The sequence below is a fragment of the Rattus norvegicus genome, chromosome 18, assembly GCF_021556685.1.
Source record: "Rattus norvegicus strain SHRSP/BbbUtx chromosome 18, alternate assembly SHRSP_T2T, whole genome shotgun sequence".
NCBI classification, from domain to species: Eukaryota; Metazoa; Chordata; class Mammalia; order Rodentia; family Muridae; genus Rattus; species Rattus norvegicus.
In genome coordinates, this window is record NC_141551.1 from 66,333,857 (window position 1) to 66,478,035 (window position 144,179).

Sequence of the window (144,179 nt, forward strand, 5' to 3'; positions counted from 1 at the left end):
AAGTATAAATATTTGTGCATTTTGAGCACCTAGAGATGGTAGTTCAGTTGGCTGAATATGCCCCATGCCAACCCCATCACATGCGTTGTTGGAATCCTAACCTTTTTGGGATGTGATAGCATCAGGGTGGAGGGCTCTGAAGGTAGCTAGGTCATGACATTAGAGACCTCACCAATGGGATTTGTGATTGAGTAAAAGGATCTTAGGAATCACTCTCACCATTGAGTCATGTGAAGTGGTATCAAGGCAGTGGCCACCTGCAACCTAGGAGGATCTCACCAGAACCTGGGCATGTTGACTCCAGGCTCACTTCCAGCCTCTAGAACTTTGAGGAATGCGTTTTTTCCATGTATTGGCGCTCATCCTATAGTGCACCATTACGGTAGCCCAAACTGACTACAACTTGCAGGGTAATTTGCTACTTATGTATGTGCTTTGAAAAAGAGTTCTATCTTCAAAAAAATTTCAGAAAGTTATGTAAAATTTTTATTTATTTACTTACTTATTTTTTAAATGCAGAGCCTCAGCTCAGTAGGCAAAGGCATCATCAACTCAACCTGCTTTTATTTCTTCTATTATTTCTGCTCCTTCCTAGGTCTTCCCATTGTTCTCTCATCTCAGTGAGGTTGCTAACACAGACAGCTTTCAATAGTAATGTATTTTCTGGCTCCCCATAAACACATTTCTAATTGTCTGTGAGGGAACTGCAATGGAAGGCCTTGATCTAGAGATGTCCAGTCCTCAGTGTCTTCTCTAGAATGCCTCTCATGCATGTGCCATAAACATATAATACCAACCAGTGGATACAGTGATAAACATAAGACTTCCCTTTGTGGAGTTGTTGCCTAGTGGAATGACCATCTTGGGCTGGGTAAGAAACACAGAACCATGAGGTCCATGATGGGAAAATGCCTGGTGATCTTGGGACGATGAATTAACCTAGACTTAAGTCATGAGGGGGAATCTCCTAAAGAAAGTCATTATTTTTGTCTTTAAATTAATCTATATTATGTAAAAGAAAGCATTTAATTTTGCCACTTTCATATGTATGTAGTATCTGATCATTTCTACCCACCCTCTCTGAGCCAAAGAAGAAACTGAATGGGGTTTTCCAGAAAAAGAAAATAGAGTGAGCTCTACTGGATCTCGGCTTAAACTGTAGATCCACATTAGAATTCCTACTTCCCTTGCTCTCCACACTGCTGAAGTGGGGTATGTGCCCGTACATATACACACCAGTGTGTGTGTGTGTGTGTGTGTGTGTGTGTGTGTGTGTGTGTGTGTGTGTATATATGTATATATATACATATGTTGGCAACAACACTTGTATTTGGAGGAACAAACACATGCTAGACCATTTTGAAGCATTTGACACAATTTGGCTCATTTAATTTTCACCACTGAATGAATGAATGCATGCTTGGATGTATGCATGCATGCATGCATGAATGAATGAATGAATGCACGAATGAATGAATGAACGAGCCAATGGATGAATCCTAGGGTTTCATTATTTTGCAAGAGAGAAAACAGGTACGACGAGGCAGGTATCTTCATCCATATTTATGTGAAAAGTAAAGGAGAGAAGGAGAATCGTTTGGGGGATGCATTAGAGAAGGAGCATACGGTGTGCTTTTCCAACCATCTTGCTGGTTGTGTGCTCTGCTCCAGTCACTCCTTACCCCATTGCTGCTGTTGCACAGCTTGCCTTACTCCCGTCTGGCTTTCCAGTCAGAGCAGTTTCTATCCTTGAACCTTCCAGACAGCTTCCTCCTATTCCTAGGACAATATTCATATACAATGACTTTAACCATCTAACCCCCTCTGTGTGCATGTTCAAGCTCAGAGCTCATATTTTGTAACCTCTGACCTTCTTTCATTACTTCATGGCCTGTGGGCCTCTAGGGCCCACTTCTGTGGCTTTACCCATCTGGGTCTCACTCCCGTGGCTTCCCTCCATCATCCCCCAGTTTCATCTCAAGGGTTCCTTCACATTCACTGTGAGTCTCTTGCCTTTCTGGATCTGCAAAGAGCTTCTTCCTTCATGTCCAGGTTCCTTCCTTTTTGCTGGACTTGCACTTAACTTCTGCTTTCCCGGTCCCCACCTCTTCCAAGTCCGTCTGAGGGGCTTTGCTCCTTGCTTTCACAGCGGTCTCTGCACAGACGCCTGACAGTCTATAGAGATCATGTCTCTTCCTGCGCTCTAATAAACTTTCTTGTCTTTCTGCCTCACTAGAGGAAGTTCTCTGTGGGCGAGGATGGTCCCTATTATTTACTTATTTATTTATTTAGACTCTCCAATCCATTCCCTGGCCCCATAGCCATGCTCTGTAAATGACTGATGAAAGAATAAATGAAAGGATATCCTACACAGTGAGGAAAGCTTCGAGGCAATGAGACTGAAAACAGCTAGGGGTATTGATGGAGGGAAGGGCGTGTGAGTGGCAGGAGAAGGGGCCTTCTGCTAGACGTTGGATGAGGTAAGCATAGGATAGGACACAGATATACGTCTGCAAGTGGAGTGAGTCAGGGCCCTAGAGACTCCTGGGAGCTGGGTTTTGAATTTCAGAGTCCCTCTCAGCTAGGATCTTTGCAACACATGTGGCATCAACCCGGTTGGTTGGTAATAAAAGTATCAGTCATTAAGTTTTCTTTCCCTTCCTTTTTTAAAATTGAAAGATCTTTCTAAACGCACAAAGCATAAGGTTTATTAATAGTAACAGCAAAGTAACCAAAGCCTGGAAAGCACTGTATTGTTTCTTTAGTGGAGTGTGCTGACAGGACAGCAAAGTTGAGGATGTAAATACACAGGCGTTGGCTTTCTCATAGCCATGGGGACCATTAGTCCAAAATCAAGGTGTCAACCTGTTCTCAGGGAGCCTGCAGGGGATGAATGCTTCTTTGTTTCCCTTCCCCAGGCACTGACAGTCTTCCACATGCCCTGTCTGACTGCCCTTTCACTCCAGCTTCTGTCTCTGTCATGACCGGTCTTTGTTCTGGGCGTCTCTGTCTTCCTATGGCCATCTCTCTTCCTGTTCTCTTCTTCTTATGAAGACAGTTGTCACATGAGATCCATGCCCACTGCCCTCCCAGATGACTGTACCTAACTAATCCTGTCTGTGACTATCTGTCTTCTATCCCGAGGCATTAGGCTTTAGGCTTTTAGCATCTTTTGGCAGACATATTTATAAACAAATTTTTCTACTTCTCAGAAATAATCGCTGGGCTACTATTATAAAGAAAAAGTTTCTACTGTCTATTTTTTTTCAATCTTCAGCTCTATTTTAGTACCTATGAGCGCAGTTATGCATTTTTAACAGGACTGGTTGCCACTGTGTACTGTTATGAATGGCGGCTGTTCTTAATTCATGATCGGAAGTGATTAACTTGTGCTTTCTTTTGTTCCATTTTTCAACTCTTGTTTTCTGTCGTATTTTCTGTCACTTTTAGCTATTAGTTCTTAAATGTGATCTGGTAGTGCGCTTTTGAATTGCAGAGCATGTTTTCAGATTATTAAGGGAACTTGCTGGGTTCCCCCACGGAGACAGAAAGTAGAAGACAAAGAAAAAGAGAGATCTAAAAGGCCCATTTCCTTATGCACAATCCACATAAGCATGGCTCAAGGAGGGTTCTGCTCTAATTGATATTCACACACCAGGGCCGGGCTGAGTTCCTACTCTCTGCCCTAGTGGAAGAGGGCCGAGGTCACGTGTGACCTCTCCGGTCTGCATTCCTGATTAGCATCAATGAGCCCTGTGTCTTATGAAAGGTTCCCTGTACAAGCTCATTTCTTCTGAGGAACTTTCCCCAAACCTTAACTTCCCCGACGTAGTTCAGAGATCTGCGAGGGGCTGCAGAGAAGGGAAAGCGTTTGCTGCTTATCACAATCTAGATAATCGTGCACGTAACCTAACGGTAAAATGAGACAGAGAGGAAAAGAAAGGCTTCGGTCTAATCTGTGATTCCCGTCTTTGCCTTCCCTTCCCTCGTTTTTAAGGAAGACTGAAGGTAGACCGTGGTCTTTTCAGGGACAGGAACATGCTTGGGGCCTTAAAGAATGGCCTTCGTGTTTACGGTGGGAAGAGTGACTGAATGGGACCGGTTTGGCTGAGCTAATGGAAAATTGATCCCCGGATGATCCGGTGCATAATCCTTCTGCAGCAGGGGTTCAGCTCGGAATAGCTTACAAAAAGAAAAGGACAATCACTAAAGGAGGAGAATTTGTGAAATATCAGCCCTCGGCATTCTGCCACGATTTTTTTTCTTCCTGCTACCCACCAAGACATCTGATAACATGACATTATACAGTTTCTCGGAGGACGCGTTAAAAACACAAGGCTTGTCTATACTCGATAGACACAAGGTCACTGTAGTCAGCCAGATCAAACCTGTGCTAGCCTGGGGTCAGCTAGCAGAGGTTAGGCCATGGGAAGGGAAGTGTTATTGGGAGACAGAGACCAGAGGCAGCGGGAGTGAATTTAACTACAAACGGCTTCCAACGAGCATTGTAAGACAAGCAAGAGTCCTCTTGAGGGCTTAGAATAGAGATGAGAGAAGGGGCTTGAGCCAGTGCAATGTTGCTGGAGACAAAGAAAAGGCAGGACACTGAAGTTCGAATTGGGCTCTGTCATATACAAAATAGGAGTCACTGGACAAGTTATTCGGTTTCTTTGTCTATGAAGTGGAGTTGAAAGAAGGCCTATTTCGAACACTTTATGAGATTATATAATAAAGAACACAGCACACTTAACACTGACCTTGGCAAATACTGGAGTATAGTACTTAATCTAGAATAAACCAGAGAAAATACTCAGCCCTGGCCCAGAAACTTCTCAGAGCATTATAACTTTGGATTCTCTTCACAATTTCCCATGAGTGTTTCTTTTCAGAGGTGAAGAAACAGAACCTTTCAAATGTTAAGTGAAACAAAAACCTTACAAATGTGGAAGACGGTTTTAAGGATCTAGTAAGCCCTAGCATTTGAATCAGGCCATAAATCTCTCCTGGCCCAGGGCAGTTAGTACCTTTGAATGAGTGGCGAATGTCAACTTACAGGTTCCTCAGCATAACTTTGTCACCTGAAAAGCCCCACATTTGGAAACAAGTGATTGTATGGGGAGAGCCTTCAGGAAAAAAACAAACAGGCCAACAAACAAACAGAAAGAAGGGAGAAGATATTAAGCCAACACGATGTGGTTTTAAGGAAGTAACTTGGTCCATAAGGAAGAAAGATACAAAAGAAAGCCAAGCCAAATACCACAGCATCCCTCCTTGCCTCCCTGGCTGCCCCTATGTACTCACGGGGTCCCTATCCAGCTTTTGACTGTTTCTGCTTCTGTTTTACTTCCTTGGTGATGTGGCTTCTGTTCATAAGTCAGTGTCCACAGAAAGGGTCAAATTCCAATATTCCCAGAACCTAGGTAAATATTTGCCCACTATAGAAGACCACCTAGATCGGATAGTATTATACTCAGTTTGGACTCCTAATAACAAAATGCTATAAATTAGGTGGCTCATGAAAACCACGAAACAAAAAAATAGTTCTCATACACACAAAAATATTTTTCACAGTTCTCCAGCCTTTGAAGTACAAAATTGAAGTCCCGGTACAGCCTGTGACTCGCTAGGGCCTGCTGTGTAGTTCACAGGCCTGTATCTTTTTTATTATGTTTTCAGATCTTCAAGGCATCTGCTATAAAATACTTACCCCATCCACGAGGCCTCCAATCTCATGACCTAATCTATTTCCAGTCACTGTGTTTTGGAGGTTTGGATTTAAACTTGTGGACTCTGGGTGCCATATCAGGCCATACTCAGACCATATCAGGTGCGGTTCGCACGACTGTATTCGTGAAATCAGGTCAGTGGGCAGAGTGTAAAGTCAACTGTGTCGCTTGAGGAAACCTGGGACTTGTGGAGACGTTTACCGTGTTAGAGACGGAGTCCTAAGTAGAACAAAGTGTTCATTTTCATTCAACACAAGAGACAAGGTACAATGTAAGAGTAACACGGAATCTTATTGCCAAAACATTGTCAAATCTGGCAAGGAAGGTAGGAAGACAAAGATAATGGATTACCTTTCTCTGAACTTCATATCCCTTATGAATATCTGTATAATCTGAAGGACTATGGGAACTGGAGGGAGAAGTTGAACTACTACATACACTTTGAGTCAGGTGGGATTTTTTTTTTAGGGATTCATAAATCTCCACTAGCAGATGGTAGAGAGAACTTGAGTGCACACAGGGCCAGCACCAGGTCTTGGATGAGAGAGGTGCGGAAGCTAAAATTCCAGCTGCAGGTCGGCGACGCATTCGCTCGCCTAAGCTCGCTGTGCCTGGGAAACAGGTGTCTTGGCTGTAAAATATGGCCGTCCTCTCTGCTCTAAAACCCAATTCTGTTTTGTTGGCATTCATACCGGACACTGCTAGAGCATAGCTTTCGCCCAAATTAGACGCGACACTCCCCGTGTGCTTCACTGGTGATAAATGATGGGTTTATTGCTTATTCTTTGTGTTTTACTTGGGGGAAAAATCAATGGAAAGCTTTGAGAAATTGGTTTTAAATAACACATGTTTCAGTAGAGATGGATAGTGATGGTGTAGGAGCATTCTAAGTTGGAAAGTGAGAAAGCCCGTGAGCCTCCCTGCTTGGGGGGTCAGGCCCAGCTCTCACCAATCTAGATAGACAAGAATGCCATCTCCTGGGAATGAGGATGGATGGTGCTATTGCTGAATTCTGAGCAAAAGTGTGACTTAAATGGTGACTTCGCCGCACATCTGGCTTTTTAGTGAACTTCAGGAGCTGCGTGTCATTAATGACCAGAGTACCAAGCTCATGTTGTTTTTCCTTTTTGTACTTTATGTATAATAGATCCTGACTTGTTTATAACTCACTGAGCCAAATGAATTTCATGGGTCCACTGATTTTGGACGGTTATGAGAATTCTTTCCTAGACATGCCAACACGAGTTCCTGGGCACCCAGTTCTTAGAGCTGAAGTAGATGAGAAACAGATGTTTGTAAACAATGCTGTAAACAGTTTTGGGGGCTATGGTCTAGCTTTCTGTGAGCTATTCACTTCGTTAAAATGTATTTAGTCTATTTCTGTTATCACCAGTTTTAAATAGGAATTCAGACAGTGTTTGCTTATATAATCAATTATAATTTTATAGAAAATTATGCTTCTATAAAGTAGGTCATCCTGTACTTTGCATAGCCTGCCTCTGGTTGAGCAAAGACAGTGGTTTCCTAATGTCCACATTCTGTGGGTTCCTCTATGACACAACTCCTGTAATGCTACTGAGTTCCTGTAATTATACCATGGATGTAAGACCATGAGGTCAATTATTGCTATCCCCTTAAAGCCAACTCTATTTTTGCTCACAGATGAATGGATGTTTTTTTAAAAAAAAGGTCGATCTTCCAAAATAGGAGGGGTTTCTTTTTTTTTTCTTTTTTTTCGGAGCTGGGGACCGAACCCAGGGCCTTGCGCTCGCTAGGCAAGCGCTCTACCACTGAGCTAAATCCCCAACCCCTTAGGAGGGGTTTCTTTTTTTTTTTTAACATTTTTTTATTAACTTGAGTATTTCTTATATACATTTCGAGTGTTATTCCCTTTCCCGGTTTCCGGGCAAACATTCCCCTCCCCCCTCCCCTTCCTTATGGGTGTTCCCCTCCCCACCCTCCCCCCATTGCCGCCCTCCCCCCAACAGTCTAATTCACTGGGGGTTCAGTCTTAGCAGGACCCATGGCTTCCCCTTCCACTGGTGCTCTTACTAGGATATTCATTGCTACCTATGAGGTCAGAGTCCAAGGTCAGTCCATGTATAGTCCTTAGGTAGTGGCTTAGTCCCTGGAAGCTCTGGTTGCTTGGTATTGTTGTACATATGGGGTCTCCAGCCCCTTCAAGCTCTTCCAGTTCTTTCTCTGATTCCTTCAACGGGGTCCTATTCTCAGTTCAGTGGTTTGCTGCTGGCATTCGCCTCTGTATTTGCTGTATTCTGGCTGTGTCTCTCAGGAGCGATCTACATCCGGCTCCTGTCGGTCTGCACTTCTTTGCTTCATCCATCTTGTCTAATTGGGTGGCTGTATATGTATGGGCCACATGTGGGGCAGGCTCTGAAGGTGTTCCTTCAGTTTCTGTTTTAATCTTTGCCTCTCTATTCCCTGCCAAGGGTATTCTTGTTCCCCTTTTAAAGAAGGAGTGAAGCATTCACATTTTGATCATCCGTCTTGAGTTTCGTTTGTTCTAGGCATCTAGGGTAATTCAAGCATTTGGGCTAATAGCCACTTATCAATGAGTGCATACCATGTGTGTTTTTCTGTGATTGGGTTAGCTCACTCAGGATGATATTTTCCAGTTCCGACCATTTGCCTACGAATTTCATAAAGTCATTGTTTTTGATAGCTGAGTAATATTCCATTGTGTAGATGTACCACATTTTCTGTATCCATTCCTCTGTTGAAGGGCATCTGGGTTCTTTCCAGCTTCTGGCTGTTATAAATAAGGCTGCGATGAACATAGTGGAGCACGTGTCTTTTTTATATGTTGGGGCATCTTTTGGTAGGAGGGGTTTCTTAGCCGCTGATAAGACCATAAGTTCATGTTGTCTTTTCTTTTTGTACTTTATTTAGTAGAGCTCCGTAGAGCTCCGTGCTTATTCTGCTTGTAGCTTACTGAGCCAGATGGGTTTCTTGGGCCCACTGAACTTTGATGGTTATGAGGATTCTTTCCTTGAAGTACCGGCATGAGCTCCTGGGCGCACAGATCCTGGAGCCACGTTAGATGAGAAACAGATGAGAAGTAGTCCAGAAACAAGGCACATGGAAGAAAGGCAAGAAAATATAGTTCAGGCTTAGCCATCCTTCCAGCACGCTCTTCATGTATTCAGGAGCTTGGGGTTTGGGAGGGTCCTCACTGCCCAAGCCACCTCTTCTCCCATTTCTTAGCTTAATCTATAACAACACATTTAAAGAATCAGATGAGCTCAATTGCAACCCATTAGATAATAAATAGAATATGTAGAAGAGAAAATACACTAGGGATGGTTTGCTTTACATTTTCACAGAGGATTTCTCTTAACCACACACACACACACGCACACACACACACACACACACACACACACACACAAATGTATAGATTTAACTGGTACATTTTCTATAGACTTATACAAAAGCTGTACTCTTACAAGAGAAAGGATCCCATTAGAACTCAGAACAAAATTTCTGCTGTCAATGTTTAATAATAGTCACAGCAGAAGGGAGCGAATGATTTGCTAATTACGAGTGGGAGACAAATGGCTCATTATTGCCTTCCGCGAAAAAACCGAAAACATCCCCCAAAGAAAAACTCAATACAGGAGCCATTATTAGCTGCTTAAAGGGAACATTGTTAAAGCTCACTATATCCATCAGACGACTATCAGAAACCTGATTATGTATGTATCAGGCTAAAGAAATAGAGAGGCCAAGAAGCTTAATTTTATTCCAGAGCAGGACCACAGCTATCATGTTTGGACACCTGGATGTGACAGGTGAGTTCCAGGATCCTGCTGCCAACATTCGGGAAGGCTCGTTACTCACCTCCTTGGCGTGTGAATATTAATATCCACGGCACTTGTCCTCCAGCAGAACCTGGAATTAAAGACGGAATGCGGATATTATATAAGCCACACGCAGCATCAGAGGACCCAGCTGTTGCATGAAAATCTTGGCCATCTAGGATTGAGAGTCTGATTCTTCAAGACTAGCACACTTGGAAGCACTCCAACTTTCCCAGAAGAAAACCGAGACCCAGATACAAGTCATGGCTTCATTGAAGTGTCTGACGGAGGGAGGGAGCAGAGATGACATCGTATTAGTTTCCCCCAATCACAGCCTTCAGGCACACTCAGCAGCATCATTCTTTCTATTTCTCCGTGACATTGAGGATTTATCCCATAGCTTCCCAGTCACTTGCAGTTGTTACCAACTGGAGTCCCATCTAGACCAATTTGAACCCTCAGGCTGTATGCAGCTTAATGGCTGATCTGATCTCTACCTTCAAGCATGGGGCAGACATGGACCAAGAGAGGCTGAGCCTTCCTCTCTCTCCTTTCCCCTGCTCTACTGTCTCATGATTCTTTCGCTTTTGTGTACACACACACACACACACACACACACACACACTGGGAATATCAGGAAGTGTTGGACCTGTCTTGCAGTTCAGCGTTGGGTCGTAGTTCTGGGTGGGTGTATTGTTCATCTATCTCTCTGGCAGACATCCAAATGTTACCTCCATCCGGGCAAATTTGTGGGTTTGTTGGAAGATTTGGGGAGTGTCCTCATCAGTGTTACTATTGCTGCCACGAGACGCCATGACCAAAAGCAACTTGGAGAGAAAGGGTTTACTTGGTTTACGTATCTTGAATCATATAGTCCACTGACAGTGGCCAAGGCAGGGACTCAGACCAGCAAGGAATATGGAGGCAGAAGCTGATGTAGAGGTCATGGAAAAAAGCTGCTTACTGGCTTGTTCCTCATGGATTTCTCAGCCTGCTTCTTTTTTCTTTCCCCATCATCATCATCATCACCACCACCACCATCACCACCATCCTCCTCCTCCTCCTCCTCATTACTTTTGTTGTTGTTGTTATTTAATTAAAAATATAAACATTCATTTTACATCCAGTTCACTGCCCTCTTGGTCATTCCCTCCCACAATCCTTCCCCAATCCCCCTCCCACTCTCCTCTGAGCGGGTGGGGTATCCCTGGGTATCGCCCCCTGGCACTTCAAGTCTCTGCAAGGCTAGGTGCTTCCTCTCCCACTGAGGCAGACAAGGAAGTCCAGCTAGAAGGACATATCCCATGTACAGTCAACAGCTTTTGGGATAGCCCCCATTCCAGTTGTTCAGGACCCACATGAAGACTAAGCTGTACAACTGGTACAAGTGTATGTGGAGGCCTAGGCCCAGACCATGTATGTTCTTTAGTTGATAGGGTCTACGTTAGTTGACTCTGTTGGTCTTCCTGTGGAGTTCCTATCCCTCTACGGGGAGCAATCCTTCTTCCCATTCTTCCATAAAAGTCCCAAAACTCCTTCCACTGTTTGTCTGTGGGTGTATGCCTGTCTGAGTCAGTTGATGGGTCCAGCCTCTCAGAGGGCTGCCATGCTAAACTCCTATCTTCAAGCATAACAAAGTATCATTGATAGTGTCAGGGATTGGTGCTTGCCCATGGGACGGGTTTCAAGTTGGGCCGGTTATTGGTTGGCCATTTCCTCCGTCTTTGCATTTCTTGTAGATAAAGAATAAGTTTCAGGTTGAAAGTTTTGTGGGTGGGTTGGTTTCCCTGTTGCTCCTCCAGGGTTCATGCCTGGCCATAGAAGGCAGTCTCCCTAGACCCCATATTCCCAATGGTATGAGTCACAGCTAAGGTCACATCCATTGATTCTTGAGCACATCCCCTATCTCAGGTCTCTGTCTCTTCCTGGAGATGACTCCTACCTCCCCCATTCCCACCAGTTGCAGATTTCCATTCATTCTCATGGCCATCTGGCCATCCCCTTCCCCTCCCCACACCCGACTCTGGACCCCTCCATTCAATCTCCATCTCCCTTCTCCCACCTAGGTCCCTCCCTCCATCTGCATTCCACAGCCATTTCATTCCCCCTTCCAACTGAGGCTCAAGCATCCTTGCTTGTGCCCTCCTTCCTGTCCTTTCTTGGGTCTATGGAATATAGCATAGGCATCCTGTACTTTATGGCTAATACCCACTTATAAGTTATACATACCAGTCATGTCCTTTAGGGACTGGGTTACTTCACTTAGGATGATATTCTCAAGATCCATCCATTTGCCTGCAAAATTCATGACTTTTTTTTATAGCTAAACAGCATGTCATTGTGTAGATGTATCACATTTTCTTTATTTGTTCTTCAGTTGAAAGATATCTAGGTAGTTTCCAGTTTCTGACTATTATGAGTAAAGCCTCTATGAACATAGTCGAACAACTGTCTTTGTGGGTTAGTGAAGCATCTTCTGGGTATATGCCTAGGAGTGGTGTAGCTGGGTCTTGAAGTCTTGAGGTAGAACTATTCCCAGTTTTCTGAGAACCCACCAAATTGATTTCCAAAGTATTTGTAGAAGTTTTCACTCCCAGCAGCAATGGAGGAGGAGTGTTCCCCTTGCTCCCCATCCTCACCAGCATGGGATATTTAAGTTTTGTTCTTAGCCTTTCTGATTGGTATACAATGGAATCTCACAGTTGTTTTGATCTGCATTTCCCTGATGAATAATAACTTTGAACATTCCTTTAAGCGCTTCTCAGCTATTCCAGATTCTTCTATTGAGAATTTTCTGTTTAGCTCTGTGCCCCATTTTTTAATTGGGTTATTGGGGTGGTTGGTGTTTAAGTTCTTTATACATTTTGGATATTAGCTCTCTGTAAGATATAGCTTGGTGAAGATCATTTCAGCTTGCTTTCTTATAGAGCCTAAGACCACCAACCCAGTGGTGTCCCCTTTCACAGAAGGCTGGGTCCTCCCTCTCCATTCAGTAATTAGGAAAATCTCCTACAGGTTTGTCTGATCAGACCTATGGAGGCATTTTCTCCACTGAGATTCCTTCTTCTCAGATGACTCTAGCTTGTGTCAAGTTGATATAAAACTAGACTGGGTAAGGAGAGTCTGACGTTCAGCAGGGGCTCATTCTTCGTCATGCCCTGTCAGCGAATTAAGCTGAGTGGGGTGTAATGACCAGTGCTTTTGCATGGGGGAACTAATAAGAGAGCTCCAGCTGGGAATTACCTAATATACCCACCTTGCCCACACACCACTCTCCATTGTGGTTTCAATAAACCTTGGGCTTAAAAATCCTTCCAGATGTACCAGGGCTTATTGATCAGTCTGAAGCTACCTAGATGTTGTACCAGGAAACCAATATCAGATTTGCTATTTTAAAAGTACAGCAAGCTTTCTGGCTCTAAGTCACGCAAGTCAAGGCTCTTGGGATTTCCTTCCCCTTTTATCTCCTGACCTTGTTGCTAGGCAGACTTGAGTAATCCTACACCGAGGAATGCTAGCACAGGGTGTAGAAGGAACAGATCATGCGTGAGGCAGGAAACTGAAATGTGCTACTGGCCAAAGTGATTTACAACTTCTTAACTGTATGACTACTGTCTTCATCTAACCACATGCTCGGTCTTGCCAGTCCTTCTGTTTCAGAGGTCAGATTTCTCCGCACTGCACACGGATTTATTACTCTTGGTAATAATGCACTGCAGCAAGGAATGGAATGCAATGGGCAGTGCTGAAAAACAGCATGGCTCTCACTGTCCCGCTTTTGGTTTTCTAATATTCAAAGCAATGGTCTTCTGACCATGAAAGGAGCTTTAATTTCAGTTTACAGGATGCATTAGATGCCTTCCAAATTCCTGTGAATAAACCATCCCAAGTAGCACATTTTCTCATAGATGTAAAAAGTCATTTGCTAAGTATGTAAAACTCAATAGCATTCTCCAATTTCCTGGTTTTTTGGTTTTTTTTTTTTTTTTGTTTTTTTGGTTTGTTTAAAGGAATCCTTAGGGAGAATTTGACAAAGAATGTAGTGTGTTTATACCCAACATTATCAAATATTATGAAGAAGTAGATTGAAATATCTTTCTAGAAAATGTAGAACTTATGATGCATATTTATAAAAATTCTATCATATTTTTTCTAATTTAAATGTTAAATTGGCCTTTTAATTTATCCTTAAATAATTTTCTCTGAAGTCTAAGTTGAAATAAAACCCCTGAGAATTGGATATATCATTGTTTAACGTAGGTTATGCCAATTATTGACAGAGGCTACACAATTAACCTCGGGTAGCCTCAGCCTTCTCATCTATAAGATGCAGATTGGAATCACTACCTCACAGAATAGCTTTGGGAGTCGCTTAGGAAGCTCTGAGAGACCCATCAGGCAGAGCAAACCCTCACAGCGTTATCCATCTATACCACACATCTGGAACAGACCAGGCTGCTCTGCTGACTCCCTGCTTGCCCTGTGTCTGTTCTCTTTGCAGTTTCTGCCACCAAGGAGCTAGAATCCATACTCCTCCTTCTAGTTCACCGAGGTCATGTGACTGACATGGCCAAATGGCATATTCATGGAGACTGGAAAAGCAACTCTCTTTTCTTTTGCTTTCCAGAGTCTCTGTTTTCTTGCTCTGCTCCATGAACACTGATGGAGGGTATCACAGGAGGAGCCTGAATCACCATCATCCCATCAGACATCCAACCTCTTAGAAGAGCTGAACTGCAGCTGATTGAAAGACATGGTGGTATGAGTCCTGCTTGGACCAGCCTACCTCACTCACCAGTATATTGGCACGTTATTGCTGAATGTCCTAAACCATGACCTCTTGGATTAGTTTGGTAGGCAGCTCACTGTGCTAACAAACAACAGTTTGTTTCCCCCTTAAGGCCCTCAATAAATGCTTCGTAACAAATGATAATCTATTTTTTTCTATTAGTAGAATGAACTAGAAACTTACCCCACCATTTGCATTTCATTTTTAACTTCTTTAATTTTTAAATTCGTTCTTTAAAAATTTCACTCACATGTATTAAGTTGGTTTTAATGTCAACTTGCCACAAATTAGAATCACATGGGGAAGGAGCCTTAATTGAAGTGCTATCTTAATTGCACTAATTACGAAATGAAAATCTGTTCCATTGTGGGCATCACCTTCTGGTTAACAGTCCAGAGAAAAAGGGTGTGGCAACAGGAAGGTCATTTTCAGCTGATCATCCCTTTGCTCATAACAGAACATGACTTCACAGGTTTCCATTGTGGACTAAAAACTAATGGATTTCCAGGAACTTCTTAAGTTATTTCCCCTTTATTCTTCTTTCATACATTACATTCTGACTGTGGTTTCTCCTCTCAATTCTTCCCAGTCCTTCCTCCACCTCCCCTTTCCCCTAGATCCACTCTTCCTCCATTTCTTTTCAAAAAATAATAAAGCAAAGAGGAGGAAGAGGAGGGGGAAGAGGAAGAGGAGGAGAAGGAGTACTACTGCTACTACTAATAGTAATAATAATAAGAAGAAAAGAAAGAATGAATGAACAACTGAATGAGTGAATGAATGAATGAACAGGCTCCTCTCATTCATTCTCTCTTGCGTCTCTCTCTGAGATGTCTAATGATCACTCTCTATTGAGTTAGTGTCCATGTGCTTACTTACTTTTAGTAGTTTGTATTGTTGTCGATATTTAGCATTATTCCATTGTGTTCAGATAGAATGCAGACTGTGGTTTTAATTTTGCTATATGTATTAGAAATTGCGTTGTGTTCTAATATACAGTCAATTTTAAGTAATGTTCTATGAGCTTTTGAGAATAATCTGCATTCGTCAGTATTTGGGTGGAGTGTTCTGTAGATATCTGTTAGAGCCATTTGATTAATGATGTCATTTAGCTACAGTGGTTTTTGCTTATTTTCTGTTGTGATAACCTGTCTGTTGGTGATAGTGGGGTGTTGAAGTCACCCACTAAAAGTGTGTTGAAATTAATATGTTGTTTTAGATCTAGTAATATTTCTTTTATGAGTAAGGTATTACCAGGGTGATGGTGCTCCTTTTAAAGGGAATTTATCTCTGAACAGATCTGACTCTGTGTAGTTTTAAGCAAGACACAGAACTGATCGCTGGTTGGCTAATTGTCTTTCATACTTTCTTGGGATTTTCCCATTAGAGTCTTTCCGGCTTTGTATGAATATTTATTCTATTTTCCACCCTTCAAGTTCTTAAGCCTTGATTTTCTTTTATAGGCACCAAGTGCCACTACTTCACTCTCTTTCCTATCAGTATAGACATATTTAACATTTATTAAGTACTTATTACATGCTAGATAATATACTAAGCATATCATCTATGACTTGGATCAAGATGTTATTGCAAACTCGTTTTTTTTTTTTGGTATGAAAAATTTGTGTTATGTAAGTTTTATAAAGTTGCTATATATCTTAATTCATGTTTTGAAAAATAGCCCACCCAAAACAGAGTTTCATCCTGTTTTTTCATCCACAGTCTTTATCAACAAGAGACACTCAGTTCTATGAGAGGTGTTTTGTGAAAGTTGAGTCAGGTCACTGGCCAGGAACCTTTGTACCATCAGAAGAGACACAGATACAACAGTACATGAAAGAGAATGAAAACACTACCCAGAGAGAGGCTTTATTCAACTCATTATTCCTCAAACCAATATGTACAGAGTAAAGTCCTTTGTGAATCATAGGATGGAGCAAATCTTTTATGTTATATGTGCCTGACAAAAGCATTTAAGGTAAATGCAATTGATTTTAATGCAAAAAAATGTGTGATGGTTAACAGTGCTTGTCAGTGTGACAGGGTCTGGTATTGCCTAGGAGACAAACGTCTGGACATGTCTGTTAGGGTGTTTCAAGATGGAATTGAGGTTATGAGACCTGCAGGGAGTGACTGACTTCTGAGTGAGTGTGTATGGCTTGACATGAGCTGGCCCTGTCCAGGACTGATGCCTTACAGCTATGATGAATTGAGAAAACCTTTTCCAAAGATCAGGCCAGGAAACACAAAGCTTTACTTTGGCTCAAATACAAGGGTTTATGAATGATTGACCAATGTGTGTGTGTGTGTGTGTGTGTGTGTGTGTGTGTGTGTGTGTGTGTAAAAACTAGTGACCTCAGCTCTCTTCTTACAGATGTTTACAGCATAATATTGCTTGCCTGTAGACACCTCTACTGTGACTAGCTAACTACACCTTCTTGGCTGTACACAATAAACATGCTGAGTTTCCAGGTGGTTGTGGACGTTGTCACTTCATTAAAGGGTACACAGCCTACCTGTTCTCTGATTTCCTGTACATGCGTCGGCGGCTCTGTTCTTTCTTTCTTCATTCTCAACCCAGTCAGGTGTGTGGCACGGTGAAGACCTACCTTAAATGTGGGCAGCACCATTCCATCCTGTAGGCTAGGGTTCTAGACTGAATAGAAAAGCTGAACATTCGTCACTCTCTAACTCTGGATGTCATATGACCTGTTACCTCATGCTCTGGTAGATGCCTTCACAAACATGACTGACTCTACCCTTAATTGGTTCCTTTCCTTCCTTAATTCATTTTTTTTTTGGTCAGGTATTTTGAAATAACAACCAGTAATACCATATGCATTAAAAAATGTTTTCTTCCACTTAAAAGACTGTCTTTGGAAAGTTGCTCATTCATTTCCTCAATGTTACAAATCTTCAGATAGTTTCCTTATATTTTCTTCAGAGATCCTCCTCGGGGTCAAAACTAGTGAAGGAAAGCAGTCTTATAGCTTTATGGTCACACCTTGTTTCTACTCAAAGGAGTCACTGTGAACTTGATCACCATCTCATTCAATAGAATGGCTACCGAACACCCTTATATTATAGAAGCTTATTATCGAAGTAACTGAAGCTTGGAGAAGGTATGTGGCTTCCTGGCTGAATGATGTTGATGGGAGATAAGGCTTGTTGACAGCTTTGTGCTGCTGTCTCATAAGAAGTCGCTGCTCGACTTCTGGTTTTTTGAATCTCTTTGACCACCTCCATCAGTTTCCTAGCTTCTGAAATTAAAAGTCCCATTCTTTCTCTCTTCCCTTTGTCTACCAAATTCTTCTCATCCTAATGTGAGGCAACTAATAATTTGCAAAATGGCTATAAAGATGTTTTAGTCCATTTTCTATTGCCACAGCAAAATATATAAATTTTGGAAGCTATAAAAGGAAGGTTTATTTAGTGCATTCTAGACGTCTTCTAAGAATATGGTACGGGATTCTGCTTGGCTCCTGTTAAGAACCTTGTGTTGTCAACTTACAGCAGAAAAGTGGAAGATGCCACATGTGTACAGAAGAGCATGTGTGAGTGAAGGAGGCCTGGTAGGGGTGTTGGGGACTCAGTTTAATGAAGTCTATTGTAGTCTCAGATAAACGAATTCAATTCCACGAGACTGAGTCCTTTCTCAGGAAAACCTAACTCAATCCATCAAGAAAGCTCTAAGCCTATTCATGAGACTTGTACCATCATGACTTTACTTTGAAAGGCCCCACTTTCTCCTCATACTGTTATAGAGAAAATCAATTTTGAGTATGAATTTTTCCAAGGACAAACTACATCCAAACCACAAAAAGGAAGAAGGAAGGGGGCATTTTCTGTAATTTTAAAGTTTCTTTATGGACAGCTTGCTAGAAAAATTTATTTAAACTAGGGACACAAGACGAGAACATTTGAAAAGTGGAGACTCTAAAGTGTGCCTTAAATGCCATGAAGGTATTAAATGTTATTAACATAAGAAACACAACCACTACAAGCCACATGAAGCAGGGTCTTAGCTGACACATCAGTCCAGACTGTAATTACACGTCTGTGCATTTGATTCCCAAACACATGCTCGGACGAAAATTTATAGAAATGTGTTTCACAGACATAGAAGCCCAGGAACAAAGGGTAGAGTCTCAGAGACAGATCAAAGGACACTTGCCTATGTGACCCTATATGTAACCATCTCCATTTAAGTGGTGACTCGCTAGACAGAGACTTTATTTTTGTTTAGTGTTAAAAGATGTAGGGTTGGATGAAACTGTAAAATCGCTTTCTGCTGAAGGTTACTACATTGCAAGTCATTATGAACCTGTGTTTTGGCAAGCAGAATGAGAAAATTTGTCTATGTGATTATGAGGAAACTCTAACAAATTCGGAGGATATACAGAAGTTAGCAATATGTACATTTTAAATTGTTTTTTTTTCAGAAACATATTTGCTTCTGCTCAGAGGACAAAAAAAAAATCCCCTAAATGATAAGATAACCTAAATGAGGGGCGATTAGGTGTTTTCTCTGCCTGCAGTAGAATTGACCTCTCCATCTGGATGCCACACATTTCATGTTCTCTCACAAAACTAAGCTGTTAATAAGGGGGAGAGAGTGTGAAAGAAAAATCCTTCCAAATTACGATTCACAGTTGGAATGGGTAAGCACTTAAATGTTAATGACAATAACACCATCACTGCTCTGCCTGAGATAAATGTAGGTTTGAAGGTTCCATGCTCTGATGCAGAGAAACGGAGTTTGCATCATGATTCTGATTCAGACTCACAGCGTCTGTGAAATGTCAAGGTCATAGTCAAGTCTGTTGTGTCCCTTAATGTGTTTTTTTAACACAGTTTGGTCAGGGAACAGTATTGTCCTTCTTGACTACCCCCCCCCCCAGAGGTTGACATTTCTAATTGCATTATTTTTCTGGAGTTTTAAATTCTGATTTTTATTTTTTGATATCTTTTCAACATACAGAATTGCTGCCAAAAGTTAAATACTTTTCTTGAATCTCAACCTTTGTCAGGTTTTTAAACATTTGCTTTCTTCTAGCTCTTTCTAGAAATAGGTATATAGATTACTACTATCTTTTTCCTTGAACAATTCGAGTGCTAAGTTTTAGATACATGGCGAGTTTTTCTTAAACACATTGGGGCTATTTATCACAAAGGGTGTGGCATCAGTGTAAGGACCCAATTAGCAGCCACACCCATGCATATGTACAGCCTGACCTGCAGAGCCCAGCTGTCCTATTAACGTCCTGGGTCCAATTCAGACACACACGTTTCACTTAGTTATGATGCTGCTTTAGTTGTTCTCAACTCAGAATGGCTCTCTCTCTGTGATACCACAGTCCTATTTTTAAAAATAATAATAATAATAAAAAGATCTTGTTAAGTCAATCATGATTGCCACAGACAGCTGTTTGCTATGGGTTCATTGGATGTTTCCCCTGAGTAAGACTGTGTGTATTTTTAAATTATTTGACATGTTGCATTAAATAAATTGCATGTTTTAGCATTTCAATGGACACAAAGTGTCACTTTTGTATGGATATTAACTTGCATCATTAAATTAAGAAGGTACCCTGTATATTTCTCTCCATTAAGGTTCATTGAAAAGGACATTATATGCTAATAAGTGTTAACAGTTAGTCGTCCAGTACAAGCTGCAGTCGTATCATTGCATGCCTATGGATTCCTAGTTTACGGTCAGTTACTATCATTACTTTTTCTTTTTTTTTTTGATGATGATGAATTGATACTGCCAGCAGACTCTCCTTGGAGCTAGTGCCCATGTGGGAACAAGACCAAAGATGGGGTGGGGGTGGGGTGAGAGACTTAAGAATCACATGATGAATACCAGTAAATCTGACTCCAGAGACGAGCCTCAGGGTGCAAATCTGAGATTACTGCTCAGTGCAAAAGCTTATATACAGTGTTTGTGCCAATCCAGAGCTCCTAAATCCCCTGCCAGTCATATCTCAATACATTATCACTGTGCCCCAATGAAAGCCCAGCCTGATGAGGTAATTTAAGAGAGAGAGAGAGAGAGAGAAAGAGAGTGTGTGTGTGTGTGTGTGTGTGAGTGTGTGTGTGTGAGAGTGAGTGTATGTGTGTGTGTATGTGTGTTGTGTGTGTGTGTGAGAGTGTGTGTGTGTGTGAGAGAGAGAGAGAGACAGAGAGACAGAGAGACAGAGAGACAGAGAGAGACAGAGAGAGACAGAGAGAGGAGAATGGAAGAGTAATTAAACTTTAAGTTTGCATTAAGATATATATATCAAGATTAAGATATATATATTAAGATTAATATATATATAAAGATTAAGATATATATATATATAATATTTTTAGGTGATGAGTTCATTTTAATATTTCCATTTCAATCCAACACTACCAAACATATCTGTGTTATTTTTTTTAAAGGATGGGAAACTATAAAGCCCGATTTTAACTGGCATGTGGTTAGTTGATTAGCATTAACTGCACACTCACTCCTGATTACAAACACACGAGCATTAGTTATTCCATCTTCAGCCGAACAGTGTCCCTCCTGCCCTCCCCACGTTCGGTGTCCCTTTAGTTTCAGATATTAGCACTTTCTGTTAAATCACCTGTGTTTTTTTTATTATCAGTTAACTGTTCTTGAACTTGAGATGACCATCAATCAACCTATTCTGTGCCCTCTTTCTCATACCCAGAAATCTGCGGCTTAGCAGTGAAGTTTTTCCACATGCTCCCTCTCTTCTGGATTTACTTATTCTGTACAAATAGAATTTTGGGTGAATATTGTCATTAATTGGTGTTTTCATTCAATAAACATTTTTGAGAATATACCATGATCTTAGCAAGTTGAATGTGACATGCTTCTTAACTGCTTGAGCTTAGGTTATCTAGTTGGCAGTCAAAGGTACAGTATGAAATCAATTGGTGGGGTTAGGGATTTAGCTCAGTGGTAGAGCGTTTGCCTAGCAAGTGCAAGGCCCCGGGTTCGGTCCTCAGCTCCGGAAAAAAAGAAAAAAAAAAAGAAAAAAAATCAACTGGTGATCATCTCTGAGGGCCATGGAGAAAGAAAATAATTGATTATTTGCATGCATAGAGATAGTAATTAAAAAATATGTACCACAAATTGATGGACAATGTAATCTAAGTGATGTAAACGATTGGTGAAATGGGGCGGGGTTTATGGAAATACAGAATAGAAGAGAGAAAAGAGATAAAGAGAAAAGTTAGGAAACACTCTTGGAGAACTTTGATATTTTGTAGTCAGAAGGAGGAAAGGGATTGCTAAAAGACAAACTGGAAACATGAGTTATTTACCCAAAGGAACAACATTTAAATAAGGAGAAAGATACGTGTTGCTTGGAAGTCTAGGAAATAAGAAAATATTTGGCCTTTGCGAGATGTTTCAGGGGTATAATGGTAATAGAAGTCAGATTCAGGAAAGTTCAGAAGTAAGGAGACAAGGAAATAGAGAAAATATTTTTTTTAGAAATTTGGCTTAAAAGCTGAGTACAAAGAAAGAGTTAGTGGTGCAGAAATGAGTGTAATAGTCCAAGTGAATTTTACTTTTAAATAGGAGTGAATTGAGAACTGTTTAAAAACTTTGGGGGAAACATTTAAATATAAAGGAAATATTTGTGTATATGAAGGGATACCACTTTTTGATGTAGAATTCCTAAAAAATACAGGGGATGGGATTGAAATAGAGATGATATTAACTTTAATTTGGAACATAGTCGGGGGCTGGAGACAATGAATATGGTAGGATAGGTATAGTTTTTACATTGCTGTTGGAATGGCGAATCTCTGGTTGATGGCATCTAATTTCTCTCTACAGCAGGAGGTAGAAGCAAAGGGGAGTTGAATAAGAAATATTTCTGTATTTGATGTTAGGAAAGAAATTTCAAAGCAGGTTCACACACACAAATCAGGATGGACATTAACACTGAATTTGGCAATTATGAAGGAATCAATCAACTTTGATGTAAAAATCTTTCTTGGGCATTGAGATGCTCCGGTCTCTGTGGGTAAATTGAATTATTTGCGCTCATTTACATTTGTAGCTGAGCTTTTTCTCCATGAATGCAATGGAATTGCAGAGGATCAAAGTGCCCAGAATTACCTCAAAGTGATATGCAATGTAACTTATGCGATGTAAAATAAGAGTTATAAAAACAGAGGGGCTTATGGATTGGGGGGAAAGAATTTCTTAACAGTCCAAAGGAGAAGCAAGATTGGAATATGGTGCCTTAATGATAGTGATTTTTGACATTGGAACTGCTATGGATTTGATGATATGATTAGATTGCTGAAGACAAGTGTCTTTCTTACTTATTGTTCTATTGCTTTGAATAGAAAGCATCTAATTGGGGACATGCTTACCATTTCAAAGGGTCAGTCAATAATCATGGTAGGTAATGTGGTAGCAGGCAGGCAGGCACACAGGCAGGGCAATGGAGCAGTAGCTGAGGGATTACATCTATTTAGAAAATGAAAGTGGAGATAACAAGACTGGATCTGTCTTGGGCTTTTGTAACTCAAAGTCCACATCCAGTGACACACCTCCTCCAACAAGGCCACACCCCCTAATCCTTCCTAAGTAGTCCACCAACTGGGAACTAAACATTCAGATGTACGATCCTATGGGGCCATTTTCACTCAAACCACCACAAGGGATAGGGGAGGGACACTAGAGATCAGGAGGCTGAGTAACAAAATCCCATGGGACGCTTTTTAAATAGATGGCATTCAGCTATTGAACTAGTCATACTCATCCTAGCTAAGGATCAATTAACCATTTTATGATAGTCTCAGTGTATCCAAAAGATGAGAACTGACTGAAGTTCTCCATTTTGGGATATGTACATTTTATAGCACAAAATTTGAATATTTGTTACATATAATCACAGATAATGATGGTTCTATGTGCTGGGCTGGCGCTCTCTCTCTCTCTCTCTCTCTCTCTCTCTCTCTCTCTCTCTCTCCCTCCACCTCTTCTTCCCAGGGAATTATTTAAATGGCTCATAACTGCCAGTTTCTCTAAATTAAGGAATCATATTTTAAAATGAATGAAAATACACAGGACTTCAGCTTTTCAAAATCCTTATTTCTTATTAGTTCTTTGAGAGTTTTATACAATTTTTTAACTTTGTTTATTGAACCTTCGTAAATAGTTATTTTTGAGATTGTAACATAAGAACGGCATTTTCCTCTCCCCTTTCTTCCCTCCAAACCCTCTCCTATGCTCTCCCTTGCTCTCTTTCAAATTTATGGTTACTTTAAAAATGTATGGCTGAAGCCTTCTTGATCTCCCCCCATTCCCCTTACCGTATCTCTTGCTGTTATCCCTGTTCACCTCATGCTTGGACAGACATGGTACTGAGACTTTAAAGGGTGTAGCTTCTGACTTTACTAGGAAACAATCCCACAGTCAACTCTCTACTGTTCTGACTCTTAAAATATTTCTGCGTACTCTTCTGCACTTCACTCTACACTTCACTGTGTGTGTGTGTGTGTGTTTGTGTCTATGTGTGTGTATGTCTGTGTGTATGCAGTCTAAATGCTCCTCTCCCACCTCTTCCCAGATCGACCCCACTTCCCTTTCCTACCCATTCAACTTTTTAAAAAAACTTTCATAATCAACTTGTGCTACTCAAATATTCTTGGATGCGTGTTCTTCCACTGGAAAGTGTTCAGCTTGCCGGGACTTACAGCCTTAGAGAAAACGGTCTATTCCTCTCCCAGCAGCTCGTGACTGCCCAACGTTGTATGCTGGGGTGGAGTTGTTTGCCTCACTCCCCTCTCCATCCTGCCATTTGGTCTGCCTCAGACTCGTTCTGCTCATGTGGTCTCAACTACCTTGAGTTCATATGTGTGGCTGCTGTGCTGTACCAGAAGACGCTGTTTTCCTGTGTTCTACTGCTTCATGTTCTTATGATCTTTCCACTCCCTCTTCTGCAATCATACTGAGCCATGTGTGGGTTGCAGGCATGTGTGTGTGTGTGTGTGTGTGTGTGTGTGTGTGTGTGTGTTTGTGTGTGTCTATGTGTGTTTGTGTATGTGTGTCTGTGTATGTCTGTGTGTATGCAGTCTAAACACTCTCTCTAGGACTGAACATTTCTTTAGTCTTTTATTCTCTGTACCTGTTTATTATTGCATTGATCATTTTCTTTTGGAAATAGAGGCTTCTTGATGAGAGGTGCATTGGTCAACTGTACGATGAATGTTAAGTCCTTAAGAGTCAGTTTAGTAATATGTCCATTTAGTTGCATAATACTTTGAGGTCCTTTCCTAGGACTCATGACTTATCTGGTTATAGACTCTTAGCTTCTACTAAGAATCTAACTAATAAAAATCCCAATGCCAAGAATCTATTACATATTTTGGAGTTGTTGGCCAGCCATGTTCCATGAACTCCCAATCATTACAAGCTTGGTTACCCTTTAGAACTTGATGGTACCATCCCACTTCTGAAGCCGACTTTTCTACTGGTGTATAGTTATTATAAATAATGATGAGTTTCCAAAAGATAATTTAATAAGTATATCATGTGCATTGCCTTGCTATACCCTTCTCTCCCTCCAGCCAAGTCCCTTTCATTAACTTATAGTCTCAATTTTATTTACACGCCATATATATATATATATATCTCACAAGCACATATTTTGTATATATCTATATACAATATGGAATTCACACATGAGAGAAATCATCCTATATTTATATTTGAGAGTCTGACTTATTTCACCTAACGTCATGATTTCCAGTAGTATTCACCTCCTTGAAGATGACATCATTTTTTTTATGGTTAAATAAGATTCCAAGAATGGTAGTTATTTAATACTTTTTTTTGTATGACAAGCTTTTATGTTGCTCATATTAAGTAAAACACTGATGCATACTTGTGTTGTAGCTTAATAACTCATGATAGGTTTCTTGTTTGCTTAGTAAGGGGAGACCAGTTTCATGGCATATTTATATTTAATGAGAAAATGCAGAAACATAGACAGACAACTTATTTTATTAATTGGGATTTCTGTCATCTCTTTGAGTTGATATTTTTGGTTAAGTCGTTTGCTACACCACGAAGTTATAGCATTATCATAATACTTTACACTACTTAATAAATATAATTAAAGTTTGGTCCTTTCAAAAATTATTTATGAAATACAATGGCTGAGCATTCAACCTTAGTTGTCAGGAAGTAGAGATTTATAGTTCTTGTTTTCCACCATCCTAAGTTTTCCTAAATTTATGCTTTCCTTTGGCAATAATTCACACTACCTGCAGAGAATATATGGTATCTCTCTCTGCAAAACACTGATAGTTCTAAAAATACCTGTGGAGTGGACGAAGTATTTGACTTTCCAATGTTATTGGGATCATGGTCCATTGGTGTTTCTTACCTCATTTGCACTTTGCTGTCCACCAATAACTTTACATTAATATGAGGTTTAGTGCGCCATCCTTTAGGGCTATTTTATTATTTGTTAAACATGAGCAGTGCTGTAAATATTGTCATGTTTAGAAGACAATAACTTAGTGAGATTCAGTTCTCTTCATAAAGAAATTTTACTTGCAAACTGTGTTGGCCACTCTCCATCTTTGCCTACGTCTTTCCTCATAAATAAATTTCTTAGAATTCTGTAATTTATGCATATTTGTATTAATGTATGTGTTCTTAAACTCTAAGTTAAAGAATCATTTAACTCTAAGTTAAAGAATATGATAAATTCAGGAGTTTTATTTTCACAGTTCCATATTTTGTTTTCAGGTCGTTTGGACAGTTAACATGACTTATTTTTCAAATTTGAAATGGAGTGGTCTAAGAGAGAAGATATGAATATTGCCAGTCACCTGAAAATTGGACATTCTTCATCATTGTCTATAGTCCCACCTCTAGAGATAGGACCATTGGTGATACGTTTAAACATCACTCTGAGAAGGAACAAAACATTTAAACCATACTACGCTTTTTTTGTTCTTCCAGAAATAAGTTTTTGAGGAAGGTCCTGGACATTCTAGGTTAAAGAATGAGCAAAAATACATTTGGGAATTTGGATAGCTAAGCCTAAATTGAGTACTTTAGTTGTTACCAAATTAATTGATTACAGAGTTTCTTAGAGATCCAAAAGCATATGCATGCTTATTCAGTTAAATATGGCAGAAAACAACCAGTCCACCAGTCAGTCAGTCAACCAACCAAACAAAAACCAACAAACAAAGGAAAACCTAACAGCAGGTACATCACAATAGGATGAATTCAGCCTAGATGGGATTCTTAACTTTTTCTGAGGTATTTATCAAGATGATTAAAGTTGAGAATAATTTCACTTAAAATAGAGAAGCAATAATAATGATAACTTTTAGGGAACACATATTTTTCTGATAGTAAGATGACTCATGATGGGTTTATGGGGAATTCATTTAGACTGGAGACAGGAAGACAGAATATAGTTTCCGAGGAAGATGGAGTTGCTTATTTCTTTCTTATAGTTTCCAGATCAATTTACCAAGTGTAAGTCTATATGCAAACTTATTGCATACCAATTAATTAATTAGAATGCAGTTTAATTCATTTGTGATAGTGTTAATTTGGTTACTTGAGGAAGTTTTAGTCCTTTTGAAAATTATGAATACAAACCATCTTGGGCTGTTTTATTTGTCAGGAGAGATTTTTTTTAATGATCCAACATTTGAGACTAATAAATTTTCTGGACATTAGTCAGAGAACTTCTTTAGGTTGCTGAATGGCTAGCTAGAGGTCCCATACATCTTTCTTGGTGAGACTCACCTTGGTAAAGTGAAAAATATCTTTGTGCCTTAGCTTTAAGTTTTATCCAACTCAAAATTCTAGTTCAGGCTACAAACATAAGGAAATTGATTTAGAGAGAACATGGGAAGATTTCTCTAGTATTTATCAAAGAATATTGTTTTTGAGTCAAAATAATTAGCTTTATTGTATATGAACAGAGCCTCAGGCCACAATCAAAATGTTAACTGTACCAACAGCAGTAACAGCAAAATAATGTGATATTTAATTTTTCAGTTGTGTTTTATGAAAAAAGAATGCTATCAACCAAAATAAATCTCTGGAACAATTTTCTTTACATTGGCCCTAGCTTCTTGTTCTCAAATTTTCACATTCTGGTCACTGTCACCTTAAAGAAAATTAGTTTTGTAGATCAATGTCTGTCTTCTCGCTTGTGTTCTTTTTGTCACTTGCATATATCTCATGCTTACTGTGGTCTTGGCAGCTTCAGATGTTCTGTGGAAACCTTCAAGGAAGACTAAAAAGGGGAAGATATTAATCCTTACATTTACTTGCTCAATAATTGGTGAAAGTCATAACCAAGGATTTAGGATTAGACCTTATTATCCATTAGTCCTTATGTCAGATACTGTCTGCGAAACCTGTATAATCCTTAGAATGTTTGAAGGTTGTACACACACACACACAGACACACACAGACACACACACGACACATAGACAAACGCACACACAGATACACACACAGACACACACACAGACAAACACACACACAGACACACACACAGACAAACACATACACAGACACACAGACACACACAGACACAGAAACACACACATACATACACACATACACACAGGCAAACACACACAGACACACAGACAAACACACACATATACACACATACACACACAGATACACACACAGACACAGACACACAGACACACACACAGACAAACACATACACAGACACACAGACACACACAGACACAGAAACACACACATACATACACACATACACACAGGCAAACACACACAGACACACAGACAAACACACACATATACACACATACACACACAGATACACACACAGACACAGACACACAGACACACAAACATACACACACATACACACACAGACACACACATACACACACATACACACACAGACATACACATACACAGACACACAGACACACACACATACACACAGAGAAACACACACACACACAAACAGATGTCATTTGTTCAGAATTGTGATTCAGACTTAGGTCTGGAATTCTTGGAAGTTTATATATATTTTAACTCAAAACTGGACATGGAGAAAGCACAGGGACATATTTTCCTCTTTAATTAAATATAAATTAATTTCTTGTACATTATACTCCGAATACAGTTTCCCCTTTCTTATTCCTCTCATGTCCTCCCCACCTCCTCTCTCATCTGTATCCATCACCTTTCTGTCTCCCATTATAAGTGAACAGCCTTCTAAGAGATAACAATCAAGCATTACACAATAAAATAAAATAAAACAAAACCCATCATCTACAAGTTAAACAAGCTGAGTCAACAGAAAAATAAAAGAGCCCTAAGAAACAGCACAAGAATCAGAGACCCATGTGCTTAAACATTTAGGAGTTCCATAAAAGTACTACACTACAAGCTATAATATATCTGTAGAGGAATTGGTGCAAACCCATGGATGCCCTGTAGCTGCTGTTTTAGTCTCTGTGAGTTCATATGAGCTTTGCTCAGATGTTTTAAAGGCTCTTGTTCTTCTGGTGTCTTCTGCCTTCTCTGTATCACCACGTGAGCTCCTGATTCTTCCATGTGCTTCCCTGAACTCTGATTGGACTGATTTGAGGGATTTGATGGAGAGACATCTTGTTTAGAGCTTTGTGTTCCAAGTGCGCTCTCTCTCTCTCTCTCTCTCTCTCTCTCTCTCTCTCTCTCTCTCTCCCCCTCCCTCCCTCTCCCCTCCTACTAGCAACAGAGAATTTTTCCACTTGCTCCATATCTGACCAGCATCAGATGTCAGTTATTGATCTTACCGTTACAGCAGGTGTAAGGTGGAATCTTGAAGTAATTTTGATTCATATTTCCCTAATGGTTAAAGATACTAAATATTTCTTTAAAATTTTCTCAGCCATTTGTGTTTCCTCTTTTTAAATTGGGTTATTTGTTCTTTTGATATCAAGTTTCTTGAGTTCTTTATATATTTTGTATATTATCCCACTTTAAGATGTGGAGGGCTGGCGAAATTGCTCAGCAGTTAAGAGCACTGACTGCTCTTCCAGAGGTTCTGAGTTCAATTCCCAGCAACCACATGGTGGCTCACAACCATTGGAATCTGATGCCCTCTTCTGGTGTGTCTGAAGACAGCTACACTGTACTCATAAATAAAACAAATTAAAAAAATGTGGATTGGCAAAAACCTTTTCCTACTCTGTAGACTGCTATTTTGTATCAATGATTCTGTACTTGCCTTATGGAAGCTTTTCAGTTTCATGGGGTCTCATTTATTAATTATTGATCTTAGTATTTGTGTTAATAGTGTTCTGTTCAGGAATTGTTTTTCAGTGCCAATGAGTTCAAGGCTGTCCACGTCTTCTTTTCTGTCAGAGTCAGTGTATCTGGTTTTATATTGAGGTCTCTGATCCACTTGGAATTGAATTTTAGACAGGGTATTAAGTATGGATATTTTGCATCTTCCACATGAAATATCCAGTTTGGACAGCACCATTTGTTGAAGATGTTGTGTGTGTGTGTGTGTGTGTGTGTGTGTGTGTGTGTGTGTGTGTGTGTGTGTGTGTTTCTATACAGTGGTAAGAATTGTCATAGCCCTTCAAGGTCTGTAAAGAATTATGTTGGAATTTTGATGGGGATTTCACTGAATCTGTAGATTTCTTTTGATAGAATGACCATGTTTACTATGTTAACTCTGCTGATTCATGAGCATAAGAGACCTTTTCATTTTCTGATATCATCATCAACTTCTTTCTTCAAGATTTGGAATATTTATCTTACAAGTCTTTAACTTGCTTGGCCAGAGTTAGCCCAAGGTATTTTATATCTTTTTGAGTCTATTGTGAAAGGTGTTGTTTCCCAGATTTCTTTCTTTGTCCATTCGTCATTTGTCCATTTTAGGGCTACTGATTTTTCTGAGTTAATTTTATATAAAGTTATGAGTTAGTTTTATATAAAGTCACTTTGCTGAAACTGTTTATCAGCTATAGGAGGTCCCTGGTGAAAATTTTAGGATTACTTATGTGTATTACCATATCACCAGCAAATAAAGATTCTGTGGCTTTGTCCTTTCCAATTTGTATCACCTTGATTTTCAGTTGTTGCTCTAGTTAAGTTTCCAAGTACTTTTTGAAAAGGTATGGCGAGAGTGGACTGATTTTAGTGTAATTGTTTTGAGTTTCTCTCCATTTAAGTTGATGTTGGCTATAGACTTGCTGTAAACTGCCTTTTGTATGTTTCCATTTGTCCCTGTATACCTAATCTCTCCAGGACTTTTATCATGAAGCGTTGTTGGGTTTTGTCAATGGTTGTTTCTGCATCTAAGAAAAGATAATCATTTATTTTCTTCCCACATGATCAGTTTGTTTATATGCTGGGTCACATTTATTGATTTCCATATATTTAACAATACCTGAGTCTCTGGGGTAAAGCCTACTTGATCACAGTGAATGATCTTTTTGATGTGTTCTTGAATTTGGTTTGTAAGTATTTTGCTGAGTATGTTTGCATGTATGTTTTTAAAAAGGAAATTGATATGTAAATTTCTTTGTTGTATCTTTGTGTGGTTTGTATATCAAGGTAACCTCATAGACTGAACTGAGACAGAAGCATATTTTAATGGTCGCTGAATTGTATAAATTGATATTTAATATTATGATCTAAAGCTACTTCAGCAATATGATCTTAATCATATTTTGCTGCATAACAGAGTTCTTTTTCATTTTTGGATCTTTTCCTTTTGGTTAAACACCTAGCTCCAATGATCTGTAATCTAACATTGGTGAACTAGACAGGATATCACCAGTTTACTGAATTTGCTGTGTCAGATAGGTGACACAGCCAGGACTTTGATTTAATCTCTCTGTGATCATGTTTATGACGATGTAGGCAGCCACTTGTGCCCTGAGCTGACCCGGTCCTATGGCTCTTTGTACTCAAATCCTGTAGGGGAAAGAGCTGTACTCTCAGAAGTGCAGACAATTCTGAAGACCACCACTTTTGCTCATAATCCTGACCCAAGAGGAATCTGCCTGAAGCCCTCTGGACACAGGATAGAGGATCTGTCTGGGACAAGATCCTTCCGTTATTCACCTGTGTCCAGAGCTGACCCTGGGACACAGCTCTCTGTACCCAGATTCTGCTGGGAGAAAGCCAGTCTCCCAAATACTTACAGGAGGGTCAAGCCACTGTCAGAGACAGCAAGATCAGCCAACACCAGAGGCAACCAGATGAGGAGAGGAGAGCACAGGAACCTAAGCAACAGAAACCAAGACCACTTGGCATCATCAGAGCTCAGCTCTCCCACCAAAGCAAATACTGGATGTCCCAACACACTGGAAAAGCAAGATTTGGATTTAAAATCACATCTCATGGTGATGATAAAGGATTTTAAAAAGGACATAAAAATCCCTTAAAGAAATACAGGACAACAAGTGGAAGCTCTTAAAGAGGAAAAACAAAAATCCCTTAAAGAATTACAGGAAAACACAACCAAACAGGTGAAAGAATTGAACAAAACCATTCAAGATTTAAAAATGGAAATAGAAACAATGAAGAAATCACAAAGAAAGACAACCCTGAAAACCTAGGAAAGAGATCAAGAGTCATAGATGCAAACATCACCAGCAGAATACAAGAGATGGAAGAGAGAATCAATGGGCAGAAGATACCATAGAAAACATTGTCATGACCATCAAAGAAAATTTAAAACACAAAAAGCTCCTAACCCAAAACATCCAGGAAATCGAGGACACAAGGATAATAGGTATAGAAGAGAGAGAAGATTCCCAACTTAAAGGGTCAGTAAATATCTTCAACAAAATTATAGAAGGAAACATCCCTAACCTAAAGAAAAAGATGTCCATAAACATACAAGAAGCCTACAGAACTTCAAATAGATTGAAACAAAAAGAAATTCCTCCTGCCACATAATAGTCAAAAACACCAAATAAAGAAAACAAAGAAAGAATATTAAAAGCAATAAGGGAAAAAGGTCAAGTAACATATAAAGGTAGACCTATAAGAATTACACCAGACTTCTCACCAGAGACTATGAGAGCCAGAAGATCCTGGACAGATGTCATACACATGCTCAGAGAACACAAATGCCAGCCCAGGCTACTATATCTAGCAAAACTCTCAGTTAACATAGATGGAGAAACCAAGATATTCCATGACAAAACCAAATTTACACAATATCTTTACACAAATCCAGCACTACAAGGGATAATAGATGGAAAATTCCAACACAAGGAGGGAAACTACACCATAAAAAAGCAAGAAGGTAATTTTCTTAAAACAAACCCCAAGGAAGAGAGCCACAAAAACAGACAACAAAAAGAGGTCAAAGGGATACAAATTAAGCAGAAAGAAGTCAAAATATCACTATTTGCAGATGATATGATAGTGCACTTAAGTGATCCCAAAAGTTCCACCAGAGAACTAATAAGCCTGATAAACAACTTCAACAAAGTGTCTTGTTATAAAATTAACTCTAACGAATCAGTAGCATATCAAAGTTATCAAAGGATAAACAGCTGAGAAAGAAATTAGGGAAATGACATCCTTCACAATAGTCACAAATAACATAAAATACTTCAGTGTGACTCTAACCAAGCAAGTGAAAGATCTGTATGACAAGAACTTCAAGTCTCTGAAGGAAGAGATTGAATATATCAGAAGATGGAAAGTTCTCCCATCCTCATGGATTGGCAGGATTAATATTGTAAAAGGTTTTGTAAAAATGGCTATCTTGCCCAATGCAATCTACAGATTCAATGCAATCCCAATCAAAATTCCAACTCAATTCTTCATAGAGTTAGAAAGAGCAATTTGCAAATTCATTTGGAATAACAAAAACCCAGGATAGCGAAAACTATCCTCAACAATAAAAGAACTTCTGGGGGAATCACCATTCCTAACCTCAAGCTATATTACAGAGCAATAGTGATAAAAACTGTATGCTATTGTTACAGAGACAGGCAGGAAGATCAACGGAATATAATTGAAGACACAGAAATGAATCCACATACCTATGGTCACTTGTTCTTTGATAAAGGAGCTAAAATCATCCAGTGAAAAAAAGAGCATTTTTAACAAATGGTGCTGGTTCAACTGGAGGTCAACATGTAGAAGACTCAAATCGAACCATTCTTATTACCCTTTACAAAACTCAAGTCCAAGTGGGTTGAGAACCTCCACATCAAACCAGATACACTCAAACTAATAGAAGAAAAAGTGGGGAAGAGCCTCAAACACATGGGCACTGGGGAAAATTTCCTGAACAGAACACCAATGCTTATGCTCTAATATCAAGACTTGCCAAATGGGACCTCAAAACATTGCAAAGCTTCTGTAAGGCAAAGGACAATGTCATTAGGAGAAAACAGCAACCAACAGATTGGAAAAAGATCTTTACTAATCCTACATCTGAGAGAGGGCTAATATCCAATACATACAGAGGACTCAAGAAGTTATGTGAGGAGCTGTCCGAGGAGCTGTCCTCACAGATGTGAAGAGCTGTCCGAGGAGCTGTCCTCACATATGTGAGGAGCTGTCCTCACATACTCCATTACAAGATGGCACCGGCATCCGGCAGAACGCACCTAGTAAAAAGGGCAATACGCAGGCGCCTGGTAACTTCCCTACTCAAAGAGACACGTACGCTTTGGTACGTCATCTGGCATAATTGGCAGCGACCAGTCAGAGAGTGACACGTCCTAGGTGAGGATAGTTTCCTATATATGGGACGGTTATTCCTCACTCGGCGTCTCCGCATTGTAAGCTTATGCTCTCCCTCTCAAGACGCATTAAAGCTTTTTTGCAGTAGGATCCTGTGTGTGCCGCGTCGTTCCTGCTGGCGAGACGTAGCGCGGGACAAAGTTAGACTCCAGAGAATCAACCAACCCTATTAAAAAATGGGTACAGAGCTAAACAAAAATTTCTCAGCTGAGGAATATCAAATGGCTGAGAAGCACCTAAAGAAATGTTCAACATCCTTAGTTGTCAAGGAAATGCAAATCAAACCTACCCGTAGAGTCCACCTCACACCAATCAGAATGGCTAAGATAAAAATCTCAAGTGACAACAGATGCTGGTGAGGATGTGGAGAAAGAAGAACACTCCTCCATTGTTGGTGGGATTGCAAGCTGGTACAACCACTCTGGACATTAGTCTGTAGGTTCCTCATAAAATTAGCCATAGTACTATCCAAGGTACCAACTATACCTCTCCTGGGCTGTTGGGCTATGGCAATGGGGTGCTCTTCAGAGTGATCTCTTGCTCCACTAGGTGCCTGGGATTGAGCTCTGGGAGAGAGAACTCGGGCAGGCAGTGTGAACAGCTTTTGCTGCCCCCACTTCTGGTCCTTCTCCTTTGCGCTGCTGCCACTTGGTTTGCTTGGGCCTGGCTAAGCCTGCAGGAAACTGACTAGGTAGCAAGGGGTTCAGGGGAACTTTGGGCAGCAATTTCGGGAAAGCAGATCTCTTCCCCAAATGGTGTGTTACAGCTCTTAGGAGAGAAGCTCTCAGACGATGCAATAATTCCTGCACACTTTTAATCCTGAACAGGACACTTAAATATAGTTGTTTGGATGGGCCAGTGTCTGACAGCAGGTACTTCCTATTGGTTTGGTCTGAGAGCTGGGGAAGACCTCATCTACATATTTGGGGACGTGGTCCTGTTTGTAACTCTGATCTGTCTTGAGCCTGCGTGACCTTTGGTCATGTCCTCACCTGTGGAGGAGGGGCTTAGGGCATTGCCCTATGTGACTGGTCTGTCTCAAACCTCTCTACAGGGGTCCACAGGGGGCACAGCTAAGTGAGGCCCTGATATTCTGGGAGACTGGGAATGTTCCTGCCGTCCCTTTAGGGTCTCATGGGGATTTGACCTGTTTCAATCAGGAATCAGGGTACCTTTCACAGCCCACCGCCCCACACTGAGCATATACCCAAATGATGCTCCAACATATAACAAGGACACATGCTCCACTATGTTCATAGCAGCCTTATTTATAATAGCCAGAGGCTGAAAAGAACCCAGATGCCCTTCAACAGAGGAATGGATACAGGAAATGTGGGACATCTATGCAACAGAGTACTACTCAGCTATCAAAAATAATGACTTCATGAAATTCATAGGCAAATGGATGGAACTAGAAAATGTCATCCTGAGTGAGGTAACCTAATCACAAAAACCCAAACAAACAAACAAAAAACCAGACCACACATTGTGTGCACTCACTTATAAGTGGATATTAGCCCAAAACCTTGGATTACCCAAGATACAATCCACAGACCACATGAAGCTCAAGAAGAAGGACATTCAAAGTGCAGATGCTTCAGTCCGTCCTAGAAGGGGGAACAAAAATATTCATAGGAGGGGATATGAAGACAAAGTTTGGAGCAGAGACTGAAGAAATGGCTCTTCAGAGCCTGCCCCACCTGCGGATCTAACCCATATATACAGCCATCAAACCCAGACAATATTTCTGATACTAAGAAGTGCATGTTCACAGGAACTTGGTGTAGCTGTCTCCTGAGAGGCTCTGCCAGAGCATGACAAATACAGAAGCGAATGCTTGCAGTCAACCATTGAACTGAGAATGGGGTTCCCGTTGGAGGAGTTAGAGAAAGGATTGAAGGAGCTGAAGGGGTTTGCAACCCCATAAGGACAACAATACCAAACCACCATTGCTCCCAGGGACTAAACCACCATCCAATGAGTACACATGGACAGACCCATGGCTCCAGCTGCATATGCAGCAGAGGAATGGCCTTGTTGGGCAACAATGGGGGAGAAGTCCTTGGTCCTACCAAGGCTGGACCCCTCAGTGTATCGGAATGTCTGGGTGGGATGGTGGGGAGGGGTGGGTTGTTGGGTGGAGGGAAGGGGTTAACATTTGAAATGTAAATAAATATATATCCAATAAAGAAAAAAGAAAGAATGAAAACAAAAACTAATGAACAACAGCAACAAAATCTCAGCACCAAAATCTTCAGTAAGATGAAACTTGGAGCAAAAGTGTAGCCATTCTTTTTATTTTTAACCGTGAATGAAATAATATGTTTTCTCTACCACCAGAGCTCGGGATACAGCCAATTGGTTTCTTTTTCCAGGGTGGGAAATGGTGTGTGCATCACCACACAGGATCTTTGTGAGCTGATGTGGTACCTGGAAGGAATCAAAAAGCAGGACACGTTCCTGAATTGGAGAATGGAGGCCAGAAAGAAGTATCTGAAAATGGCCGCACTTTGAGGCAGTTAGGCTGCCACCTGTTAGAAAGGCGGCCTGCACAATGGTCTTTTCTGTTCTGGAGATGCTGAGAAGTAGTTAATGATACTGAAAAGTAGAGCATATGAATCAATTTCATCACTTCATACTCATCATTAATTATCTTCATTCACACATCTAAAAGTAATTACACATGAAGAAAAGAATCGGGGAATTTAAATAATAACTACTTTAAGGGAGCTGAGGAGGTTAATTTTATGTTAAGCCATTTGCCTCTGATAATTAGTTTGATGATACCGAAGTTCATATAAAATAAATGAGGTCGAAATATATTTAATTCGAGTTAAAAATAAGATATAATATGCTAGAATGAAGCGGCGGTGATTATATGTTAGATTTGGGGAAAGAGGAAAGGAAACTGACTTTAAAGGTGTCGCATGTGGGCATGCACGCAAATTACTGTGATTCTTTTATAATTAGAAACTGCTGCAGAGTAGCGAGCCTTGTTCTAAGAGAAAAGCCTGGAGGCGATTTATTAAGTCAGAGTTTTGTTTTCACGTGAAAGCTTTTAGAGACCATCATTGTTCCAGATTAATAAAGACCTTTCCCATCTAGGGCATCACCCTTGTGCAAGCAATGAGCAGGGCACATCCATTTTTTTAAAAAATATTCTCTCTGTCTTAAAGGTTGCTGTATTGTTTGCATGGGAAAAAGGTATGGCTGCTTGGGTACCGTCCCCTTATAGGACCGGTTAGATCTATCAGAGAGTACGTGTGTGGCTTAGCCTCTTAGAAGAGCTGAAAATGTAATCCCCTTAGCAAACAGATTTATGGTTTTTTTTTTAAATTAGGTATGTTAAATTTTGTGTGATGACTTGACATTCTGTCGTTTGATGTGTATACGCATAGGAAAAATTTCTTCCTGGGTAAAGAGATTCTTTTTTGATAAATCAGTATTCCTTTCTTATGTCTCTTCGTGCTTCCTGCCTTAAGGTAGACTTTGATTTTAACGGAGTCACAGTTGAGTATTTATGCTTCCTGTCTGCGTGCTGTAGTACCGTGATCTAGATCAAACTGCACCAACTTCGGTACTTCTGTTGGCCCAGTGCATAAGAAAGCATCACGGTTTGGGCTGTTGTTGACTGTTGAGCTTCTCTCAAAGAAGGAGAGAGCTGGAGGACGTTGGGACCCTCACTGTAGTATCCAGCCAACTGTTCCCTTAGTTGTATGCCATTCTGTCCTAATTGCACATGGCCCAGTGTGGTCTTGGGAAAGGGGCTAGAGAACATAGGTAGGAAAGGTGCCATGAGGAAGTCATCATTCCTGCTGGGGGTGGGACTTCCAGAATGATTGCGTTAAGGTTATCTTGCTCCTGCCCAGTAAGTAAACCGAATGCATTTGCTGGTTTCCTACCATGAACTTTAGTGGAGCTGTGCCTCTGTTTGTTAGTGGGAATTAGCAGAGGAGTAGACTCTGTTTATGTTTCCCCCAGGGAAGAGCTTTTAGCACACATGGTATATTTTCCTTCTTACTGTTTTACATTGAATATGTTGTGTTTTTATATTTAAAGTAAATCCTTTTTATGTCAACACAGAGTTAGTTTACTTTTTAAACCAATTTGACACTATTTTCTAATTGGAACATATTTAGTGTTTTATATTTATTTATAAGTTACACACACACACTCGAATATATAATTACTGGCATAAGTGAATTTGTCTTGCTGGCTTACGTATTTGGCTCATACACTCTGTTTCCTCTTTTGTGTTGGTTGCATGTTTTACAGTGTTTCATTTTAACCATTCTGCTGGCGTTTTCCAAAATTCCCTTGTGTTACATTTCAGTGTTTACTTTCAGTATATCACTTTATCACAATGAGCCCTGAACTGGTGTACTTTTTACAGCAGAAGCTTTCCATAGTGTATTTCACGTGTTTCTCAGAGGTCCACACACTAAGTTTTGGTAATCAGAGTAATGGTACTCGGAGGTGGTGATATTTTTCAGAATATTGCAATGGGAGAAAGTTTGGTTACTGGGGGAGACAGCTGTAGAACGTCTATTCTCTCAGTTCTCCCTCCTTACTCTCTCCTATTTTGGCCACGAGAGAAGCAGTTTTGGTGGATTTCGTACTCTCACCATGACGTGCATCCTCATCTCTCATCTGTAGTAATGTGACAGCAGACCCTGGACCAGAATCTCTTCAAGGGTAGACCAGGATGCAGCTTTTATCCCTGTAGTTTAGGCCACACGCTGGCATTGTCAGGAAGCTAATATACTCCTCTTGACCTTTCTTGTGCCATTCTGCTTTATGTGTCCAAATGTCATAAGGTTTACCTGATGTTATTACTTTTGCTATGAGAGGTCCTTTATATCTCATAGAAATTATCAAATATATTTACCTGCCATTTAATAATTCTAGTCTCACTGAATTATTCTACCCTGGATATTATAATTTTAATATGTTATCTTATGTTGGCCATCAACGGGTTTGACTTAAACTTCTTACAATGCACATCTGCTGAAAATGAATTGATGTCACTTTCAGTGGACTTGAAAATGCCTCCATTTCTCCTTTGCTTTTAAAGGGGATATTTAGGAGATGTAGAGTTCTAGGAATTTTTTTTAAATTAAAGTGTTTTATTTTCTGGATTCTGTTATTGGTAGATAATTTGTTTATAACTTATATTATCATATTTATACTTTTCTGAGCCCCTTTTAACTCTGACTTGTGTTTAGGGTTTCATTTCTCATTGCGGCCCAACACTTTGAGTATGATGTACAGAGGTGAGGTGCATCTTTCTGTTCTTAATCTTATTCACATGTTTCAATTGCTATTTCCAATGAGATATAGAAGCATTTAGGTTGGTTCCATAGACCAGTGAAACACTGTTAATTATGCCTGGTTTCGGGGAGTAGAGGATCTGGGAGTTTGTGGGAGAGAGGAAGAATATGATCAAAACATATTTAAATATAAAAATGGTTTAAATGATAAAAAGAGAGTAATAGAAAAGGAAAATAACAATAAAAAGATATAGAATTGAAAATGAAGAAATAAGGTCATTTTGAAATAGAAATAACCTGTCTCATAAATCCCATTTGTAATTCTGTTTATCCGTTAATATTCAGTCTAAAGGGTGATTTGTCATGAAAATTCCCCATATTACTTAGTTTTAAAGAACAACCTACAACAGCAATGTGTGTGTCATTCGTTACTTTACGAGTTGCATGTTTTTTCTTTTTCTTCTAAAAGGTTATAAACTAGTTCACACAACATCGAATCTCACGTGCTTTGGTCCACCTTAGGTCAAAATCTCGAGAAAAAGAAATCAAACTGAAGATTCTACTTTGACTAATATATTAAAGTAGTATACCCTGCTGACCCTGAAAATGAGAGGCCATAAAAAAATACAATGAGAAAAAATTAGATTCACTGAGGCTTTCTCTCAAGTTGTAAACTCTAAATTTGCCCATGAAACGTTTGTTCCATATAAATGTACATATATATATATATATATATATATATATATATATATACACATATATATATGTGTGTGTGTGTTTTCCAGATTTATTTTACTCACATTGAATGCATTTCTTTGTGAAAATATTCTCTGTGTTCCTTTGAACTAATCAGCTGTGGGCATAAATACAAGTCTACCTTAAAAAATAGCATCTGTTTGAAAGGGGAGTGCTGACTTATAATTGTTCTTTGTTCTTCCTTTTCATTTAAAAAAATATAAGAAACTATCCATTTAAAAAATATAAGAAACTATCAGGACCAAAAAAATGAGTAAAAGATATTTCATTATCTTTTTCAACAAATGATAATTTTCTAGAAGTTTTATTTTCAAAGTGCTGTGCCAACAATTTTCCTCTCAGGGTGTATACAGTTGTCTTCAGAGTAGTGGTTCTCAACCTTCCTAAGGCTATGACCCTTTAATACAGCTCCTCATGTTAGGGTGACTCTCAACCATGAAATTATTTTTATTGTTACCTTATAACTTTAGTTTTTGCTACTGTTATGAATGATAATGTAAACTTCTGATATACAGGATACCTGATGTGTGACCCTGTGAAAAGGCCATTAGACTCCCAGAGGGGTTGTGACCCACAGGTTGAGAGCCACTGTTCTACAGTGACCTTGGACTGGATACTACTTTTTGTCATTTTATATTCAAGATAGAAAATGGGGGCTCTTTTCTGGGCATGCTCAGTACCACAAAGAGCCGAATTGTCATAGCAAACTCCATCTATTTACAGATCTTATCCAACAAAACAATCTACTAATTAAATTTTAAATTCAATTTCTTTTAGAGAGATTCTGTTCTGAAGTGCACAGTTTTCTAAAGTTCCTTCTCCCCCAACCAAGGGGAGTCTTCTAAGTTTGAAGTAAAGGATGAGAAACAATATATCCTGACGACACATCATACTGAAGGAAGCCATTTTGGTTACGCTTCTGAGGTTTATACTTGGTGAGTCACTCACATATAGACTTGTAAAGGATTGTAAACTGTAAATCCTGGCTTGATGGGGTTGTGTCAGGAAATACAAGAGCAGGAGAATGGACGGAGAGTAAGGCAAGTGTGATATTCATCTGGGTCCCAGACAAATGAGATTCACACGTTACTCTCCAAGTCTTCTATGGGAGCCAAGGTGGCTGGAATAACCCATGTTCAGATTCTGTTAGAAGACTACAGTGGAAAGGTGATTAGACTCTGGAGTGAGCTTTTTGTTTAGGACTAGGACAAGGACTAACTTTAATGTCTTCTCTGTGAAAGGTAGAAAGTGGTATTTGTAGGATCTGAGATACTTGTGAATAGCTGTGGCCTTTAATGATCTCACAGGACAGATAATGTGGGATGAGTTCATTTTCTCATATCTGACAAAATATCTGACAGAAGCAAGAAGTTTATGGAGAAAAAGGCTTATTTTGATTTATGGCCCTGGTTTTCAACCTTCCCATAGTGATTCTTTTCAGTACAGAGCCTCATGGGGTGACTCTCAACCATAAAATTATTTCATTGCTACTTCATAATTTAGCTACTATTGTGAATCATAATTCAAATATTTGATATGCTAGATATCTGATATGTGATCCTTGTGAATGGTAGTTAGGCTCTCCAAGTGGTCCTGACCCATAGGTTGGGAACCACTGGCTTATGGTATCAGAATGAACCGTGTACAATGGTGGGGAAAGCATAGGGGGAACAGATCTGTACCTGTAGAAATGTGTAATGCCGGATCTTTACACCAGAGGAAGCTGGGAAGAAGAGAGCTCAGGCTTAAACCATAGTTGCATATCCCCTACAAGGCCTTCCCCAAGTGACCCACCTCTGTTAGTTAGGTCCCATATCTCAAAGGATGCTGCAGCCTTCCCAGATAGTACCAGTAAGCTGGCAACCAGGTGTTCAAACATACAAACTTATGGAGGGACATTTTATTTTATTTTATTTTTTTAAAAATTAATAGTGGGAGACAGGAAACAAGATAATTACATGGGTTAGAGTGAGGTGTCCGAGAGCTGGAGTTCATGGTTACTCTAGTGGAGAAGTTTTGGTGTTGACAAACTTCAGCAAGCTGTGGGCACTAGGATGTGTGGCTAAAGCCAAGTGAGGAGAAGTTTAAGGAAGAACCAAGTTCAGAAGACCCAGATCCAGTGATGGTGAAGTTAATGATGGGAGGAAAGATGAATAACAAAAGATCTGGTAATTATGTGTCCGTCACTCTTAGAGGAGATCTGTAATGACAGTAGATAATTGAAATGAGGCAAGTCTGTAGACACATGTATATAAAATACCGAGAGGTTTCTTTTTTTTTTTTTTTTGAAAGTTTATGGTGAGTGATAGGAACTTGGAATGAGAACCTAAGGGAGTATTGATTCTATGATGTAGACACAGAAGACAGAGAGACTTCAATTTAGAGGTTTTAGGTGGCCATTAGGACAATGTCAGAATTCAGTTATGCCAGAGATAGAGTGGTGCTCCTCCACAGAGACAGGAGACACAGTGAATTAATTGACAGGGAAATACTTTGAAAGGATTCAGTGGAAGTAGAGGATGAGACTCTCCATGGGCAGCCAAAAATGAGACTGAGCCCAGAGCAGACAGATCGCACTCCTTCAGCTGCAAGGAGGCGTGGGGGCAGTGACTAATGTCAGAGAAGACAAGACACAAGTAACCATCCCACAATACTGCCTTGCTACTGCCTTAGTCAGTATGCTGAGTGGTTTTAGGTCATCTTGACACAAGCTAGAGTTAGTCGAAATGAGGGAATCTCAATTGAGACAACGCCTTCATAAGATCTGGCTGGAAGGCATGTTCTTTTTTTTTTTTTTTTTTTTTTTTTTAGGCATGTTCTTAATAAGTGATTGATGGAGGAGGGACCAGCCCATTGTGGGTGGTGCCATTACTGGGATGATGGTGGTCCTGAGTTGTATAAGAAAGGAGGCAGAGCAAACCATGAGAAGAAAGACAGTAAGCAATACTCTTCTATGGCCTCTGAATTAGCTTTTGCCTCCAGGTTCCTGCCTTGTTTAAGTTCCTGTCCTTTTTTCCTTCAATGATAGACTAGAATATGAAAGTCCTTTCTCCCATGGCTTGCTTTTGTCATGATGTTTCACCACAACAATAGAAACCCTAAGTAGGACAGTATGGTGGTTTGAATAGGAATGACTCCAATAGGTTCATATATTTGAATGCTTGGTTATGAGGGAGTGATGCTACTTGAGAGGGATTAGGAGGTATGACCTTGTTGGAGTTAGTGTGGTCTTATCTGAGGAAGTGTGTCACTGGGGGTGGGCTTTGGGGTTTCAAAAGCCCAAGTCAGTCTCATTCTACTGTCTTTGGATCTGGATACAGAACTCTCAGCTACCGTGTGTGCCTGCACACCCCCACACACTCCACCATGAAGATAATGGTCTGAACCACTGAAACTGTAAGCAAGGCCCAGTTAAATGCTTCCTTTTAATAAGAGTTGCCATGGTCATGGTGTCTCTTCACAGCAATGGAACACGTACTAAGGTAGACAGTGAGGGTTTCTATGGCTGGGCTAAATGCATGACCAAAAGCATCTGTGAAGAAAAGGGTTTATTTGGCTTACAGTTTCACATCATAGTCCATCACGGAGGGGAGTCAGGGCAGGAACCTGGATGTAGGAACTGAAGCACAAGCCACAGAGGAGTGCTGCTTACTGGCTTGCTCTCAGCCTCCTTTCTTTTTTCTTTTTTTTTAAAATTAACTTAAGTATTTCTTATTTACATTTCGAATGTTATTCCCTTTCCCAGTTTCCGGGCAAACATCCCCCTAACCCCTCCCTCTCCCTTTCTACATGGGTGTTCCCCTCCCCATCCTCCCCCCATTGCTGCCCTCCCCCCAACAGTCTAGTTCACTGGGGGTTCAGTCTTGGCAGGACCCAGGGCTTCCCCTTCCACTGGTGCTCTTACTAGGATATTCATTGCTACCTATGAGGTCAGACTCCAGGGTCAGTCCATGTATAGTCTTTAGGTAGTGGCTTAGTCCCTGGAAGCTCTGGCTGCTTGGCATTGTTGTTCATATGGGGTCTCGAGCCCCTTCAAGCTCTTCCAGTTCTTTCTCTGATTCCTTCAACGGGGGTCCTATTTTCAATTCAGTGGTTTGCTGCTGGCATTCGCCTCTGTATTTGCTGTATTCTTGCTGTGTCTCTCAGGGGAGATCTACATCCGGTTCCTGTTGGTCTGCACTTCTTTGCTTCATCCATCTTGTCTAATTGGGTGGCTGTATATGTATGGGCCACATGTGGGGCAGGCTCTGAATGGGTGTTCCTTCAGTCTCTGTTTTAATCTTTGCCTCCCTATTCCCTGCCAAGGGTATTCTTGTTCCCCTTTTAAAGAAGGATCATCCGTCTTGAGTTTCATGTGTTCTGTGCATCTAGGGCAATTCAAGCATTTGGGCTAATAGCCACTTATCAATGAGTACATACCATGTGTGTTTTTCTGTGATTGGGTTACCTCACTCAGGATGATATTTTCCAGATCCATCCATTTGCCTATGAATTTCATAAAGTCATTGTTTTTGATAGCTGAGTAATATTCCATTGTGTAGATGTACCACATTTTCTGTATCCATTCCTCTGTTGAAGGGCATCTGGGTTCTTCCCAGCTTCTGGCTATTATAAATAAGGCTGCTATGAACATAGTGGAGCATGTGTCTTTTTTATATGTTGGGGCATCTTTTGGGTATATGCCCAAGAGAGGTATATCTGGGTCTCAGGTAGTTCAGTGTCCAATTTTCTGAGGAACCTCCAGACTGATTTCTAGAATGGTTGTACCAGTCTGCAATCCCACCAACAATGGAGGAGTGTTCTTCTTTTTCCACATCCTCGCCAGCATCTGCTGTCACCTGAGTTTTTGATCTTAGCCATTCTCACTGGTGTGAGGTGAAATCTCAGGGTTGTTTTGATTTTCATTTCCCTTATGACTAAAGATGTTGAACATTTCTTAAGTGTTTCTCAGCCATTCAGCATTCCTCAGCTGTGAATTCTTTGTTTACTTCTGAACCCCATTTTTTAATAGGGTTATTTGTTTCCCTGCGGTCTAACTTCTTGAGTTCTTTGTATATTTTGGATATAAGGCCTCTATCTGTTGTAGGATTGGTAAAGATCTTTTCCCAATCTGTTGGTTGCCGTTTTGTCCTAACCACAGTGTCCTTTGCTTTACAGAAGCTTTGCAGTTTTATGAGATCCCATTTGTCGATTCTTGATCTTAGAGCATAAGCCATTGGTGTTTTGTTCAGGAAATTTTCTCCAGTGCCCATGTGTTTGAGTTGCTTCCCCACTTTTTCTTCTATTACTTTGAGTGCCAGCCTCCTTTCTTATACAACCCAGGACCACTGGCTAGGAGTGGTACCACCCTCACCCCCATGGGTTAGAGCCCCAGTCACATTAATCATAGAAAATGCCCGCCCCCATACTTACCTATAGGATAACATAGTGAATACATTTTTCAGTAACCTCATGTTTTTCTGCATGTAAATTAAATGTACCACATGTGTGCAGTGCCTAGAGGCCAGAAGAGCACATTGGATTCTCTGGAATTAGAGTTACAGGCAATTTTGAACTGCTAGGTGTGTGACAGGAACTGAACTCAGGTCCTTGGCAAGAGCAACAAGTGTCTCTCAGTCACTGAACCATCTCCTCAGTCCCTATTTACCTTTGCTTTCTATGAGGATGGTGGGTAATTTATTTTCTAAGTTCTAAAGTTTCAATTAAAATACACCATTTATCCCCCCTTTCCTTCCCTTCTACCAGACTTTCACATGCCACCCCCTTCTAACTTCTCCCTCTTAAATCCAAGGCCTATTTTTCTTTGACTCCAATTGTTATGTGTAGATATATAAATGTACCCCCACTGGGTCCTTTTAGTATTGCTTTTATTCTCATAATCACTTGTTATTGGACAACAAGGGGCTCATTCTTGGGAAAGACTAATTCTCTCTTTTTCAGAAGTCATTAGTTGCTACCTGTTTGTATATATTCTAAAAAATAATTGAAATAAAATTAATGAGCTAAAATGATCTTTATAGTTTCAAGATTTTTTTTGTGCGTATTTTGGTGTCTTGTGTAGTATTCCTATACTAATGAAATCTGTAATCATAAATGAGAATGAGACAATATTTATCAGGAGCAGGAAACACATTATTTCACTACATGAATCTTTGGATTCTATTGGCCCCTATATTTGTAAAGTTTGAGACATGTTTATTCTGAAAGCAATCGAGAAAGGCCCACTTAGAAGACACATTCCATGTGCCTGAGAAATAGTAAGCTGACACTCAGCTCAGGTTTGAGGAGTCTTCTAAAGTCTAGACCGTTAATCAGTACTTGAAAGTAATATACACAAGGTGACTTTGGGCATTTGAGCCTTAATAGAGACAACTGATGGGAATCTATATAAATCTGATCTCTGTAACATTAGGCCGCATATCTATGGGCAAGTCAATTCACTTGTTTAATCCCAGTTTCTTTAGCAAAAGAATGAGGTAGTTGGGGTATACAATCTCTTAAATTCTAATCAGTTTCTTCAAAAGGCAATTCTGTCTTTTTTGGTAATTATCAGAGAAGTGATCAGAGAAACAGATGTTATCCTGAAATATACATTTCCCACCTGACCCGAGGTAGCGTTTCACCTAAATCATTTTGGATGGATGCTTTGTTTACTATTCTGACAGACTCTCCTGGAAAATTGCTTCCGTCTCGCCTAACTATAAATCCTGTCACTGGTTCTGCTTTCTTCATCTCGAATCCTCTAATCATTCCCAAGTATCTGCAGATGGTGCTGCTGCAGCAGATTACAGCTCATCCAAGGTTTTCTCAGTAGATGTATAAAGTGAAAATGGTTAATAATGACCTGTATTCACAACTACAAACATAGGGGCTTGATTCCTTGCCCCCTTCACAATTCTTGAAGGAGTCACCATATCTCTATCTATCTATCTATCTATCTATCTATCTATCTATCTATCTATCTATCTATCTATCTATCTATCTATCTATCGTAGCACAAAGAATGTATTGTGGACTATTTGGAGGATCCTATCAGGATTTTGCATCTTTTGTTTCTTCCAGTTGCTTTCCTGGCTGTGAAGGTCAGTTGTACTTTAAGTATTCTTAAATGAGACTCAATATTACTTATGGAAAAGTTGGTGTACTTGAGATGATTTATTGCATAACTTTAATCCTTGACTTTTTGACCAAGAAACTGTGAAGAGAACCCTTTACCTGTCCTACACATTAGCCATAAGAAATGATCTCATCAAATGTTTCCATCAGTTCAAATGTTAACTGAAAACGTAGCATGGAACAATGACAAGGAAAAAGAAATATTAATATTGTCTTGTCTGGTTCCACAGATTTTGGATTCAGGAGAACAATGGCTCCTTCATAAAATTCTCCCGTAAAAGCTACCATATGTGGTGTGGTATGTCACATCTACATGTTCTAGTGGCCTCTCCTCCCCTCTTTCTCAGATTTTACTTTATGTATATGTGTAGACTGTAGGTGATTTTAGACACACTAGAAGGCGGCCTCTGTCCCATTACAGATGGTTGTGAGCCACCATGTGGTTGCTGGGAATTGAACTCAGGACTTCTGGAAGAACAGCCAGTGCTCTTAACCAGCGAGCCATCTCTCCAGCCCTTCTCGTATGATTACATTTCATACTTTAAGTAGTCATTATGTTTGTCTGAACCAAAGGCTATGGGGAGCCAATATTAGAATATGCATTTCTTTGTTTCTTTCTTAGGTAACTTCTATTTTGTATATTTTGTAATATTTATGCTATACCATTTCAGCTAGACAAATGTATACGTATAATCTAATATGATAGATTAAGTCAGCTATAGAAAAAAATTAAATTCCTTTTTGAATTGTGAGGCTCTTTGTCCCCTCCCTTTGAATCTGTCCTGGTATTCTGACTACTTTGATCATGGAATTTATCGACAGTGACACTATGTGGTAGCTGAGTGTAGTCATGAGACTGGAAACTTTCTCAGGGATATCTTTATATCATCTGTCTGTGTGTCTGTCTATCTATCTATCTATCTATCTATCTATCTATCTATCTATCTATCTATTATCTATCTATCTATCAATCATCTATCTATTATCTATCTATCTATCTATCTATCTATCTATCTATCTATCTATCTATCTATCTATCTATCTTGGCTATCAAAGCTCAAGGACTTGTGCATGTAAGGCAAGTACTGAACTAGTGTACTACACTAGCCTTAAAAGACTACAAGCCTCCACTTCATATTTTAGAGAATAGTTATCTTTGGATTCCTGTGTTAGCAAAGAATATGATCATCTAAGTGCGTGTACCTTGTTCAGAGGCCCTGTGTTCTTATGGGCAGATGGAGAAGCCAGTGAAGCCTACTGGATCCACTGTCTTCCATGAGGGAGTAGGCATGTGAGTGAATCTCATATGGCTGAGCCAGTAGAGAAAAGCCTTTCAGAGACCATGCTAAATGAGATGATTCTCCCACCTGAACTCCAGCAACAAGATTTTGAGTGATAATAGCCCACTTATAGCAGCTGTTACAGGATGGTGCATTTTGCTGTCATTTGTCAGAGAATATATGTGTTGTAGTATATATAGGTATGTATGCATGTCTGTCTGTCTGTCTATCTATCTATCTATCTATCTATCTATCTATCTATCTATCTATCTATCTATCTATCTATCTATCTCCCTATCCATCCATTTTGTTTTTCAAGACAGGGTTTCTCTGTGTAGCACTGGCTCTCTGGAACCCACTCTGTAGACCAGGGTAGCCTCGACATCAGAGATCCTTTTGCTTCTGCCTCTTGAGTAGTGGGATTAAGGGTGTTTACCACCACTATATGGTGCTTATTTTTATTTATTTTTAACTGGAAAGAGTGCCTGTTTGAAAATATTTTGCGATCATTGGCTTTAAAGCAACAGGGAATTAATGCGGTCAAATTGTTTGGAAATGACTCTGCTACGTTCGTCAAAGATGATAAAGATGTCTCTGTATGGTTGTTATTACTACAATTTCTACAATGCCTCTGCTATTTAACATTTATTTCCCATTATCAATGCATAGGTGCATATATATATATAATATAATATAATTAGAGAATATTAAACAGTGCGTTAAGTTTGCTGTTTCTAATTCACTATACACGGTTCCATGTTGATGTCTCCATGTGCAGGGCTGCGAGGTGGAAGGGCAGGCTTTGAAGTCAGGTAGCTCGAGCTTTCAGGTTGGAGTCCCCTGCCTCAGGCTGTAGGATGTGATTGTAGTTCTCAACTGCTCTGAGTCTCAGTCCCTCCCAGTAGAATAGGATCATTTCTTTGAAGACCCAAGTGATTTTTTCTTCATTATTTATTCCTATGAAATTTATTGGCAAGTTAAGGCTCCTAGGTCAAAGTATCTGAATTTTGCAGATGCTGAGGCATATCTAATATAAAAGCAAAGGTCACTCAGACCTCTCCTGTATCCTTAGCTTCCACATATTTTGGGGTTTTTTTGTATGAATATATCAACGAGCCATGCATATTTTCCAACTCGGACGTCACTTTCAAGTGGGAATGTGGTGCTTAATTAGAGTGGTCTTTTGTAAAGATCAGCTTAAACTGCTCGCTCAACAATTTCAGCCACACCCATAGTTAACAAAGACTTAAAATATTATCAACATATAAATAAATACTTCCTAGGTAGGAAAGTTACCCACCAAGCATTCCATACATGATACCACTATGTGAATGCTCCTTTTTTGTGGATGCTCAGTATATCTGTAAATGAAGGTGAACATAGATTTTTTTTGTGTGCACATTGTTGGTAACAGTGATATTATATATTTTTTGGAGTAGTATTGTGAATTTAAGCCTTACCTTTGGAATATTGTTATGGAGAAAGTCCACAGAATGATACATAATCCAGTCCTTTAACCCAAAGTGAATTGATAAAGGATTACTTTTATTGTTGTTCTCTATCTACACACTTACCATCGTAGTGATTTTGGTGTATACACTATACTAGTGTTAGCATTATATGCTTGGCTGTGCAACAGACACCCAGAATTTTTTTTATGATGCAAAACTGAATATAGTTCTTGAATGGAAGATTTCCCTTCCCTCAGATTCTGGTTTCCAACTACTAACATTTTGTAGTTTTTCTATTCAAGTTTATCCTTTTCTGCCTGGCCATATGCACCTGATGCTCAGGTGTCTGTAGTATATCTTTGGTTCCCGCATCGGTCTCATCATGCATTTGGTTCCTACACTGATCTCATCCTGCATCCTGAGCAATTGTGCCAATATGCATGCTCCGTAGAGTTTTGTCATTGTGAATTTCTGAATGGTGTATTCTATGTTGCCTCCAGCCTTGTTCTCAGTGGTAAACCTTCCCAGAGATTTGGAATGTTTTCCCTTGTTACCTTTCAAAATTTCCATTTGGAGCTCAGAGCTGTCAGGACCCGCAGGTACAGTTTGAGGCGATTTCTTGCAGCACACATGCACAGACAAATGGGTCTCCCTAGCAGTTAGACGTGGTTAAGCCTAGCAGAAGGTTAAGCATATGGAATCCTGTCTGACTACACGCTTGATGGAGAATAATACGGTCTCAGCACCATTTCAGGGTTTTCAATCACCTAAAATAGATGCTAGGTTTGATATGGTAGTCAATCTCTATCAAGCTATTCAGAAAACCTTGAATCACTCAATTCAGCCAAGCTCTGCTTATTATCATTCCATTCCACAAACCACCGCTCATGTGGCACTCATGATAGCTATTTGAGTGATGAGAGAGCTTTAGAATGGCTTTGCTCCTATTGAGAACATTTCCCTTGGATGTTTGAAGGTTGAGGAACTTGGCCCAAATCATAGGGAGCATGTCAGCCACCTGTGGTCATGTTGTTGATAATTTATGTTGCAATTTTTATTTTATAGGGCTTTATACTTCTTCCAGGATTCTTCATAAACTCTTTATGAACTAGATGATGTATAGAGAAAGGTTTTTCTTTATAAAGGGCTATTAAAATAGGGCATTATAAATAGTTAACATTTCGAGGAGAAGGATCACTCCCCCCAGCCCCCACTTCGGCCTTTATTTAGTCTTCTAAACCCATTGGCTTTATGATTCAACATTGTATCTAATCAAGAAACAGGTTCAAGTGCCCATAAGTCCATCATATAAACATACAACTGGTATTTATTGGCTGTCTAATGTGATAGTATTTCAAACCAGGCTGTATAAGTAATACTTGGGGAGGAATTATGAAAATGCTAATTCTCGGGCACCATATCCTAGGCCCTTATTGGTTGATCCATTAACTCTAGTAATCTACTTTAAAATATATTTATTATTTTTAAATAATAAATCTGCAAACAAAAAGTATAACAAAATTATCATTGCTTGCACAGTTTAATGAACTATGCCCACACTGCCCCACAGCATTTAGCACTACCTTTCAATAGACCTGAATACTATGTTTCTAATCATCTTTCATGAGAACAAATTGAGGCATTCCAACCTGGTTTGGTTAAACATGGATATGTGAACTTAGATTTTTGTTAAATATCATAGGGAAAACAAGACATGTGAAAAATTATTGCCAGATTCATGACATAGGACTAAAAGATCAATACATATGGAATAATGAGAGTACATTCATTAGAATAAAGATGGGCAAGACATCTAAAGGGATGTACACTATTTGTGCATGCATGCCTGTTACAGAGTTAGCTGGAGCAAGAAAGAATGAGATAAGTAGGTAGGTAGTAGGTAGATGAGATAAGATTTCAGATAAATTTCTCTGAAGACCGTATGATAATTGATGTAGGTGATGATTTGCGTTTACATCAGATCTATTACCCACATGAACAAATTAAATTCTGTTTTTTAAAGCAATGACTAAACACAGAAGGCCAGGTTGATCATGAGTTCTTCAGTGCAGAGACTTGCACCCAGGGCCTCAGAAGCATTATCGTGAGCTCTGGACCCACGCTCTCATCTGTATGTCCTTGGTCACCTGGTTGCAGCGAAACAGCATAGCTCATAGCATTTAATGTATGTTGACATGAGAGCGCTCTTTGCTAAGTATTCCTCCGCACAATGCAAACATTAATGGAACTTCTTCCAAAAGGGTGGAGAATGCCTTGCCTACTTTGGTGTTCTCAAGTCAATGGAGCCATATTTGCATTTTAAGCTTTATAAACTTATCTGGGATAAGGAAGGATCTCAAGCCTTTCTCCCAATTACTTCTGGGCTTCTTCGCCCATAACCTTCAGGAACGGTCTTTGAGTGCTATAAGAGGAATAGTTGGTTGATTTTCTATTTGATTAGGATTCAGATTTCAGTTCCTCTGGTGTGTGTGTGTGGGAGAGTCTATTCATATACACCAGACTAGCTTGAGACTATATAGCTTAGGTTAGCCTTGAACTTGTGATCTCTCTCTTAGCCTCCTAAGTGCAAAGACATAAGTGTGTACCACCAATGACCAGTTCAATTTTCTGTTAATTCTATTTCTTGTTTCCACAGGTTTTATGGTTTACATATGTTCGAGAAACCTATTTACATTGAAAAAGTATCTCAGAGCTGAGAAAACCTTGATGGTTTGATTGCATTATCTTGTAAGATTCAGCTGTTGGAGTAATATTATTAAAGAAGGAGTCTTTACAAGGGGATTGGTCAGTGTGGGCTCCTCCCTTGTGAAATACACAGTGGCTCTTACAACAGAGGCTTCATGAGCACTTTGGACTTGGAGAATTGGCACTAGATAATTGAACCCATCAAAGATATTTCTTACAACTGTGAGAAACGTATTTCTGTACTTTGTAATTTACTTAGCCTCGGCTATTATATCATAGCAATACAAGGATTCCAAGTAGCCACGGCAATTGAATGCCATGTGGTATTCATGAAAAGTAAAAATGCCAGTGAAATCCTAATGTGGGCTAACATTAGCCATAATGTGCCAGTGTTGATTAGCTTGGACAAATGTGCCATGGCCATGAAGATGTAGGATGTAAGATGTTAATGTTAGGGGAGACCGGATAAATATGACAAAGAAACTATGTATTGACTTTGTAAATTAAAAAGTTTTGCAGAATAAATTACTTAATAAATCACTTCGCTGCAGCTTTGATTGGCTCTCAGGAAAGGAATTAAATTAGATGCTTGTATTTAGTTTATTGTTGTAGCTCGGAATTTGAAGTTTTGTTATTAATGTTTGAACCTCTGCAAGTTATGTTCATGTGTTAGTGTCCTCCCCATGTGCTCACTGAGTTGGTGAACTGAGTTCCTTCTCACAGTTGCAGCCTACAATGACTGCAAATCCTTCAGGGCTGTAACATATGTTCTGGTTGAGAGCTAGTTTTAAAAACCAGTGTCTCTGCTCTGTTATTGTCCTTGCATTTCCTTTAGACAGGAACAATTTTGGGTCAAGAATTTTGAAGATGGGTGGGTGGCTCCATGCATTAAATGGGGCATATATATCTATTTGAGGTTGTCTCTTTAGGTTATTAATTGTTGATTAATGTCATCCCCATTGGGTCCTGGGAGTCTCTCATATCCCCAGTGTCTGGAAATTTCTAGAGGTCCCTCCCCCACTCTCACTGCTGTATATTACTATTCATTCTTTTGGTCCTCTGGGATTCTCTCCTCTCTCCTCCCATTCCTGATCCTGCCACCCTTTTCTCTCCCCCTCTCCTTTCCAAACCAGGTCCCTCCCTCCCTCAGTCTCTCATGATTATTTTGTTCCCCCTTCTAATTGGAATTGAAGTATCCACACTTGGGCCTTCCTTCTTGTTAAGCTTTATATAGTCTGTGAGTTGTATTATGGGTATTCTGAATTTTTTGGCTATTATCCACTTATCAGTGAGTACATAGTATATATGTACTTTCTAGATCTGGGTTCCCTCACTGTGATGTTTTGTATATGCTTGGCCCAGGGTGTGGCCCTATTAGTGGGTATGGCCGGGTTGGAATAGGCATGTCATTGTGGGTGTGGGCTTTATGACCCTCATCCGAGCTGTCTGGAAGTTAGTATTCTGCTAGCAGCCTTCAGATGAAGATGTAGAACTCTCAGCTCCTGAACCATGCCTGCCTGGAAGCTTTATGTTTCCACCTTGATGATAATAGACTGAACCTCTAAATCTGTAAGCTAGTTCCAATTAAATGTTGTCCTTTATAAAACTTGCCTTGGTCATAGTGTCTGTTTACAGGAGTAAGACTCTAACTAAGACACTCAATCAGGATGGTATTTTCTAATTCCATCCATTTCCTGCAAAATTTATGATGTCTTTATTTTTAAATAACTGAATAGTATACGATTGTGTAAATGAACCACGATTTTTGTATCCATTCTTTAGTTGAGGGACATCTGGGTTGTTTCCAGCTTCTGACTCTTACAAATAAGGCTGCTATGAACACAGTGGAGCACATGTCCTTGTGATAAGTTGGAGCATTTTTTGGTATATGCCCAGGAGTGTTATAGCTGGGTCTTCAAGTAGAACTATTTCCAATTTTTTGAGGAACTGCTGGATTGATTTCCAGAGTGGTTGTACTAGTTGCAATCCCACCAGCAATGGAGGAATATTCCTCTTTCTTCACATCCTCATCAGCATATCCTGTCACCTGAGTTTTTGATCTTAACTTGATTGGTGTGAAGTAGAATCTGGAGCAGAGACTGAAGGAAAGGCCATCCAGTGACCAACTCAACTTGGGATGCCATGTGCAGGCACCAAACCCTGACACTATTACAGATGCCATGTGGTGCTTGCACACAGGAGCCTAGGACTGCTGTCCTCTGAGAGGCTTCACTAGCAGCTGACTGAGACAGATGCAGATACTGACAGCCAACCATTGGACTGAGGTCGGAGACCCCATGGAAGAACAATAGCATCAGCTAATCTGGATCCACCAGAGCTCCCAGAGACTAAACCACCAACCAAAGAGCATACATGGGCTGGTCCATTTTACCTGCTTCCCCACCCCCATATGTAGCAGAGGACTAACTTGTCTGGCCTCATAGGAAAGGATGCATTTAATCCTGTAGAAACTTGATACTCCAGGGAAGGGGAATGCAAGTGGGGTTAGGTGGGAATGGGTGAGTGGGTGAATTGGTGGGTGGTTCAGTGGGTGAGTGAGGGGAGCACCCTCTTAAAAGCTAAGGGGAGAAGGTATGGGGTGAAGAACTTGGGGAGGGGGGGCCAGTAAGAGAGGTAACATTTGGAATTTAAATAAATAAAATAATGAAAAACAAACAAACAAACAATAACAACCCAGTCTCTCTTGAAGTGTAGAGGTGACAATGGAGGTACAAATTGTTTCTTTAAAATTATCACACAGCAGGAATAGTCCATCTATTGTAGGCTTCTAGACCACTTACCTTGGGCAAAATTACATCTCAAGAACTAGTTTGTACTGTTACTTCAAGTTATACTAGTGAAATGGACAGATCTTTTTCTTTAATTACCGTGCTTCAGTTAGTGGTCACCTTTTTAATTGTGTTCAAGTGGAACTGAAGTCCTAGAAATTTTAACCCTGCCTAGATAAAATGAAGTTCACATAGGCATCTGGTCTCCTATTCCAGACAAGGTTTGAGAAGCATTGCTGCCTACTTGCAAAATGAACTTTGTGGTAGTGGCTGTCACAATGCCTTGATATTTGGAGACCTTTCTTTCCAGTATCAAATTAGCTACTTCTCACTTTGAATTTCCTTTTTGTGTCCTTTGCTCTAGACTGACTTGGAAATGTCTTTGGGATTACAATCATTTTTTATCAAGTATGAAGAAATATCTTTTTTTGCGTTTTTATTTTTAAAATTTAAAGATAGCTTGCAATGGCTTTCAACGTGACACTTTTATACATCATTATTATTTTGTTCTGTTCCATTCCCTTTTCTTATCGCCCTTGTAATTTCCAGTGTCCTTTTCTTGCTGGTCCCCTGTGTCCTGCAAGTAGTCTCCTCGTTCTGCTTTTGTGTCTTTTCTCCCATCCCTTCAAGATCTCTCATCCATTCTCATATTTTTACAACAACGTGGTCCAGGTTCTTCTTTCATGGCACACACACCACACACACAGACAAACACACACAGACACACACACACAGACACACACACAGACACACACAGAGACATTTTCTCTCTCTCTCACACACACACAAACACACACACACAGACATTCTCTTTCTCTCTCTCTCACACACACACAGACACACACACACAGACGCACACACAGACATTCTCTTTCTCTTTCTCTTTCTCTCTCTCTCTCTCTCTCACACACACACAGACATTCTCTCTCTCTCACACACACACAGATATTCTCTCTCTCTCTCTCTCTCTCTCTCTCTCACACACACACACACACACACACACACACACACGTTCACATGCACACCCACACACAGTCTATAGAGTCTACATATGAGACAAAACATGAAATTTTTGTTTATGGCTGCTTAATATTGCATTGTATATGTACCCGATTTTCACTATTCATTCATTTATTGATGGCTATCAGGCTGGTTTTTTAAAGCTATTGTGAATAGGGAAACAATGAGCCCTAGTGGACAGCTATCTCTGTAGAGTGTTGACTTAATAGACCAAGGTCTAGGTGATCTATCTGACTGGGTTGAGATAGATGATTGTATGGGTTTAAATTTTGGTCCTTATTTTCAGGTCTTATTTTCATGACCTTTGCTCCATTTTGAAGTGATGTGAATGAATAGAGTGAGAGACATGGATCCATGGATCTTGTTTCATTTTCTATATGCTGAGATCCAGTCTTTCCAGCATCTTTTGGGGAGTTTTTTTTTTTTAATATTTTGACATCTATGTCAAAACCAGGTGGCGATCGCTGTGAGAGTTTATTGGTTGGTTCTGTTTCCTATTATATTTGTCTCCTTTTATTCCTTTCCCTTCCCTTCCCTTCTCTTCTCTTCTTCTTTTCTCTTTGTGCCAGAACTCCTACTGTTTATGCTATTGTAGCTCTGTCATAATAGTTCAAGATCAGGCACTGTAACACCCGTACCATTGCTCTCACTGCTTACGGTTACTTTGGCCTTTTGAGTCTTGTAGTTCTGTATAAATTTTAGGATTATTCCTATTTTTGTGAAAGATATCATAGGAATTTTGATGGAAATTGTATTAATTCTGTAGATCATGTTTTAGCAAAATAGCCATTTTTACATGATGGATTCCGCCCATGAGCACAGAAAGCTCATCTTATATCTCCGACATGCTTTCTTTTTATCTGTGTGTGTATGTACATATGCGTAGTGTGTGTGTGTGTGTGTGTGTGTGTGTGTGTGTGTGTGCTGTGTGTTGGTGTGTTCACTTATGGTCACATGCTAATGGGGGTGCTGTTCAGTCTCCAAGTTAAGTGCTTTTTATAAAAATAGGAGCCCCCAAACCCAACCCATGCATGTTTGGTATCCTTCCATCTCTTTGATGGGTTAGTTATATATTAGTATATAGTTTATCTTTTGATTTCTTTATCTCTTCTACTTATGGCTCAAATTCCATAGCAGCAACTCATCTTAATAGCATGTTCTGGAGTATAATTATATACTGTGCTATTTATTTTATTTTACATTATTATTTTTAACTCTGTTAAGAGGTCTTCAGCTTAGCTGTTCCTTTGGCATGACCCAATCTTTTAGGGACTATTTTTTTACTTCTTTGACTTCTGTCACTGTGACGTTTTTCAGAATCCTTTTGTGCTTTCTCTTTCTCAGTCCTAGACACAGCCATTTCCCCAGGAAGTTACATCTTTTAAGGAGAGAATGATGTTTGAAACTTAGGTTGAGTCGCTTTCACGGCTACTCGCTGTCAACTGCTTCTAGGCCTTTCCATTATTAGCCTTTTCTTTCTGTACGCATTCCCTAATGGGAGACACTGAGAGAACGGCTGCCAAATTTAGAACTGCCTCAATCGCGAGCTGGGCTGTTAGGAGTCAGCCGCAGGCATCTGTGGCTGAATAGTTCCTGATGCTGCTAAGCTGGGAGCAAGGGGCTGGAGGAGGGCATGAGGAAGCTCAGCTTTTCCCAGCCTCTTGAGCCTTCCTACCTGTGATCCTCCCCAGTGTGCTGGCCCTGGTCAGGTGGTGGTAGAGAAGGGCCAGAGAGAGCATGGTGATGTCTATGGTGGAGTTGTGTAGAAGATCCCGCAGGTCCACTGAAAGAGCATAAGAGCACGCTAAGAGCTAGCGTTTCATACCCACCACATGGAGACAATGCCCAAGGATATAGAAGGTCGCCACCACACTGTGGGAACAAAACAAGAGGGAGTCCTACATGCATCCTTCCTTCTCTCTTCCAGTTCATATAGCAGGGCACAGAGAAGAGAGGAGAGCAAGGGACTGAGGGGACACCAAGGACCCTAGCCATGACTATTGGAATTTCAGGTCCAGATTATAGAAAAAAATTGTTTGAAAGTGAGTTTACACAGTATTATTATTATTATTATTATTATTATTATTATTATTATTATTTTAGATTGTCTTGTCATACTCACCTAGGTTGGCTTGGAACTTGGGGAGCTGAGGCAAGCTTTAAATTCAGACTTGTTCTGCATTAGCCATCCAAAGCACGGGCAGTACACAGCTGTGGTACTTATATAGTTAAGCTTACAAATTTAAAATGAACACGGGTTGGACTTTCAGAAGTAGCATGAGGCATTACTGTTCTGGAAGTAGTGAAGAGATCAGAGTGAGACCTTGGGGTGATCCTTCAACACCCATGGGTAAGGCAGAATCCTATTAGTATAATAAGTTATTAACAGAAAATAAACCTTTTCCCCACCCACAACATACACACTCAGAAAAGCCAATAAGCAGCACTTTCCCCCCAAATCTCATTACTTAAATAAAGCATGCAGCACGGAACCTGATTCATGCTCATGCAACAGATGCTACCTTTTATTATGAGTAATGATATTAATTTGTTGAGTCTGGGTCTAATCTCATTCTGTATGTGATTAGCAAATCTGGAATTCTTTCCAGAGTGCCTCTCGGTTATATACTGCATGGCAATAAAAGCAACACAAGGAGACTTTTCGCCCCCGCTGGAGCAGAGAGGTGCTTAGAATGTTGTGTGTAGGAGAAGGAGCAAAAGAAAGCTCCAGATACTGGGCTTACTGGCCTGACTGGTGGCCCCCCTCTTCAGTCTAGAGTCTGGGGTCTGAGCTGCATTCATAGCCTTAGTACCTGAGCACACAGTTTCTTATTATTCCAAGTCTGGACTCCAGCGAAGCTTGAAGCCAGCTTTCCATTTTAAATAGGATGTGCTAATGTAAACCAAAAGAAAATACGATACCACGGAGAGAAACTACAAAAGGTCAATACATGCGTTTGCTTAATGTGTTGTAAAAAGCTGCTATTCAGTTAATAAGCGGTGGGTCCTTTGTGAATCAGGGAATGAATATTATCACCTGACAGCTAAGCAGAACAGAAAAAAAAGAAGCTGCCAGAATTTACTTCCCCTGGTCCAGGAGTCTGTGAAGGGCTGACTGCCCCCAGCACTGTTTATGTTTGGTTGGATTTCCCAGGCTTCTTAGAATGTTAATTGTTTCTGGGAATCTTGACAAGAAAGGAAAATAATCAAGACAGAGGGATTCTCGGGAAAACAAAACTGGGACACAAATCCAAATTGCCCGAGACAATGTCGGATTGAGTTCTAGGCCTTGTCATATCCAAATCTGAATCCACATTCCAGGCCTCCCAGAGGAACATTTCACAGAAGCCTTCTGTTCTGTATCACTGTAGGGAAGCTTTCCACCAGCCTAGAAAGTCTAGTTATCCCTGGGCCACAGTCCTCTACTGTGCTAGAAACTCTAGACTTCAAACTCTTGACCACGAACTCTAGAAAACAAAACAGTGTGTATACTATCATGGAGATTCTCAAAACTTGGGCAGGAAGGACGGAATGCCTAAGAAGCTGTAGAACAATGCACACTTGGACTTGTGTCATGTTGGCTAAAAAATCTCTAGAGACTGTGGAATGGGAAGCAAGTGAGTTTAGGCTTTAGTTTAGGCAAGCAAGACAAAGCTATGTGGGTACACACAAAGCCAAGGGCACTGATATGCTTGTATGTAAGGTAAGAAAAATAAGCTAATTGGATATAGATCCAATATATATATATATATATATATATATATATATATATAACTATAAAATAAAAATATACATTTTAAATGGAGTCTCAGCAAATTTTGGGTTTTGAGTGATAGGTCACTACAGTTCCTGAGCATTTGGTCCAATGGAGAGGGACTGACTCATGGCCCTCTAGTGTGCCTCTCTCTTCTGGAGACCCTTCCCTATGTGCATATGATACTATTCCTCTTTTAGTCATGAACGTCTCAAGTGATAGTACTCTATCCATCTAAGGAATAAGTTCTTCAGGCTCTCACAGCTACTTGGACTCTAACTGTGAGTAAAGCTCATTCTCTTGTGCCTACGACATAGGTAGAGTTTTACTCTTGGCGATTTTCTATTTTAGGTCTGTGGTATGTGCACACAGGTGCAGGTGTTGGTAGAAATGTTGCCTTCTCTGGGGCTGGAGTTACAGGCAGCTGTGAGTCATCCCACATGGGTGCTGGGAACTAAACTCATGTCTACGGCATCTTCCTATTGGTATACGGAGTACTCTTAGACACAGGACTGTCTTCTCATCACATAAATAAATAAATAAATAAATAAATAAATAAATAAATAAATAAATAAATAAATATATTTATTATGTATACTGATGTAAGGTGAATAAATAAATAAATTAATGAGAACCCCCTCCCACCAAAGACCCATTCCTTCCTGGAGGAAAGTTCACTAAGACCCAGTAAGTATGAGGCTGGGGTTTATTTAGCTCAGCTGGTAAAGTATTTGGTGCGTAAACGAGGATCTGACTGTAGACCCCAAGTATCCATATCCAAAGGTGGGCATGGTAGTATGCAACTTCAGTCTTTATGCTGAGGAGGAAGGACACAGATGGGAGAGGTTCTGAAGTTAACTGATGAGACGTCTCAAAATGAGAGAGAGAGAGAGAGAGAGAGAGAGAGAGAGAGAGAGAGAGAGAGAGAGAGAGAGAAAGCTATGGATTCCTGACTTCCATATACATATGCATATGACTATGTACTCTCACCATTCACATGCCCACCCACAAATATGTCAAATACATACACATGCAAGCACCTGTCTTCATACATACCCATGAAAAGACACAGGAAAAGCATGAAAGTTAACAAGGCTTAGGACTCAACAGAACTCACAGGTCTTAAGAAGCTCCTGGAAATTACAGGTCACATCGTCTCTTCCCAAGCTCACATCAGCAACAACAGCTGCCAGGGGGCAGGGTTAGGGATAAAGTCTCTCTGCCTAGTCTAGCCACATTGAAGCTCCAGAAACTCAATTTTTGTGAATCATCATCTATGCTGGCTTGGTCTTTTAAATAATGTGGCTGCTTTTGAGTCGCCTGCGTTCTGGTAAGCAACTTCTCCTCCATGCCCTTGTAAGGAAACCAAGTAACGCACTGGTTCATTAAGATAGGCTTGAATGGGATCATTTCTTTGGTCTGTGATAAGTGCCCTAACTTGGGTAAGTAGGTAATTGTTTGCATCAACGTAGGGAAAGTCAAATAACAGTTAATTTATTTATTTATCTGTCTGTCAATCTATCATCCATCTATCATCTCTCTGTACATTGTATGTATGTATTATCTATCTATCATCTAACAATTGTCCTCTCTCTCTCTCTCTCTCTATATATATATATATATAATCTACCTACTTATGTTTGTCTATCATCTATTTATATTTCTGTACATATGTATATATATATATCATCAATCTATCTACCATCTGTCTATGTATCTATATATCATCTATCATCTATCCATTATCTATCTATCCACACCACCCACACATCTCACCAGCCATCTTCCCACCTCATATCCTTTTACCAATCTCTCACCAATCCTGCCATCTAAGTATCAATCAATCATCTGTCTATGACCAGTCACATAAAGCTTAAAATAACTTTAAAACTTTGTTCCTAGAGGCCCAGAGGTTTGGTTGAGATGTCTTAGTGGGCGTTGTGGGAGTCAGAAGGGCTGGTAAAGACTGACTGGCTGGTCAGAAAGAGTTGCAGGCTCTTCTGTGATTAAAACTGCCTTGCCATTACATTTTATGTACTGCAGTAGTGTATAGAACTTCACAGGCTTCTGGTGTTTAAACTCTGAAAAATCTCTCAGTTGGAGGAATTACAAAGCTCAGATTTTCAATGTTTTTGGTCACTGGCTACATATGACTGTTGAGTCTTTGAAAAGTAGGTAGCCTGATTTGAAAGGTGCTGTAACTTAAACATCACACTGAGTTTCAAAGATGCACTATGACAAAAGTGCATAGAGGAGCTCGTTAATAGTTTAATACATCAATAACATGCTAGAATAATAACAGTTTGATATACAGTTTAAATAAAATATTTAGTTTAATCTAGCTTTCTTTTTTTCCTTTTTTCTTTCTTTCTTTCTTTTTTTTTAATTAACTTGAGTATTTCTTATTTACATTTCAAATGTTATTCCCTTTCCCGGTTTCCGGGCAAACATCCCCCTAATCCCTCCCCCTCCCCTTATGAGTGTTCCCCTCCCCATCCTCCCCCCATTGCCGCCCTCCCCCAACAATCTAGTTCACTGGGGATTCAGTCTTAGCAGGACCCAGGGCTTCCCCTTCCACTGGTGCTCTTACTAGGATATTCATTGCTACCTATGAGGTCAGAGTCCAAGGTCAGTTCATGAATAGTCTTTAGGTAGTGGCTTAGTCCCTGGAAGCTCTGGTTGCTTGGCATTGTTGTTCATAAGGGGTCTCGAGCCCCTTCAAGCTCTTCCAGTTCTTTCTCTGATTCTTTCAACGGGGGTCCTATTCTCAGTTCAGTGGTTTGCTGCTGGCATTCGCCTCTGTATTTGCTGTATTCTGGCTGTGTCTCTCAGGAGAGATCTACATCCGGCTCCTGTCGGCTTGCACTTCTTTGCATCATCCATCTTGTCTAATTGGGTGGCTGTATATGTATGGGCCACATGTGGGGCAGGCTCTGAATGGGTGTTCCTTCAGTCTCTGTTTTAATCTTTGCCTCTCTATTCCCTGCCAAGGGTTTTCTTGTTCCCCCTTTTAAAGAAGGAGTGAAGCATTCACATTTTGATCATCTGTCTTGATTTTCATGTGTTCTATGCATCTAGGGTAATTCACGCATTTGGGCTAATAGCCACTTATCAGTGAGTGCATACCATGTATGTCTTTCTGTGATTGGGTTAGCTCACTCAGAATGATATTTTCCAGTTCCAACCATTTGCCTACAAATTTCATAAAGTCATTGTTTTTGATAGCTGAGTAATATTCCATTGTGTAGATGTACCACATTTTCTGTATCCATTCCTCTGTTGAAGGGCATCTGGGTTCTTTCCAGCTTCTGGCTATTATAAATAAATGAACATAGTGGAGCACGTGTCTTTTTTATATGTTGGGGCATCTGTGGGTATATGCCCAAGAGAGGTATAGCTGGGTCCTCAGGTAGTTCAATGTCCAATTTTCTGAGGAACCTCCAGACTGATTTCCAGAATGGTTTTACCAGTCTGCAATCCCACCAACAATGGAGGAGTGTTCCTCTTTCTCCGCATCCTCGCCAGCATTTGTTGTCACCTGAGTTTTTGATCTTAGCCATTCTCACTGGTGTAAGGTGAAATCTCAGGGTTGTTTTGATTTGCATTTCCCTTATGACTAAAGATGCTGAACATTTCTTTAGGTGTTTCTCAGCCATTCGGCATTCCTCAGCTGTGAATTCTTTGTTTACTTCTGAACCCCATTTTTTAATAGGGTTATTTGTTTCCCTGCGGTCTAACTTCTTGAGTTCTTTGTATATTTTGGATATAAGGCCTCTATCTGTTGTAGGATTGGTAAAGATCTTTTCCCAATCTGTTGGTTGCCGTTTTGTCCTAACCACAGTGTCCTTTGCCTTACAGAAGCTTTGCAGTTTTATGAGATCCCATTTGTCGATTCTTGATCTGAGAGCATAAGCCATTGGTGTTTTGTTCAGGAAATTTTTTCCAGTGCCCAAGTGTTCGAGATTCTTCAATTAGTTTGAGTGTATCTGGTTTGATGCGGAGGTTCTTGATCCACTTGGACTTGAGCTTTGTACAGGGTGATAAGCATGGATCGATTTGCATTCTTCTACATGTTGACCTCCAGTTGAACCAGCACCATTTGCTGAAAATGCTATCTTTTTTCCATTGGATGGTTTTGGCTCCTTTGTCAAAAATCAGGTGCCCATAGGTGTGTGGGTTCATTTCTGGGTCTTCAATTCTATTGCATTGGTCTATCTGTCTGTCTCTGTACCAATACCATGCCGATTTTATCACTATTGCTCTGTAATATTGCTTGAGTTCAGGGATAGTGATTCCCCCTGAAGTCCTTTTATTGTTGAGAATAGTTTTAGCTATCCTGGGTTTTTTGTTATTTCAGATGAATTTGCAAATTGTTTTGTCTAACTATTTGAAGAATTGAATTGGTATTTTGATAGGGATTGCATTGAATCTGTAGATCGCTTTTGGTAAAATGGCCATTTTTACTATATTAATCCTGCCAATCCATGAGCATGGGAGATCTTTCCATCTTCTGAGGTCTTCTTCAATTTCTTTCTTCAGAGTCTTGAAGTTCTTATTGTACAGATCTTTTACTTGCTTGGTTAAAGTCACACCGAGGTACTTTATATTGTTGGGGTCTATTATGAAGGGTGTCGTTTCCCTAATTTCTTTCTCGGCCTGTTTCTCTTTTGTGTAGAGGAAGGCTACTGATTTATTTGAGTTAATTTTATACCCAGCTACTTTGCTGAAGTTGTTTATCAGCTTTAGTAGTTCTCTGGTGGAACTTTTGGGATCACTTAAATATACTATCATATCATCTGCAAATAGTGATATTTTGACTTCTTCTTTACCAATCTGTATCCCCTTGATTTCCTTTTCTTGTCTGATTGCTCTGGCTAGAACTTCAAGAATTATATTGAATAAGTAGGGAGAGAGTGGACAGCCTTGTTTAGTCCCTGATTTTAGTGGGATTGCTTCAAGTTTCTCTCCATTTAGTTTAATGTTAGCACCTGGTTTGCTGTATATGGCTTTTACTATGTTTAGGTATGGGCCTTGAATTCCTATTCTTTCCAGGACTTTTATCATGAAGGGGTGTTGAATTTTGTCAAATGCTTTCTTAGCCTCTAATGAAATGATCATGTGGTTTTGTTTTTTCAGTTTGTTTATAGAATGGATCACGTTGATGGTTTTCCGTTTATTAAACCATCCCTGCATGTCTGGGATGAAGCCTACTTGATCATGGTGGATGCTTGTTTTGATGTGCTCTTGGATTCGGTTTGCCAGAATTTTATTGAGTATTTTTGCGTCGATATTCATACGGGAAATTGGTCTGAAGTTCTCCTTCTTTGTTGGGTCTTTGTGTGGTTTAGGTATAAGAGTAATTGTGGCTTCATAGAAGGAATTCGGTAGTGCTCCATCTGTTTCAATTTTGTGGAATAGTTTGCATAGTATTGGTATGAGTTCTTCTATGAAGGTCTGATAGAATTCTGCACTAAACCCGTCTGTACCTGGGCTCTTTTTGGTTGGGAGACTTTAATGACTGCTTCTATTTCCTTAGGAGTTATGGGGTTGTTTAACTGGTTTATCTGTTCCTGATTAACTTCGGTACCTGGTTTCTGTCTAGGAAATTGTCCATTTCCTGCAGATTTTAAAGTTTTGTTGAATATAGGCTTTTATATTAAGATCTGATGATTTTTTTTGAATTTCCTCTGAATCTGTAGTTATGTCTCCCTTTTCACTTCTGATTTTGTTAATTTGGACACACTCTCTGTGTCCTCTCATTAGTCTGGCTAAGGGTTTATCTATCTTGTTGATTTTCTCAAAGAACCAACTTTTGGTTCTGTTGATTCTTTCTATGGTCCTTTTTGTTTCTACTTGGTTGATTTCAGCTCTGAGTTTGATGATTTCCTGCCTTCTACTCCTCCTGGGTGTATTTGCTTCTTTTTGTTCTAGAGCTTTTAGGTGTGCTGTCAAGCTGCTGACATATGCTTTCTCCTGTTTCTTTCTGCAGGCACTCAGAGCTATGAGTTTTCCTCTTAGTACAGCTTTCATTGTGTCCCATAAGTTTGGGTATGTTGTACCTTCATTTTCATTAAATTCTAAGAAGTCTTTAATTTCTTTCTTTATTTCTTCCTTGACCAGGTTATCGTTGAGTAGATCATTGTTCAACTTCCACGTATATGTGGGCGTTCTTCCCTTATTGTTATTGAAAACCAGCTTTAGGCCGTGGTGGTCTGATAGCACGCATGGGATTATTTCTATCTTTCTGTACCTGTTGAGGCCCGTTTTTTGACCAATTATATGGTCAATTTTGGAGAAAGTACCATGAGGAGCTGAGAAGAATGTATATCCTTTTGCTTTAGTATAGAATGTTCTATATATATCTGTTAAGTCCATTTGGCTCATGACTTCTCTTAGTCTGTCTACGTCTCTGTTTATTTTCTGTTTCCATGATCTGTCCATTGATGAGAGTGGGGTGTTGAAATCTCCAACTATTATTGTGTGAGGTGCAATGTGTGTTTTGAGCTTTAGTAAGGTTTCTTTTATGTATGTAGATGCCCTTGTATTTGGGGCATAGATATTTAGGATTGAGAGTTCATCTCGGTGGATTTTTCCTTTGATGAATATGAAGTGTCCTTCCTCATCTTTTTTGATGACTTTCAGTTGAAAATTGATTTTATTTGATATTAGAATGGCTACTCCAGCTTGCTTCTTCTGACCATTTGCTTGGAAATTTGATTTCCAGCCTTTCACTCTGAGGTAGTGTCTGTCTTTGTCGCTGAGGTGTGTTTCCTGTAGGCAGCATAATGCAGGGTCCTCGTTGCGTATCCAGTTTGTTAATCTATGTCTTTTTATTGGGGAGTTGAGACCATTGATGTTGAGTGATATTAAGGAACAGTGATTATTGCTGTTATATTCATAATTGGATGTGACATTATGTTTGTGTTCTTTTCTTCTCTTTGTTTTGTTGCCAAGACGATTAGATTCTTGCTTTTTCTAGGGTGTAACTTGCCTCCTTATGTTGGGCTTTACCATTTATTTTCCTTTGTAGTGCTGGATTTGTAGAAAGATATTGTGGAAATTTGGTTTTGTCATGGAACATCTTGGTTTCTCCATCTATGTTAAATGAGAGTTTTGCAGGATACAGTAACCTGGGCTGGCATTTGTGTTCTCTTAGGGTCTGTATGTCATCAGTCCAGGATCTTCTGGTTTCATAGTCTCTGGCGAAAAGTCTGGTGTGATTCTGATAGGTCTGCCTTTATATGTTACTTGACCTTTTTACCTTACTGCTTTTAATATTCTTTCTTTATTTTGTGCATTTGGTGCTTTGACTATTATGTGTCGGGAGGTGTTTCTTTTCTGGTCCAATCTATTTGGAGTTCTGTACGCTTCTTGTATGCCTATGGGTATCTCTTTTTTTAGGTTAGGGAAGTTTTTTTCTATGATTTTGTTGAAGATATTTACTGGTCCTTTGAGCTTGGAGTCTTCACTCTCTTCTATACCTATTATCCTTAGGTTTGATCTTGTCATTGAGTCCTGGATTTCCTGTATGTTTTGTACCAGTAGCTTTTTCCACTTTACATTATCTTTGACTGTTGAGTCGATGATTTCTATGAAATCTTCTGCTCCTGAGATTCTCTCTTCTAATTCTTGTATTCTGTTGGTGATGCTTGTATCTACAACTTCTTGTCTCTTCCTTTGGTTTTCTATATCCAGTGTTGTTTCCATGTGTTCTTTCTTGATTGCTTCTATTTCCATTTTTAATTCCTTCAATTGTTTGATTGTGTTTTCCTGGAATTCTTTCAGGGATTTTTGTGTTTCCTCTCTATAGGCTTCTACTTGTTTATGTTTTCCTGTGTTTCTCTAAGGGAGTTCTTCATGTCTTTCTTGAAGTCCTCCAGCATCATGATCAAATATGATTTTGAAACTAGATCTTGCTTTTCTGGTGTGTTTGCATATTCTGTGTTTGCTTTGGTGGGAGAATTGGGCTCCGATGATGCCATGTAGTCTGGGTTTCTGTTGCTTGGGTTCCTGCGCTTGCCTCTTGCCATCAGATTATTTCTAGTGTTACTTTGTTGTGCTATTTCTGACAGTGGCTAGACTGTCCTAATAAGCCTGTGTGTCAGGAGTGCTGTAGACCTGTTTTCCTGTTTTCTTTCAGCCAGTTATGGGGACAGAGTGTTCTGCTTCGTGCATGTAGTTTTTCCTCTCTACAGGTCTTCAGCTGTTCCTGTGGGCCTGTGTCTTGATTTCACCAGGCAGGTCGCTTGCAGCAGAAAATTTGGTCTTACCTGTGGTCCCGAGGCTTAGGTTTGCTCGTGGGGTGTTGCTTATGAGCTCTCTGCGGCGGCAGCAACCAGGAATATCTGCGCTGCCCTTTCCGGGAGCTTCCGTGCACCAGGGTTCCAGATGGCATTTGGTGTTTTCCTCTGGCATCAGAGATGTGGGCTGAGTGTAGACTCTTCTTGTTTCCCAGGCGTGTCTGCCTCTCTGAAGGTTTAGCTCTCCCTCCCACGGGATTTGGGTGCAGAGAACTGTTTATCTGGTTGGTCTCCTCAGGTTCTGGCGGTGTTTCAGATGCAGCGGATTTTCTGCTCCTGTGCCCTTATCCAAGGGAACCCAGAGGCTGTATACAGTTTCCTCTTGGGCCAGGGATGTGGGCAGGGGTGGGCAGTGTTGGTGGTCTCTTTTGCTCTGCAGTCTCAGGAGTGCCCACCTGTCTCAGTGGTGAGCTCTCTCTCCCACGGGGTTTGGGAGCAGTGAGCTGGAGGCAGGGAGCGAGAGATTGGGGTCTAGCTTTCTTTTGAAATATAACTTTTAGAAAAATCTGCGGGTGGGTTGCTTTTCCTGATTCCTGAACAATGCTTCTGCCTTGAGCTGGGATCCCTAAATTCGTGTGCCGCTGAGCATGAGTAAACACAAGTCAATCTTGTATGGGATATCTTCTTATCCTTGTTGCATTTTGGTGGCGTTGCAGGCAGACACAGAACCTTCTCTGGAAACCTCAGAGCCTATGAGTCATGAATATTTACAAGTGAAGAATTTAAGGACAAACAGCACTTGACCCACATGGTGGCAACCCAAAGCAGTCTTCTTTTTCCTGTCTCTTTTCTATGCCACTTCAGACTGGTGCATATTGCTGACATCTGAATACTCAGTTTCTCATCGGATCCCTGAATTTTGTTAAATTTTTCTTTCATAAATAGAGCTTCATCAGCCTGATTTTTGGTTCACATATACGGTTACCGTGGTCCTTATAGGACCATAAAATTCCCCTCTAAGGATTTACAATATGAAAACCACAACCTTTCACTAAAGGGTACAGGGGGAAAAGGAGGACAGGCAGAGGTCAGTTGGCTTTTAGGGGACAAAAACTGCCAGATCTTCCTTTACAGTGGCATAAATGCCATGAATTTGTCAAAATGGGCATAATGTACAATCAGAATGAATCCTGAAGAAAACTAGGGGCTTTGCATAATGAAGCTATTGGAATGTCAGTTCATTTATTTTGTTAAATAAAAAGGGACAGTTTGTTGATGGTGGTGGAGGAGGCTTCATGTATGCAAGATGTGGAAAGAACTACCCAAGGGCATGTACTTTCTGCTCAGCTTTGCTATGAGCCCAAACCTTTTCTAAAAGTAGACTGTTAATTAAAAGAGAACACCATCCAGCATGCACATTGGAGGTATAAACACTATACATAGAAAGCTCTGTTGAACATGGCTGCTCGTATTAGAATGGCAACTCTAGGTTCTCTGGATGCCCAGCTGTTCTCTGCCCTGCTTTGTATGAGAGAATTGCCATCAGCACTTTGACAAGGTGTCCTGTCTCTCCATCTTAACATAAGAGGCAAGAAATGATAAATATACTTGTTTTCTTGCCTTCAGATGAAGCCCTGATTGATAGAAACAGCCACTAAATGACTTCACAAGTCAGGAGAAATCATTTGCGTTTTCTTGGAGACCTTGCAAGGTCAACTTGCCTTTGAAGGCTGGCTACAAGGTAACCTGGTGGTCCCTGTGTATGATGGGGGGGTCTTACCCATATAATCAAACTCAACTGGATGACAAATTGCTCTCTTTAAATGTTTCATGATACAGGTCTCCTCTACTGAGATAGTGTACCAACAAATCAAGTCTTCATAGGCATTCTCTTCCTCCTGACTTACAGTCTGGAAAAGACTTTTGTCATTCACAGTGCTGTGTGTAAGGAACAATCCTTCCATATCCATTATTATTTTGAGGATAGTAAAAACTTAGAAGAGTAAGATGAAGGTCTATTAGCAAGAAATTTAATTTTGTGCTGTACAAATATTAGCATCAACCAAGGACCCGAGTCTCAGTGGGGTTTGTTTTGTTCATAGTCCATGACATTAAGGAATTTCTTCTTCCTGAACCCCACCTTTATCACACAAATTTATTCTAAATGGATAGAAGTGCACCCCCGCCTTTTGTTTATAGTAGAAAGCATTTGGTACATGAGTGAGCTACGTGTAATTTGCTAGAAGAACGAGGGACTTTTAAAGCCCTTTCTTGTTCCTTCCCAGGATGCCTTTGGCTTAGAGCTAGTGCACTTTTCATTAATGTGATGCAGAAGAAAGCATCCTTTCTGGGCCCCAATCTTTTCCCTCCGAGCCTCTCTATGTTGCAGATGCAATTTAAGCTCACTCCTTTCTATTTTCATGCTCTTAAGAATAACACATATCTATGAGTGTATATTTATCTTAAAGAACTTTATATTTAACTTCCAAACACAACACACAAACACTGTGTAAAGCTAAAAAATTTCACAACCATATACAATACAATTCAGAAATGCTTTATTTCCCTCGAATCTCCCGAGCTGGTGTGCTTCTAAGGTACCTCTGTGCTCATATCAGTCTGTCTGACTCCCCACGATACCCTTTCATGTCACTACCTAGCATAGTGCTTCGCCCCTTTCAGAATCTGTGCAATGTTCCACTGCAAGGCACATGCTTTGAAAATCTTTCATTAATTAAGGAAGTCATTCATGCTTTAATACTTGTTACAGTTGTAGACAGGTATGTGCCCGCAGATAAGAAACGTGAGCAATGCAGAACGTTATTATCTGTAATGCAAAAACCTTTATTCTGACCAATCCACACCTTCCTCTCAAGTCAAATTCTATAGGATTAAATATACTGAGTAGTTTTTTTTTAAATCAGCTGGGCATCACTGTGGCTTTAACAGTTAGTATCTTAATATCTCTATTGCACGACCTAACTCCCTAAGGCAATGTCTAGTGATTGGTTGCTATTAAAAATAAGCAGTGAGACCCGCGGATCCCGGCCCGCAGCAGCTCTCTGCTCCCAAACCCCGTGGGAGAGAGACCTCACCGCCTGATCAGGTGGGCACTCCTGAGGCTGCAGAGCGGAGGAGACCACCAACACTGCCCACCCCTGCCCACATCCCTGGCCCAAGAGGCAACTGTATAAGGCCTCTGCGTTCCCGTAGGGGAGGGCCCAGGAGCAGCAGGACCCCTGCGCCTGAGACACCGCCGGAACCTGAAGGAAACAGACCGGATAAACAGTTCTCTGCACCCAAATCCGGTGGGAGGGAGAGCTGAACCTTCAGAGAGGCAGACACGCCTGGGAGACCAGAGGAGGCTGCACTCTGTGTACGTCCAGACGCCAGAGGAGAACACCAAGCATCAGCTGGAGCCCTGGTGCGCGGAGGCTCCCGGAAAGAGCAGCGCAGATCTTCCCGGTTGCTGCCACCGAGGAGAGGACTTGGGCAGTGCCCCGAGAGCAGACTTGAGCCTTGGAACCACAGGTGGGACCAACTTTTCCCCTGCAGGAAACCTGCCTGGTGAACTCAAGACACAGGCCCACAGGAACAGCTGAAGACCTGTAGAGAGGAAAAACTACACGCCCGAAAGCAGAACACTCTGTCCCCATAACTGGCTGAAAGAAAACAGGAAAACGGGTCTACAGCACGCCTGACACACAGGCTTATAGGACAGTCTAGCCACGGTCAGAAATAGCAGAACAAAGTAACACTAGAGATAATCTGATGGTGAGAGGCAAGCGCAGGAACCCAAGCAACAGAAACCAAGACTACATGGCACCATCGGAGCCCAATTCTCCCACCAAAGCAAACACGGAATATCCAAACACACCAGAAAAGCAAGATCTAGTTTCAAAATCATATTTGATCATGATGCTGGAGGACTTCAAGAAAGACATAAAGAACTCCCTTAGAGAACAAGTAGAAGCCTACAGAGAGGAATCGCAAAAATCCCTGAAAGAATTCCAGGAAAACACAATCAAACAGTTGAAGGAATTAAAAATGGAAATAGAAGCAATCAAGAAAGAACACATGGAAACAACCCTGGACATAGAAAATCAAAAGAAAAGACAAGGAGCTGTAGATACAAGCTTCACCAACAGAATACAAGAGATGGAAGAGAGAATCTCAGGAGCAGAAGATTCCATAGAAATCATTGACTCAACTGTCAAAGATAATGTAAAGCAGAAAAAGCTACTGGTCCAAAACATACAGGAAATCCAGGACTCAATGAGAAGATCAAACCTAAGGATAATAGGTATAGAAGAGAGTGAAGACTCCCAGCTCAAAGGACCAGTAAATATCTTCAACAAAATCATAGAAGAAAACTTCGCTAACCTAAAAAAAGAGATACCCATAGGCATACAAGAAGCCTACAGAACTCCAAATAGATTGGACCAGAAAAGAAACACCTCCCGTCACATAATAGTCAAAACACCAAACGCACAAAATAAAGAAAGAATATTAAAAGCAGTAAGGGAAAAAGGTCAAGTAACATATAAAGGCAGACCTATCAGAATCACACCAGACTTTTCGCCAGAAACTATGAAGGCCAGAAGATCCTGGACAGATGTCATACAGACCCTAAGAGAACACAAATGCCAGCCCAGGTTACTGTATCCAGCAAAACTCTCAATTAACATAGATGGAGAAACCAAGATATTCCATGACAAAACCAAATTTACACAATATCTTTCTACAAATCCAGCACTACAAAGGATCATAAAGGGTAAAGCCCAACATAAGGAGGCAAGCTATACCCTAGAAGAAGCAAGAAACTAATCATCTTGGCAACAAATCAAAGAGAAGAAAAGCACACAAACATAACCTCACATCCAAATATAAATATAACAGGAAGCAATAATCACTATTCCTTAATATCTCTCAACATCAATGGCCTCAACTCCCCAATAAAAAGACATAGATTAACAAACTGGATACACAATGAGGACCCTGCATTCTGCTGCCTACAGGAAACACACCTCAGAGACAAAGACAGACACTACCTCAGAGTGAAAGGCTGGAAAACAACTTTCCAAGCAAATGGTCAGAAGAAGCAAGCTGGAGTAGCCATTCTAATATCAAATAAAATCATTTTTCAATTAAAAGTCATCAAAAAAGATAAGGAAGGACACTTCATATTCATCAAAGGAAAAATCCACCGAGATGAACTCTCAATCCTCATCTTCGGTTGGTGTATATACAAGTGTGCAATTTCTAGGCTTGAAAGTAAAATGATGCTATCTGGTGCTGGATAGAGGAGCCTTATTTTTTATTATGGCAGCTTGCTATTTTTGTAACATGGTGATTTGGTTGAACACAATAAAGTACAGTAGTAACTGATCTCCCCTTCTTCCTGGATGAGTGAGGAGATGATTAAATGTTGATGTCAGCATCCTTGAGCATATTCAGATGAGCTTCTGCTTCTGTTGAAAAGGATGCTGTGTTTGATTGTGGTCCGAAGCTTTGAAGCACTACTTGGCATCTCCTTCCTTGGAGGTCTCACTGTTTAAACATAACAGATTTGATAGCTTGTTGGTAAGGTGAGGTCCAGCTTGTCTCCACTAGGTCATCTTCATGTGAATCCGGTGGTTATACGGTTTTGTTCTAGGGATATTTCATTTTTTTAATAACGGTTTTAGCTGACATTCATGGAGAGAATGAATCCTTAGAACTGTGCCACTAGTGAAAGGAAATCCTGTCTAGAGTATGTTTCTTTACAAAGCTGTGTCACACCATCATTTGGGCCCTCTGCTGGAAAAGTAGAATCAAGTCTCAAATAATGCCTTTTAAATTGTATCCTCTAGTATTATAGATGTAGGACAGTACTGTATCATACCTCTGTGGATGTAAAATAGCTTGTACCTGCTTTATGATACGTAGTAGTGACCGTGCTTTATCAGAGCTGTTTTTAATGATGTTGCTCAGAATATTTTCTTTCCAGATGATGATTGAGAAGCTAATTTAAAAAAAAATGGTGCCAGGTACCACAAGAGTAACAGAACTGTGCTGTTTTCTCGGGTTTTGTTTTTTTACTTTTTTTTTTTTAATGGAGTGTGCTGGATGTCTCTACAGTTTTGTTCAGATGACTGCAGAACCTGGAAAAGCTGTTGCTGCTGTTGATGCATAACACACTGCTATTATTGGTCTTTTTATATAAATATAAATATATATATACAGATATATAATTTGAATTTTTTGAAACTTTACCTGTGCTGTCAACTTTGGAAAAAAGTATCCCCGTTTACTGTGTTGAGTTGGCACTGTACAGAAATTAACAGCCATATTGGTCTAGAAATGTTGAACTTAAGTTTTTTCCATTTGTACAGGGGTAACACACTGTATTAAATATGTAAGGTCTTATCTACGTGGGTTTGATTACAAAAACTAATAAAGTATTCTCTAAATTTAAAAATAAATAAATAAATAAATACGAATGTTAAGTACAAAAAAAAAATAAGCAGCGAGAGTTGTAATCCAGAGTCATGGAATATGGCAATCCCTCAGAATTTTGTATGTGTTTGCATGTGCCTGGGTGTGTACATGTCTTATATAAGTATTTGCATAAATGATTAAACTTATTGACACAGGCCTTTGGTAGTTGTTATTTCCCCAAATTAAAAAAAAATTATAGTGGTGGCAGAGCAACAGAGTTGGAGTATTTCCAACCAGCCATTATTTCTTCTCATTGAGCATCCAGGGTTAGGGAATTTGTGTGGTGCAAATTGTATATGCATGTTTACAATGACCTCATCTTCTGTTGGAGTTATTCAGGCTATTGCTGAAGAGAATAACCCATGTTTTAGTCAGTGTACCTCTGAGAGGACAGTGAAAAGAGGGCTGGAAGCCTCGCCACAATCTATTTCAAAGGAAGTGCTATACATGTGATGGTCTTGAGTAGGCCCGGAAGACACAGGGAGAAGTTTCCAAAAGGTCTGTGCTTCCAACTCCTTTTACAGTTTCTTCTGTCCGAGGGAATGCACTACAACCTCTTGGGTTGTGCCCTGTGATTGGTTGGCTGAAGGAAAATGGCTAAAGGACTGGTTCACAGATTCTCTGAATAGGCATCATTTGGAAGTAAGCAGCTGCGGCATTATACTTCCGTTCTGGAACAACTGTGAAGACACCGGTGAAGGATGATTGACGGGATGGGCGGGACTTTGGGCAGTGCATGCGCTTAAGCACTTTGCTTGAATGGTGAAGTAGTCAGACGTGGTTTCCTGTTGATTAATGATCTCAACAGTGTGGACTTCCACTTATCAAGACTTCTTCTGCATGTGATTTCTGTCAGCCACAGAGACCAGTACTGACTCCGATATGCATCACTCCAGGGTGATCAGCCAGTGACCTGGTAGCCGATTGTCTACATTGAATCACTTTCATCTTGGAAAAAATAGCTCGTTGTCCTTATAGGAACACATACTTATTTGGGTTAGGAATTTGCCTTTCCTGCACATAATACTACTGCCCCAAATACCATCCATGTGCCTACAGAATGCCTTATCCACTGTCACAATTTTCCATGAGTCATTGGTTCTAATCAAGGAACTCAGTTCACAGCCCAAGAAGTTCAGCAGTGGGCTCACAGTCAATGAATGCACCAGTCTTCTTATATTCCCACCATCTGAAAGGAGCTTGCTTGATAGGATGATGGAATTAATAACACAGTTATAAGACCAATTAGTTGACAATAGCCTGGAGGGCCAGGGAAGGACACTCTGTGTTGCAGAATATTTGACCACACTGTGAACCTTAGGATTGTGTTATTTACTGAAAAAAAAGTCCTTTTGTGGGATGTCTCAGCACACACCTTTTATCCAAGAGTGAAATAAAGTCAACCCTAGGTCAAGAGACAGAACAAGTAACCAGCCAACAGGGAGTGAACAGAAAGAAGGGTGTTTGAGTGGAAGGGATCTAAGTCAGTGTGGAGAAGGAGAAAGGGCTTTTTTACTTCTAGGATATTGGTGGGCTAGGAAGGTCAGCTGGGTGCTTTCTCAGCCTCTCTGAGCTAGCAATTTTTCACCCCAGTGTCTGGCTCCTGAGTTTTCATTGTTAAAATCAAACGGCATGGATTTTTCCTTTTAAAAGTTGTTTTTACATCTCTGGAAGGCTATATATGCTTTGAATCAGTGTGTAATTACTTGCAGTGGTTGGAATAGATATGGCCCCCATAAATTCATGTGTTTGAATATTTGGCACTATTAGGAGTCATAGCCTTTTTGGTTCATGTCTTCTCTTTTTGGAGGAAGTATACCACTGGAGAGGTGGGCTTTGAGGTCAGACATATGCTCATGCTTTACCTGGTGTCAAACACTGTAGACAGAATCTCTTGTGCACGGTGTAAAAACAATCACTTGTCAATAAATAGACTATGGCCAATGGGCTGAGGAGGTGGGATTCTAGGATGGGGGGATGGAGGGAGGAGAGAGAGAGAGAGAGAGAGAGAGAGAGAGAGAGAGAGAGAGAGAGAGAGAGAGAGAGAGAGATTGATTCTGGGAAATAGTCAGATGCTTGAAATTCATTCTGAACTCTGAGGAAGAGACAGATGCATAAAACTAAGGAGGTAGCCAGCCATGTGGCTTGCTTAGACTATGATAAACTGGATTATTGAGATATGAGTTATTTAGGGAACAGAGCCAAGGTTATTGGTCTAAGCATTTATTCATATACATTAAGTCCCAGAGTCATTCTTGCAGGGGAACAATGTAGCCAGGTTGGAAAAAAAAAACCCACAACTACAGAACACACAGTCTCTTTGGTGCCTGTGGCTCAACAGGAAGAACTCTTGGCTCCTCCGACACCATGTCTCCCTGCACCTATGTAATACTTCCCGCCATTATGATAATAGACTGAACCTCTGATCTATAAGTCAGCTCCAGTTAAACATTTTCTTGGTAGGAGTTGCCCTGGTCATGGTTTCTCTTCACAGCACTAAAAGCCCTAAGAAACCCACCTCTTTCTTTTATTGGCAGGATTCAGAAAACCTGGAATCAAGACGTAGAAATGAGAATGCCCATAGCAAATGACTCAGAGAGCTTTTGCTTCCTGTTCCAGCAACATTGTGCTATGTCGGCCTGGGAATTTTGATTCCAAATGACAGTCTTTCTGCCAGGAGGTACAGTAAGCCGTCCTTGAACTTGGATCTAAACCTTCTCCCTGGCCACTTTGGGCTTCTGATGTCCTTGAATCAACTGGTTAAGGAAGGAGTCAGTGACAGAGGGGTGATTGATTCAGATGACCAGGGGGAAATTGGATTGCTTGTTCACAGTGAAGGGAAGGAACTGTGTACCTGTGGTGCAGGAGATCCTTTAAGGCATTTCTTGATGGTAACCTGTCCTCTGATTAAGGTCAATGGGAAACTATAACGATTCAATCCAGGCAGGATGATAAATGTCTCAGAACCCTCAGGAGTGAAGGTATGAGTCCATGCTGCAGATAAGAACCAGGATCTGTTGAAATGCTTGTTCAGGGTGGAAGATATAAGAAATGGAGAAGAGAGGAAGGTAGTTATAAATATCGGCGAAGGTGACTTTGAGCAGTTAAAGGAATGAGGATTGTAATTGCCATGAGTGTTTCTGTTCTATTCTGTTAAGAATCTGTTTGAGCAGAGCCTGCTTAGAGATGTGGGAAGCACAGAGCTGGGAGCCAGGCTTGCTCACAGTGCAGGAAAGTAAAACTCATAGCTGGGACACAGCTTTACTCCAACAACTACTGTGTCGTCATGTCTGGCTTGGCGTCCGGTACCTGACCATCTGTGGTGCTGATGATGGTACTGGACACCCTCCTGGATCCAGCTCAGCATCACACTTTCTTTTTTCTCTATCTTTATTAACTTGAGTATTTCTTATTTACATTTCAATTGTTATTCCCCTTTCCTGGTTTCCAGGCCAACATCCTCCTAAACCCTCCCCCTCCCCTTCTCTACGTGTGTTCCCCTCCCCATCCTTCTCCCATTACTGCCCTCCCCGCAACAATCACGTTCACTGGGGGTTCAGTCTTAGCAGGACCAAGGGCTTCCCCTTCCACTGGTGCTCTTACTAAGCTATTCATTGCTACCTGTGAGGTTGGAGCCCAGGGTCAGTCCATGTATAGTCTTTGGATAGTGGCTTAGTCCCTGGAAGCTCTGGTTGGTTGGCATTGTTGTTCATATGGGGTCTCAAGCCCCTTCAAGCTCCTTCAGTCCTTTCTCTGAATCCTTCAATGGGAGTCCCGTTCTCAGTTCAGTGGTTTGCTGTATTCTGGCTGCGTCTCTCAGGAGAGATCTACATCCGGTTCCTGTCGGCCTGCACTTCTTTTCTTCATCCATCTTATCTAGTTTGGTGGCTATATATGTATGGGCACATGTAGGGCAGGCTCTGAATGGGCGTTCCTTCAGTCTCTGTTCTAAACTTTGCCTCCCTATCCCCTCCCTGTTGGGAGCGATGCCCTTGAAGCCCTCCATTGTTGATATTATTATGGTTAGAATTAAGTATGACTGGGTTCATGGAAAATCCCCAGCCAGCTGCAGAAGACTAATACAAATCTGGTGGTCAGGATGAATGATATGATAAAGCTAAAACCAACATCTTGCTGACTAATAGATATGACAAACCTGTGACTTTTATGACAACCAGTCAACATCAGCCTACTTTCTGACCACATGACTATTGTGTCCTTGACCTGCATAAATGTTTCTTATTTCCCCACTCCCTCTGTTACCCATGTTATGGTATAAATTCAGCCTTGGGGAAAAATAAAATTGTTGCCTTGATCAGATTCTTGTCTTGGCGTCCTTCTTCGCGTCCCTTGTCCCCCATTCTCTTCCAGGTACCTTCAGACCCTTCGTTTACACCTCCCAAGGGTATTCTTGTTCACCTTTTAAAGAAGGAGTGACGCATCCGCATTTTGGTCATCCTTCTTGAGTTCCATGAGTATCACACATTTAAAGTTCTCAATGAAGAGAGAACTTTGAGCACCCAGATGCTATCAGCATCTGTATTGCAATACAGTTTCTTTGGTCCTGATCTTGGTATGTGTAATGACTACTGTGTGAGTATGCAAACAGCACGCTGTCTCCTCACCCTGTCCTTCTGTTACTAGATACTCAATGTTGCCTCAGACACCCTGGTTTCCATCACTATACTCAATTAACCAGTCTCTACTCATGCATGCACACAACAGCTATCTCTCAATTACTCTGTTTGGTATTTATTCTTCTGTTTATCACAACGTATAAGAGCTACTTGGCTGGCTGTGTTTAGAACCTCTACCCAGGATCTCCTCTGATGTTTTGCTTTACCTTATCAGCAATGATACCACCATGATATTGCCTCTGTGAAAGGATGCCATTGCTGTGGTCGACACTGCCAAAAAGCCACTGCCACCTCACATAACTCCCTGAGCCTAGCATGAGTCAGGAGCAGCAGACTGTCTCTGTAGTTCCCTGAAAGATCCTTCTGTGATTTTGCTCCTAGGCCTGGCTCTTCGAACATGTTTATTGTTAAAATACAACGTGTTAAAAATGTTCATGTTAAACCCTCAGTTGCTTAAAATACAATATGGTCAGAACACGGGAGTAGCTACTGCTGTTCTTTGGTAGGAGTTGGAGTTGGCACATATTGGGCTCCCTTTAGTTTTTTTGAACCTGTAGATGGACTTTGAGCCTCCCAAATCAAGTAATGTATCTGGTTGAACAAAAAAGTAGCAATCAGCCACCTTTCTGCTGTGTCTCAAACATATAAAATGAAATTAAACTTAGATTAGAACATTTTCTTGCCAGCTTTTATTTTGAAGTAATTTCAACTAATTTATGTATGTTGCATTTATACATTTCCCCTCTCCCCAGCCTCTCTTATGTCCTTTGTCCATTCCTTATCAAATTTATGATCTCTTTAAAAATTATTAATAATATATATAAAATGAATACATATATAAAAATCTTCTGAGTCCATTTTGTTTTGCTTGTATTTATTTGCTTCCAGAAATGACCACTTGGTATTTGATAATGAATTAGGGAGTTCATCTCTAGAGGAGGCTGATTTGGAAGCTGATTGTAGAGTTGGAAGTCTGGGTGATATTGTGATATTGTGATATTGCTTTTACTATATACAGGAAAGTAGCACCCATGATCTCGCAATAATAAGCTTTCTAAACAAGACCTAAATTACTGACACCAGTTGATGTCCCAATGTAGGGAGAAGAAACCTCATTAGAAAATACTTTTCTTAAAATCATTCCAGTATATAAAACCAACTTTTATAAAATAATATGAATTACTTTATATAATTAGGAGTCTTAATGTATGTATCATAAGAAATTTCACAAAGTTCTGTCCTAGGTCGATCTCTTATATTATCAAGTAGAATAGCTCACATGTTTTTACCTAAAAAAATGGGAAAAGGTTTACACCCCCTTTCCTTTGGATTTCTAAGTGTGTTTTGTCATCTTTTAAAATGTTAAGCAGCTCCCAGGAAGAAAAGGGAGGTTGTCTTCCCCATGGGTGCTTTACTGTAATACACATGGTCACATGATCACTAGTTTTTCCTCCCCCCACATTTTTGAGAGACAGAGTCTTGCTTTAGAGTCTCAAAGGAAACTTGCTGTGTCTGACCTCCAACTACTAATCTCTTTGATTTTCCTCTCTTGGGCTGGGATTCAGGCCCGTGCCGCTACACCTTGCCATAGTGCATGTTCAATAAGCAATTGAGATACTACTGTGTCTTATGGTGTCATGGTCAGTGTGAATTGTCCACTTGGCAGGATTTAGAATCACCTAAATGAGCATCGGGGTGTGTCTGAGGAGGATATTTTGGTTACATTAGTTGAAGTTGCAAGACCTGCCCATGGTGGGCGAGACCAATCCCTGAGCAGATAATGCTGCAGTGTGGAAGTAGAAAAATAGACGAACACAAGCACACCCACTGCTTTCTTCGAACTGCAGAGCCTGATGCTAACATGTGTCAGTCTCTCTCTTCTCCGGACTGTAGATGTAAGTTTTCAGCTCTCTCAGCTTACTTCTGTCTTGACTTTCTGCTCTGAGGGACTGTGAATCATTCCCTTCTTTAAAAAGATAAGACTATATTTGTGCTATATACGCACACATCAAGCTGATATTCATCTTTTATTCTCTGTAGTTCTTTACCATGTATTATAACATTGATTGAGATAATATCAGGTATTAAACATTGTGAATAAATGTTATATTGATTGGTACACTAAAAATTTAAGAAATTTTCAATGGAGAATGCCAGCTATTCTGTGGGAGAAAATTGTGCAGTAGCAATTATACATTAGGTAGTTATATTATGTTACGCAGAATTACATTCTTGCTTCTTATTTCATATGGAAATTAGGCATGACAAAAGGAGATGTGACTGATGGTTGTGTTGACAAGGGGTAGTCTTGAGATGGTTATCTACAGTCAACTAAAGGGAAACTGCTAGGTACTTGTGTAAGGCTTTGTTTGTTTGTTTGTTTGTTTGTTTGTTTGTTTCTTTCTTTCTTCCTTCCTCCCTTCCCCTCTTCCTTCCTTCCTTCCTTTCTTCCTTCCTTTCTTTCTTTCTTCCTTCCTTTCTTTCTTTCTTTGATAAGATTGTTTTGAAGTTGCCAGACCCCACCCTTAATATGGGTAGCACCTTCCAGTGACAGTCCAGATAAAAGGAGGTTCAAGAAGAAAAGCTTTGCTGTTTGCTTCCTTGTCTTTACTTTAGCACCAGTTTAGACCTGACTATTGAGCAACAACCTTTCTGGACTAAGCATCCATTTGATGCTCTGCTGTGTGAAGACAGCCATGTTGGGACATTAAGGTGATATCCTGTAAATCAATCTAGAAATATCATTTAGAAAATACCTTGTTTTTGTTGTTTGAAAGATTTGCACATGAATACAGTTCGTTTTGATCAAGTCCACTTCCCAACCATCACCTATTATCCCTTCCTCCCCACTCACTACTCCTTCTTCCCAGCTTCATCTGCTTCCGTTTTAACCCCACTGAGTGCACTTGGTGTGCTCGCATGAGCATGAGTATAGAACTGTATATTAATATCAATTTGCCTCTCCAGAATCACATTCCTAAAGAAAATTACTCTTCGTCAGCAACCATGAGTTCTCAATAGCTGATGAGCTGGGGGAGGTTCTTCATGAGCCCCTCCCCCATCTACATTGGAGTATTAGCTGATATGACCTTGTATATGTCTTGTATGTGCTGTCACAGGTGCTACAAAATCATATTTACAACGATCCTGTCATGCTCAACAAATACTGTTTCCACATTATAACTTGTCCATTACCTCTTGGTCTTGCAAGGTTTTACCCCGTCTTCTACCACGATCCAATGATTCTAGTGCCCTGGTATTGAGGGTGTGATATAAATGTCCCCTTTAGAGATGAACATTTCATAGACTCTTAATCTCTGCACACTGACAAGTTGTGGCTCTCTGTGTTAAGTACGATCTACTATAAAATAAGCTTCTTTTGGAAGGACATAAATGTTTTAATCTATGAGCATGAAGATAAAAATCTAGGGGCAGATAATGTGTATTTAGCAGAATGATAGTATTATGTTCTCTCCCATGCTTAGACCTGCATGGATTTTGACTCAATTAATATACAAAGCATGAATTCTATCTTGTGGCGCAGGTCTAAAATCTTTTTCAATTTGTCTTATCAAATTTATGGCCTTTTAAACAATTATATATATATGTGTATATATATAATGACTAAATATATAAAAATCTTCTGAGTCCATTTTGTGTTGCTTGTATTTATTTGCTTTTAGAGCTGATTGATTATTCCCATAATATACATGCCACTATTTTACTAGTGAGCACCTCTTACCAGACCAGTCATCATTATAGCTCACAGGGTTTACAGTGGAGGTAAGAGTGTTGATAAAATTTTGTCCCTGGTTATGTACATAAAAGAAAGTTGAGCACCATGAAAGCTAGCTATTGGGAAACTAGCTTTCAAGTCACTACCAGCTTGATTTCTCCATGTTCCAGGACTCAATCAAGGATGTGTGAATGGTTTTGGTGGGTCTAGACTGGACGAGAAGACAGCATTCCTGTTTAGAAGATGAAGAGTTTTGTGGTGACCCAGAAGGGTTGGTGTGAATTACCTTCCTGAATATCTTGGCCATGTGGGACAGCTGGAGAAACCCAGCTGGGGAGTGGGCTGGCATCTGGCAAGTCCAAAGGGCATGAGAAGGGCTATGGAAAGGCAGAAGTTCCTGGTAGAAACATTCAGGGCTTGGAGGTGATTCAGAAGGAGGGGCCCAGGTGTGAGAGTCAAGTTCCTTACTTGGGTTTTTTTTGGCAATGTGGCACAAGTGAAGAGTTCCTGGTGAGTAGTAGGCTGTGATCTGGTAAGTCTAAATCTATCTATCTATCTATCTATCTATCTATCTATCTATCTATCTATCTATCTATCTATCTATCTATCCATCTATCCCTTCATTTGTTTCTATAGAGGACAGTGACTAATACAGATATGAATCTATTGATGGGTGATAAATCTAAGACAAATTCAGATATATTTCAATGCTCAATGATTTAAAGTTCAAGCTATACAAAAGATGTGAGCTAAAGGTTCAAATATACTCTCCTGGGTATAAGGCTGTCAGTATAAGGTTCTTAATCAGATAGTTCTGAGTCAGAGACCACTGAAACATTTCTAATGCAAATCTTTTTTATAGTTGGCGGTGCTAAATCTGATTTGAGAAGATATGGGATAGTTTTATAATACAGGAATTTAAAGACATTGAGCTGAAATTTTCCAATAAGGTTTTCTCTAGCAAAACTGCTTATATTGGACAATTAAAATGCTTGCGCATTAAAAAATATAGTGCTTATGCTGAATTTGGAGTTATTAAAATGTAAAAATGGGTTATTACTCTATTTAGAATATAAAGAATTGTTAATATTTTGTATTAAAGATTTTATTTAGGTTCAGGCCATAATATAAAGATAGTGGTAGATGAAAAAGTAATCAAAAGTAATCAAAGATGTATTTGGAAGTCAGGTTGCCTGTTTCTAGATCACTAGGAAGTATGGGTAACCTGAGGGGTATAGGAACTGGCTTCCTAACCTGGCTTATAAAATCACATCTCTAGTATCATTTAGTAAATACCTTTAGCACTTAACATAAGCAATAGTTGATGGTAGCATCATGGTTGTGCATGTAGTGGGTCCAAGTCCACAAGGTGATGATATTGATAAAGAATTTTATCTAGCACCTGATTTTCAACACAGAAATCCTGAGGGCATGGTATAAATACTTGAGATAGATTTGGACCACCAAAGAATTAGGGTTTTAGGATAGGCTGGGAGAGAGTTTGGACCATGAAGGAGTTGGACTGTGTGAACTCGGCTTGGAATTTTGTGAAAAATATGACATCTCACTCAGACTGTGAACAGAGGCCCAGAACAAGACAGACACGAATGTCTTGAGTAAATGGTTTCTCGGGATATTATCTCAACCTTTGTAAAGAATTTCATGTTGATGGTTTCAAACTGACAGTATTAAGGACAAGATGTTGCTTTTGAAAAATTGTTGAATTTTGATTGTGTTGAAGAAGGGTTTCCTTCCACTAGGCCAATTATGAAATTGCTTGAATGTCTTGCAACGAAGGGAAAATTTAGCATTCAATCTTGGTCAAATTATTTTCCAGAAATATGAAATCAAAGACAAAAGAAACTTAATTGGTGTTTTAGGTGCGAACAATCTGAATGTTAAATATATATATATATTTTTTTTTCAAAGAAATTTTTGAATCAGTTCATTATGGAAAACATGCCAAACTTTAAAATAGAAAATTATTGATTTAAGTGAAGAAAGCCAGCTTCTGTTTCTTTTCTTGATGAAATAAAATGCAAATGAATCATAGTTTATAAACAACACTTTCATTTAGCACATCTGTGTATGCATGTGAAATATGCCACATGGCTTTCTTGTTAATAAAAATACCTAAGAGTAACTTGGATAGGAATACTAGAAAGTCAGGTTCTTTTACTCTACCATATGGCATCTTGGAAGTCTCCATATGGTAAAGAGTTTATCTAAGGAATAAGGTGCCAGAGACCCAGTCAGAATTAAGGCAGATAGGTATTTGCTCTCTTAGTCAGTCTGCAGGCATGTGGAGCCCTTTACTGTTGAGGGAACTCTATGAGCATAGAATTAGTGAGGCCATGACCTAATGGACGATAGGTTCTGCCTCTTTGGGCTCAGAGCCCAGGCAAAGGAAAACAGAATGTGCACTATGTCAGCCATTTCTACTAAGATACAGAATAGCATAGTATCCATGGAACACAGAGACAGCCAGTCTTGAGAAGGGAGCACGCAGTACTGGGCTTTGAGAAAAAGAAGAGCATTGGGAGTGATGCCCTGGGAGTGAAGAGGATGGTCATGGCTGGTGTGGAACATCACAGACCATGGCTCTCCGGATGCTGTGTTCAGACTAGCAGCGTCAATATCACCCACGTACTTGCTAGAACCAAAATTGTCAGCCATGTCTCAGACCTAATGGTCAGAAACAGGAGGGGTGAAGACTGGTGAAGCTCAGTATGTGACTTAAGAACTATGGCTACCCATTGGCTAATCAGGCATTAGCTGGAGCGTGTACTAGTCATGCTTATATAGGCAAGAATGACTATAATTGGAATAAAAAGGTTACATAAGTAATTTCTCTGGATCTTTCAAACTTTGCTATTGAAAAAAAAAGCTTATTACTTTGTAAAAAGTTCTGTGTGCACGGCTGTATACTTGGTCTCTCTGCTACGTTATTTACTTGTTCCTGTCAATCAGACTCCATTAATTAAGTGCTACTTTAATTTCCATTTTACAGATGAAGAGACAACGGGATTAAGAATCTCATTAAAGCCTCGGAAGCTAATATGTAGTAGAGTTGAAATTTGAACCCAGGGAGTTCTACAAAATGAACTAGTCCTTCTTAACCACCAAGCTGAACTGCATGGGTTCTTAATTTCCCACTGTTCCCACTGTGTGCAGAACACTGCAGACCATGCACACCATGGTAATGTTTTTTGATTAGTATTTTCCTACTTTGGGTATGATGGAAACATGGCGTGTCATGCTAATTCACTGCTTGTGCATTGTGAGAGCAAACAATGTCAACACACTAGTGTTCAGAGGAGCCGAGGATTTGTGAACTGGACTTTGTACAGACTGTGCTTTAATCTCTCACTTGGTGAATTTATACCCCCTCTATCCTCCCTGTATGCCTTCCCTTGTCATAATATGAATAGTTTAGCATTTTCCACTTGAGGGTTTCCTGTGTCACACTGGCACCTTCTGCTGTTTTAGGACAAGGGTAAAACTAATGAGGTTCAACGATTTTAAATCAGCCAAAATATTGTTGTGGGATAAGCATCCAATTATTCTTTTTTCCCTCTCCCGTTGGCAAGTTTTCTGTAATTGGAAACATTGCAGTGACACTGTTTTAAATTCCAAGAGTGGAAGTATTTCTGTCGCATACACCTCCTGTCCCTGTGTGTATGAGTGATTGGGTGTGGGTCAAAGAGACTTGAAACATTAATTTTAATTCAGACCTGGCTCCAGAGAGACAAGTTAATTTTCTAAATCACTCTGGTGAGGGTTGGAGCTAGGAAATGCATTCAAAGAAAAATGTCTCGGACTCTGCTAAAACAATTATGAGGTAATAGACTCAGGAGTAAACTGGTCACCAAGGTTTCAAAACATTTCTGAGGTGTTGGGAGTCACTTGTCAAAAACCCTAGATTCTAAATTTTGCTCATTCTAAGGGAAACAGATCCTTTATATTTCACTATCTCTGATACAGTGTGTGTGTGTGTGTGTGTGTGTGTGTGTGTGTGTGTGTGTGTGATTGATGGATGTGTGCTAAGAGGCCAACCCTGTTAGTTTTCCACAAGTAGAAACAGACATGGTATTTTCATAGACATTTGTAACAGAAGGAATCCTGACAATATGTTACATTTTATATTTAATTATAGGAAAGAACTTACATAGTTCACTGTCTTAATAATGTAAGTCTATGGATCAGGCATGGGAAAGTTCATTTACCTTACTGCGTTGATAAGCACATCCCCATCTTCCCAAACTGAAACCCTGTACTGGCTAACCATTCAGTTACCCATTGTCTCCTACCTTAGTTCCTAGCAATCATTATTCTAACCCCCATTTCTAGAACTTTGCCCAAATACTTTGTAGGTCCTAAGAAGAGTCATACAATGTTTGATAAAGCCTTCAAATACTCTTACTTTTAAAGACTGAACGTATGTCACAGATGCACACATGTTTAGACACAAAATTTTATTGACTCACTCAGCTATTCATGAATTCCTGAGTTGCTTCTGCCTTTTGGGTATTGTGTAAAGTAGTCCTGTGATGTACATGGATGTGCTACACCCGTGCAAGACTCTCCTTTATCTTAAAAAGAATCTTCAGATCATTTATATTTAACATTTTTTTAATATAGAGTTGGGGATTGAAGTCAGGGCATTGATAAGGTAGACCAGTGCTATAGCATCATGTTATACTTAGTGCTATAACAATAAGCTGTAAATTTATCTATTTGTCTGTCTGTCTGTCTTTCATCTATCTATGAGGTAGAATCTAAGTTTCCTGGGCTGACCTTGAGCTTTCAAATATCCTGCCAATGTGTCATTAGAGGATGTATAGGTTCTTTTTCCCTTTCTTCGTCTTCGTCTTTGTCGTCGTCTTCTTTTTTGAAGACACCATCCCTTTTTAAAGATTTGCTTATTTTATTTTACACAAACGAGCATTTTGTCAGTATGTCTATGTGCATGACATGCAGATCTGGTGATGACAGAAGTCAGAAGAGGGGGCTGAATTTCTTGGAGCCAGAGTAGCTGATGTTCTGAGCCACCATGACGGTGCTGAGAGTCCAATTTGGATCCTCTGCAAGAACAACAAACCCTCTTCTTAACCACTGAGCCATCCTTCCCGTCCTGAAGAACCCATCTTGTTTTACAGAATGTCTGAAATATTTCCTAGTCATGTTGATGGTGTATATGAGTCCCAGCCTCACTGTATGTTAACCAATATTTGTTATTTTGGGCTTGTTTAGATAGTAGCCATTCTATCCTGTCTATCTCTCCAGTCTATCTCTCTGGAGCCTGCTTTAAAGGGTTTATCCTATTCATGAGATCCCTATCCAATAAAGTAGAGATCTTATGAGGCCTCCCAGAGACCTCAGCTTCTAAAACTAATATATTCATGATGAGGTTTCCATGAGATCATGGAGCAATATAAGAACACTTACAGTGTGTGTGTGTGTGTGTGTGTATGATGTGTGTGTGTCTATGATGTGTGTGTGTATGATGTGTGTGTGTGCATGTGTGTGTGCATGTGTGTGTGTATGATGTGTGTGTGCATGTGTGTGTGCATGTGTGTGTATGATGTGTGTGTGCATGTGTGTGTGCATGTGTGTGTGCATGTGTGTGTGTATGATGTGTGTGTATGTGTGTGTATGTATGATGTGTGTGTGCATGTGTGTGTGCATGTGTGTGTGTATGATGTGTGTGTATGTGTGTGTATGATGTGTGTGTGCATGTGTGTGTGTATGATGTGTGTGTGCATGTGTGTGTGTATGATGTGTGTGTGTGCATGTGTGTGTGTATGATGTGTGTGTATGTGCATGTGTGTGTGTATGATGTGTGCGTGTGTGTGCATGTATGTGTGTGCGCATGTGTGCGTGTGTGTGCATGTGTGTGTGCATGTGTGTGTGTGCATGTGTGTGCGCATGTGTGTGTGCGCATGTGTGTGTGTGTATGATGTGTGTGTGTGTGTGTGTGTGTGTGTGTGTGTGTGTGTGTGTGTAGGCCAGGGATCAATGGTCAGTCTGATGTCGTCTCTGATTCCTCTCCATCTTTGTTTTTGAGACAGAGTATCTACATAAACCTGAGTTTGCTGATCGATTAGCCAGGGATTCTGTTAGCCTGTGAGGCCCCAGGTCCTTTTGTCTGGGTTCAGTACTCGGATCCTCAGCTTTCCTTATAGCACTTTACCCACTAGGCCATCTCCCCAGCCATTGCAAACTAATTTCGATAAAATGTTCAAGTCAGTCGCTCAGCATCTTCCAACACATATGTTGGACTGGGAGAGAAGTTAGTTACTATGCTCTTAGGGAATAAGTTTTGCCACCATTATAATCATTATTGATACCACCAATCTGCATTAAGGAGATTGATTTTATTTTGCTGGAATATTAATTGTGTTCTGTCATTGATAAATCAAATGAGCCTGAACAGGGAACACATATTTCCTCTGAAGTAAAAAATCCCCAGAAATAGGGTAAGCATTATGTGCCCTTTCTGAGCCAAGTTTGGTTTTCTGGCCTTTCCTTTTTTATTGGATATTTTCTTTCTTTACATTTCAAATGTTATCCCCTTTCCTGGTTTTCCCTCCAGAAACCCCCTATACCATCCCCACTCTCCTTGCTTCTATGAGGGTGCTCTCCCGCTCATTCATACACACCTTCTTGCCTCCCTGCCATGGCATTTCCCTACACGAGGGCATGGAGCCTTCAAAAGACCAAGGGCCTCTCCTCCCACTGATGCCAGACAGCGCCATCCTCTGCTACATATGTGACTGGAGCCATGGGTCACTCCATGTGTACTCTTTGATTGGTGGTTTTGTCACTGGGAGCTCTGGGGTATCAGGTTGGTTGATATTGTTGTTCTTCCTATGGAGTTGCAAATCCCTTCAGCTCTTTCAGTCCTTTCTCTAACTCCTCCATTGGGGTACCAGTTCTCTGTCCAGTGGTTGGCTGTGAGCATCTATCTCCATATTTTTCAGACTCTAACAGAGCCTCTTAGGAGACAGCTATATTAGGATCCTGTCAGCATACACTTCTTGGCATCTCCTATACTGTCTGGGTTTGGTGACTGTATGTGAGGTGGGTCCCAGAGATGGCATTTCCTTTAGTCTCTGCTCCACACTTTGTCTCCGTATTTTCTCCTGTGAGTATTTTGTTCCTCCTTCTAAGAAAGACTGGAACATCCATGTACTGGTCTTCCTCCTTCTAGAGCTTCATGTGGTCTGGGAATTGTATCTTGGTTATTCAGAGCTTTTGGGCTAATATCCACTTATCAGTGAGTGCATACCATGTGTGCTTTTCTGTGATTGGGTTACCTCACTCAGGATGATATTTTCTAGTTCAATCCATTTGCCTATGGATTTCATAAAGTCGTTGTTTTTGATAGCTGAGTAATATTCCATTGTATAGATGTACCACATTTTCTGTATCCATTCCTCTGTTGAAGGGCATCTGGGTTCTTTCCAGCTTCTGGCTATTATAAATAAGGCTGCTATGAACATAGTGGAGCATGTGTCTTTGTTATATGTTGGGGCATCTTGTGGGTATATGCCCAGGAGTGTATAGCTGGGTCCTCGGGTAGTGCAATGTCCAATTTTCTGAGGAACTTCCAGACTGATTTCCAGAGTGGTTATACCAGTTTGCAATCCCACCAACAATGGAGGAGTGTTCCTCTTTCTCCCCATCCTCATCAGCATCTGTTGTCACCTGAATTTTTGACCTAAGCCATTCTGACTGGTGTGAGGTGGAATCTCAGGGTTGTTTTGATTTGTATTTCCGTGATGACTAAGGGTGTTGAACATTTCTTTAGTTACTTCTCAGCCATTCAATATTCCTCACCTGAGAGTTCTTTGTTTAGCTTTGTATCCCATTTTTTAACAGGGTTACTTGGCTCTCTGGAGTCTAACTTCTTGAGTTCTTTGTATATTTTGGATATTAGCCCTCTATCACTATTTTTTACTTTGTCTTCATTCTCTTCTTTTATTATCCTTAGGTTTTCTCTTCTCATTGTGTCCTGGATTACCTGGATGTTTTGGGTTAAGAATTTTTTGCATTTTACATTATCTTTGACAGTCGTGTTGATGTTTTCTATGGTATCTTCTGCCCCTGAGATTCTCTCTTCTATCTTTTGTATTCTGTTGATAATGCTTGCATTTATGACTCCTGATCTCTTTCCTTGGTTTTCTATCTACAGTGTTGTCTCCCTTTGTGATTTCTTTGTTGTTTTTACTTTCATTTTTAAATCCTGGATTTATTTTCCAATTTCTTCACATGTTTCGTTGTGTTTTCCTGTAATTCTTTAAGGGATTTTTGTGTTTACTCTTTAAGGGCTTCTATTTGTTTACTTGTGTTGTCCTGTATTTCTTTAAGGGAGTTATTTATGTCCTTTTAAAGTCCTCTGTCATCATCATAAGATGTGATTCTAAATCCAAATCTTGCTTTTCCAGTGTGTTTGGATATCCAGTATTTGCTTTGGTGGGAGAACTTGGCTCTGATGATGCCAAGTAGTCCTGGATTTTGTTGCTTAGGTTCCTGTGCCTGCCTCTTGCAATCAGGTTGTATCTGGTCTTAGCTTGTGTTGCTGTCTCTGAAAGTGGCTTGCTCCTCCTGCAGGTCTGTGTGTCAGCACTCCTGTAGACCTGTTTTCTTTCAGCCATATCTGGAAACAGAGTGCTGCTCCTGAGTTTCTGTGACCTGAAGCCTCCAGGCAGGTTGTTTGGTGCAGAAGAGTTGGTCTTACCTCTGCTCTCAGGTATGTAGGTGCTCCTGGCAACTGGCTTTCAGCTCTTGGTGCAGGCAGAAATCTGAAGTGTCCTGTCTCTGACTGCTTCTAGGTTTCTTTGCCCAAGAGGGATTCCTCTTGGATCAGGAATGTGTCTGTCCCACATTTTTAGTGGGGTTATTTGATTCTGTGGAGTCTAACTTCTTGAATTTTTTTGTATATGTTGGATATTAGCCACTTATCAGATATATGATTGGTATAGATCTTTTCCTAATCTGTTGGTTGCTGTTTTGTCCTATAGACAGCATCCCTTGTCTTACAGAAGCTTTTCAATTTTATGAGGTACCTTTTGTTGATCCTTGATCTTAGAGCATATGCCATTGGTATTATGTTCAGGAAATTTTTCTCAGTGCCCATGTGTTCCAGGCTCTTCTCCAATTTTTCTTCTACTAGTTTTTAGTGTATCTGGTTTTATGTAGAGGTCCTTGATCCACTTGGACTTGAGCTTTGTATAGGGTGATAAGAATGGATCGATTTGCATTCTTCTACATGCTGACCTCCAGTTGAACCAGCATCATTTGTTGAAAATGCTATCTTTTTTTTTCCATTGGATGGTTTTAGCTCCTTTGTCAAAGATCAAGTGATCTTAGGTGTGTGAGTTCATTTCTGGGTCTTCAATTCTATTCCACCGATCTACCTGCCTGTCTCTGTACCAATACCATACACTTTTTAAAATCACTATTGCTCTGTAATACAGCTTGAGGTTAGGGATGATTGATTCCCCTAGAAGTTATTTTATTGTTGAGAGTAGTTTTTGATATCCTGGGTTTTTTGTTATTCCAAATGAATTTGCAAATTGCTCTTTCTAATTCTATGAAGAATTGAGTTGAAATTTTGATAGGGATTGCATTGAATCAGTGGATTGCCTTTGGCAAGATGATCATTTTTAATATATTAATCTTGCCAATTATCAGTATGGGAGATATTTCCATTTTCTGAGATCTTAGATTTCTTTCTTTAGAGACTTGTCATACAGATCTTTCACATGTTTGGTGAGTCAAACCAAAGTAGTTTACATTATTTATGACTATTGTGAAGTGTGTCATTTCCATGATTTCTTTCTCAGCCTGTTTATCCTTTTAGTAGAGGAAGGCTACTGATTTGTTTGAGTTATTATTATTATTATTATTATTATTATTATCTTTTACCATTTCTGTTTTATTTTAATTCCCACCACTGTGACAAAATATCTGAGTAAAACAAATTAAAGGAGAAAGATTTATCTTGGACTCTGGTTTCAGAGGTTTAAGTCCATGATCACATGGTCTCAGATTCTGGACCAATTGGAAGGCAGAAGCATCATGATGTGGTGGGTACACAGGGCAGAGCTGAGCTGTTTGCTTCATGCTAACCAGGAATGCAAAGACAGAATATCATGGAACAAGATAAAGCTTCCAAGGAAACTCCCCCAGAGCCTAGCCTCTCCTTGTGTGGGTCCCTGCTATGAAAATTTCTATTAAGCTTGAGTTATTTTTATATCCAGTCACTTTGCTGAAGTTGTTTATCAGATTTAGTAGTTCTCTGGTTGACTTTTTGGGGTTACTTAAGTATACTATCATATCATCTGCAAATAGTGATATTTTGACCTCTTCCTTTCCAATTTGTAACCCTTTGACCTCCCTTTGTTGTCTAATTGCTCTGGCTAGGACTTCGAGTACTATATGGAATAGGTAGAGAGAGAGTAGGCAGACTTTTCTAGTCTCGAGTTTAGTGGGATTGCTTCAAGTTTCTCTCCATTTAGCTTGATGTTGACTACTGTTTTCTGTATATTGCTTGTACTATGTTCAGGTATGGGCCTTGAATTCCTGATCTTTCCAAGACAATTACCTTGAAGGGGTATTGAATTTTGTCAAATACTTTCTCAGCACCTAATGAGATGATCATGTGGTTTTTTTTCTTTGAATTTGTTTATATAGTTTTGTTTATATTGTGGATTACATTGATGGATTTCTTTGTATGGATTCAATGATTATCCCTGCATCCCTGGGATGAAGCCTATTTGTCATGATGGATGATTGTTTTGGTGTGTTGTTGGATTTGGCTTTTGAGAATTTTATTGAGTATTTTTATGTCAATATTCATAAAGGGAAATTGGTCTGAAGTTCTCTTTCTTTGTTGGGTCTTTGTGTGGTTTAGGTATAAAGAGTAATTGTGGCTTCATAGATGGAATTAGGTAGTGTCCCTTGTTTTTCTATTTTGTGGAATAGTTTGGACAATATGGGTATTAGGTCTTCTATGAATATCTGATAGAATTCTCCACTAAATCCATCTGGTCCAGGGCTTATTTTGGTTGGAAGACTTTTAATGACTGTTTCTATTTCTTTAGCTGTTATGGGACTGTTTAGATTGTTTATGTGATCCTGATTTAACTTTGGTACCTGGAGTCTGTCTATAAAATTGTCCATTTCATCCAGATTTTCCAGTTTTGTTGAGTATGCGTTTTTGTAGTAGGATCTTATCATTTTTTGAATTTCCTCAGATTCTGTTGTTATGCCTCCCGTTTCCTTTCTAATTTTGTTAATTTGGATACTGTCTCTGTGCTTACTGGTTAGTCTGGCTAAGTTTATCTATCTTGTTAATTTTCTCATGAACTAGCTCCTGGTTTTGTTGATGCTTTGTATAGTTCTTTTTGTTTCTACTTGGTTGATTTCAGTCCTGAGTTTGATTATTTCCTGTCATCTACTCCTCTTGGGTGTGTTTGCTTCTTTTTGTTCTAGAGCTTTCAGGTGTGCTGTCAAGCAGCTAGTGTATGCTCTCTCCAGATTTTTTTTTCCTTTTGGAGGCACTCAGAACTGTGAGTTTTCCTCTTAGCACCAGCTTTCATTGTGCCCCTTAAGTTTGGGTATGTTGTGCCTCCATTTTCATTATATTCTAAAAGTCTTTAATTTCTTTCTTTATTTTGTCCTTGACCAAATTATCATTGAGTAGAGTATCGTTCAGCTTCCATGTGTATGGGGGCTTTTTATTGTTTTGTTGTTATTGAAGACCAGTCTTAATCCATGGTGATCTGATAGGATGCATGGGATTATTTCAATCTTTTTGTATCTGTTGAGGCCTGTTTTGTGACCAAATCTATGGTCAATTTTGGAGGAAGTTACCATGAGGTTCTGAGAAGAAAGTATATCTGTTTGTTTTAGGATGAAATGTTCTATAGATGTCTGCTAAATCTATTTCGTTCATAACTTCTGTTAATTTCAAGGTGTCTCTGTTTAGTTTTTGGTTCCATGATCTGTCCATTGATGACAATGGAGTATTGAAGTCTCCTACAACTATTGTGTGAGGTGCAATGTGTGCTTTGAGCTTTAACAAAGTTTCTTTTATGAATGTGTGTGCCCTTGCATTTGGAGCATAGATATTCAAGATTGGGAGTTCATCTTGCTGGACTTTTTTTTCTATAATTTTTTGAAGATATTTACTGGCCCTTTAAGTTGGGAATCTTCTTTTCTATACATATTATTCTTAGGTTTCTTCTTCTCATTGTATTCTGAATTTCCTGGATATTTTGGGTTAGGAACTTTTTTTTCTTTTTGCATTTTCTTTGGCTGTTGTGTCAATGTTTTCTATGGTATCTTCTGCCCCTGAGATTCTCTCTTCTACCTCTTGTATTCTGTTGGTGATGCTTGCATCTATGACTCCTCATCTCTTTCCTAGGTTTTCTATCTCCAGGCTTGTCTCCCTTTGTGATTTCTTTATAGTATCTATTTCCATTTTTTAGATTCTGGATGGTTTTATTCAATTTCTTCACCTATTTGGTTGTGTTTTCTTGTAATTCTTTAAGGTATTTTTGTGTTTCCTCTTTACTTGTGTTGTCCTATATTTCTTTAAGGGAGTTATTTATGGCCTTTCTAAAGTCCTCTATCATCATCATGAGATGTAATTTTAAATCTGAATATTGTTTTTCAGGTGTGTTGTGGTATCCAGGAGTTGCCGTAGTGGGAGAACTAGATCCTGATGATTCCAAGTAGTCTTGGTTTCTGTTGCTTATATTCTTGAGCTTGCCTCTTGCCATCTTGTTATCTCTTGTGCTCCCTGCCCTTGTTGTCTCTGACTGGAGCCTGTCACTCCTTTGATCCTGGTTGTGTCAGAACTCCTGAGAGTCCATCAGTGTCTGTTATCCTATGATTCTTAGTTTCTGTGATCCTGAGATTCTGGGTTTGTCAGAGCTCCTGGCAGTCAAGCTGCCTCTGGGATCATGAAAGCCTGGTGTGACCAATCTCCTGAGAACCTGTTGTGTCAGAACTCCTGGGAGCCAAGCTTTCTCAGGGGGTTTCAGGTGTAGGTGGGGAGCCAGAGCCCTGGTTTGCTCCATGCACCGGTGCAACCTGGAAGGAACCTGTGCAGGAACCCTGAGTTTGGATTTCCCTGCTTCCTGGGTGGATCCCAGTTATGCTGGCTGTTGGGAAAGATATTCTGGCCTTTCCTTGTGATAGTTTTATGCAAGGCTAGTGACAAGGTTGCAGTTGGAGTTCCACTAATGACTCTAGTCATGTTACTCACTATTAAGGGTAGAGATTTTTGTTTTTTTTTCCTTAAAATTATAATAAAATTTTCTTTGAAGCTCCTCCTTCCTGTCCCACCAACACCTGTTTCTTCAACATCTCATTACATGGAATTTATGACACGGCCTAGATGGATAATACCAAGGCTTAGAATATTGGTTCACCCCTTGGATGGCTGATGGTTACGTTTCCTGAAAACACATTTCATGGGAAAAATAGGCCAACATTGGAATGGGAATATCTAGAAAGGAGACTGGTACAGTGTAGATAGTCTATAAGGAGCTTTAGTGTCTATTTCAAAGTTCTTACTTCCTATTCTGAATTTTTACGTCGTGCGTGTGTGTGTGTGTGTGTGTGTGTGTGTGTGTGTGTGTGTGTATTTTCACATACATAGTGTGATGGATACTTTAGTGATAGGCCTCAAGTCTTCTGCTCTAAAGCCAATGAATCACAACAATGACCTTCGTAGGAAGCTATTCTGGAAGGTGTGTTAGTGGCTCTGTGTCTTGGGGGTAGTCAACAACCACTTAGTTGTGCTTAATGCCCACTCAGTAGAAGGGAACTTGTGCCTGGCACTGTAACCTTAGCTGATTGCCCATGGCTGGCAAGGCCATAGATCGTAGGTGAAAACATAATATTGCTATTTTCCCAAACCATCCTAATTTTGAGCTGCACTCTACATTCCTATCCTGTATCTACAGGCAGGTGTAGCTCTCAACTATTACCACAGAAGCTTCTTTTTGCAGGAGATGAACACCATCACACAAAGTTACAACAGGTCAACTGCAGAGAACAACTAACTGTAGAGCATGTGTAGCCCAAGATAAGATGTTTATAACGCAATCCCTATACCTTAGGCTCAGGGAACATTGCAGATCAGGTAATAAAAAGATTGTGAGAGTCAGAGCACAAGGACATCTCCTGCAAGATAATCTCTTCTTAAAAACAAAAGCAACAAGCAAACACCCCGCCCAAAACAAACAAAAAGCCAAAAGCAAAAATAAAGAATCCAAAATGGAAAGCAAAACCCAAGTCAAAAAAAGCAAAACGAAACAAAACAAAACAATAAAACAAGAAGAGAGAGAGAGAGAGAGAGAGAGAGAGAGAGAGAGGAGTTGGTGGGAGGAGTTGGGAGTAATATTATGATACACTGTATGAAATTATCAAAACCTTAATAAAATAAAATAGTAAAAAGAAAAATATTTAAGAAAAAGTATTGAAGAAAATAATCACAGGAGTCAGAGGGAGTGAGGAACTTGGGTGGGAAAGGAGAGGAGGAAGGGAAAAGGGAAGAAGGATCAGGTATAGGGGTTGGGCAGGAGAGAAGCTCAGAGGACCAGGAAAGTGAATGGAAATAAATAGCCTCATGGGGGTAGGAGGTGGGGCACTCTCTAGAAAGTACCAGAGACACAGGAGGTGAGAGACTCTATGGGGGGTGACTTCCAACATGTCCAACAGTAGGGAGAAGGAACTTGAAGAATTCACCTCCAATAGACAGACAAGGCCTCAAGTGGAGGGATGGGGTTACCAACCCTCAGTCAAAATTTCTATAATTACTCCTGTACAAAAGAACTGCAGGGACAAGGAGGAGAAGAAACTGAAGGAACGGTGGTCCAATGAAGTCCCACCTTGGGATCTGTTTCATGGAGGGCATCAAAGCCTGGCCCTATTACTGATGTTATAATGTGTTTTCAGACACAGCCTAACATGGCTGTCTTCTGAGAGGTCCTATCAGCAGCTGACTGAGACAGATGCACATACACCCAACCATTGGACTGAAGTCAGGAACCCCTATGGTTGAATTGGAGAAAAGACTTAAGGAGCTGAAGGGGAGGGTAACCTCATAGGATGACCAGTAGTCACAACGATCTAGGATCTCAGGGAAATTCCAGAGACTGAGCCACAAACCAGACAGCATACACGGGCTGGACTGAGGACCCCAGCACATGTATAGCACAAGACTGCCTGGTCTGGCCTCAGTGGGAGAAGAGGTACCAAAATCCTGAAGAGACTTAAGGGGGAGGCCTGTTTGGGGAAGCATCCTCTCACAGGCAACCGGGGGGGGGCAGGGGGAAGGAATGGGATGAGAAACTGTGGGAGGGGGGGACCAGGAGGGAGGTAATGGCTGGAATGCAAATATATAAAAAATAATAATAATAAAAAATAAACCTAAAAAAAGTAACCCCCTGGGGAAAAAAAGAAAAAAGGAGGCAGGTTTCTGAAGAAATTTCTATAACTTTTGAGAACTTAAAACAGTGTGTGTGTGTGTGTCTATGTGTGTGTGTGTGTGTGTGTGTGTGTGTGTCTATGTGTGTGTGTGTGTGTGTGTATGTGTATTTTAAAATTTAAAGATTTTTTAATTAAAATAAAATCACTTTTTCCTTCTCTTTCCTCTTCATTTCTCCCATGCCCTACAACTCTTACTTTGATTGTTGTTTTTACATATATACATACATGTATATGTATATAATGTATGCAGAGATATTTAGATGCAACATGATGATTTTTGGGGGGTGCATCATTTCGGGGATGACCAGTTTGCATTAGGTAAACACTAAAAACACTCACTTTTAACCATTAAAACAATTTCTTTTATAATCCACAAGCTTTTTAATATACCAAAGTAAAAAGGAAGCTTTTGAGATGTTGAGTGTAAACTCTTGATTTGGGATTGGAGGCTCAGGGCACAGGTCCTTAGCAGAAACTACAGCAAACCCATGTACAGCTCTAATGAGATTACAATGTAACGATGGCGATTTTCGTTACTTGAAGGCAGATCTTCTTTGATTATGATCAGCAGTTCTTTATTGTATAATGAAGCCGAAGGGTTCATGAGAGTTTCAGAAGTAGCTATTGCAGGCAGGGTGTTCCCTTCCTCTGCAGTGTGAGAACATCTCTGCTCCAGATAATTCTCTCCATCAAATCCCCTTAGTAGCCCTAGGCACTGTGGAATAAGTGGGAGCAATGGGGTCCCATTTAACATTTATTTTGACAGGACCAGTACCCAGGCAGAATTTGTTCAGTGCCCTGTGATTTACTGGCTTTGGTGATGTGCATACTAAAGGTTGGTTTTCTACTTGCCACTCCAACGCGAGATGGTTTTGAGAAGGGCCAGAGATGATGATCAGACTCCAAATTTGGTACTTTCCCCACACCCAAAATTAAGGGCATGACCTCCCACTTTGCTTACATGATAGGAACTATTATTTACGTGGTCAATTTATCACCACAGCCAACGTGCTCAGTGCATTAAGCTGATTCACAGTCTATTTCACTGAACAGATCAGCCAAGCAGTCATTATGTGGTGTGCTCGCGCCAAGGCATAGCCTCAGTGTCATTCAGAGAGACTCACTCACCCAGGAGCTGAGCTAGCTAAGCATCACTTTACTGGTAATCTGCATTTTTCACTGAGCCTAATATGAGAATATCTAATTAAATCATATTGTGGAGAGGGCACAGCTTGCCTTAGAATTAATTCAGCCAAATAATTAGGAAACTTCTGAAGTTGTTGCAAATACTGGTAACAGGAAGTCGTTTGCAAATCGCCTAAGCATTTTTATTTTGGGAGACACAGGTCATCTATTTTTGCCTGGGAAGTCACAGAGTGTGTCCTAGAGTCTAAATAGAGGACATGCAGTTTGTATGGAGAGAAATGACTTTCAAACTCTCAGGAATATCAGCGAGGCCTCATTTTGTTAGGTCAGTCACTGAGGAGAGTCTCGGTGGCTTTGCTTCCTTGACACTAAGTTTTGTTGAACTTTGCTTGCCTACGTGGAGGGAAGCTGACTTCCTCACTGACCATCTCAGTAGGTTGTTAAAGTTTTTGGCCATGTTGGGAGTTAAAATTATTTCACCTTCATCTTTAAAAGCCTTTTTCCTGCTCTTTCCACTATCCCATCCCATCCTCATTTCAGGGATCCCTGATTTTCTTTCCCACTTTTCTCTAAATCCAGCAAAGACCAGGCTTGTGTCTAGAACTGCTTTGGTTGTCTGCTGGGAGAACTGACTCCATTTCTACAGGTGTCCTTTGTTGTGCTTTGTGCACTGGGATCACAGCTTAAGGAAAGGGGCTATCTTGCTTCATACCATACTTGTATAAGGACAAATACTTAGAAGGTTTAGTCCCCAGCTGATGAATCCAATCACTGAGAGGATCTAACACTCCTAGATCTTCACCAGTGCCATTGACCCATTGGTTTATTCATAATGGCACAGCGTTGGGAAGTAGTATGAGACAGCCGGAGGCAGTCTCATAGGAGCCTTGTCATCAGGGACATGGCTTTGGTTACTGTGCCTCCTGCCTATCTGTCTCTTCATTTCCTGTCTGCTGTGGAGTTCTCGGCATTGCTCTTCACTCTCTCGTATGACGTACTCTCTTGCCATGGCTCAAGCACAACCAAGCAACTGACCAAGGAGCAAAATCTCAGAAACTGAGAGCCACACCAAGCTCTTCCTCCTTTCAGCTGTTTTTATCACGTTTTATATCATATTTTATCACCGAGCTCTTTCTCCTCTCAGCTGTTTTATCACAGTGGTAAAAAAGTTTAACTGACAGCTGCACTTCAAGAGCTAGGTGCCTTCAACATGGCATTTGCAATTACTGTTTCATTAATTGAGAGCTTTGATACTGGAAGTGGTGAATTTATCCCATCTGTCTGCCCTCTGTGGCTTCCTTTCAGCTTTCTGGATGCTTGTTGGTGGCCTTAGAGGGGGTCGTGTAAAGGCGTGTACATGGTGGCTCTCCAAGAGGGCAATCTTTGCTTCTTGAGCATCCTTATGACCAGTTCCCCTTTTTGACTTATTTCTGACTATAGCACGGCATCTTCTTTCATATCTCGATGCCCCACTGTGGCCATTCTTTGACATCTTTTTGCCACCGAATTCCTCTCGAAAGGGATCCCAGTAGAAAAATCCTGGCTTCATAGATATATAACGAGTAAAGTTATATATAGCTTGTGCTTAGTGTGCCCTACACTAGGGGTTTAATGCTCAGAGGGTGCCATGATAAATTCCCTAAAAACTTCATTGTTGCCAAGCAACCAGAGCTTCCAGGGACTAAGCCACTACCTAAAGACTATACATGGACTGACCCTGGAGTCTGACCCCATAGGTAGCAATGAATATCCTAGTAAGAGCACCAGTGGAAGGGGAAGCCCTGGGTCCTGCTAAGACTGAACCCCCAGTGAACTAGACTGTTGGGGGGAGGGCGGCAATGGGGGGAGGGTGGGGAGGGGAACACCCATAAGGAAGGGGAGGGGGGAGGGGGATGTTTGCCCAGAAACCAAAGAATTATTATTAAGTATTAAATAAATTAAAAAAACTTCATTGTTGAATTTAAATGAGGTCCAATGGGAAAATGCACTGTGTGTTAGAGGCTCAAGTCTTTACTCCCCAACAAACCTGAGTACTGCTGTCTCCCCAGATAGGTGTTTACACTGTACTTTCTCACTTTCATAGTCCGACTTTTTGGTTACTTTACAGGTTCTTATTTCTACCATCCTTCTCCACCCTTATCCTTCCAGGCCCCAACACTAGGTAAGAGAGAAAGAAGGCTAGCAGGAAAATGGGGTGTTTATATCATTTTATTACTTTCTGCTGATTAGGGGAGTCTAGTTCCTTGGGACAATTTTGATCTTCATCCTCAGGGTATCTCCAACTAGTAACCAACAATCAGTAATCAGCAACCAGCAACAACAGTAGCAACCAGTAGCAGCAACAGGAGTAGTAGAGGCTACTGCCCTCCTGGAGTTCTAGCATTTTTTTTTATACCTTCTTATGAGTCTCCAGAATTCCAAATATCATACACTTTCAGGAACTATCTGTAGCTGACAAAATCACCCTCCTGCTAGAGCATAAGACAAATCATAGTCAGCTGCTGTAGATAATCTAAAGCAGCCCCATATCCCACACCTGGGATTGAAACAAAAACATATTCCTATAACATTTCTATGCTTGTAAAGAAAGCAAAATTCTCACTATATACTTCTTGTGTCATGGGCTTGATCTGCCTCTTTCTCACCCTGCCCTTGTTCTGTAACTATCCTGTCTGGGGTGGTAATTATTGGATGGGAACAGGACTGGATGTGCTAGAGGCTTGGACATAGGTGGCTTGGGATAAACATGTTCTGCTCTATGCTGATGCATACAAAGTGTCCTCTATTCGTGTCATTGGCTGGGACTATAGTGTTTTACTGGGCACTCAGTGATGGTCTCTTAATACTTAATGCTTGGATCCTTGTTCAAAAATTAAGTGTGTCCTGGCAGGAGAGTTGCAATGCTTTGGGATGTAGCATACTGTGGAATGAAATACCATCTCCGTTTGTGAGGTCCAAATTGAACCTCTTCTAGAACCTCTTGAATGAGACCCATAGAGACAGTGATCAATGCAATAGTTAGAGTTTATTTAATTCCAGCATGCTGGGGCCTCCCACTTCAAGGCGAGACAACCAAACAGACTCTGACAGGGAGTTATATACCTTGCAAACAATTGGGGCAGAAGTCAAACAGTTGGTAACTAGGCAGGGTATTATTGATGGGGCAAAGTGACCTCCAGGCTGACACGTGATCAGTGGACCAGGGGGGAAGGTTGGGAGTCAAGGGGAAGTCTGTTGGGAGTCACAGGCAGCTTTGTTTGACAGTTTGGTTTGCAGTTGCTCCAGGAACTAACTACTCCCTGGACGGGAGGGGTCTTTGTGGTGGAACTTTCCCACTGGCTTTAGATTGACCCCAACTCTGCCTCTTTCACATTAAAACAGAAGATTGAGTCCAGGGATCCTTGGCTAAAGTCTTACTTTTTTTTATTTCACATTGGATCTCACTGAGTGAATAGCTAAAAGTAGGTATGGGAAGGAAGGACTGAGATGCAACAGCCCAAGCCATACCTGTAGTGATCGCTTCTCCACTACTAAGGTGGGCATCTTTACGTGTATATGTGGGTTTGTGTGTGTAGTAGGTGCACCACTAGCACCTCTAGTGTATACCTTGTATGTGTACATCTAGAGGACATCCTTAGCTATGATTCCTCAGGTGCTATCATCTATGTTTTTTTCTTCTTCTTGAGACAGTATCTCAGTGACCTGAACCTTGCCAACTGACAGAGATTCATGTATCAGTACCTCCCCATGTCTGGGGTGTCATAACGTGTCTTTTTACCTCTGTTTTGCTGATCTCTCCTCAGGCTTTTGTGATAAGCACTTTATTGCCTGCTGTTTTCCCAGGCAGAGGCATGCGTTAGTACTAAAAATGGTGGGGCCAAACTTTGTTGCTTTCTTCCCACAATCTGCCATCTCATTTCTGAACCCTCTCTCTCACTAGCCGTGCGTGCTAAGTTAATGCCCCACCTTTCAACTAATCATCAGCTCAACTATACTGGGGTATTTACAAGATGCTCATCCTAAGTATGTAAGAGGGATCATGAGTGAAATCCACAAGATTATCCATATTCCTCTGTGTGTGTGTGTGTGTGTGTGTGTGTTAGGTTGTCTACTATCTAGCATACTAAATTTGCCCCTAGACCAACTCCTCCTTCTTAATCTTCCTGTGTGGGAAACAAAGTCAGCTTTCTGTTGACTCAAGGGAATCAGGGAATCCTTCCAGCAAGCATGGATCCATATTTCACATCCATACAGATTTTGATCTCAGCAGGTTAAGTTAACATTGCTTTTATCTCTGTTCTGTTCAGTACCCTCCTGAAACAGGAAGCTATCTCTATGAGGGTCTGCCTTTATTTTGTTAATGAGTAGTCCCCAGTGTCATTCTCTGCTGCACAGAGTTCATGGTAGACTAGAGCTTACATGATGATCTCACCAAACACCTGAATTTTAGTACTCTAAATCTGGTTGCACTCTATGCCACCTCAACACTTGGAGAATGTCTTTTCTCTTATTTCTGGCCTAACATCTTTTTTTTTCTCTCATTTTCTTCTTGCAATTTCATATATTGTAAATGACAGTGATGCTTTTTATGCTTCACTAACTTAATTCACAGCTTATTTAATAAGATGGGGGGGAACAAGTTAGTCCTCTGTGCTTCACATGGCACTTGTGAGGATTTCAGTGACATTGTGATCACCAACCTACTGGGATTCTTAAGGTCACAATCTGAGATGACGATTCTTTGAAACAAAGTCATTATAGCTCTTGGCACCCAAGTCCTCTATCCCCCCCCGGAAACAGATATTAATAACAGGGGGAAACAAAAATATCACACCTGGCTAAATGGGCCTCACAATTTAAATGAGAAGTTTAGTAAATGTGCCAATCGCATGCCCAAGCTAGATCAAATCCTTGCATGGCCACGGGAGCTTTGCATATATCGTCACCAACAGTTAGAGCTACAGTTATACTTACCTGTTGGTCAAGGGGGAGACCATTCCCTCTAGACTGTAGCCCTTGGTAAGCTGAGTAAGCTGAAGTGGAGACCATATATCCAGGGATACTTGGGGAGCACAAATTGATCCTGAAGGGTTTTTTTTTTATGGGTTTTCTCTTTTTTTTTAAATGTTAACATTTCTTTTTTTTTTATTAACTTGAGTATTTCTTATATACATTTCGAGTGTTATTCCCTTTCCCGGTATCCGGGCAAACATCCCCCTCCCCCCTCCCCTTCCTTATGGGTGTTCCCCTCCCCACCCTCCCCCCATTGCCGCCCTCCCCCCACCATTCTAGTTCACTGGGGGTTCAGTCTTAGCAGGACCCAGGGCTTCCCCTTCCACTGGTGCTCTTACTAGGATATTCATTGCTACCTATGAGGTCAGAGTCCAGGGTCAGTCCATGTATAGTCTTTAGGTAGTGGCTTAGTCCCTGGAAGCTCTGGTTGCTTGGCATTGTTGTACATATGGGGTCTCGAGCCCCTTCAAGCTCTTCCAGTTCTTTCTCTGATTCCTGAAGGGTTTTTTTAAAAAAAATAAAACATAAAAAAGATCAGGAGATAGGGAAGTGGGTGGGGAATCTAGGAAAAGTTAGCAGAGGGTACATACAATAAAGAGCCTATTGAATGAAACTCTCACAGAATTAATTAAAATCAATCTGGTGTATTCTTAGAAAATTGGAAATAGTTCTACTAGGTTGCTCCTGACCATATACCCAAAAGATGCTCCACCATACCACAAAGATGCCACTATGTTCATAACAGCTTTATTCATAATAGTCAAAAGCTGAAAATAACTTAGATGTCTCTAACTGAAGAACAGATGCAGAAAATGTGGTTCATTTACACAATGGGATACTATTCAGCTATTAAAAACAAGGACATCATGAATTTTGCAGGCAAATGGGTAGAACTAGAAGATAGCATTCTGAGCGATGTAACCCAGAGCCAAAAGGACATGAGTGGTATGTACTTACTGATAAGTGGATATTACTCATTAAGTACAGAATGCCCATGAAACATCCCACAGACCATAAGAAGTTTAAAAAGAAGTTAGGCCCAAGTGAGAATGTTTGAATCTCACTTAGAAGGGGTGATCAGACAATTATGGAAGACAGATGGAAAGAGGACATGGGTGGTAGAAGGGAGGGGGATAGAGGAAAAGAATTAGGTGTGGGAAAATACAGGAGAGGCCCAAAGGTCCAGGAGAATGAATGGAAGTCTTCAGCTGCTAAGGATGGAGGTGGTGGTGGGAATCTCTAAGAAGTTCCAGAGACAGGTTGGGGAAGACTCCCAGGAGTCAATGCAGGTGACCTTAGCCTAAATGCTTAACAGTGGAGACATTGAACATGAAGAGGCCATTTACTGTAGCCAGGCACAGGTAAGGACACAAACCAACCCACAAATCTTTTGACCCCAACTTTGTCCTGTTTAGGAGGAATGCAGGGACAAAGATGGAGTAGAGATTGAAGGATTGGCCAACTAATAACCAGTGTAACTTGAGACCCATCCCATGGGTAAGCACCAATCCCTGGCACTATTAATGATACTCTGTTATGCTTACAGACAGGAGCCTAGCATAACTGTTCTTTGAGAGGCTCTACCCAGCAGCTGACCGAAACAGATGCAGAGACCCGCAGCCAAACATTGGACAGAGGTTGGAGACCCTTAAGGCAGACTTGGGGTAAGGATTGAAGGCTCTGAAGGGAATGGGAATGCCACAGGAAGACCATCAGTGCCAACTAACCTGAACCACTGGGAGATCTCAAGAGATTGAACTGCAAGCCAAAACTCGTACATAGGATACACTGAGGATCCCAGGATATACGTAACAGAGGACTGCTTTGTCCTGTCTCAGTGGGAAAGGATATACCTAACCAAGAAGAGATTTGATGCACCCGGGTAGGGGGAATACCATGTGTGGGGAGCACCCTTTCAGAGGTGAAGGGGTTGGGTTATGGGGGAGGGACTCTGTGATGGGGGTACCGGGAGAGTGTGGCATTTGGGATGTAAATAATGAATAAATAAACAAATTAAAAGCATCCATTGCCTGGCAAAGTGACTTCTGGATAGTTAGGGCTGAAATCAGTGCCACTCTCATATGTTTTGTGCACATGAGACAGGGGACATTTATTTTGAAATGACGAAGTTGATTCCTACATCTGAATGTAAATGTGTTTGAGAAATAGACCCAGATGCTTTTTATTCTAGGTCCAGGTGCAATTTATTGTGGATTTTTTTTTTTGGCAACCACTTGTCAGTTTCTAGCATCAATATTTTGTGACTTTGACCCTCTCGTTGCTTCTTTACTGAGTGCCTTTATTCTCACTGTTTTTTTTTCTGTGAAAATGAATCTTTTGTTTCATCTCTCCCACTAAAAACTTAATCCTACCCCCTTTGTTCGTTGTTGCTTATGTTTTTGAATTAAGAAGGACCATCCTGTCCATTGGATGACTGCCAAGCCTTCAGAGTTTAGAGTATGGGATGATAGGATGACAGCATCCGGGTGACTTTCAAGGATCTTACATCTCTGCTATTGTTTACCAATTCCAAATTCCATCTGGTCTTGCCATCAGGAACCTTGACACCATCTGCAAAACTTATAATAAAGCCGCTTTGTTCTGAGGAAAGTGAAAATAGCAAGCCGAATTCTGCTAGGAAAATGTCAGATTTGTGTTTCACCTGGACGAGTGGAGCAGGCGTGTGTTAGCGTACGCTCCTGCTGGAGGTGAACTTCCTTAGAGTATGTATGCAGAGAGGGCCTGTGTATGGTACATGCTGCATCATTCCTTTATGTGACCAGGCAAGGTCATGAGCTCGGGGAGCTCACAAAACGTGGCATCACTTCAACCTTTTTGTAACATTCATTTATTTTGCATTGTGCATGTTTATGAATGCATGCGTGTTCCAGAGAGCATGTGGAACACAGAGTAGCTTACAGAAGTCAGTCCTCATCAGGTAGCAAACACCTTTACCTTTTGAGCTATCTCTCTAGTACCAGTATGACTTGATGATGACTCTGGGTCTATGTCTGCGCACATTAAAGTCACCGTCTTTTTCGTACAACTGTGGCCAATGCATTTTTCTTATATATGGGGCTTGTAGATTTTGTGACCATGCCTTCTTCCTACTAACCAAAAGTTTATTTGTGCAGAAAATAATAGTTAAAATTTATAGTTATATATAGTTATATAGTTATAAATGTCTTATACAGTCTGATGTCTTCTACAGATACTAACTCTTCCAATTCTGACAGCAATTCTAGAAGACAAGTATTGTACTATCTTACAGGTGAGGCAGCTCAATCTTGTCTAGGATATCATTATAGTCAGTGGTAGGGCAAGTGTTTGCCATAAAGTAGTTATGTATTGATGAACAGATAACAATTAGTCATTGTGCTAAGGGAGATCTCTACATATAATGCTGACTGAATTTTAACCTGCTTCTGAGAATTATGTGCTGTCTACCCTCTCTCTTCTGCATAAAGTCTTCTTCTCTCTTCTCCAGTGCTAGAAAGTTCACCTTCTATGCCTGGATCCCTAGACTTTGGGCTCTTGTCTTACAGTTGGCTTTGTCCTATAGGAAGCAACAGGTACACACGAGAGGCTGAGTATTTATTGACTGTAGGTTGTCCTCAGTCACGAGTGTCTGACTTCTTCCATGGCCCTAGTGTTTTCACGGCTGGTAAGACTACCGTTCTTGCCTTCTGCTCATGTTTTACTCTGTGCAAGTCTCGATACTTCATTGGCTGTGGGCTTCCTTTGGAAATACTTCTTTCAGTAAAAATTAACACATTGACTCTGTTTTTGCAAAAAAAAAAATTCAACATGCTCAAGTTCCCAAGTTTGCATGTGGTTTTCCTTACCACAGTGTTTTTCACTGTTTAAAAGTAACTCTGTATTCTTAGAATGATTTAGTAAATGGTAAATAGAAAAAAAACACCCCATAAAACTTAGGATCCATTGACTTTGTTTAAAACTGACAGTAACTAATAATTATAGGGCTACATAGAGTAAAAGTTTTCAGTGTTTTGGAATGTATCCGTTAATAACTATAGTGAACGTATTTTAGTCTATGGAGCTTTGTGAGGACTTTATACAAATGATCTCACTTAATCCTCAGAGCAGTCATAGGAGGTAAGAATGCTTATTATTCTTATATTACAGACTAAGCAAAAAGAAATCAAAGATATTAAACTGCCTTCTCAAGACTATACAGTTAATAACCATTCATGTGGGATTTACGGTCGAGCAGTTAACTCTTGAATCTTTCTTTTTAAGCAATACGGTCATGGCCCCCACATCTGTATCTCATTTTGCTTTGAGAGCAGCTTTAGAAGTAGGACAGGTAGACATAGTTTTCTTCCCTTTACTGGTGGTTGAGTATGACGAAGCAGAGTTGATTAACATGACTTCTTTAAGATGGCGGAGCTAATTAGTCTATACTTACAAGTAGCAGAGCTAGTGACTTATGAGAAATCTTGTGGAAATCAAATAGCCTTCAGGGCATCACGGAGAGAGACAGATAAGGGCTTAAATCATGGCCGACGAGTGACTTAACCTTGAATAATTTAGCCTCTGAACTTCATTTGTAAAATGGGAGAAATGACAACCCTTTCACAGTGAATGTGAAGATGGAAAAAAATAAGCTGCGTGATAATTACACTCAAACTCTCCTTTAAAGGTTTTATTTTGAAATTAGTTCACTAACTAGCAGGTTTCCGTGCAGCCTTTTGTTTCTTCCAGAAGGAATGGACTTTTATAATGAAAATCGCAGTACAAGGAACAGGACACATCCCTAAAAGTTATTGGTGGGGAGGTCCCTGGGGTCTTTGAAACAACAGGCTTTTTTCCATAGACATTTTGTTACCTACCATAAATTACATGGAAAGACCCAAAGACCCTACTGCTGAGAACAGCAAACACTTGTGCTGTAGCACGTGGAGAAATCAATCTTAAAGTAGAGAAGAAACATTCCCCCACTGACGAGCTTTCACAGTGTCAGACGGTTCTCTGCAGGTTGCTGTGGGAGAAAGGCATCCATGGTCATAATCAGTGCTGGACTCTGTAGGCTGCAATACTGACCTTCAGGTGAGATGCGGTCCAGTGATGGAATAGTGAATATTATGGAATCACTAACCACGCGCTTTCCGATTGGATTAGAAGCCTGATTCCCAGGAGGCAATTTCATGCCTGGTACTGTACACCTGGCCAAAAGAGCCCATGGCTGGGGAGGTCACAGTCCATAGGGTAGGCCTTCTATTGATATTTTTCTTAACGCTCATGGTGTCAAATTGCCTTCTAAACCCTTACGTTTATACCTATCTGCTGGAGCTGCTCTCAACCTGGGCATGAGAAGCTTCTTCGCAGTGGGCCGCAGTCAGAGGAGGGATGAGTAACTGGCTAAAGTGTTGAGAGCAGGGAACTGAGTGATTAGCCCTGAATGGGTCCTTTCTATCAACTCGCTATCACCGAGGCTTAGGCAACATCTCAGAGAGGAGGTGGACAGGGTGTAAGAGCTGGAGGCCAGGGAGGGAGGAGCCCCATGAAAGTTTGCATTGTGGATATGACATGGCGAACACAATCAGGAAAGTATGCAAGATCGAACCAGCTAAAATTCCAGCACAGATGAGGTAGACTTCCCCCCCTTACTCAGGAGTTATGGTCGGTGGCTCAGAGAGGAATAATAATAATAATAATAATAATAATAATAATAATAATAATAATAATATTGAAAATATGACCACTGGTTAGTTCCCCATTTTTTCCAATGGATGTTTCTACACTCATGTACATATGAGCAACACTAAGTAGACTAGAATACGGGAAAAAAGAACAGGAAGTTTGGAGGATGATGTGTTGTGGTACATAGGGAATGGGAAAGGGAATTAGAGGGGACAAATGGGGGTAGATGTGATCCTATTTTGTTGCATACACATATGACATTATCAAAAAATGAAAAAAGAAATGAGAAACTACATGACAATCCTCATCCAAGTACTTAATTTTAAAACGTCCTCCGGAAACCTCCAAAGGGGGAGGCAGGAACATAGAGGTAGAAAAAGAAGCTGAGGGTTCTTGGCACCTGACAGCTCTCATGAAAAGGTCAGTTCCCCAAGGGATCATCAATTGCAGGGAAGTTTGACAGGGCTAGACAAAGTTTTATTTGTGCCCGAATATGTACTGGATGCCTGATATGGTAATAAAGAATTTGAATTCTATATCAGTGTGAGGATATTTATTCTGTGTTGTATTTTATTGTAGAAAGGATTTTAAAATTTAATTCTGGCTAGACCCATGTCCATAGTACATTCAGTATATTTATGTACGAGCAGCCATTTTGCAAAAAGAACTGTCTGTTCTGCCGCAGCCTTGATGTGTGGTAGATTAATCTGTCTGCAAATGGCCTTAGGGTATGTTTTAATGTGGTTTTGAAATGTTGGCCATTTCTTCCTCATCCCAACAGGAAATAATTTCTCACCTCTTTTGAACAGGGGCAGAACTCATCAGCAATAGAACTTTTCAAAATGTGGTATTTTTGGTCTTGAAAATCCTTATGCTCTTTTTTTCTGTCTCTAAATTGAGAGTCGCATTGCTAACCAACGTCACCATCCATAGCTGTGCTGTAAATGAATTAAATGAGTTTCTTTCTGACCCATATTGTGCCTCAGGGATTCTTCTGCTCTTTCAAAATACTGGCATTTACAGGTGTACACTTACCAGGACGTTGGGAGAACAGAGATATTGTCCTTGTATTATAGCACCTGATAGAGAAGCAGTAAGAATTCTAATACAATAGACTGAAAATGGCTAGAGGCATTGCACCCAGTACAGGGGCGGTATTGATAGGCGTGTACTGAAAGCAGTTGTGATGTTTTGTAAACACACTAAGAAATGATCCTACCAGGCCAGTTCCTTGACTAAGAAGCAGTATAGAGGACTGACTATAATATTCACTTCCCAGTCCCTGGACAGTGTGGGGAATGGATTATTTTGGTTATTCTCCAGTTAACAGACATGGTGCTGTGGTATATAAATGCAACATGAGCATTTTCCTTTCTGAGCACAGCCCTACCAGATGTGCGTTTGTCACCAGAGAAAAACAAAGATTTTAGGTCAAATTTTAATTCAATTTGAATTCACTTCCTTCTTTTCATAACGATGTTTCCTTCATTTAATCTCAGGGAGGGAGGTATCTCAGGCCTATTAGTCACCTAGTTCATACTTTATAACTGTTAAATGGAAAGCTAGTTTTGAGGGGTGAGGTACTCAGGGCTCACACCAACTGAAGCTTCTGAGGAGGAGCCAAGTACATGTTAGTATTTACTTATTTTTTTCAGAAAATAAAAAAAGATGGTCGGATAGGCAAATAGTCTCATCAGATTTTGCCAATAACCGATGAAATTGAACGGCTTGTAATGCCTTTACTTGAATACACTGTTTAATATTTCTAAATTAAAAGTCACATAAACATTATACATACGTGTGTGTGTGTGTGATGTGTGGCATGTATTGTGTCTGTCATGTGTGGTGGGTATTGTGTAATGTGCATGTGTTTGTATGTATGTATTGTGTATGTGTGTGCTCTCTGTGTTGGTGTGTATGTTTGTGTATGTTTGCAGGTGTATTTTGTGTGTATGTTTGTGTGTGTATTTTGTGTGTGGTTTTGTATGTGTATAGTGTGTGTTTGCATGTGTATTTTGTGTGTGTCTGTGTGTATACAGTATGTGTATTGTGTTTGTGAGTACTGTTTCTGTTTGTATAGTTTTTGTGTGTGTATAGTATATGTGTTTGTGTGTGTATAGTGTGTTTGTATGTGTATTTTGTGTGTGTTTGTGTGTGTAGAGTGTGTGTATTATGTTTGTGAGTATTGTTTCTGTTTGTGTGAGTATTGTGTATGTGTGTGTTGTGTGTGCTTGTGTGTATATTTTGTGTGTGTGTATAGTGTATGTGTACAATGTGTTGTGTGTGTGTGTGTGTGTGTTGTGTGTGTGTGTGAAATGAAAATGAGTCCCTCTTTACCTTCTTCCCTCACCTGCAGTCTAATGGATACTGTCAGTTAGCTGTAGTGCCTATTTCTTTTGCTCCATGGGAACGAGGATTTTATTGTGAGGCTGAATAGGCACAATGGACAAGGCATATATAAAATAAATGACCACAACCTGCAACCCCCCAGTGCAGAAAAGCAACCCTTTGTTTCCATTTGTCAGAAGCCAGCCTGCTTTCTGTACCAAACTCGTAGGGAGCTAGATACCGTCTTTATCAGCTTGTCCATGAAGCAAACAACAACCTCTGTCACAGTTGCCCAAGATAGCTAGCGAGGGCTTGATTTCTGACTTTTATCTTAATTTCTGTTCCCGTTCCCAATTTACTATAACTAGAGAAAGCCAATTGTTTATAGAGCCTTGAAAAATCACGTAGAAATACCCACTGACAGCTCACATACAGTGTTCCTGTGTTAATGTCCTCCAATCAGAACATACACAAGGTCTTGCTAGTTTCCACTTTCCTGTGGCTTGAACATGACCCTCTCCCCTCAAAGTTCATGTATGAGAAGCTTAATTCCCAAATCGATACATGAAGAACATTTGAAGGGGGGAAATAATTAGGATTAGATGAGATGATGATGGCGTGGTGGTGGATAAAAGCTTTAGTGGATTTATAAGAAGATGGAGAGATGAGCTAGGAAACGTGTTCTATCTCCCTGTGTGATGTCCCCCCGCCCCCATGACAGAATGTGGCAATAAGGGTGTTCAGTGGATGCTGGAGAGATGCAGTATATGTTCTTGGATTTCCCAGCCTCAAGGACCATGAGCAAAATATACTTTTCTTAGTGACACTTCATCTCATGTGGTACATTCTTTACCGAAACAGAAAATACACTAAGACAAACTCCAAAGCTTTCCTATTTCCCTGGCTGCATATGACTTTGCCAAGAACACACATAGTAGCTGATGCCTTATACAAGCTCAGAATGGTAATAATAATAATAATAATAATAATATAGTAATAATAATAATAATAATAATAATAATAATAATAATAATTGATAGCTTTTGTATATTATTTCCACTACTGATGGAGAGTTATTTAACAATAGGAATTTGGGAAGCCTGCACTCCCTCTGTGTGTGTGTGTGTGTGTGTGTGTGTGTGTGTGTGTGTGTGTGTGTGTGTGTTGTCATGGAAAGAGGGAAAAGAACAAATCTGCTGTTTAAGCAATGTTAGGGAGGGTAGGTTGATGTCATTATGCAGGTGAAGGCAGGTTCAGGACTGAATGAGGCCTGTCATTGGACGAGAAGGAAGGATGGGTGGGGGGAAAGTTTTAGAGAGGAGACGAGACCGGAGCGAGGAGGGAGCAGCTGAGGGAACATGGAGACTGATGTTAGGATTCCTCTCTGCACATTTACAGGTTATTATGACTATTCTTAAGGGATGGATAGATACAGGATTTTGTGTATCTAGATGAGCAAACAATATCTTATCTAGGCAGGCGGTTTATATCCTTATCAATTGGTTGTAAGTTAATTGTGTGGATGTATTACACATTGAGTAATTAACATAAATCTGGTTGTTGGGTTACAGTTTGTTGAGTCATGACTTCACTGGGTTGTTGGGAGTGTGAGCAGAGGTGACAGGATGCCACGCTAGGCTATAGAACGCTTGGGGTTAGTATTGTGTGGGGCCAGGACAGCACAGCCTGAGGAACATGATGCATGTGTCAGGCATGGTAACAACCCGCCAAGGGGACAGTGTGTGAAAGCGGCTGACAGAGAAACAGCTAGAGCACATGGATCCATGTGGAGTGGGAATTTGTGGGAACCTTTTCTGTTGCTTTTTAAATTATATAGCAACAAGGGAGTGCTATTCATTTTGAATCAACATAGCATAAAATCAAAGTGCCTAAAGTGACTTGGGATCTAAGAAGTTAAACAGGAAGTGGCATAAACTGAATTCAGGATAAATGAAGAGAGTAGATTGTGGGACCCCAGGAGAGATCCAGACTAATGATACAACAGTCACAGAGACATTGTCTTGGATACTAGATTGTTTTGGTTTTTGGGAAAATGAGGATTCTGGAGTTACTGCAGTAGAGCGAAGAAAACTGCAGGGTTTCCAATAGCTTTGGTTGTAGTTTACAGTATGGAGTATTTTTAACTGTTCAATACAACTATGCCAATGGGTTGCATTGTTTGGTTTAATAAAATACACATTCATCACAAGTCTCATAAAGTTCCTGAAACTTACAAGATTCATGCAAACCACTCCCCAGCATTATGGAAGGACTAAACACCTTTTGGAGAAGAAGACTTTGATAGGTCTCTGATAGATGCTTGTGAACATTGTTGAACTGTTTGGCTGTTGGCAGCCAAGATACAGAGCTTCAGGGTTTCAGTCTATCTGTTGGTAGGGGGCATTTGATGATATAGCTGCCTTTGAGTCATTCATGTTTTTGTAAGTAACCCTGATAAACTCATTGATACTCCTCTTCCCCCCAAAGATATACTGAGTACTTACCAACAAGTTGTTGATTTGCCTTCTTCCCCCTACCCCTGTTGGGGATTATCCATTATACAATTGTGGGGCTCTGCTGATGAATTTATCTCTAGTTTTCTACTTGGGAGTTTTAATAGTGTTGGAACGCTGATAATGTCAGATTATTGACTAGACATGAAGTTTAGAATGAAGGCAAGGGCACTCCAACACTTGAGTGTAGCCATGTGAGCAGTGGAGAAATGTGGAACTGCTGTGTCGCAGCATTGAAGAAATGGCTTAGTGGTAGCTTAGCATACTCTTGTCCTTTCTTTCTCTGCTCCCCAAATTCAGCTGATTTAACACTAACGTGAATGGCCAACTTGGAAGGAGATGTTAAGAGCCACAGTCCCGGGACACGCAGCAGAAATTTGCAGCTCTGCTCGTATTTGATGCTATACCACCATAAAAGCCCCAATTCCCTAAAATGGTATTCAAGAGACAGAGTTCTTTTTCTTTATTGAAATCTTTATGTTGTAGCAACACTTATGTGACCATATTTTGTTATTCATTTCATTAAGACTTATTTCGTTTCTGTTTCCCAAATCTCACGGTGTTAGGACGTATCAAATGCCAAGGTCAAGATTCATATATTCTGGTTCCAATCAAGCATTATGGGCAGAAACTTGGTATTATAAGTTCACTCATGTTGCTGGGTTCTCTGGCTACTTTTCTGCCAATTTGTAGCAACTGAAACTTACAAAGTCAATTAGTGAACTTTTAATCGGCATTACTGTGGCCCCTTCTGTTTATCCATTCACTTTTCATGCAGTTGACCTTTTATTCATTCGATGAACACTTTGATCTAAAATATTAAGTCTAATTCTAAAAGTGCCCAATCAATTGCCCAAGCATTATGACCTTATTTAGTTATGCTTTGATTTTTAAACCAATTTTTCATTCCTATCTTTCTTTCAATTATCTTTTCGCAAGGATTTATGAAACTGTTTCATAAGCACCTGCATTGTAAGTAGTGATGTCAGCAGGTGACACATCTATTGGTCTTTTCCCAGCCCTATTTAGTTCTAAGTCCTTCAAAGTCTATTACAACCACTCTAATAAGAATTATAGATTACTTTTTGGAATAGATTCTTTTATAGAGGAACAGAAAATGCCATGGGAAGACCCATACCAGCCAAGGAACTCACTGGAAAAGTTTGATTTCTTATGGTTAGCTACTTCTTCTTCTCCCTCTCCTAACTTAACATCATCTTCCAGGCCTGCTCCCACACAAAGCTTCCATGCTCACTCCCCAGTATTAGTCCCAGAAAATATATATCAAGTCATTTGTAAATTTATACAATCTACACAGCATTTAATGATTGGTTCCTTAAGGGTATGATTAAAAATCAGTTATTACCCACATTGAAAATGGTAGACCTGATGATGGCTGACCTTTTGGTTGATCTAGGGGACTGTGAAGTATTCTTTTTTTGAAAGATTTATTTATGTATTTGAGTACATTGTTGCTGTCTTCAGACACACCAGAAGAAGCATCAGATCCTGTTAAAGATGGTTGAGTCACCATGTGGTTGCTGGGAATTGAACTCAGGACCTTTGTAAGATCAGTCCGTGCTTTTAACTGCTGAGTCATCTCTCCAGCCCCAAAATATTATTTTTCCCTCCATTTTTTATTTTATTGAAAATAGATTCCTTCCTCATACAGGATACTTTTACCAAAGTTTTCCCTTTCTCTACTCCTTCCAGTTTCTTCCCCCCATCCCTCTCTGACTCTGCTCCCTTTCTGTCTTTCATTAGAAAAGAATAGACCTTTAAGATATTATTAAAAAACAAACATGACAAAGTAAAATATAATGAAGATAAAAGTATCACATCTAGGCTAGGCTGGACTAGGCAAACCAGCAGAAGGAAAAGAGCCCCAAGAGCAGGCACAAGAATTAGAGACTTACTCTTTCACAAACTCAGGATTCCCATAAAACACTAAGCAGGAAGCTGTGATGTATACAGAGAGGACATGGTGCAGACCTGTGCAGATCTTGTGCTTGCTGCTCCACTCTGTGTGACTTCAGGTGAGCTTTGCCTAGTTGATTCAGAGGCCTCCATCTTTTTCTGGTTCTTATACTCTTTCTGCTTCTTCTTCTGTGCAGTTCCCTGAACTCTGAGGGGAAGAGTTTGATGAAGATATTCCATTTAGACTCCATTCAAGGACTCCTCTCTGTGCTATGTCTGGCTGTGGGTCTCTGTTTAGGCTTTATTTCTTTTACATGCTGAGCTGCTGACTCTCTCTCTCTCTCTTTCTCTCTCTCTCTCTCTCTCTCTCTCTCTCTCTCACACACACACACACACACACACATGCACACAAAATGGCGTGATCTGTGAGGATGGCCATTTACATCCTAGATTTTGTCTACATATTAAATATGACCATTTTCTAACATGATCAGTTTACTATAATAATTTCACAGAGAGACATAAATTGCCTTGCGTATCAAAGACATATTTTCTCTAATTTATAGTAAGTTTTTATATGGAAGAATGGACTGAGAATCACTTCAACATCACATTCTAGGTACATAGTGATATATGGTAAAATTGCTTCATTATTAAGAGTAAAACTACAAGATTAAAATACATTTCCAGAGAATTGATGTCATATTAACATTCCTCAAATTGTCCCTGGTCCCACGTCACTACTGCAGTACTTCTCATCGTTTAATAACAGGGAAATGCTGATATGAGATATACACACTCGAAACACATGTGGACCAGTTTTACAGGCTGAGGCACACCACTGCAGTTTTCCTTTAAACAAAACTTCGTACCTCTGTTGCATCTATAGGCACGTCATCAGTAGAACTTGGATGGTTGACGGGGTTTGGGAGGTGGTCAATGGATTGGAACAAGACTGGAATGGATTGGAACTGCAGCGCTTCTCCATTTCTCTGCCTTTGTAGTCTATACAATTTATTCAATTTACTATTACTGCTGTAGTTTCTTAATGACAGTTTATTTATTTATTTATTTATTTATTTATTTATTTATTTATGTGTGTTGGGTAGATAAGGGTCAGAGTGTGCGAAGGCATTTGTGAGGCAGTCAGAGGGCAATTTGTCGGAGGCTGTTCCCTCCTTCCACATTCGGGCCCTGGAGATTGAACTGGGTAGCTTAAAAGCCTTTATCCTCTGAACCATCTTGCCAACCTTCAATTTTTTAGTAACCCAGTTGTGATAACATTAGAGAGAATAGTATGCTTGCCTACCAGTAGGAAATAGTGCAAATTTACCGAATCAAATCCCATAAGGTAACACCCCTATTTTGTATCAATCTTGGAAGGTAAAAATCATCATTCAGTATCAAACCCTGTGTGTGTGTGTGTGTGTGTGTGTGTGTGTGTGTGTGTGTGTGTGTGTATGTGTATCTGCAGGTGACAGTACATGTGCATTCACATGTGAACGTATGGATAGGCCAGACGTTGATTTCCAATATCTTGCTCTGATGCTTAACACCTTGTTTTGTGACCCTCGCTGAACACAAAACTCACCTATTTTACTAGACTGGTACCAATAAGCCCAAAGAATCCTTCTTCAGCTCTGGGATTACAGGCATGCACTTGGTTATTAATGTGGATGCTGGAGACCCAAACTCTGATTCTTATTCTTGCATAGTAAGTGCTTTAATGATTTAGCTATTGCTCTGGCCTTAAACCTACTTAACGTAGCAGGTTATGGTTGGTCTATCATGTTTGGAGACCATTAATCGTCTTAGAAATACTTATGGTAAAAGGTTTGAAAGAGAGAATACCCAACCAGCTGCATTATGCTAATGTTCATTCTAAATTAGCATAGGATTAGGATAAGAGTTTGGCATTTGTAACTAGAAGTTAAATTTCCAGTTGATTCAACTACATTAGCTTACACTATAACCTCCGTCCATTCCCCCTTGGAGTTTGACTTTTCCAGAGATAAAATTTCTATGTATAACTGTGTATCATTTCTTCTATTCCATATTTCCACCATGGGAAACCTATATTCTTTAAAATACTAAATCATTCGGACCAGTGTGCTGCTTGTAAGTGAGGATCTCTCTCTCTCTGCACCCCGTTCTTGCTCTATTGCAAAAATCCTCCAAGAAAATCTCTTTACATACCAGGATATATAAAAATTTTCTTTATATATCCCAATAGCACCCAGTGTAGAGAGCTTTGTGTATAACATTCAGGTCTACATCTGATTGGACTCAAACTCTCCTCTATCCACTATGCAAATAGTCCCTGAGACAGTGAATTTTGTCTTTAAAAAAAGTATCCATTTAATTGTTGTAATTGTTTGCCTTCCCTTGCCCCATTTTATCCTTTCTTCTTTTCCAGGCATGTATTTATAAACCGAGCTATTTCACAGTTTCCACCGTGCCTCTTTCCATATGTATCAGTGTGCATATAAATATCTCTCCATGCTATTTCTTTCCAAATCTCTATTTAAAAATTCTTCAAGATCTCTAATGATTATATTAAAACAGGTCACTCATTGACACTTCCATTTTATCACCTGCCCAGGGGAAGCCCACAGGGCCAGATGACAGGTCCCTCTAGCCATGTCAGCATCTGGGATTTATTTGCTATAATACGGGGTGACGTAGATGATACGGGGTGACTTTAAAAAAGTCATCAAGGTTGAATAAAGTTATTTCTTACGCTTAGTCTTAGGAAGCAGTTTTATCCACACCCCCTCCAAGGAGGCTTAGATTAAATATTTATCAGGAAAGTTACAACAAACTACCCAGATGTGACAATTTCTAAATGTCTAGTAGACAGGGATGCTGGACTGACTCCCTCACTTTCTGTTATGTTGTCACCCAATACCCACAATCCCTTGTCTTTGAGCCTTTCACAGTGCTCTGCTCCTCAATGGAGCTGGAATTTTCTGCATGAGTTTTCTCTCCCGCCTCCTCTCTACACTCTCCCAAAGGTCTAGGTATACTGATTTACAGTCTGACACACCCAGACCCACACACTCACTGCTCTTGATGGCTCTATGCCTTTAAGGAAACATGTTTTTCACATCATGCTGAAATTTTAACATGGAGATGTGGCGGGCAGTACCAGACACTGCATGAAAAGGACTGCATAGATGAAAGGTGAGAAGACCTGAGGGAGAGGGGATTGATTCCTCATGAAAGTGGTGGAGAGACGGCGCTAGCTACCAGCAGTACCAGTGATTCCTAGCCTCATATATGCATAATTTATACACAGGTCCCGATGGAGCTCCCCACTTCTGATCCATGTGAAATAAATTCTAATTTTTTTCCTTTGAAAAATCAATCTGAGATGTTTAGGGCCAGTGTTTCAGCAAGCCTTAAAATGCAGGCCTAATCAGTTTAACTTCTTGCATTGGTGTGCCCTTAAACATTTTATATTGGTTCATTAAGCAGGGTCAAAGGCAACTCCCCAAAGCTATTGCTGCTCAAGACAGTTTTCTGTGTTTTCAGTCTGGGTGGATTTGTTGCATTTGGAATTTGGTACCTAGGCTTCTCACCCGATTTAAAGTACCCATTGTGAATAATTTTATCGCTGTGTTTGAAATTGTAAATTAACGTCAGCTAATAGACTCCGTGATTTATGGGACATAGCTCAGTAGCACCATCCCTTCTATTTTATTGAAGTCGGTTTCGTTAAGCTCTGTTAAGGCTCGTGGATGCCCTCTGGGGTATAGCATTACTCTAATTATAAATTCAGAGTAAACCCATCGAGCCACATTGCACTGGTTTGTGACTGAACATAGAAACATAGTGAAAATGAATACTTTTGTCTGATACCTAACAGATTTTTACTGGGCTAGTAGCAAAAAGTCTTGTCCACGTCTTGAATAAACTTAGTCTTCCCCTGAAGCTTCTCTGTGTTTATACCTTATACGCTTCTCATTTCAAGTTAATGGGCAGCCATTCGTCATACCTATGTGCCAAGAGGTTAGACGTGAAAGGGCCTGTCCAAAGAGCAGCAATAATCCTGTCCTAAGCCACGTGATATTTGCTAATGAGAATATATCTCTTCAGTAGGAAATCATGTTTTTACACTTGTTTTCTGAGATCTCTCCAGGATCCAGAACAAGTTAGGTCCATACCGGTGTCTCAAGAATCGTCTTAAAGGATATTATTTAGATTCAACAAAGATCACGGAGCATCTTTAAGCATGAAAATGTAGATCTTAGACCTGGGAGGTGAGAGACTCTCAGGACTCAAAGGGAGGGACCCTAGATGAAATGCCCTACAGTGGAGAGAGGGATCTTGTAGAGCCCACCTCCAGCTGGAAGAAAGGGCATCAAGTGAGGCATGGGGTTGCTATCCCATAGTCAGAGCTCTGACTCATCATTGCTCCTGTCTGAAAGAACTCTGGGGGTTGAAATGGAGCGGAGCCTGAGGAGAAAAGGGTTCAGTGGGCCCATGGTGGGGTTCAGCTCAAGGGAAGGCCTCAGGGCCTGATGCCGCCGCTGAGGTCGTAGAGCCCTCACAGAGAGGGACCTATCATGACCGTCTTCCAGGAGCCCACAGGGCAGCTGAAAAATTAGATGCAGTTATTTGCATCCAACCAATGAAAAGAGGCTGCTAACTCCTGTGGTTGAACTAGGGAGGGGCTGGGAGAAGAGGCTGGGAAGGAGGGCCGCCTTGTTGGAGGACCAGCAGCCTCAATTGACCTGGACCCCTGAGATCTCTCAGACACTGTATCACCAACCAGGCAGCATACACCAACTGATATGAGGCCCCCAGCACGTATGCAGCAGCGGACTACCAGGTCTGGGTTCAGTCAGAGAAGATGAGCCTAACCTTCAGCAGACTAGAGGCCCCAGGGAGTTTAGAGGTCTGCTAGGGTGGGTGGAGTGGGGACATCCTCGGGGAGACAGGGAGGAAGGGAGGAGGTGTGGAGTGTGGAACACTCAGAGGGTGGACCAGGATGGAAATAGAATCTGGAGTATGAAAATTAATAACAACAACAACAACAACAACAACAATAATAATAATAATAATAAACTAAAAACAGTAAAAAAAATCACTGTTTTTCAGAATCCTGGATTAGACACATGTTGGGGTTGGAGTACAGAAAGAAGTTTCCAATACCTAGTCTTGTGTGGTATTGTAGACATAAGGTAGTTGAGAGCCCTTGGGGTTGAAGGTCGACTGGGAATGAAATTGAGTCTGGATACCTACGTGCAGAATATGCACTTCATCCATCCCGGCTTCAAGCACGTCTCAGAAGACACATCGAATTGACCTCACAATGGTGAACAGCTTACCTCAGAGGTCAAGCCCAATCGACAGACCTCTAAGGAGAAGCTGTCCCTGGGATGGTGAAGAGTGGGAATTTGTAACCACGTATTGGAATGATTTCAGCTATAAATATTATTTCTCACATTGTGATGAAAATCCTACATGTTAATTTTTTATTTTTGTTTATGCTGCTTCCACCTTTACTTATATAATTATATATCATTCATATATAATTTTAACACGACTATCATGTCTCATCTCCGTTCTGGACCATTTTGCCAATGAATGCTTGAAAATGGTATTTCCTAGATTTTCTGTTTCATGTGGTTCATGCTTACATTCACTGTCTGTTTATACCCATAATCTCCTTAATTTTTTCTTAGAACATTCTACATAACAGGGCCCACACATAACCTATATACAGTTTAATGAGGTGGAGAATAGCAAAATCCTCTATAACCGTTACCTCAATAAAATGATAAAGCATCCACACCATCCCTGAGAATCCCTATGTACCTTTCTAGACAACATTCTTGGAGGCAAGTTTGTTCTGATTGCATCAACATGCAAATCTTCTCTTTGCATCTCTGGGGTCTAACAGCATGGACTCCCTTGGGTGTGACTTCTTATGCACAATGTTACCCCATTTATTTTTCTCCTTTTGTTTTGCTGAATGTCTGTTGTGTCCCTTTCTCATTATATTTCCTTCCTTCCTTCCTCCCTTCCTTCCTTCCTTCCTTCCTTCCTTCCTTCCTTCCTTCCTTCCTCTCTCTCTCTTTCTTTTTTCTTTCTTCCTTCTTCTTTCTTTCTTTCTTTCTTTCTTCCTTTTATGCTCTTCAGATTTTTTAATTTTCCCTTTTCCTTTTTTATTGGTTATTTTATTTATTTACATTTCAAATATTGTATCCATCAGGCCTCCCCTCCACAAACTCCCCATCCCATCTCCCCTAGCCCTTCCCTCTAAGAAAGTGCTCCTCCACCCACCCACCCGCCCGCCCACTGATATTATCATTGTCTTGGGGGGAGGGTTGCTATCACCTCCATTTTTTTCTTTTTTTTTCTGGAGCTGGTGACCGAACCCAGGGCTTTGCGCTTCCTAGGCAAGCGCTCTACACTGAGCTAAATCCCCAACCCCATCACTTCCATCGTTTTGCCATTCTGCTTCTGCTAACGTGTTGAGAGTTGGCACTGGCTATTGCAGCATCTTTCCTGCTCTGCATATGTGGTAAAGGATTGAAAGGATGAGACCTCCCAGCAAAACTGCCATGTCCAAACCCCAGATCTGCCTCTTGGCATCTTTAGGCAATAAAGGAAATTGTCTCTAAAATATGTAAGGTTGAAATAATGACAATACCTGGGACCCTTTGATGTTGGTATCCAACAATTTAGCAACTGCTTCCCTGCTTTCCAGTGGGAACCAAAGTCTTATATCTGGAGCCTTATATCATCTCTCTTATATACTTAGAATTAAGAAAAACCAAATCCACATGTCAGACCTTTATATTTACCTCACACATTTTCATATAACCCGATTCATATTCTACCCCCATTGAAGCCAACCAGCGGAGTCACTGTCAGCACCAGCTCTGTACTGCGCACGTTTGACAAGTGCACCATCCAGATCTACACCCAAGACACTCTTAGAAGTTGGACAGAACAGCACCACTGACAGACTCCAGAATAAAACTAACAACTGTTCCTTTATCTTTTGAACTTATCTTCTAATCAATTCTCCTTGGAAACCAGTATGCAGACATTTTCACACCCATTGAACCATATTGTTTTCTATTATCAATATGTCAAGAACAGCCAGTGGACGAGTCTATAGGATCCAGAGGCCTTGGAGGTCTTATAGAGACAAGGAAATGTGCTACCTCTTTTTTCTTCTCTCTCTCCTCCTTCCTTCCTCACCTAGGCTGCATTTATTTAGGATGGCTTCTATCTTATGTCAAGTTTCCTGCCCCAGCCTCCCAAGTGCTGGGATTAGAGTCATCATACACAGCCCAGTCACTCCTTCCAATATGTCTTCAGTTTATCTACTAAGGTATCCTAAACTAGTCTCTTGATATTGACCTTATAATCTCATAAACTAAAAATGAAATCGGTCCTTTAGCTCACAAAAATGTTACATATACTGTTACTATTTTCAGGTGAACATGCCCTTTTACTGTTTTTAACTTCAAGGTCAATAACTTCTTGCTATGGCTTTTCATGAATAGAATTTCATTAGATCCTCTCATTGCCTTAACACTTGTAGAATGTCCTCCAGTTCCAATTAAGTAAAGACTAAATTGAATTGCATTTCTTCCCTCAAATATGTTATCTTCAGTTGACTTCTCAAGCTGTTAGCATGACTGAGCTTTTCTAGATAACCCATAGGCAAGTTCATGCTTAAGAATGTAAGGTTTATTTAGCCTGCTTGTCATCATTGTCTCACTCAAGAGCATGAGAGTTGATTATATGATTAATGAAAGTGTGATATATAAAGCATTGTTCACATTTTCTGCTTCCTTTGAAAATTAAAGACTATTTGTCTTGGATAAAATAAAAGCAAAATAGGCTGATTTCAAGCATCCTTAGGAAGGGGGCCCAGCACCTCCTTATATATCTTTGCTATTGTTTTTATGTCACAGGGATGCAATGAAGATTATTATGGGATAATGATTAAGCCGATTCGGGTAGGCTGTTCACACATGTAATATGTATTCCATAACCAGAAATGTGCTTGCAGTCGCTAAGTAGTGGTTTGCTTAATTAATTATCTGCCTGCGTGTTACAGTGTTTTCAAAAGGTCAAAAAACTACCTGTCTTCATGTCTGCAGTTTTTTGAGGGCCGATGCTCTGCTGTCTAAGGTCACTTAGAGGAGACCTTAGAAAGGCAGCATCTTTAAACACTCCTGAGTATCCCCCACGTAATCAGATTCTCTCGAAAGCTAGCCAAGCGAGGACAGATTCTTTCGTTTTCTGTTTCATCCTTACAATTTTATAAACCATTTAGAAAGAAAATCACAACAGAGTCTAATACAGACATTCTCTCCATTTTGATTTCCAGGGAAGGTGAGGACAGATGAAGGATGTGCTTGGGCTGAGTCCTTGGTCTGCAGCCACCAGATTGTCATTATGCATTGCGCTGTTTATGCGACCTCACCGACACTCCCGATGATTGGTTCTTCTCCCCATTTGAAGGCGATTACTGCTCATATCCACGCAGAAAGCCCTAGATTGTCTTGGAAATAACTCCAAAACGGGGCACTTCTCTGGTTTCTGCCCACACATATTTGTTCTCTGTCAAGGACATGAAACTACTGCCAATATTTCCTCTCCTCTTCCCTCTTCCCTTCCTCCTCCCCCTCCTCCCCCTCCTCCTCTTACTGTTGTCCCTAATGTCAGTGCAAAAACCCTCAGGTGGGTGAGGGCTTTAGGAGTAAAGCCTAGAGCACCTCAGGATGGACTCTATTTTTCTTTCTTTCTTTCTTTTTTTTTTTAAGACCTTAAATTTGCAGTAGCTAAAAGAAAGATGTCTGTATACATGTGAGCTAGCCTAGCAGATAAATCAAAAATCCTAACAGCAAATTTAATACCAAAGAGTATAATAAGGATTTGCGATGCTTCCTAGAGGACCCGAGGACTATAAACCGATGAATAGTTTACAATGAGACATAAATACAGCATATAAAACATCCACCCGTTTCATAGAGGAAAGTCATGATGATTTTGAGGCTTGGTGGTGGAAAAAAAAATACTTGTTCTTACAAATTTGATGTGAATTTTATTTTATTTTTTTTTGGTTCTTTTTTCCGGAGCTGGGGATCGAACCCAGGGCCTTGCGCTTGCTAGGCAAGCGCTCTACCACTGAGCTAAACCCCCAGCCCCGTGAATTTTATTTTTAAGTGCTAACTAGGGATACTTCCAGGGCCTTCGCTGCGTCGAAGGCATCACTAGCCTGGGAAGGGGGCCATAGGGGAGGGTCATGATGTCATTGACATGCAGGACAATTCCCACAGCCTCTGTATCCGGTCTGGTTTTGTCACTGAGAGATGTCTGCATTACAAATGATGAGCCCAGGGAGAAATTCACTTAAGAAATGACCAGGACTACATTCTAAAGTAAAAATGAAAAAAAAAAAGTTATAAATGAATAATTTATGATCGAATCTCATCCTAAATTCTCATTTTCTTAAGGAACACATGAGCAATCTGTCAGAGAGGAGCCACTGTTCTGATGTGCCAGTCTCAGCTCATGTTGACGTGACAGAAGCATTTGCAAGCCCAGTGCATTTTTCATGCTCAACTTTATTCATTCATTTCTCTGCAGATCTATCTGCATAGTAAGTCATGGCTGATTTGCTCAGCAGTAGAGATGCTTTATGCACGCTCCTCTCTCCCAAGAGGTCTGACTTCAGCAGAGTTGGCTCCATAAAAGCCTTTAGCATGGCCTCAGATTCTTGAAATGTGCCGCTAATCACCATAGGCTGTGCTCTATTTCTTGCTGCCTCACAAGTTGAGTTCATGAATCGAGTGTAGAATGCATGAATGACTTAGCTGTTCATACCTGTTCATAGGACTTGAAGGCTTCATATAAAGAGCTGAGGGCAGCCAGAGGTGCCATGCTGTTCCATAGAAATAGGAAATTACTCTCTAAGAAACTACTCACCAGCTGCCAACTGTTAGCATAAGCATAGCCATTGGCATCGACAGTTGTGAGTTGTTTTAAAAATGCACACCAAAATAATGGCATATTATTTGGCAACCTTGGCAATGGAAATACCAGTAGTTTCTGAAGGATATTGCCCTTCAGAAACAGAAGCAGGAATATGTGGGGGAATGCTATTTCTGAGTGGGTGAGAATAGAGTGATCACAATTAAACTTTCTTCATTATAACCAAATACAACAAAAGTCTTCACCTCAGCTCTAATCGGATCCTTTGCTTTAAAAAATTTTTTTTTATTTTTCCCAAATGTGAACTCTACATACAATGCTTGAGGTGGTTTGAATAATTATGACTCCCAACAGGCTCATAGATTTGAATTCTTGGTTACCAGGAAGTGGCATTATTTGAAAGGATTAGTAGGTGTTGGAGGTGTTGGCCTTGTTGGAGAAAGTATGTCGTTGGGGATGGGCTTTGAGATTTCAGAAGCCCAAGCTAGAGTCATTGTCTCTCTCTCCTTCTGGTCGCCTACAGATCTGGGTATAGAACTCTCCTCTACTTCTATGGCACCATGTCTCTGTGCATGCCACCATGCTCTCCACCATGATGACAGCTGACCAAACCTCTGAAACTGTAAGTTGTGACTATAGTGTCTCTTCAGAGCAATAGAACACTGACTAAGACAGGAGTTGGTCCCAGCAGTGGAGTACTGCTAAGACAGGTCTAACCATGGTCTTGGCAGAATGTGGACTTTGGATTAGGAAAGCAGATGAAGACTTTAAGTTTGGCTTAGTAGGTCATACTAGTAGAAGTGTGCAAAACAGTGATAGTGAGAGCAAAGTAGACTATGATGTGTTGACTCAAGAGATTTCATAGAAGAAAAATATTAGTAGGCAGTGTAGAGATTATGCTTTTGATATGTTGGCAAAGAAGGTGGCTGCTGTCTGCCCTTATCCAAAAAATTCTGCCTGAGGTTCAATTGAAGATTAATGGTGTTGGCAGTTTCAACTAAATACAAGCCAATGAGTTATAAGGGTGGGAAAGGTATGGAAAGATCCACTCCAAATGCTAAAGGCTGTTTTTAAAGGATGTGGGCTCTAAAAGAGAAGAATGTGGATTTTTAAAATGAATATCTGAATGGGTTGTAGAAATTTTCTTTCTAGGATTTCTATGAAGGACCATAAACTGAGTGCCTTGAGATATAAGAATATTATGTTCTCATAATTCTCAGGACAGAAATCTGAAACTAAGATATTGGCAGGACTGCTGGGTGGCTGAGACTGATGCAAACAGATGTCTTCTACGGAAAGATCCTGTTGTGAATGGTACCCTATGCGCATGCTTTCTTCGAGGACTTGGAGAAATTAAGTGGGAACTGGATAAAGCTCCTCCCTGCTGTCTAATGCAAATGTATATGCTGGAGGTTCCTGGGTAGGTTGCCAGAGAGACTTGTCATTAAGATCTTACTCAACTGTGGGCCCTCTGTGCTGCACTACTGATGGACCATGCACGACATGCTCATTGGTGCAATCCTAGCAAGTCAACAGTCAATGTAACCAACAGCTCTTCAATTTACTTCGAAGCCTTCTCCATAGGAACGAATCACATCTTCTACAGTAAGCCTGGTCAAAAGCCAAGCACTGGGAGATCATAGACCTTAGTGAGGGAGCTACTGATGTTATTTTGCTTGAAGGGAATGACCTGCCCATTGGGCATCTAAACAATTATGTCTATACACATAGATTAGTGCCATTATTGACTTTGGGTAATGATATTCCTTCCTGCTGTGGTCAGAGGTAACTGCAGAGACTTTCAGCTGGCCAAAGTTCTGAGAAGAAGGAACTGCTGAATGCTCAGGCGGAGGTGGGACTTCTGTGTCCCCCTCCAAAGCTCAAGACGCACTGAGGAGGAAGGAGCAGAGAGAGTACATGAGGCAGAGGAATTTGAAAGAGATGTGGCCCTGCCTTTAGAAAGTGATACCGTCATCATGCTCTATTTCTCATAAGAGTTGTGATAACTATTGTAAGATTTGTGCAAGATCTTCCTTGTCGACATCCTGTCATGGGAAGGTGAAGTTCTCATGGGCTCCCACCTCTCAAGACAGGGCTTATAGGTATCCACTATAGCTAGAGACTGGAGTTCATAATGTCCTATTCTTCACTATAGGCAGGTTATAATCACTATGGATAAGACATTTTCTTCAGTGGTATAGCCAATGGTAAGAAGCCCATGCTCCTAAAAATAATCTCTCAGTCAGTTCTGTGAATGTAATGTTAAATAAATGCATAGGGTCATCAGTCAGTCATCAATCAATCAATAGAGAAATGAAAGTAGAAGAAATACAAAATGGCAAGAGAAAAGAGAACATTGGGAGTGGAAGGAGAGGGTGAGGGCCCAATACAATCAATACATTGAGATATGTATGAAAATATAATGAAAGTGATAATTGTATATAATTATCATTTGCTATAAAATAAATTTCACAAAGAAAGGTCTATTCTAGTATTGTAGAAAATACTGAATCCCAATCAAGGGCTTCTACCCCACCTTTGACCATTTAGTTCCTGAAGAAAAGACGTGCACAACCTTTATATTTATAATAACCCTCAATCAGCACAAGAGCTTGGCAGATATCTATCCTCTATGCTATTATGTGTATTTCCCAGATAATAATCCCATTATATAAGTTGCCATGTTTTGTCTAGGCTGCTCTGAACTCCAATATAATATGAATCTGCATGGTCATTATTTCATGACTCACCTAACCCATGGTGGCTTCTCCATTCATCTTCTTCCCTTTTCTCATGGTTTTCTTTGATCCCCAGGTTGGGAAGATCAAGCACCACCTATCTCAATTCTTCCCAGCTATAGGCTGCAGGCATCTTTATTTACCATTCAGAAATAATTTGGGGGCAAGGTCACAGAATGTCGCTTGGTGCTACATGTGGACTCTCTTGCCCACAGGGGGACACCAGGTGTTGGGGGCTGCACTTAGCATTATAATACATAACAACAGAGCAAACCCCAACATTCTAGACTACATCTTTGTCTTGTTCTTGGCCTAGGGGTGATTGTGCCATTTTCTATGGACAAAGTTCACATTAGGTTAGGGTTAATCCTCATTCTGATGATCTTACTTCAACTTGATTACCTCTTTTTGATTCTCATCTATACTAAGGTCGCACTGTAGGGTCCCAAGGGTTAAGATGTTAGGACTTGAACTTGAAATGAAAAAAAATTAAGCCTACAACTCAGCAGTAGCTAGGGAGTAACAGAGAGGACTTTGAAGTTTGGTGCTACTGGTAACACAAATTCTCACGCTCATCTCTCTACAGGTTGTCATTTTACTTTTTAAATCTTTACTAGTGAACATTCTCTGCTTTCTTGGATACTGACTTCTGTGCTTTTGGTTTTTGTCTGTTTTTTTTTTCTTTTGAGATAGAGAATCTTAATGAATCACTATTTTAATGCTTTTTGGGCTGGCCTCAAAGTCATTATGTAGCTGATATTTATCCCCTATGGACCCTCCTGCCTCCTCTAGCTTCCCTGCCCAAGGGCATGGATTACGAGTGCACCCTTGTACTCTGACTTTGTTTTTATGTGTGAGATGAGAGATCTTTGAGGTCTTCCATCCTGTGTAACTATGTGGCCTTGCTGAGATTTCTCATTCTGTGTTAGTGGTTCTAAGGTGACACATCTTCTATCATTATTTTACTCTGACAACAGGTAAGCTCAGATACTAGATTATTTTCCTTAAAAATTAATTATTTTGATAGTCATGATAGTACTTTTTTTTGTCAGTAAGCATTTATTTTTGTCTACAAAGTAGACATACAACACAAGTTTAGAATCCACAACAAAGGACTCCTAGTTCATGAAGTGTGTATCTAAGCGCTATATAGAACTCAGATAACAGTCCTCAAAGACGTCACCTGTGGGAACATCAAACGGGAAAGAAGGACAAAAGGTCACAGTATTGAATCGGCTTAAAATCTCATTAGGAAAATGTTATTTTAGTTTAACAACAAGATCAAACTTTTAATTACATATTTTTAATTGTAAAGATTAAATCCACCAAAATATACTAATCATTTAAAGACAGTATAGTATGCCTACTTGATTTTCTTTTTTTTTTTTTTATTAACTTGAGTGTTTCTCATTTACATTTCGAGTGTTATTCCCTTTCCCGGTTTCCGGGCAAACATCCCCCTAATCCCTCCCCCTCCCCTTCTTTATGGGTGTTCCCCTCCCCACCCTCCCCCCATTGCCACCCTCACCCTAACAATCATGTTCACTGGGGGTTCAGTCTTAGCAGGACCAAGGGCTTCCCCTTCCACTGGTGATCTTACTAGAATATTCATTGCTACCTATGAGGTCAGAGTCCAGGGTCAGTCTATGTATAGTCCTTAGGTCTACTTGATTTTCTTAATGAATCACTATTTTAATGCTTTTTAACATGCAATATGGCATTTTTGCCAGTTAGAAAAACATGGATAAATTCCCTTCTCTTTCCAAGTGTGAAAAGAAATTAGGCAGTAAAGGTAAAAATGCAAATCATAAAATCATCTAGTGTTCTTTTCACAATCCCACATAATAAAAAGGTATGCATGGTTCTAAAGTCTCTATAGACAATATAGTACAAGACAGCTGATTTCTCTCTCCCCTTACATAGCAGTCTTGCTACGTAGCCCAGGGTAGGCTTGAAGTCAAGATCCTCTTGCCTCGGCCTCCTGAGTTTGCAGGTGTGTACCACTGCCCCTGGCAAGATTTCTCACTTTACAGGTTCTAGAGTCTGCTTCAGGGAAAGTTCATATGATCAATAAGGAACTACATTTCACAATTCAACTGAGTGAGCTTTGTCTAAAAGGCCCGAGAAACAGAATCTTGTTTTATAGTACCACAGAAGCTAGTCTAGTACTCAGAAACAACCCCTCCACATACCTCTGTGACAGTTTGATACAACGAAATTTATGATAGACGTCATACTTTAGTAGATAAATAGATGAAGGCTAATTAAAGTCTCTTAGGAATAAAATATCTCAGCCCTTTGTATATCAAACCTGAATCTGAAAGGTAAAGTAAAATAGAATCCACTGTTTTCAAGTGTACAAACTATGCCCTAGAGTGAAAACTGAGTGCCCTGTATTCAAGCCAAGGCTCTGTCAGTGAGGCTGTCAGTGAAGACCGCACTAACAGATGGATCCTCCATGCTGAGGGTCACTCTTGCCGGCTCCTAGCAATGTTGTGTCCTCCTCTGCATCTTCTTTAAGACAAGGGCAGTGTGGCCCAAACTCGCTTGACGAAGATGGTGGAAGGTTGCTTTCACTCCTGTCCTCATCTTGGACTCTCACACTCAGATTCCCAACAGAAACACTTCCTGGGGCAGCTTCTGGGATGCGTAGCTCCTGTGCATCCTCAGGGTTCCCCCAATATCCGAGGGCTTTGATGACATCAAGTTTACACATTGGACACGTTCGGTGATCCAAAAGCCATGGGTCAATGCATATTCTATGAAAAATCTGCTTGTATGGCAGGATTCTGATAACACCTTTGACTTTAAAGTTTTCAATACACACTGCACAATTCTCAGCATCAACATCGATTCCCTTCTCTCCACGCTTTACAGTGCGTAGTGGAAGCTGGCCAATAACCTTCTTAGTTTCCTTTCTATGATTCTGACTTCCAAACTGTGAGCCAGTATATAGGAAACGCTGTCTATAATAGAATATTAGCCATGCTAATGAGATAATCATCATCGTGATGAAGGCAATGGCCGCAAACACCACAGACTGACTGCTGATGAACTCCTGTATGTGATGAGTACCAATCTCTATGCTCATTTTTACTGGAATTCCTTTTTGCACCAGATCAGAAATCTCCCGTCCTTTTGGGTAGCTAATCATGATGACGACTATGTTGCCTGTTCTCGATGCTCACCGTGGCCGAGTACCACTCGAGTGCCCCGCCGCCCACCCCGGGAGCACACAAGGCCAGCACAAGCACAGCGAGCGCGTTCCAGGCTCCCACGCCAGCCACCGGCAGCCGCTGCGCTGCCATGGCCGCCCGGCCGGGTCGCTGAGGAAGAGCATGATAGTACTTTATAAACTGTGTTTTAAAATATGTTTATGTTGAACTGGCAAATGAAGCTGTCAACATATTAGTTATATAACATGCTTGTTTGGGGCCACAAAATTACTTAAGTTGTATTCTCAGTGGTTTTTAAGCGTAGTATATTGTTATCAATTTTAGTTACTATGTGGTACAATGGATCTTTTGAAATTATTCCTTCTTTCTAACTGAAATTTTACAACCTTTGAAGAACATCTTACCAAGAATGTCTCTACCTGGTAACCACTCCTTTGCTCTTTCCATGAGTTGAGTTCATAGATTTTCTTCATGTAATGGCATCCACTTGCACAATTTATCTTTCTAGGTCTGGCTTATTTTGTTTAACATGATAGCCTTCTCTTTCACCGATGCTATCACAAATAGATCTGAAATTTTTTCATATTAAGTCAAAGATATTTTCTCCTAAATACTGAAATGGCAACCATGTTGCCCAGAAAACTCAGTCACAACAAGAGGGGACTAATAATTTGCCATCAATAATTCTATGCATCTGTTTCTCTAACCCTCCCCCTGCAATTTTATCAAATTCCATGCAATATTCACAACTTAAGGATGCCCAGTAGATGCTAGAATTCTTTAAAGATTTCTTGTTTCAGTTTAGAACTTTTTCCATAACTGGTTCATTTTATAACATGCTTTTCCCAGAGGTGCTGTTGCCCCGATCCAACGGACTTTGGGAGACAGTAAACATCTCTTCCTCAGAGTAAGCGATGGGTCAGGGTCATCACATGAGAAGAACACATTCACCTGTGTCTCTCTTCTGCTTCTTTTCATTCCTTTCATGGAATCCCTCAGGTCGCATTTTGCTGTGCTTTCTTGGTTTGCTAATAGGTTGACTCTAAGGTTTCTAAAAATGATGGACCATTATTTTTCTTTTTGGCAATGAATGCACCCCTGCTGATGCCCGGCAACAATGCTTTCTGAGAGGCGCCAGGGTCATTCATTTAACCAACAACTCAGGTCCTTAAGGTTGTTGGATGAGGTGGTTTTTTTTTCAAAACAGACACAGAATCTTCACACAAAGTACAGGTTTTAATATTTGTTCTGTTACTGTGGGGTGTTGGATGTAGGGTTATGAGTACATTCAATAGATCACTATTGGAGTATATCCAGAGCATTCAAGTACTTACAATTATAATATATTTTAATCAGAGACTGTAAGCAGATGTGATACATGAAAAGGGGGGTTGTCATGATAAGTATAACCACAATATATTTTGCACATGTAAAAGCATTACACGTTATTAGTGGGGCTTTCCCCCCAGTACAAATTTTATTTCATTTCACTGTTTTTACTCTCTAACATTTCTAATCCTATCAATGACTTCTCTAGATTCCTGGTGTTAGAGCATTTCTGATTTCTACTGATCAACTGGCAATTTTGATTTTTGCAGATGACTTACTGGCCACCTTCTGTGGATTTACATGGCTGCTAATAACTCTTACTTCAACGAGGTAGATTAAGACTACTGAGCTAGGATTATAGTTCATTTATCTTGTCAAGTGGTTAAACTGGACATATATTCTTCTCCTTAGTTTATTGTGGTATCTCTGCGAGGAGTCAGAACTTGCCCCTGGATTTGAGCATTTTATTATAGAGCATTTGTGTCTTATACTGCAGCTGGTTAAACAATTGCTTTTGGGCTGCAATGCGTAAATGGCAAAGTTAATGCATTCATTCAGTTTACAACTCTCTCTTTACAAAGGGATGGATTCTATATCGTGAGAAGTCAAGATTTTCATGGTAACAGCATGAGCTCTTATTGTTCTTAATCAGAGCAGAAGCAAAATGACAAAATTCATGTAAATATTGGCCATAGCGACAGTGCTGTATTAGAGCTATATGTGAAGTTAAATGTGGCTTAATGTTTGTGCTGGCCATAGATTTCCTGTTTTTTTGAGCTTCATATTTTCTTCTGGCTTTTCATGTGACCAAGATTTGCCATAGACTTTACTGGAAACAGTAAGCAGTACACTGTAGGGGAAAATAATCGGAGTTTGTACGAGAAGACAATGGACCTGGTTTTATGAGTCACCTCCTCAGCTCTGCTCCAGTTTAGTTAATGTCACTAAGCCAGAGGTATAGGCTTAGGTTTTCAAAACCTACTTTAATAAGAGTTCTCAAATGCTTTGAACACCCCCCCCCCCAATGCCCCTTCTAGCCTACCGTCCAAAGGTAGGGGACAAAAGAAGGTAATTAGGACAAGGTAATGTGGACCTGTTTAGAAGTAATTCTTTCTTTGCGGGTCATTCCAATCTCTGTTTGTCAGGATACAAGCAGTGTAATTCAGTAGTGTGGATACCAACCGTCTAGTTCAAAAGTGTCACCAAGCATGAATCAGCAGTGGTGGCATGATCCAGCAGAAATAGCCTCTGCTTAAATCTGCTGGAGTCAGCGGGAATGGGAATGACCTGCTAGAATGCCAGGAGTTCTCTGCCACGTCTCTCTCAGTGAAGTGAAGATCAGTGGAGATGTGAAACCAATCAAGTATTGTTAGGCTAGCTATGCAAGTGTCCTCAGTCACTGTCTGTTGAGTCCTATTTATACTTTCTACCAGTGTGATGTGTCCCCTCCTGGGTCTTGCTTCAGCCAAACACCACGTGACTCTGCATGACGTGACACAACCAGAAACTTCCACTTCACAGAGGTCTCTGAGGAACGTGTCACAGCAGTCATCTTTGTGTTCTCTGCTGTGTTTGGATAAACATTTTGTGAGTGTCCCCAGAGTAGATGAATTCAGTCACATGACTTGCTTCTTTCCTTTTAATCTCTTGTATCCTTTTAGATATAATAAACTTCTTTCAAATGACCTCTGTGTTTTGATGTAGCTCTTATAATGATGACACATGATATGATGTTTTAGCCTTGTCACTTAGGGTCAATAGGAAGAGGCCCAGGTATGCTTCTATCTTTTTCTATTAGCTATGACCCAAATATAAGCACAGATATTGACAAGCAAGTGCATGAGAAGCCCGAGACTGGCTCGGACTTCAGTTGCTTCATTAGCCAAGAGCGTGTTCCAGGAAAATGCTCGTGCCCTCTCAGGTGGCCTGATGACCTTATAATGTCTTCAGAAACAATTTACTCTGTTAAGACTAATAATATATAGAGAACTGCTTCAATCTGAGTAAGTAGAATCTGGAAACGCATGGACTTCACAGCACAGTTGATTTACATAGTGACTCAGATCTGAGAGAAATGGCTAATCTGATTGCAATGGGAAAAACTACATTTACCTCAGGCCTGCATCGTGTTCCAATCATGACTCAATGTCTGTAACTTAAGAGTGTGCACCAGGTTCTAATACATTTTTCTTGAAGGAGTGAGTGGATCTCGAGGTGACAGCATTTTAACAGCCAGGTAATATATCAGGGAAAGAAAAATATTTTAACGTAACTTTCAGGAAATTGGCACAGTGGCTGGATCAACCTTGGCCGCAAAGTTCAAATTTTCTCTCTGAAGTTTTGTTAATTGAGTCCAGTGGTAAGAACTGAAAATAGATGGCTGGGAGAAAAGATTTATTTATGTGCTCATGTGCACAGGAGCAGCATAAAACACAGAACTCAAAGTAAGGGCACATTTCCCCCATGTAGTATTCTCTTTATAGGAGAAAGAGACAAGGGGCTATGTGTGGGCAATGCCCTAGGTGGTGTGGATAGGTTCCACCACAGGGTGGTCTGGGACTAAGGCTCTGTTTTCCAGATGTGTACTGTTTGACTTTCAGTGTTTACTATCTGTTGCTCAGGGGAATATCAGTCAGAAATGTTTACCCAGATCAGAGACTTCTAGGAAATTTCCCCCCTGCTGTTGCTGCCTTCAGTTTCTAATGCAGCCCATTCCAAGATAATGCTTTCTTAGCCCCACCAGAGCGATTCTTCCTCACTTTTTCTAAAGGTATAAAATAAAATTAAAATATTTAATTTATGAATAACGGGATATGAAGGAGATCATCTCAAATCTTTTGTTTAATTTCTCTTTTAACTAAGCCTTCTATTTTGGATAATTGTAGGTTGGTGTGCAGTGGTAAGAAATGCTACGGACAGATGCCATCAACACTTTATCCAGTTTCTACCATGCTAACTTCTTGGAAGAAATACGGTACAGTATTGCAACCTACACAATGGCACAAATGTAGGGACACGGGACCTTTCCATCACCACAACGATCCCTCAGGTCGCCTTTTAACAGCCACAGCTTCCTGCTTCTTCCTTTTTGCCCATCCCCAATACCTGATCTGTCTTATCTACTTCCCCTTTCTGTAATGTTATTATTTAAATTATGTGTATTGAATATAATCACGCAAATGCCAACTCTTCAGACTTGGCCTTTTTTCTTCAGCCTTCAGTCATAGAGGTTCAGCATGGCTGCGTTGTCCAATAGAAGTGGAGGACTAACTTGCCGATGAACTGCATTCGTGATTCCCCATAGGGAAATCAGAACTCTGAGTAGGGAGGGAAATCAGCTCAGCCCAGTGACACTAACCTATGACGGGAATCAAAGTACCACTTTGCTTTCCCTGGAGCTAGAATATTGGTTCGTTACCACACTGAGACTATAATGTGGGGATTGGACCATCTCTGCCTCTTTCTGCAGGGAGCACAAAGCACAAACTTCCTGCTTGTGTTTGCTGATGTCTCCGATTGGGAGATGTGGACAGCATACAGGATGCAGAGAATGCAGTGAGCTGACTGTTGTTTTCTTTGATACGTATCGAGAACTATGTCGTCCACTGCCTTCTTTCTGTTTTCCAAAGTCATCTTAAGGTCACTGTGGTCTACCCAAGCACATTTTTGGGAATGTTGCTACTCCATCGTGCATGGATCAGATGTCTGAATTTTCACTTTCAAGAGGTGTATGTGTTTTTAATGCACTTTATGAGGTATGAACTGAGACACGGGATACTGGCTTTCATTCTGCCTCGGATCTGTAGTTTCTCTTGCTGTTGGAACATCTAGTTCTCAAGTCAAATGTCTACACTAAGCTATTTAAAACTAGACTTTTAACCGTATAAGTTTCTAGGGATGAATGGATTGGTGGGTTTATGGCAGAAAGTTATATACGCGATTCCTTCTGACACTATCTTATAATTTACAAGTGTACATGTTTCTTTTTCAAGTAACCACACCCAGTTTGGCAGAAGGAAACAGTATATCATTGTGGCATTCTAGAAGACTTGAAAGAGAATACTTAAGATTGTTAATCAATTTTTTTCATTATATTACATAGAAAGGACTATGGTATATGATGGTCTAAAATAATCCATCCAAGTGTTTTTGATATTCAAGCTGCACATCATTTTGCCCATTGTTTTAGATGGCATTTCATTCTCTTCCCTGATCATAGTTGAGCATTGTGAGCCTAGCTACCCCTGAACTGACGTCATCTAATCTTCTGTACCTGTTGCAACTTTAAAGCTCCACCCTTCACTTCTCATTACATGGATCTCTGTCAGCTTCTCAAATCCAGACTATGGCTGTTCCTCTGCTGTGTTTACACAAGATCCTTCTCTGGTCAGCAGCAAATTGGGGAAGGAGGGTTTTCCTGCTTCCTTTGAACCTTTATTCAAATCCATAAGGGAAATTCTGGTGTATCCTTTATTCTTTCAGGATAAAGTAAATACTTTATATATGTTGCTGTAGTCTGCAGATGACTATCAGCAAATATCACTGTACCGTCAATTACCTATATATGTTCTTACTTTTGTCTAATTTTATTTTTGTTTCCTTCCTATTTATAACTTGTTACACTATGATTTGCTCCATGAGGCCTCTCTTTGTACCCTCTCCTACCAATGCACACTTCCTGATCAGAGCTGTAATTACTGCCAGCCCCACAGGACAACACCACCTGAGCCTCTCAGGTATAATGCCTGATCCATTGCTTCTCTACTTCCTGAGAGAAGATTCGCACACACCAGCTGGTTGAGGTCACTCTACTGATAATGTGCTCTGATGTCTTTTAAAAAGTACATATTAATTTATTCTGTTCATTCAATCAGGATCTGTTGATTATCTCTTATGCCCCAGATAACATTGTAGGACAAGTACATACAGATGGTCAAAGAGACACAATATATACTCTACCATTACATAGAGGCAAAAACTGTATATATAAAAAAGACAAAGACAGCAATAATACAGTATTAATTAGTAATAGAAAATGTAGTGGTCAGAATAGGTTAAATTATGCTGTGGTAATGTGCAAGCATGTAATTTCAGTGCCTGAAATTTAATTTTTCTTTTATGCAAAAATAATCTACAGGTCTGGTGAAGTCTCTGAGGAAAGTTTCTTTTTTTTTTTGAATCTTTAAATGTCATTTTTTATTGGATATTTTTTATTTACATTTCAAATGTTATCCCCTTTCCTGGTTTCCCATCCATAACCCCCCATCCCATTCACCTCCCACTTTTTCTATGAGGGTGTTCCCCTCTCAACCACCCACCCCTTCCCGCCTCCCAGCCCTGACATTCCCCTACACTGGGACATGAAGCCTTGGCAGGAACAAGGGTTTCTCCTCCCATTGGTGCCCAACAAGGCCATCCTCTGCTACATATGCAGCTGGTGTCATAGGTCTGTCCATGTGTACTCTTTGGATGGTGGTTTAGTCCATGGGAGCTCTGATTTTTTGGCATTGTTGCTCTTATAGGGTTGCAAACCCCTTCAGCTCTGAGGAAACTTCCTCATTTGTAGCACTTCTAAAGTCTGGGGCAATTTGATCTTAAGCGCCTCTACCTGGAAGTAAAGTCAGAATGACAACTGATGCACTTGTGAAGGAGATCAGCTGAAAGCCTTGTATTTGCTGTTAAATGGTGGGCATAGGCATAGTGCATGTCTATTACGCTGGCTATCAACTGGCTAAAGCTAACCGTACTACTCTACTCTCATGAAAGGAGTGAGGATACTCATCTCCATATGCTTTAAAAGGGAGGACACTCAAATAGAGTTAAGGTTCTAAAGTTTCTATGTGGAAAGACAACAGTAAATAGGATAAGAGGGAAGAGGGTTTTGTTGTGCTTGGAAATCTTACAATTTGACCCCCTATTTTCAGACTAAGAGTTGAGCAAACATTTTGAAGGAAGTTGATGCGAAGCATGGCAGCTAATTTGTTAGAGATCAGAATAGTTCAGAATGAAGGTCTTGAGCAAAATAGGTGTGCTGGGGGAGAGAAATGGAGTGGGTGAGTAAAATATCAGAGAGAGAGAGGGAGGGAGAGAGAGAGAGAGGGAGGGAGAGAGAGAGAGAGAGAGAGAGACTGTGGTATAAATAAACAACTGAAATAAGAAGTTACTAAACGAATCTAAGCACCATGCATCTTTGTTGAAATTAAAATTAACCCTGCCTTTTGATAATAGGAATAACCAATGTAACACAATTTCAATATGCATCCATTTTCTTTCAGTTAATATTTTATATTTTATTCTATTCATTATAATCATGCTCTAGATCATGGACTTTATAGATAGATAGTCCTCTGTTTCTATCTTCATATTACTAGCACAATGGGCAAATTTTAAGTGTTGTGATTTCTTCATACATTCATTATATTAATAGATGACTGAGTATTAAATGAGATTTTAGCACAGCACTTGGCACATGGAAACATGATGTGAATATTCTCTCTCTATGTGTTTGTACATGTGTTTATGTATACATAAGCACATCTTTATACATACAAAATGCATACTGAATAAAAGACGTCTTTGACGTCCTGAGTTTAAATGTCGAAGCTGTCTATTTATTATAGACTTCTGAATCATGTGTTCCTAGAAACACAATGCTGTTCTATTCTTAAATCAAATGCAAAGGAAAACTTGGGCAATTTGGAATAGAATTCTGAGATCTCACCTTTAGATTTGCATTTTATTGTCTACATGGTTCATTTTTTTTTTCCACGAGTCTATCTTTTCATGAGCAACATGGTGATTTTCATACCTACACTTATCTAGTGTATCTGACAGGCTAAGAGGAAATAAAAGGGGAATGGATATATACCAGTGCTACTGATACTAATTTCAGATGTAAAAAATATTTTAGTGTTTTTAAAAAATCTTTATAACCTGTTTTACTTTGGGGAGATATATGATAAAAGAGGATATTTTGCCAGTGAATCTTCAGTTAATAGGAAAACCACACAGAAAACTTTTATTGGAAAACGCAGTATCCAATAATCTGTTAAAAGTGTCTCTGGCAACAAAATAATAAAAACCGAAGACATGACTTTAATAGAAGCAATGGCATGGAACCCATGGCATCTCTCCTAGGTTTTAGTCAATGACATGTCAGACTCATTATGTTTGATTCATTGGGTTTCAGTGTCTGAAGCTGAGGACTGCACTTTCTGCAGCCAGTCGTGGAAGAACAAATGAAGCTCCAAATGGACAGCCCAGCACCTTCACTGCTCGGGAGTTCAGGTCACTGAAAGAACATTAGTGCTTGGACACTGGTGATCGTGCTGTTCTTGACCCTGGAACTCATTTATTTGTATCTGATGTCTTCCACATGGTGTAGGTACTTGATAATACACATTGATAAGCATCACTTGCTACTCTTTAGATGTTTGATTTGGGTCATGCTTATCATATGGGAAGAGTAAAACTTGGCCAAAAAAAAAAAGTAGACCCACCACAGAAATGACAACAGCTTACTTCGAACAGTATCAAAGCATAAAAGGTGAACCAAAGATGTTAGTGTGGAATGAATGGATTGACAAATAGATGATATATAAATACTATGAAATGTGAAATGTTTTGTGTGTCTGTCTGTGTGTGTGTGTATCTTGTATAATTTTATAAATATTTGAGTTTTTCTTATAATAAAAACATCCATGAAAGGAAAATGAAAGTAGAAACAGACTATCAGAAAGCAAATCTAGGTGAGTTCTGTATCTTTAAGATAATAATAGAAATAAATCAGTTGCAGGGAACACTTTAGGTTCTTCTCATAATTAGAGAGAATAGTGTTTGTGAGGGGTTGGAAATAAAATATTAGTGAATTATTTACCCAAGGGTCCAAAAATTACGTGAGTTAAGTCATATTGACTGTAGTTAATAATATTGTATAACATGTTTGCAATTCAATAAATGTTCTTATGTAAAATGTTTTCATCACAAAAATCAATTAATCAATCAATGAATCAATAAGAAGGGGGGATTTTGGGAGCTGATGATGTTCTTGGTATTGATTAAGTTGATGGCTCATGGGTATATTATCTACAAACATCCCATTACACGTGTACCACTTTTTTTTTAAATGTAATTTTTTTTATTAACTTGAATATTTCTTATATATATTTCAAGTGTTATTCCCTTTCCCGGTTTCCGGGCAAACATCCCCCTCCCCCCTCCCCTTCCTTATGAGTGTTCCCCTCCCAACCCTCCCCCCATTGCCGCCCTCCCCCCACCAGTCTAGTTCACTGGGGGTTCAGTCTTAGCAGGACCCAGGGCTTCCCCTTCCACTGGTGCTCTTACTAGGATATTCACTGCTACCTATGAGGTCAGAGTCCAGGGTCAGTCCATGTATAGTCTTTAGGTAGTGGTTAGTCCCTGGAAGCTCTGGTTGCTTGGCATTGTTGTACATATGGGGTCTCGAGCACCTTCAAGCTCTTCCAGTTCTTTCTCTGATTCCTTCAACTGGGGACCTATTCTCAGTTCAGTGGTTTGCTGCTAGCATTCGCCTCTGTATTTGCTGTATTCTGGCTGTGTCTCTTAGGAGCGATCTACATACGGCTCCTGTTGGTCTGCACTTCTTTGCTTCATCCATCTTGTCTAATTGGGTGGCTGTATATGTATGGGCCACATGTGGGGCAGGCTCTGGATGGGTGTTCCTTCAGTCTCTGTTTTAATCTTTGCCTCTCTATTCCCTGCCAAGGGTATTCTTGTTCCCCTTTTAAAGAAGGAGTGAAGCATTCACATTTTGATCATCATCCGTCTTGAGTTTCATTTGTTCTAGGGATCTAGGGTAATTCAAGCATTTGGGCTAATATCCACTTATCAATGAGTGCATACCATGTATGTCTTTCTGTGATTGGATTAGCTCACTCAGGATGATATTTTCCAGTTCCAACCATTTGCCTACGAATTTCATAAAGTCATTGTTTTTGATAGCTGAGTAATATTCCATTGTGTAGATGTACCACATTTTCTGTATCCATTCTTCTGTTGAAGGGCATCTGGGTTCTTTCCAGCTTCTGGCTATTATAAATAAGGCTGCGATGAACATAGTGGAGCACGTGTCTTTTTTATGTGTTGGGGCATCTTTTGGGTATATGCCCAAGAGAGGTATAGCTGGATCCTCAGGCAGTTCAATGCCCAATTTTCTGAGGAACCTCCAGACTGATTTCCAGAATGGTTGTACCAGTCTGCAATCCCACCAACAATGGAGGAGTGTTCCTCTTTCTCCGCATCCTTGCCAGCATCTGCTGTCTCCTGAGTTTTTGATCTTAGCCATTCTCACTGGTGTGAGGTGAAATCTCAGGGTTGTTTTGATTTGCATTTCCCTTATGACTAAAGATGTTGAACATTTCTTTAGGTGTTTCTCAGCCATTCGGCATTCCTCAGCTGTGAATTCTTTGTTTAGCTCTGAACCCCATTTTTTAATAGGGTTATTTGTCTCCCTGCGGTCTAACTTCTTGAGTTCTTTGTATATTTTGGATATAAGGCCTCTATCTGTT

The 144,179-nt window shown here is 40.3% G+C and overlaps 1 pseudogene; it reads right to left on the reverse strand.

The window, feature by feature from the left end:
• Positions 1-132,370: 132,370 nt before the first annotated feature.
• Rnf149l1 (ring finger protein 149 like 1) lies at positions 132,371-133,437 on the reverse strand (annotated as a pseudogene).
• Positions 133,438-144,179: the final 10,742 nt, after the last annotated feature.